Genomic DNA, 105,541 nt, shown 5'->3' with positions numbered 1-105,541 from the left:
GCTGTAACACTTTTATGAATGCATAGGCTGCCAATGGTATCAGCGCTGTCATGTCTGTTTTGACTCTTGGACAGAGATATTCCATTTTCCTCCTTCACAAGCATCATAAATGGGTAGGTGTTCCTTATGCAGAAGGACTCCTTATTTCTTACACTGCAAAACACCATCTGAGTAAAAGGGAAAAGGTGGAGTGGTATTTTTGTTTCTGCCTGAAAAAGCAGATCCATACCATAACTACACAGACAAATGCAGGAAGTGGGATATATAAACACATTTTCAACTCAAATGCCAGAATTTCTGGGCATGCTGCCCCACACAGTCTGGTGTTTGAGTGATATTTCTGCTTGTGTGTTCCTAAGAGGACCAAGGTTGAGAGGGAGCAACCCAAGGTTTGGTCAAATTAGAGAGGGTTCTTATGCTACATGACTGATACACCTTTTGAGCAGACACCATATGTATGCAGTCAAGGTGACCTCCAGAGATGCTCCAAACCAGGGCCACAGCACTAAAGACCTTGGACCAAACAGAGCAAGCCACTACAGAAGCTCAGAGCTCGTGTGTTGAAAGCTCTGGTTCCATGAGGTATCTCAGTGTTTGTCTGGAAAAAATAAATTTGAAAGCCATTGACTTTCAAGTAATAATCTGCATGCAAGTGATGTTCTTCTAGGAAACAGTGGACATAAAAAAAGGAAGTTTAAGGTAGGTGCAATAAAAACACAGCCTAAGATGAAGGAGGACATTCTTCTCTCACAGGCATCAACACTGCCACTCTTACTGAATTCAGAAGTCAAGATGTCTGCTGATAGAATACAGAACATCCACCTTCATTCCAGGCAAGTGGAAATATTTTGAAAGGATGCTGGAGCCTCCCATGAAGTGCTGTGATTAGTGACAGAAGAAAGCAATACTGTAGCTGATCTATTGAAATCAGATCAATGCTGTGCCCTCGTTTTGGAGCAAGCCTTTCTGGCTGCAGCTGTCATGAGGAGGAAGTGACATCAAAGGCTCTAGTCTCAATGGGCAAAGCAATAATCTTTACATAATCTTCCTTTAATTGTTTTATCCATGCTTTGGAGTCCTCAATGTAAGTAAGGGTAGATATTCAGGCAGATACCCGATTCCCTGTTTTCCAGACACAGGTGAAGAAATAAAGGTTTAAGTAGTGTGTTTTCTCCTATAGGTGAGGGAGGGTACAGGATACTTTCTCACCTTCAAACAAATAAATGTTGTAAAGACTCAACTCCCCTTTTCAACATGTTTCTCACTTTTTTTTAGCTATTAGGGAAGACAAATGATTAAACACACTGGCTAATGCACAGTCTAATAAACAGGACTAATAATGGTTTTCCTGCCATCAGAAAACATGACATTTTTGTATGCCATGTCCAGCACCGAGCTACCTGAAGCAGAATGGAAGACATAATGGATCTGTGTTGGAAAGTGCCTCCCTTTCACTGTTAGCCTGATCAGCTTCATTAAGCCACCTTCTCTGCCATGCTGAATTACTCCTCTTACCTCACACACATTGTTAGATTCTGCTTGATCCTCACAGATGAAAAGTGCTTACTCAGAGCAAACTTACAGGAATATCTGGCAATGTACTCTAGTGCATACTGCTTACTACCTTTTTTAAATTGTGATAATTATGCCATCATCTCCAGTTCCAGGGGCTGCAGGTTATGAGTTTGGGCTCTACTGCACCCAACACTCAGCCTCTGAGGTTTAAACCTTTTTCTTTTGTTTCTTGGCTTTCTCTTCACTCCCACAGTAATTTGTGCTATCTGCACCTAGACAGACCAGTCCTAGAGCCTGAAAATCCATCAGGACAGGAGAGAGAGACAGAGGATCAATTTCTATGGGACACTAATTTGAAAACCATGGTTGGTTTCTAAGCAGTGTTTTAGAGCAGGCACAAGTAAACTATCAAATGGACAACAACAGAAAAGCAGTCCTTTAGACAATTCTCCTTTTTTTAGTGGACGACCAAAGCTGTTATAAATTAAAAGCAGTCAATTTCTAGATACCTAGGAACATTAAATCAGTTATGAGCAGCTCTGCTTAGTTTCAAGAAGTCTACAGAAAAATTGCACTTGGCAATAGCTCTCTTTTCAGTAATGCTGTGCCTGCTCCTAGATCTTTCTGCCACTTCATCTATTTTATTTTATGCCCCAAAGAAGGGCAGTGAAGCTGGTAAGAGGTCTAGAACACAAATCTTACAAGGAGCACCTGAGGGACATAGGGCTGTTTTGCCTGGAGAAAATGAAGCTCAGGGGGGACCTTGGTGCTCTCCAGAGTAAAGGTAGGGTTAGTCTCTTCTCTCAGGTGACAAGTGACAGGACAAGAGGAAATGGCCTCAAGTTGTGTCAGGGGAGGTTTGGATTGGATATTAGGAAAAAAATCTTCCCTGAAAGGGTTCTTAAGCATTGGCACAGGCTGCCCAGGGAAGTGGTGGAGCCACCATCCCTGGAGGTACTTAAAAGACATAGATGTGGCACTGGGAATGTGGTTTGGTGGTGGGCTTGGTAGTGTTAGGTTAGTGGTTGGATTCAATGATCTGAAAGATTCTTTCCAACCCCAATGATTCTTTGATTTTTTACATCTATTTACCATTCAAAAATCAGACGAATACAATGTACTATACATATGATAGAGTCTGGTAGGATATATGGCCTACCTTAATTTCTACACTTTGAATGAAAATTAATTTTATGCAACACTGAAAGCAGTCACCTCTCTGTAAGGCATATAGCACAGGGGTACAGCAGCTCTCAGCTCCCCAGTGCAGTGATCAATAACAGCGACATGTTACTCTTATGTCACAGCAAGTGACATATGGCCGTGTAGCTGCACATTATAATTAACCACTGATTAACAACAGAAAGAAGATTGACTGTTACATTCAATTAACTTGCCTTCCTTTCAGCTGACAAGCAGCTGAGTGCCGAACATTTAATATACTTTTTGCAAATTTCCTTCTCTGCAAGTATTATAATTGCTGTAATTAGCACAGATCAACTACGACAGCAAAACTCTCATTTCATCTATACAATGCAGTAGCTTAGAAAAAGTTAGGTTTTACCTGTTTTATTAATTAACTAACCAGTATTTCTCTTCTAGCAAAGTTCTCATAGTTTTCCATATAATTTTTCAGATAATTCAGTCAACTTTTAGATAACTCCACAGAAAATTTTCCCAAGAAGTATGATTGGGGTGAGTTCAGTTGATGACAGTCACGTGCACATCTACAAAGAGGTACATCATGTGTGAAAAATGATCCAGCGTGTGATAAACGCCAATCACTCGTTTTTTGAAATTTATGAATATTTAATAAAGAATAAAAATTGGTTACAAAAAAATTAATACAATAATAAAAGTTTAAAAAAAGTTTTCAGAGACAGGACAAATAATGAGACAACAAGAGCAAAGAAGGTAGCCCGGGCTTTTGTCCCCCCTCCCTCCCAGACAAAGGCTAGGAAGGAGAAGGGCCCAGAACAAAGAGAAGTCTTCTTTTTTAAGCCTTCAGTTTATGACTATTCATATCTTACGTAAAACAAGTAATTTTCAGCTGTTTCTTGTCACAAAAGCTTTCTGTTAATTAAAAGAACACATGAGAGCATACGTCCTTGAGAAAGTTAGGTTCTGTGGATAAGAGGCCATAAATTCTTCTTCACTGGAAAGTTTAGAGGCCTCTGTAAGGTTTAGGGGCCTCTGTGAATGTTATCTCTCTGCTGAGGAATTTTTCTTCTTGAGCAAAAAAAATATAACACACATACACAGCTTCTATTGTACTATAACTTATTGTTAATTACAAAACTACATTCACTACATTATTCTAATGTTAATATAGTATAACTTTTCTATCTATCAGATTACATATAGTAAATATCTGCGTAGAGCCACATATACAATATGCCTTTTTCACAAGCGGTCTCACGTTTGCTGTTGAAAGAGTCAGTATTTTCTCTCACGCTGTTTCCTTTCCTTTGGACTGTATATTAGTCCATAGGGAAAAGGCTGCCTGAATCTCCTTTTTTACTTCCTCCTGTTTTCCATATGGTGGCCTGCTCATATTCCCTAGCAGGGACTTGATGATTTATTCGACTTGACATTTTGATTTGCCTGTCAGAATAGTGTACAAGTTAGAAGGAGTGACTGGCAAGGCTAGAGAGGAGTTTATGCTAGCTAATAACCTGCCCACTGAGCAGATAGTGAGAAATTCGGGCAAAAGTGGTCAGGTTGGATCACACTTCCGACAAAATGACCCACAAAGTGCCTTCAGGACTGTAACCCTGCTGAGCTTCATGTCATCCCTTCAGGCAGTGAAAGCCACAAAGAAAAAGGTCAATGCAAGTACTTCGTGTAGCACAGTGCCACGAACCACATGAAGACTTCTATTACATTTGCTTAAACCTCAAGGAAATGTTATCTGCTGTGATAGCGGAGAGCAGATCAGGCAGTGACCCTGTGAGTCACCGGGCAGTTCTTGCTGGCATAGCGAGTTCCTCTATTCAGAGCGTGCCGAGGGAAGCTGCGGGGTCACCGCTGCCTGCGGGGGGAAGGAGGCACAGCTCAGGCCCTGCACTGCCCGGGCTGCCCCTCCTTCCACTGGCACTGCCCAGAAGCAGCGCTGAGTGACACCGACACAGAACACCTTTGGCCTTCGGATGGGCATCACTCTGCCCTTGTCCTGACTGGCCGTGGGGTGGCAATGTCAATCTTCTGGAAAATACTTTCTTACAGTTGCTTCCTGCTCCTCCCCCTTTGTGTTTTTTCCCTTGTTCTCTTTTTATAGTGAAAGAATCTGTACTTACATTTTAATTTCCTTTACAGAAGTTGAATTCAGCTATTTCTTCTAGCAATAGTTGACCACAAAGACTTTCTGACCCCACTAGACTGAACGTTCTCTTCTGCTCCCTCTTCATTCAGTTCATTACAAGTGTGCTCAAGTATATTCCTTAAATCAATTTTATGTTCAATGCCAACTTTCCATACAAGTCTCCTCTCCTTCTTAAGGTGGCAAATACCAGAGACTCTATCATTTGGCTAGAACTTCCTTGAGCATTTAAATTTGTGCTTTCCAAAAGGTACCAGTTATGCATTTCTTGACAGCAAAGCATGCCAAGAAATTCATCAGCACTTAAACTTACATGGAAGAGTGCAGCCACCAGTGTACTACCCACAGATGTTCTTCTAGTCCCATGGCAGGTTGTTTCAGGGCTAAATTCCCTGTATTTGTTACTGTGCTAGTTCCAGCACTTCGCTTCTGCTCCAAGAAGGAAGCAGAGGCAGGGAAGGGGCAGAATGCCATAGCACAAGTTCTGCCTGACGGGAAGATGCCTGCCCTTGCAGTTAGGTGGGAGGAGAGATTTCTTCCAAAAGCTCTCAGCTTTATGTGTGTCTCATTTTGTGCAGCTTCTTCATTCATTCAGAGACAGGCAGAGAGGAAGCGACATTTTGAGCTGCTCTTAAAGCCTCTGGTTTTGCCTCCCAGTCACCTCTTTCCCCCAGCTCAGTACAAAGCGTGCTTTGTATGACACGTTCCTCCTTTCAAGCACAAAGCAGAACTATCCCTCAGCACTGGTGCAGTACACTGCCTACTCTTATTGGAGTAGGAAGGAATAATTACAGGGATTATTACTGAATGTCAAGGCACATTAAAACTGTTCAGTATCTCAAGAGCAAATCAAGATCTTTCAAGGGGCTGCTTTTCTACCTGAAATTGAATTATGGCGTCGAGTACCTTATAAGTAGATCTACCTAGTAACTAATTTTGTTGGTGTATTTAAGAAGTTACTCATCTCACCATTACCAGAATGCATCAAAATACTTTGTGCTCCCAAACTTCATCATTTTTTATCCAGTATGGCTCCTAAGGTACAGTAACACTTTATCACTCATGGAGAATGGGGCACATATATCATGATGCAGTATGCATCACACGTGCCAGGCTTTATGAAAAAGGTGGGTCACACAGTGGGGATCTTGGAAAAATCCATTGCTCAGTAATTTCTTAGTCATCCATAAGCACCTTTTATTTTGTGCAATGATGCCAAAGCAGGAAACTAGCAGGAATTGTTCAGTGCTTTTGTAGCATGACTTCCTGTGCTGCCAGCAGGAAAAATCAAGTTCTCATGGATAACCAAGGAAGCTTAAAGATAAGAATTTGATACAGCATGCAAGGGAGTCAAGGAGCTCTTTCCCAACCCAAATAGTTAAGGATCAAGATTTGTCAGAGGACTCAGCTAGGGCTGAACATGTGTCATCCACTTGTGAGGAAGCTTTAATGGCTTTGCTGCTATTGTCCCTTAAAATCCAAAAGCTGGTAAAAGTATTACATGCTTTTCAGTGGGATCATAAAGCAAGAACAGTAAAAACGAGAACGATACAGAGAGATTTGTGCTCTCTTTCCTCCTTCCCTACTTTAGACATTTGAAAATGGTTGAAAAGGCAACTACTTCATTATTAGTCACATAATCTGAACAGATGCAGTTTGAATCTTTAATCCCAGCACCTGTCCACATTATTTCAAGCTGATCTTTACAGAGGCTGGCCAGAGAACCACTAAACCAGATCTATTCTTCCCAGACATCTGCCTGCTTATAAGGCCTTTAGCACAAGGGACAGCTGCTGACATTCAGAGCTCTGCTGAAGCCACTGATGCTGAGCTAAAGCTTCTTTTGGCTTAATTCAGTAAGAAAGGGAATGTAGGGATTCAATTCAGTCAGAATCAGCAGGAAGGCAGCAATGCTAAGCCAGTTGTTCAGGGTGAGAAGGGAGGAAGACATGGGATAAACACCTCGTGGGTGTCAGAAAGGATCTTCCTAGCTCAGGATCTCCTGAATCGGTTTGACAGTGCCTGTATCTTTCTACAGTCACTACAGGGAGAGATGAAATCAGTAGTTTTGCTAAAGAGCAGCTGGATTGGTATTTTCTAATGGCTAAAATGAGGAATATAAATCCCAATGAACTAACAAGTAAACAATTTCCTAAGAAATATCAATGCTGTTACCTTGTAAAAGTAGTTCTACTGATTTTTTACAGCAGATTTCTTAAACACCAATATTTTAGGGGCAAGACAGTCTGGTGAAAGATGACATTTGGTATGACAGTTGGTTCACAAAATGTTATCATATATAATACTATCTCAATTTCCTCCCAATTATTAATGAAGTCTGAACTGCAGGTTATTAACAATAATGAAAACAATGCTTTTTACCAACTAAAAAAGCAAAAGGAAAAAATAGGAGTACTCTGATTTTTTAAAAGAAAACATCTTTAATGACTAACTTCAAGAGCCTTTACAATTTGCACTCAAATCAATTTACTGCTGGCAGATAAAACCACGAGGAAAATATACAAGAGACAATACAACCATTCAGTGCCTAGCTACATCTGCTTTAGATGGTATCCTAAGTCATCGACACCAGAGCTGTTACAAGCTTTTGCCAGCTCCAGCAGTCTCCATGGCAGTTCTACAATCTCCATACCTTGATAGCTCAAGAGGAAAACAATATGTGTAAAATACACACACACATAACATATATGCTTTATATGTAATTTTTAAATGAGTGATATTCAGTGATTCAGTGAAATCAAAGACGATGTACAAGTGCATGTAGTGACTCGATAAGGGGTAATGGATTCAAACTGAGAGTAAGTTTACATTAGATATTAGGGAAAAAATTCTTTACTGTGAGAGTGGTGAGGCACCAGAACAGGTTGCCCAGAGAGGCTGTGGATGCCCATCCCTGGAAGTGTTCAAGGCCAGGTTAGATGGGGCTCTGAGCCACCTGGTCTAGTGGTGGCCACATAGGTGACCATGGCAAGGGAACTGAAACCAGATGATCTTTCAGCCCCTTTCCAACCCAAATCATTTTGTGATTCCAAAATTTCATACATGAAGAAAGTGTCTTTCCAAAGCACTGAATGTTCATTATCCTGGTTGACTATTTGTATTGCAGAAATGCTGTCCACACCAAGAACTTCTTATGCCCATGCATGACATGCTTTCATTTACTTTGTTGTGTGTTGTGGAGGCAGAAGCTGACACTTGTTATCACCTCTGAAATGTGCCCTCTCCCAGCACGAAAGCTTACCATCGTACTCCAGACCAAGCAAGTCTAGGTGGAGGACTGCCAGGATTAGTCAGCACTGCTGATGAGAACAACTTGTCAGAAGTGCTGCGTGACTCAGACTGACTTCCACAAGTCCTTCCGCACCATTAAATTTCTGTATTGTCCCTGCACATGTAGAGTAGCAGATGATTAAACACAACCTTATTTCAGGAATCAAGTTAACGAGGCAAGCACCGTGCGATACGAAGGCTTGCTTCACAAAGGCTTCTGCAGTTTCACTGTGACATTCTTCCCACTACCCTGAATTAGCAGGTGTATTTGTTACCTGGCAGCTGTGGGCTGGGAGAAAACCCCCATACTGAAGTCATCTTTAATACACAGCCAGATTAACATAAAACATGAAAAACAACTATTACAAGCTCAGTGCGGGCAACCAGCTGTGAAGTCTGTAGGAACAAATGTAATTTCTGTAACTCGTTACTAATTGCCTTGATACCTTCAATACACCCCCTTTCGCTGGAAATTGTCCAGCAGGCTCTCAGCTATACTCTCATCCTTCAAATACAGACAGGATTTTGGAGTATCGGATTTTGGGAAGGGAAAAGGTCTTGCAATTGATGATGTCTTTCACTGACCAATAGCTACCTGACCCTGAAACGACGTAAGAGCCCATTTTAAGCACTTTCACTCACTGTAACTGCAATTGCAAATCCTGCACACTTACAGGACAATCACAGCATCAAGTCTAATTTGTATCTTTTGCAAAGGAAAACTTCTACCTACTCCAATGATTGGAATCACATTTCCTTTCTCACCCATTTAAATTAAAGGAAATTTAATTTTCTCCATTCAAAAGATAAAGACTGACATCTGAAAACCAGGAATCTATGCAGTGAGATCTCCCACTGCTCCCTCTACTACAGCTCTTTCATTCATCCAGGTTTCTCTACAGCATTGCACCAGAGACTACATTTGTAAGGGCAAAGGAAAAAAAACCCTGAGCTAAATGCAGGATCATGACCCTGGACCTACAGAACAGAGCTTGCCTTGCAAAGGAATTTCTCTGCAGATGCCCATGGGAGACCATCCTGAAGAGAAAGGCCCAGGAGAGCTGGAGGATGTTCAACAACCATCTCTTCCAGGTTTAAGAATGGTCTATGGCTACAACACAGAAAAGCAAGCACAGGCGGCAGAGGGCACGGAATCATGAACCAGGAGATCTGGACTAGACATGAAAAAGCAGCAGACAAGAGGTGGAAGCAAGAGCAGGTAACCTGTGGAGATGCACCATCAAAGCATGCACATGTGGGGTTAGGAAAGACAAAGCTCAAATGAAGTGCAATATGGCAAAGAAGGTGAAGGACAATGGAAAAAAAGATCTAACAGAGAGATCATCAGCAACAGGAAGGAACAGCTGAGTGGGGCAGAGAGGAGCAGCTGACAGGAGATACAGAAAAGGCCAAGGTACTCACTGCCACCTTTGCTTCTGTTGTTACCAGCAAGAACAGCCCCCAGAGATACATAATCTGCACTGTGTCCAGGGTATCAAACCACTGTTAATATCCACACCACCAAAACTACGAAGCTGCCCAAGAAGTGCTGCTTTACTGACAGGACCCCAACCTGCTTCTGCCAATGTGCAACTCATCTGCTTGAATTCCCCTTCCCCCATCAGCGCTTCTCAACCATGGTGTCCTTCCTGACAGGCCTGCACTTGTAGACCCTAGTTGTAAAAACGGGTATTCAGCATATTTTAAGTCAACCTTGCTATGACTTCTGGATGTATAGAATGAAAACTGAACAAATATGTTGCTATGTAATGTGTGTGTCAATGAAGTCTGTAAAGAGGCAAAATTTTCTGCTGTACAAAGTGTTTACAAAAGCATACAACTTCAAAAAAACCCAAATTTATTTTACTGCCAAAATTATTAAACACTAAAAAGACAATCTTGTAGCCTATACATTAGGAATGTAAGTTTTCATGTACAATCAAGAGAACACTTCACTGCAAAAAAGGTGAAAAACTGTGCTTCTAAAACAGTGTCACACAATGAGCTGAAGAATTAAAGTGTGGCAGTTGCTTAAATTCAGATTCTCATGTGAACACAGACATCTACAGACTGATGCAGATATTCCACAGACTTCAGGGAATATCAAATGTGCCCATCTAGTCGTAGAAGTAGAATTATACAAATACAAAAGGCAATATATTATACATCTATATACAGCACTGTAAGCCTCTAACACCAACAAAAGGTATTGGACAATTACATTAGAAATTTCTAGAATTTCTCATAGGAAACCTCCTTAGAGAGAAGTGTGGCTAAAAAAGCTCTATTTCTGTACCTTTCAAATTTATTAGGTAATCAAGGTAATTCAAGACATTTAAATCCATTCAGAAAAATCATTGCAGCTCTGCAGCAAGTGGTTAGAGGTCATACACTTTTTGCACAAATGTTACACGCTCTCAGAACAAAAATAATTCTTCTCAGCCTCAATGAGTTTTGCAAGTGTTGCTGTTCAAAGCCACCCTTGGAAACAGTGCCCTCTGATTTGGAACAGTAAGGTCAGTTATAAACGTCAGCATTGAAACAACTTCTCTTATTACAGTGTGAGATGATTCACTCCTACAGAACATTTTCCCAGAAGAATGGTGCAGCTGTGTATGTTTGGAAGGTATTCATCAGAACTACCCACTCCCAGGCAGACTGTAATATGTGGTGTCTTAATAGGTTTCCTTTACACTGTTAGAAGACATCTACTTCTTTAACAAAGATTTTGCATCTGACAGTCGGAGGTGACTGAATATGGCTCAAACCCCCAGAGTTTAACAATTTTAGAAATACCTGCTTCCTGCCCTATTTCCCCCACCACTCTTCACACCCCTCTCCTAATCCTGCACCATGGATATTTGGACAACAAATAATTCTGCCCTCACTCTGCTCTCTTGTGCCTTTTTTTTTTTTTTTTTTTTAAACTTTTCAATTTTTAAGTAAAGAAAGACGCACAACTCAAAGTTTCTTCAGACTCCATCAGTATGAAGGCGTGATGTCAGCTCACAAAAACACACTCATCACTGGGTAAGTTTCTCCAGAGACCAATGCAAACATGTTTATATGAAGCCACATATGTAGGGACAGAACAATCTTTAGTACCAAGAACCTTTCCTTTTATCCTTTTCTCAAAAAAGAATAAGGACTTATGTTATTTCAGTTGTACCAACATGAGCCTATGTCTTGGGTTCGAGCCAGACCAGCTGGATAAAATAAAAGGAAAAACTAACTTCATTTCAACACCATTTGGCTTGTGGCCAAGATTACTGGAAACATTATGTTACATATCTACACTTTATGGCATTTTAGATACTAATTTGAAATCCTAATTATTTAGAGCTAAATCTTCCCAGTATGATAAATATCTTTTACACCAACACCCAGCTTGAAAGAGTCTACCATGGAGGTAACAAATAATTATTAATTAAATGAAACAAAGCAAAACCAGCAGAATTCTCAAAAATTCTAGCCCCTCAACACTACCTTGCAACTAACACCATAACAACAAATATTTGTCTACTGCAATTTGATTTATCTACTCTTTTAGTTTTATGTCAATTTAAATTACTGCAAATTTTTTCTAATGTGTTCTTTAGATCCTACACTGCAAAAACAGATTAGGAAACTGCTGTGAATTCTGCAGGTTATTTCTTTGCAACATTTAGATCGAATTTCAAGGGAAGGAAGAGCTCTACATTCAGTGTGTGTAGAGATAGCCAATGGCTACCATCAGCTGCCTAACACCCACCCTGCTGCTGCTCTTGGTTATGCATGTCCAGCAGCCAGATGCATTAGTCAATGTGAAACAAATCTCCTGTCTAATGTGTATTGCAGAAAAGCCTATAAAAACGAGACTAGATTTTCTGCTGTAAAAAATACTTACAAAAACAACCTCAAAGAACCAGTTTTTCTCACTGGCCAAAGTACTAAAAACTAAACAGGGCAAATTTGTAGTTTATCCATTAGGAATGTAAGTTTTTGTGTAAAATTAGAAAAATACTTTGCTATAAAAAGATGAAGTACTGCATTACTAGAATAGAACAGTGTCACACAACAAAATGAAGAATGAGAAAATGGCATTTTCCCTTAAACTCAGGTGTTCAGGTATATATAAACATCTACAGACTGAGGGGATTATTCTGCATACTTTGGTGAATTCTCAGGAATGTATACATCTAGCCTGTGGTCTTATTAGTACAACTATACAACTTACTTTTTTTTTCACTGATTAACCAGCTTATTAATTGCTATGAACTTCAATAACATTAGCTGTTTAAAAGTTACTTGTGCTTCAGTTAAAGACAAAAGTATCTAAAACTTATCTCCAAGCAAATGGGAAAATCTACCAAAATTTTAGTGTTTGTTTTTTTACAATGTTCTTGACAATAATGGATTAACAGCTGCAGAACTCTGGACATTTGGGAGCAACTATGCCTTAGGTCTTCATCCTACTTCTCCACTCATAATAATATATTATCTGTTCATCAGCTAATAACTGCAACTGGAGTGGTTTTGTTAGCAACTGCTTCTTCAGATTTCTGCCTAAGAAGTTTTCACGTCCATTTTTAATTAAAATCTTAACATTATAAAAGTTGTTGTCAAACTCACTGAAGGTTAATGGTTAGGTAAAACCTTGAACAGGTTGCTGGTTTAGAATTTCAAACTAGAAAAATAATAGATATAAAAAACCCTAGGAATTACACTGCTAGTTATATTTACATTATAGTTCCCCTTTGTGCTTGCAAGTTACTGAAAGTACACATCCTTTGGTAGTATTCTCTTTGTCTCAAGCACAAAATTCATGTTAAGCACATTCACACCCCTGATTTGCTTGAGTCAGTGCAAAGGGCTTGTATTTCCACATCACAGTAGTACACAAGCACATCTCCTCCCAACAGGCAATAAAAATACTGATGACTGACTTCTCACTGAGTAGTTTTGAAACTGATATTTAAGAATCCTCAAGAAACAGTATGCCACATAATTTTTAAGTCTAAAGAGTGACTATTACAGCAATTGATAATAACTCCCAGCCACAAGCACTGCTGCTGTATTAATTTAGGCCCAGTTTTGAAGACATATAGGTAAACCAAAATGCATCTAAAATTCCACAGGCATAAAGAAGTACGAACATTGCTACATGTACTAACTACCAATACAAAAGCCACCAGAACATCAAACACTGAAGTGATGCTTCTAGTTTAACCTCATATGTAAGCATAGCTTACATCTAAGACAATGTTTGTTCTTACAGTGCTCTTCCAAAATTGCATGACAATACCGCAAGACTCCTCCTAAAAAACCCCTGAGTAATTGCAGTTTTGCCTATGCCAAATGGAAGACAAAAAGTAAAATCTGGGAGAGACACTCTGCTTGTTCCCACATTGTACATCTTTAAGAAGCCACACACCTTGGTCAGTGACAACCAACCAATTAATGCTTGCTTGCTCAGCCAGTGAAGGTATACATTTTCATGAAGCTGTAAAGCTATCAGAAGCTGATTCAAAGTAATTGTAACTGCTGTCTATTCACTATTACTGTCAAACATGAGCCAAGTAAGAATTTATGGGTTTGAGACTTAAGGAAGTAATGTATGGCATATTAAGAGCTTAATGTACCAATATCAGGATAGTCTCAGTAACTTATTTTTTATACTGGCCAATTTAATATCAATCTGTTGACAAAGTTATGCTAATACTAGGAGGTCGCTGCTGATTAGGTTGTTTGTTTAAAATAGGCAGATCTGTTCTTTCTGTTCCATATATCAGTTTTTCCTCCTGAAGACTGCACGCTGAAAACCTGTTTGCTTCTGTACCAGAGACACCACCACGATTATTTGGAACTGGGACACCACTGACCTGTTCAAAGGATTTACTAAACACAGTAGTGGTCGTTCTGGCCAGGCTATGGCTGCCAGGCTTAGGCAGGGACTGGCTGGTTGTCAGTGTCAGTCTCTTCAGAGAGACAAGCTCTAGATTCTCACTCATGGCTCTCTGAGTTTGTTTCCGTGATAAATGCTCTCTGCAGGCTTCCCCCTCCTTTCCTCCAGGTTTGCTTCCTCCAGACCTTCGTTGGCTCTTCCCTAAGAGGTTCTTGCTGCTCGGGGTGCTGCTGTTAGATAGGGCAGACTGACTCGTACCAGAAGTAGCCCTAGAGTAAAATCCTTCATCCGTTTCAGATACTTCTATCAGTTCTTCTTCAATTGCTAAATCAGAATTATCTGCATGGTAGAAATAGAAATAAAAAATTAGCAATTGACCATCTCACGTTCATTGATTTTACATATCGTTCAATTTTGATATTTATAAGCAAGAAGCCATAAAGCAGTAGAACAGAGAACAGAATGCAATGCTTACCCATTCCATGATATTTGGAATTAAGGTTCACTAGGATATAGAGTTACAGCAAGTAATGCTGCATTAGCTACATCAAAAAGCATGCCCCCAATCTCATTTTGTTGTGATTTTGAAGGAAAAAAAAAATGCAGTCTTGTTAATTCATGCAGGAAATCAGAAATTTAGACATTAGAAAATACCATACAGAACAACAAAAAAAGTGTAAATCTTATTTTGAGCAAGTGATCCACTACAGGATTTGGCAAAGCTTGTTAATTACAGAGGTATCTGATCAATGCCCCAGGATACCCAATACGGCACCTGCATGTTTAGCAAACCAAGAATGCTTTTAGGACTGAAAGGTCACTTTCTGCATCACAGGTCTGGTGGTAAGAGTTGGAAACTCAAGCACAACATGAGATCTCCAGTATACCATGAAAGGTAGAATTTGGGAAATCTGAGTTACATAGCAAGGAACTTTTAACATCCACTTTGATGGACTTTTCCTACCATTTATCACTGGATTTTGTAAAGTTACATAAATATGCTTAATAAACTCAAAGGTATGTTGAGTCTCAGTGCATTTTCTCCAGATTAAATACATCTACTTGTATGTATGTCATTATCGTGTGTGGCACAGACAAAGCTGTGTGCAATACATGCAACTGTGTTATTACACATGCAAATCTATTAACTGCATACTTTAATTCTCAGAACATGCAGCAGTGACCCTTTCAATCAACAGCGGTACCTTAGAGTGCAGCTACAAGTGCTCTGCTAAAACTGCACTCTGCCAGATGAGTTTATTCCATCCTCCATCATTTTTCTTACAGATTTTTGCCTCCTGATTTCTGGCATGCCTTTGCTGTCAGTTCTAGGATCTGTAGCTGTTTCCTGTACTCCCTGTAAATGCTGAACATCATTGTCTGCTAGAGCTCTGCTCTTTTCCCCATTCCCGGTCCTCTCTCCAGCCACACTTGTGACACTAATCTCAGGTATGATAAAGTTGCCCAACTCAGTAGCATCATTACCATTCTCTGGTTGTTCTAGAATTAAAGATGGATAAGAAAAAAAAACAACAAAAACAAAAGATGTCTGAAACAAAACATGAAACAAAAGCCAATAGATACAGATGACTTAAGCATTACAAATTAAAGCAGATGTACACATATTAACCTCTTGTTAATTAGCAACATTAGCAAGTATGGAATTTTGCTTCATTTCTAAAATGGCAGTCTTTAATCTTCCAGTTATTGGTCTGCGCCACATACTGGAAAGGCCCACGCTTGATCTTTCAAAACTGAAATTTCTGAGGATCATGAAACAGATTATCAGAAACCAAAGAACAGTTCATAATTGCCTTTTATTACTACATTCTCTGTATTACCATGTTAGAGTGAAACTTACTTTTACAATGAAATTTTACAACTTCATATATTACTGTTCAAGACTAGAAATTCTACACATAAAATGTCATGATGCTGCACCTTGGTCACCTTGAAAACAGTGAAACAACGAAGCCAACTCAAGCACACTTTGATTTCCATTTTCTTCCTTCATTTCAAAAAACTATTTTCAATCAGAAAGGTATTTCTGGATACCCCAGAAAAACTAGTGGAGAAGAGCACTGTGGCACAGAAACTTGACAAGACTAAAATGCATTAAAAGCACGGCTCAGAATAAAGCTCAAATGAGTCCCTGTTTTAGTCATAGTGCAGCTCTTTCAGACCAGAGGATGAAGTAAGGACCACCCAGACAACACTGCACCAGTCTGCTACTGCACATGGCAGAAGCTGGCAGCACATTGAACCGACAGTGTGAAGTCCAAAACCAGAGGAATTCACAATGAGATGATTTTTCACAGAGGCAGCTCTAATGCTCTTTAATTCAAGGGGATCCCCTCTTCCTCCTGCCCCCCACTGAAGACTCTTGTGCAGGCACAGTGTACATCTAGGCCAGGTGGCTCCAGCACTGGGCTTTTCACTACCATTTGTGCTGTCTGCACTGATCACAGCTGAGCCAGAAGGTTATTCTGGCAGGGATGGACATCAGTGTCCCCTGTGTAAGAGCTATCCCTTATTTCACCTGAAAATTCTCATCATCATAAGTCTTTCTAACTAATCAATAATCGATGAAAGTATCTATTTAACAAGCTGCACCATCCAAAGGAAATGGCATTGATAACTGATACTATTCCCCACGAAATTCCTAATATTTAGGAGGAAACTCAAAACTGAATCATTGACCTGTAATTTTCTGCAAAAGTCTTCTATTTTCAGAGGTAAAGAGTGAACAAAGAGCAAAGACAAAGAGTACCATGTACATGCAATAGTAATAACAATAAATAAACAACTGTGATAATGATACCACTATCAAATACAGCCTTTTTTTCCTAAAAACACAGGAGCAGAAAGGTTAGTGAGAAGACCAATGCTCTGATTGGCCTCAGTGCTCTAACTTCACTGGAGTGAGGAACTTGTGCCTCTCCAATGGCACTCTTTGAAACTCCTTCCTGCTGTCCCAGAGAGAAAAGGACAGAGCAGAGCTTAATTGTCAGAAAAGCACTAATTATCCAATTTCAATGAAAAAAGACTCAAAAGTACACAGCAGAAATCAGAAAGACAGAGAAAGATTTTTTTTTAAAAGATCCTGTATCAAAGCAATACCCAGTTACTGTTATTTGGTGGTGTGCATTTCTAAATGTAACATCCAGCTGTGATATCAGCACTTTACCCAATCTTGCTGCATTTCCACAGCTGAGTAACCATTACTACAATGAACTGCGGAAAAAAAAACCCCAAAAAGTTAAAAGAGTTTTACTCATTACTATTACGTCTAAAGGAAATATACCTTTCTCTGAATTTAACTGACTACAGGAAGAAACTAATGGAAAAAATGGGACACTGGGTATCTCAACTCCCATTAACACTGTCTCCCATGGCATCTACAGTCTTGGGGCAGGGATAAGACTACACAAACCACACCCTTCATAGCAGCACAACCTCCTCATTTTACAGCTTTTAAGGACACCCAAACCAAACCTTCAGCTTCATAGTGCTTGGTGGTGAAGATGATACTGCGTTCAAGCTGGACAGCTCTGGGAGTCTAGTCTTTGAGAGAGAGCTATTAATACCCACTGCACAAGGTAATGTAACAAAAGAGAAAACCAAGGACACTGCTGAACAGTGGAGAGGTGAAAATGAATAATTATGTCAGTTTGATTGTTAGCATAGATATGCCCACAGCAGTTGAAGGAAAATGTATTTGGTGTCACACTTCTGAATGCTTTGAGTAGTACAACCAAGCTTGATACATGCATTTCACATTTACTAACTGCTACAACTTAATTCAAAGTTATTGTCTACCTTATTATGGTTGCCCAGATCATTTACCTCAGACTGCACAGGCAAACTGCCCATTCAGATTGTGATTCAATTTTAACCCCCACAAGCTCAGGCTGCATGTCCTGTACAGCTGTGTTAGCATATTTAATTAGCCATAAAAGCACCAGGCTCATACCCCAAGATTAGCATTAACTTCAGATACTTGCAAGTTACAATTATTTCAGGAATTAATACTGTTAAAAAAGTTAAAAAGTAAGAAAATTCCCTCCACAGAGAGAATTCAAAGACTAGTGTTTCTACATCTTGTGTAATACATGAAAGTCAATTTCTGCAGTGGAGAAAAAAGTCACTTCTTGTCCTTCTTCACTAGTTAATGTCTTTGTTCTTGTGTTATGTATCTTACCAACATCTGGTCAGCTCTTCTCGGTCTGATACATCAGAGTATTTCCCTTACACACACCTCCACACACAAGAGCTAATGCTCCCCTTCAGGTGATAATTTATAGGCAATCCAATCCAATAACAGTATAATTTGTTGCTAAGTAGTGGCTAGTATCAGCTCACTCCATAAACACTACCCATTTGTGAATAGATGGATCCATTTTGCAACTCACCCTCATCTTTAGAACTTCTAAAGTACCTATCTGTGAAGTCCAAATTCACATTACTAATTGAATTTAAAAAGTCCTTCTATGTAACTGCTCCTAATGAACAAATTACAAGTTAAGTATCACAAGAAAATTCAATGTTAAGTCAATCTTTATACAAAACTGACTTCAACCTAGACTTGTAGCAAAGGCTAGCAAGACCTAATGTCTGAAAGCTTTTGTAGCAAAATTAATTCTTTAAAACATAAAGAAAATAAAGCCCATGCTTCTCAGCTGAAATGTGATTCACTGGGGTTCTTCTGTTTCATTTTACACACATAATTAGTGATTGAAAATTGCTGCCCTTGCTTCCCCAAGAGACAATTTCCTTCATCAGGTCTCCCATTCCACATAATGTATAACATCAAATACCTCTCAGCTGTCTCCTCTGACCTCCAAATCCATTTATACTAATTTTTATTATAATGAAAATAAAAATAATCCCACAAATACATTTTTCCTCTTACACTGTGAGAGAGAGAAAAATGGTCAAGAGGTACAAGTTTGTCATCTAATTTCTACCAATTCCAGTATTCATTTTAATTTGAATAAGCATTCATAAGCACAAGCCTTGTTATTCTTTCTGCATGCCAGTCTTGGAGATGTATTTCATATCTTTGTTTCCTCAGGAATTGTGTGGCACTGAATTAGGTTAGTAGGAATTTTGAAAAAATGAGAGCATCCCTCTGACTTTAAAAAGGCTGTCCAAGTCACAAAGAAAAGTTTTGTTAGGATTTTATAATGAGAATTTTGAAGAGATTAGCTGAAGTGATTTTTGCATGGAATATTTACCATTTAAAACAACTCAATTGACAATCACTTAGCTAGATACCACAGATTCAGCTTTGGACTCTAAATTGGCCTAATGTTTGCACAGCCTTCAAATTTACAATTAGTCCCACAATCTGCCACACATTCCACTCCAACCAACCTTACACCAAGTGATTTTCTTCTTCTTCATTAAACCCTGTACTGTTGAGACAAATCCAACTTTTTCACAGAAACTCAAACAAAATGTTGACATGAGCTGTTTTGAAAAAGTTCTTTCTCTTTCAATCTTCACCCCTGAACACCGACTACTCACTCCTTGCTTGGATTGCACTAACTAGATTATTGCTGTTTCTCTCAACTTGTCCCACCTTATAAGATTCTCATATAACACAGCATTCCACTCCACTTCTGAGCTCAACTGGTATTCTCATTTCCCTTTCACCTTACTGTTATCTGCTGCCGGGCACACTTGTCCCACACCTTTTTCCTTGAACTTCACCAAGCCACACACCCTGCAAGGAGGCAATATCTGTAAAAACTTCTCTATTTCAGTATTTGCTGAAAATTTTGCATTCTTATAAGGATCCATTTTTGCAATGAGTGTTTGCATCCAACACTCATTTTGTACCACTCATTTTGTGAGCTCCTGTATCTTCTCCTGTAAACACAAAGGGAATGTTTATTTAATACACTTTCAATTTCTCTGGATGACCTAGCACTCATTATCCTTGATCTGTGTTACCCTCCACCATCTCAACTGAACAAGCATCAAAACCGCTCAAAAATAATAGCTAACAAAATTGCCAAGCTTCAGAGGACATTTGTCCATTCAAAAGCTAAGATATCATATTGTTTTCTTGCATCTGGTCAATAATCTATGCTTAATATCTCAAAGGCTGATGAAAGAAAAATAAAATGGTCCTTAGCAGCCTTGAGATGTCAGTAACGACCCGCTACTCCATCTCACTAAAGACACTAGTGTTTTGCTCCTCAAGTTTGTCTGACAGTTTTAAGTACTTTTTAATCAATTGAAATGAAGTTTGGTTATTTTACCTTTCTTCTCTGTCCTTCACCCCCTCTGGCAGCTTACTGTTGGTACCACTACCACAAATGTGTTCTACCAGCAAGTGTTTCTCAACACTTACCTGAATTACCTCTGAGCCAATTTCTGACAAGTAATTCAGCAAAATTTTTCTAACTGAACTGTCCATACACTACAAAAGCTCACTTAGTACACATCATACAGAAATTTTAATGGTACTACAAAATCTTCAGGGAACCTATTTGAAAAGCACACTTATCTACACTCATACTCTTAATCTGTTACTAGGATTACAATCCCAACAGAACAATTTGCAATTCTGATCGCTGGTCCAGGGGCTCTTCCCTCACCTGAAGATGGCAAAGGTGGAAAAATACAACATTTAGACTCACAGAATCTCTTGTTGGTACTGCTACTTCTGCAGTACATTTGGCACCATTTTTCCTACTTTTCAGCCCAGACTTGTGTTCTGCTTTGTGGAAGCCCTTATACTAGTTTGCCCAAATATACAGGCTTTGGCTGGAACAGAGACTATTTTCTTCACAGTAGCTGGTGTGGGGCTGTGTTTGGGATTTGGGGTGGAAATGGTGTTGGTATTTTTTGATACAGGGGTATTTTTCTTGCTGCCAAGCAGTGCTTGCACAGACCCAAGGCCTTTTCTGCTCCTCACCCCACCATGTGAGCAGGCTGGGGGTGCACAAAAAGCTGGGAGGGGACACAGCTGGGACCCACAGCTGCCCCCAGCTGACCCAAGGGCTATCCCAGACCATTAACACCATACTCAGTATACAAAGCTGGGGGAAGAAGAAGGAAGAGGGAGATACTTGGTGTTTGTCCTCCCTAGAAACTGTTAGGCATGATGGAGCTCTGCTTTCCTGGGCATGGCTGAACTCCTGCCTGCCCATGGGAAGCTGTGAATGAATTCCCTCTTTTGCTTTGCTTATGTGCACACCTTTGGCTTTATCTCATGAACCAGGTTTATTTCAACAAGATTTCTCACTTTTACTCTTCCAGTTCTCTCCCCAATCCCACTGTGGGGAGTGCCTAAGCAGCTCTATGGGCCTTACTGATTGTGTGGGCTTAAACCACAACACCAAAACATGTTAGTTCATCCTCCTATCCTTAAATCCAACTTTTATTTAAGTACTTTGAGACACATGAGGATCTGTGGTAAAGTTGTTAAATACTTATTTTGCTTCAGGTACTAGAAACTGCTTTTCAGAAGAAAGCAGGAACATCATTTTCTACAGGAGCAGTAATTGTGTACACCTCCCTTTAACAAAAAGGGTTTGTGAGTGCTGTGGGGTTTTTTAAAGCATAGTTAAGGAAATAAAGAATATACTTCATCTGAATTGTGTTGAGATTCCCATTCACCAGACAAGAAAATAAAAAATTGCTGCTTGCCTATAAGCCATGAATATGTGAAATAATAGAATTCTCAATATTATTTTAAAAACATGGAAAAAGCTAAGAATTCATTGCAAAATGTGTCTCTTACCATGCCTTTTCCATCTATGCCCTCTTATAGACATGCTAGTCACAGCATTTCTTGATATTCTGGATGAAGTAGGTGTAATTTCAACCTGAATGCATCTTGTACCTTCTTTACTAGATTTCATGGCACCCTGAGGCAGTGAAGCTTTTATTGCATTAGCAACCTAGAACAGAAGAGATACACTCAAGTTTTTGTCACAAAAGTACAAATTTTAGAAGAATTCTGTCGGGGGTTCTTACTATTTCAAGAAGAATACTGTGTACAATTCCAATTTATGGTCAAAAAGCACACCACCCTTTTGCATGGTCTGTAAAATATGCTGGCTGCAATTAGCTCTCAGAACTTACACTTGCCACTTTCTTAAAACAAAGTTCCCAGTTTCAAGATGTGGCTATTTCTTCAGAGTTCTGCTGTACTGTTATCTTAGTTCTGAAGACTTAGAGTGTTCTACTGGAAAGAGTTTGGTCACAAGGGAACATGACACCAGGACTTAGTACAATGAAAAGCCCTGTGTAGTGTGTGCACTTACAGAGCTGTTTGCACAAGCACACACACAGATTTAGGTTCCTGCTATCATCTTGCACGATGCATGCTTACAGCAAGGATTTCCCAGGCTAAAAATTCTACTCAACAGACTGTTGAAATAAAACACCTACCAGCAGAGGTTCTGGATACAGTTCAAGCTGAGCTCTGTACAAAACATCATCCATAGCTTTACGAGCCAGATCCCACTCTCCATTATAACTGCAAAGGTAAAATTATATGATAATAAGCATCTATGTCAACAGAAGAACCTTCCTGGTCACATAACCCTCACAGCTCTGGTGCTCCTTGAGAGTTCTGTTTAGAGGACTGGAACTACTTCTGTTTGTTAGCAGTAAGCCTGCTAATTAGAGAACTTTGAAGTAGCATCTATGAAGACAAAGTTTTATTTTCACTGGCCACCCCAAGCAATTTAAAAATTGTATCATTAGCTGTTGATCAGCTAGTCACAAAATACTCTGAAATACAAATAGGATGTTTTAATATTACTCCACCTTTTGAGTATTCCTGTATTACTAGCCTCCAATTATTTCAGTTACTAAGTAAGCTTCACACATTAACATGACTGTCAAAGGATAGATGACATCAGCATTTCAGAGAAAAAAAATATAACCTCTTTTCCTTAACTACACTGGTGTCAAAACTAACCATGCAAAAACATGGATAGCAGACAATGGCTGGAAAAGGCTTTTTACAGTATTTTCTTCCCATCAGCAGTTATACCCATCAACTGCTGCTCCAGCCATCTTTCCCCAGTATAACACAGGTAACTTCATCCAACCTCTTGGAGAACTGTTTCTTCACAAGGATCTTATTGCTACATCTGCTCACTAGAAAAATAATGTCTCCAAGGTGGTATCTCTGAATAAGTATACAAATTAGGCCAGTATTTCTCTATTCTGTTTGCATTTTAGAAAAAAAATAACACTTACAAGGCATAATAGATCCCTGTTAGCATTTGCACCATGAATTCAGATGAAACTGGAATCCTGCTGTTGAATCCCTTGTACTTTCTCACTTGTTGGCGAGGATATCCACAGACACAAATTCTAAAGAAATCATACATTTGTCATTAGTAAATAAAGTGGAACCATCTTTGTGGTTTATATACTTTCAATACTTCACCAGTACTGATCAGTTTTAAGAAGCTCTGAGCTACTTCTTACAAAAATGCAAGAATGACATCCAAGATAACATTCTTATGAAAAGAGACTTAGTAACTGCCCAAAAAATAAATCTGGATTTACAACTTGAGATCAGCACAAAATATTTTGTGCTGTAATTTTCACATTTACAATCCATATTAGTAATTTAAGAAATTGATAAAAATTGAACTAGACTTACACATTCATTGTAGATCTTAAAGAAAAATCCCCTAAGTTCCACAGTACTCAAACCAATTAAAGGAGCTATTCTATATATCCAAATAGCAGAATATAGATTCCACCACATCCAAACAGGATACTAAAAGATATTCAGGGCTTCTGACACATATTCCCCATATTCTAACATGCTCTCTATTCTAAAATGCTGTCAGGGTAAGATTTTCCAGTAAGCAGAGAAACATGAATGACAAAACCAGTCAGGAATGAAGAACAATGAAAGAAGTTAAACTGTAGAGCATTAAATAATTCAGTATCCAAATATTCAACGTTTTGAAGTAGAAAGCCTCGCTTGCATCTACTGTTAACTTGCTTGGGGTTTTTTTGGATGCTTTAAAAATTACTTATTCCAAATACAATCAAAACCTAACCAAGCAGAATACAAAACAACCTTTCCACAATCCTTAGCTTCTAGGTATTTTTTACCTCATATTTTAGAGCAGTTTATCTAAGAAAGATCTTTTAATTACTCTTGTAAATATTGCCAAGTGCTCCAAAGTCTCTTGCCTCCTTTGAAGAGAAGGAAATCTTACAGGCATCCATTAGCATGCTTTAGTTGTGACTAGAATCCTAGGAACCATCCTAGAAAAAAGTTGCTGCAGTTGACATCTCAGTCTCTTGTGTTTCCTCAGTTAAGGAGAGCATTCTAATTTTTCCCTTAGCATACAGTCCACTTTTGAAAATCCAGAGACAAACATGTTTACTACCCATTTCACTTTGAAAAAAGATATTGGTCAAAAAATAGACACAGTAACTAAAGCTGAGGTAGGCTTTTTTTTATTTTATTTTGAGGTCGGGAGGGGTGTGTTGGCATTGTTATTTTGGTTTTTTTAAGCAACAGCTAATTTTGGAAATGCTTAATGTATCCCTAAAAATGGACACATTTCTAGTTTCAACACCTACTATAATTACAAAAAAGTTTCAACCTGCACAGCATCTGAATTTATTTAGCAAATCTGCAATGGAAAATACACCACACTTCTGGTTTTCTTTAGTTAACACAACTAGAACTACTGTTATTAAAAACAAACAGTTCCCTTTGACTTCTCCTCTTAAAGGAGAAGTTTAACCTGCACATAAGCCAGGTATTGTTCCCCACTTTGAGATCTTAACCCAAAGTTATATAAGAGATACTTCAAAAGCAAATAATGCAGCTGTAAACAACTATGAGAAGAAGCCAAGTTTAAAAGTGGCCTTTGGGAACTTAAAGCTTGTTTTTATATAGAAAGTCCAAACTGAATGCATTTCAAGCTGGAAATGCCATTTTAAGAGTAAACAACCTACAGAAATTACCTTGAACAAATTTGACACAATGACTGAAGAGACATTGCAGGCATGTGGCTTAAGGCAGCATTGTAACAGAGCAGAAGGAAGGTCAGCACTTCAAACCTGGGATTTGAAAGAAACATTGGAATTCCATTACCAACTTTATTTTTTGAAAGTAAACAAATTCAAAGGGACATTTTTAAGAGTTATTTGAACAGATCTGGCATTGTGTTTCAATACAATTGGCAACTGAGTAGACTTTTCCTCTCCATGTAGTAACATGCCCTGCTGATCTTTCTACATCTACATTTACATGTGTTTAGAAACAAAAAAGCACAGGACAAAACACAACATACACCTATCCTCCTTCAGTCTGCAACTATAGTAAAACTCAGAAGCTCAGATCCATTATGGACTCTCAAGCCAAGTCCCCTGATGTGATTTCACCTGTTCTGGGCTGTCAGCATCTCCCTCTGAGGGTGAGGTCCACTGTACACAACCCGGGACAATCCGTGCTGCGACAAAGCTCCTTCCGTGAGAGCCATGGAGCCAATGCTGGAAGGCTAAAGGAAAAAAGGGTCATTCAGAGCACATTCACCTCAAATCTTGCTCACTTTATTTATATATAAATTGTCAACAGGCTCAGTGTTATCTGACTCTTGATGTTATCTGTTCATTTTACACTGGATAAGGTATATGGCTTCAGAACAGAAAAAAGACAGAGTTGCTGCATGGGTATTATGTAATTATGACTATTCTGCCTTGAAAAGGCCTCAGAGACCAGTTAGCAGTACACAAATCTCAGAAGTATGTTCCTATGTCATGGTACAACATGTTAAAACTGCTTCTCACTTTTGTTCTTAACAAATGGCCCCCTAAGCATAATGCCCTTCTCAATAGGGAATTTCACTTTGTAGGTGGCACTTACTTCATGATAGATTGAAGGTTTGGACAAAGATGGAATTGTGAAACTCAGCACTTTGCTATGTCCCTCTTTGTCAACTATCTCCTGAAAAAGACAGAAGATATCAATGATTACACTGTACTACAGAAAACAGACATCCTAATATGTTAAATACTATTTATTATAGGGACTGATAGGGTTACTATAACAATCCAAGCAGCAAGATAGAAATTATCTCTATTTGCTTTCTATCACAGCACATTTTGTCTGTTTATGAAAACTCTTCAGTAACTTAGCCAAGGGCACATCCATTTGCATACACAATCCACTTTAAAAACACTAACAGGAAACATCATGTTTAAAACAGCATTATCTTTTTTAAATTATACACTACTTGCTAATTGTGAAGGTTAACAATCAATAATTCGGTTCTGGAAACTATTAACCACCAGGTAATCACTCTACATGTAATTTGTTTTGGCAATATTACAGCTCTGGAATGACTGCAGCTTCTTATGGTTTGGCAGCAGCAGACCACAGTATTTTCTAAGGCCCAAGTCAGATAACTCTATGGAATTAAAAGAAGTACAGGTGCAAAGCTTTGGAGAAGCTACTTTCCTGAAAGACACCACCACAGCAGCAGGTGGCAGACTTCTTGCTCCTGTGAGTTAACAGGAGACTAATGGATAAGGCAAAACAAGATGTGGTTTTGTACCTCAGAAGAGCACTGGAGTATTTCAAATAAAAAACTTTTAAAGATCCAAAGCAGACTTGACCAAAACAAACACCACACACTAGATTTTACTTTCTTCTTCTCTAAATTTCAGCAGCTGATTTCGTATATCCAGAAGTAATAATGAGAGAGAAGTTTCAGTGTCTCCTAACACTCATGCACTGGAAGGCTGAAGGTCTAACTTCACATAGTAATTATTAAAACTCCTGTCTTGAAATAAAATATGAAGTGGTAAAGGAACACTGAAAAGGATCAAAAGGGCACACAGAGCTGCTCCTTCTGAAAAGCTGCACAGCTCCTCCACATAAACCACTGATACTTTAATTTTTAATATTGTTCCTGCATCAATATGGAAAACATGTTCCTCGATATATAAGAGAAAGGGAAAGAAAATGGCTACATCCAAACTTCTAAATTCTAAAAATATTAATATTTGTATTCTTCATCATAATCAGATTTGTAATTAAGTTTCAGGAGTAAATTTCAAGATCTGAAGTGTACTAAAAAACCCCATATAACTACAGCTAGGAAAGCAAAAAATTTCAACTGCATGCACTACCACTGTATGTCCCTAAGCTGAAGGTAGAACAAACCAGTTCATAATCTCAAGGTCCAGCCACAATAATCACACACCCCTCATAATGTAGCCAATTTAAAATTACTCTAACAATATTTTCCTTTTTCATTTTCCTTCAGTAAGAAACTGCAGGACTCCTACTGAACATGTTAAGTTTCCAAGAGTCCACTGTACATATTTACATAGGAATTACTATTTACATTAGGCTTTGTATTGCCTCTTGGTTTTGAAAACATAAAGTAGTTGGTTAAAGAGAAAATAAGTATCTAAGCAGGTCACTTACTACTTTTTCAACCTGTATACTAAAGAACAATACCATCTTGATTGTCAATGCAATCCAACAGCAGGGAAGAAATCAGTTTTCAGTACCATGGCACTGTTTTACCATAAGCATTCCTTATGTCTTAGAGCAAAATGGGGAGGGAAAGTTCCCAAAAGTCATGCTGATCTACAGCTTCCTAGAGAAGCTTGCTGTGAAATTTTTATGACCCCAGGCAGCTGGAGATGAAAAGTCAAGTTACTAATAGAGGAAAGAAGAGAAGATGTTACCAGACTAGTTTCAAGCTTAACTGTAAATGTAATCTCTTCTGGGAGAAAAACAAGTGATTACAGCCACATTCATGAACCACTTCAAATTACTTCATCATGGATATAGAGGAGTGAATTGCCTTAAGGTGTAAGATAAGACCAAAGCTTTTCACTAATGTTCTTCTTGTCAGATACAACTAAGCACACAGAAAATGCAGGAAGCCTGTACTCTGCCTCAAGAGGAGTGGAACATAAGGGCTCAGGTCTTTTAAATTAGACTCCTGGGTGAAAAAGACATTTTCACTTGCTTCGTGAAGACACCTGTGATTACTTCTAGGAGATGGATAGCAGCTGCCTTCTCCAGATTTTCAGAATGAAGAGACTTGAAGTTCATCACTATTTCACTTCACAAAAAGCCTTCCTAAAACAACCAAATTACAGAGACAAGAATCCTAACAGACATTATTTTAAAATAGCCATAAAAAGACTAAAATATGGTGCTTCTAAGGGTTCCTTATTAATTCTGTTCTTCAAAGTATAGATTCAGCAATAAACAGGATATTGTCATAAAAAGTATTTTTAAGGTTACATTTAAAGGTTATTTCAAAATGGACACCTTTCATTTCTCAAAGCTAAGCAAACTGTTCAGCAGTCAAGAATGAGTTGAAAGGTTTTTTTTTTCTTTTGTGGTTTTAGTCCAGATAGTCAAAATACCCCAGAAAATATTGGCAACAATTTCAAAAGCAGTGCCTTGAAAAGTTCTCAAGCAGAATGTGAGTTAAATCACCATAACAAGAAATAAGTAGCAAAAAATTCAAGAAACACAGAAAAAGCAGAGAAAATATTGACCAAAGAATGCAAGTTCATCTTGTAGATTTCTGACAGACACCGATTTGAAGAGCTGAGACTGAAATAATCACCTCTTTTCAATTCTAAAACAAAATGTTGAAATACAAACCAAGTTATAAACTCCTAGGAGAAGAGCCTGTATGCATCCACTGCTCTGCAAATCTCTGCTGGCTGAGACAGCAAGATAGCACCACATCAATTCTGGCAGAAACTGCAGCGTAAACCGTAGCAATTGTTCCTCACCACTGCGATAGAACTCAAAAAGCTGATGGCAAACTGGCTCCAGAAGCTGAAATACAAGTCACAAACATGAATGAATAAAACGCTACAAAAATTTGCAACTCTGTCTGGATCAATCCTTTAGCTAAAACTACAGACTGATAAAAATGACAGTGATTAGGGCATGACTGATACAATAACTGCTCAAGTCACCTTACACACTTTCCTATAACATAGTTTTGGATGATAAAACTAGAGCCATTCATTTTACATGAATAAAAAAATTCCAGTGGCCGCTTTGCCTCATTTTTGGCTCACTTCTTCCAGCCTCAAAGGCAAAAAAATAGAGGATCATTATCACATACCTCATACCTCTCAATATCTCTAACATTTCAGACAAAGTACCTGAACAAAAGGTCTTGTTATTCTACAACTCCAACAGCATACACAAAATGAAGCTAGAAGTTTTACCCAACTACTGAGAAGAGCTGTGTAACACTTAAATTCCAAGTATTATAAAAACTTAGTAGACAATAGAATTAGTTTATTTTCCCACTCTAATTAAAATCTTCTACAAGCTTCAATGTATTTACACATTTGAGACAGAAATGGGAAGCCTTAGAGTAATTTTAGAATCAAATTTGTTAAGCTGATACAAATGGATGTAAAACACTTAAACTGGAAGTAATACACTGAGCTAGATCAAGTTTAAAAAAGGATTTTAAAACAATGAAGGTATCAGCCTGTACTGTGTTCCTGGATTTAATGTGCCTTCTTGTGCTACCACTTACTTCTGATATAAGGATGAAACACTGTGTTAAACCACATGTCCATGTATGGAAATGAGATTTCCTAATTTTCTCCCATTAGAAAATACTGTCAAAACCAGCAGGCACTTTCGAAGCCAGCTGAAATGCTAAATACAGTTCTGCTATTTGCCTAGATCACAACTTTAGCTTTAATAGAGCAAGTTTCAGAAAAATAAGAATGCCAATTCTATATTCATCCCTTTATTGAAGCAAAGGAGGCAAAATCACCCGGGAGACCATGCTAGAAAAATACCTGCTTGCTTTCCTAAGCTTTTCCTCCTGAACATGAAAAAATGTCAACGATTTTACCTCCGAAAGTTACTTCTGAAACTGAAGGATCTTAGCGGATTTGAGTTCTTTTTTAAGACGTAATCTAGGACAATCTGATCCACCGTAAAAAAGAGGAACTTTTAGCTTCTGAGAAACATAGCTTCACTTTGGAAATATCAACTGTGGAAAATCTACAGTAAAGGCAAAAAAGCCATACCAAGCTAAACTAGCCATCAGTTTTAAGAGCAGTACAGCAAAGATCCTTCTAGAAAACTTTACCAGCAGAATCGTGTTCCATCTTCAGCTTACATTTTTCACACAACTTGAACTTCCTGTAACGAAGTATCAGTTCTGAATGATGTGCTTGGACTTTAAAAGACACATAAGTAGCTGTGACAGGTATCCATGTTTACATCATTATCTCACTTGAGACAGCTCTGTATCAGCACATTTAAATGCATAATCAGTACAAAAACAGATTTTCTTCCTCAAAATGCCACCACATGCTACAACCTAATACCAAAATGACTGTTGCTGTTTCAAGATATCATTTTGAACCAAACAGTTCTAGAAGAACTAGACTGAGACATTTTTAGTGCTGTAACAGAAGAATATCCAGGCAATTTCATCCCTCTTCCTTTTAAGCGGCACCCAAGTGTGTTACATACTCCAAACACTTTCTATTTCCTAAAGCAAATGCCTGCTTGGCTCCTATCTAAAAAGACAGCAAGAGTGTTTTAAGTAAAAAGCAAAAAATCTTCAATCTCTGAAAAAACCCTGTCATATATTTATTTAATTATTTTTTTACCGTTGGAAGTCTTTAGTGATTTACAAGTTCTTTAAATCTTCACATCTTCTGGACTCCCCTTCCATTGAACTACATTTTTCACCTAGCAGTGGCCCAGGAACCTCAAAAGTAACTAACAAAGTCTTTACTAACACAGCTACTATGACGTGGATATTAAGTAAGTCATTTATCTTACAAATGGCTAATTGATTTTTTGGAAAAGCAAACCAAAACAACCCTTATGAAAAGCAAGCATGGACCAGCAGGAAAATGCAGTTACAGATGCAAATATCCATGATGACTTTTCAAATGCTTAAAAAAACCCCACCACCATCCCACAAAACAAGATTAATCACAATTTTACAGTACTGATAATTATTATAAGTACATACATTCAAAGGTAAACAGATGTATAAAAATGGTTGTTTGTCCATTTTCAAACTCAGCAGTATGTTCATGCATTAATCCTTCCCCTTTGCATTACACCATGAGGTAAGAGAGGGCAGCACATACCCTCCACAGTACAGCAAGATGACATTACACAATGCAGCTAACAGATCTCAAATAGCAGTTAAAAGATACTATTTTTCTTTTTAACTGCTGTTTTGTAATTATTTTCACAATGTGGAAAGCTCCAAGTAGCCTCTTCCACAAAGTGACTGCTGCTTGGAGAACAGTCCAAAAAAGATTTTAGGACTTTTTATTAAGGCAGCACAACACTCAGTGTCAGCACTAGCTTTTTCATTTTAATTCACAGTCTCACTAATGGGGAAATCTTCAATACCTTGTTCCTGGAATTATCCCAACAACCTTTTCAAGCAGAAGTTGCAGCAGCACCCTGCAACTACAGCCCCTGAGAAACCTAGTGATAGTCAGAAGTAGTAAGAAATCAAAGAACATATGAAAGTATTAATTAGGCTATCAACAGGGGAAGACTCATCAGATTAGTTTACATTTTGATATGAATTCTGAAGACCAGACAGCCTTGACTCAGTAGTTGGGATGACTCAGAACGCCTTTCTGAGCAGCAAATTAAAATTACATTTGTTCTTTGCAGGACAACCTGGGAGTTTCACTATCAGCATTCTCTCTAAAAGCATATATACTGAAAGCATATATACTGAAAGCATTTCATCCTCTGACCTTTAGTATTGGCATAATCTCAAACTTTGGGAAGATGCCTTATTTCTGGGTTTTTACAGAAGAATTAAGGATTTGGTGCAATTTTAAAATAATGCACAAAAGGATTTCTGGATGGTAGAAAGCAGTTAACAACATACAAACTCAGATCAGGATGTTCTGAACATACCTGGACATTTTAAAACAAGGGCAGTCATGGCTTAGTACAGGTACAGAGAAAACCTGCCCCCCTTCCCCACAATTTTTTTTCATATTTTGCCCTCATCCACTGTAGAAATCCATGTCTTTATATTATATGCATTTCTAACAACAAAAAACCTAATACCGAAGTAACAGTTTAAAAAGGATGGCTAACCTATCTAACTTTGTTCTCTTGCTAGTCTCTTTGTAATGGACAAGCTTCTGACACCAGGAGATCCACATTCAAGTGACAAGTACAGAAAGAATTCTGTCAGACACAAACATCTTTTCAATTCCTTAATGCATTTCTCAATTCTACATCCAAGTCCTGAAGCCCATGAATGTGACCTACAAACTTAGTTATGATCAGCAGGTTACCAAACTTACATTTTTTTCCATGTCATTGCTAAGAACAAACTTTTTGAAGGAGACTCTTTATCAATTAACTAGCATGCAAGGTCTTGGTTTCGTTCTGCCAGTATTATGTCAGACATTTTGGGTGAGGGACCCAAAATACTCACTTCACTCTGTGGCTCCTGAATTACTTTGTAAAGAGATGAAATCAAAGCAGTCTTATCTTTCAAGCTGGTAGCATAGTTGGATATGGATGCTTCTGGCAATGTCTGAAATAAAAATATTATAAGCAATTTCTATCAATAAAATATAACAGCTATTACAACAACAATTTTCCATTACAAGTCACTATTTCTCAGAGTTTACTATAAACAAAACCTCGTTTCACAAAGAAATCCTCACATTTTAAGACCGTTGCCAGAAGACACAGTGCACTTTATCATTTTGCAATTTCATACAGAATGTAACAACAGGGGATGGGAAATTGATAAACAACAAAAATGCAACTGCCACTGAAATGTCACTGTGAGGTGTCAGTCCTGTAAAACTTTTACAGTTTTCAGATCCTACTTCAAGGAGTTCTCAAGACCAGCTGTACACAGGTAGTGAACATTATTACTATATACAGTATTACTCTGGAAAAACACAAATTCCAGTTGATGCAAATTCCAGCTCTTCTCTAACACTAAACATATTTTCTGCCAGTACTAAAGAAGGTAAAAATCTAATCTTTTTGACAACCCTTTAGAAGATATACATTTAAATGTATGTAAGTCTCACAGTAATTCTTATCTCCACTCCTTCAAAGAATGCCACTCTACAGATAGGAAAATATACTTCCAGAGTATCTAAGCAGACCAGGAGCAAAACCTACAGTCATGTCTGGTACTCAAACCAATAAAATCATTAATCTATGACAGACATTTTCACTGCTCTCTGCCAGGAAGTATGTCACCCAAAAGAGGCAAGGAAAAACTCCTTTCAAGCAGCCATTTGTATTTATCACATGATCTCAGTAAAACCCAAGGTCACTGACTTTCTTTTTCTACAGGATGCAAGCACTTCTGCATACTTCACCAACAGTGATTCAAACACTTCTGGATAATATCAGAGAGTGTATTACCTTGAACTCTGATAACCACTCCTCCACAACCCCAGTATCCACAGCTAACATCTTCCAACATCTGCTTCAAAACCTTCAGCCTGAAAGAATAAGCAAACACAGTTTGTGAATACTCCAGTCACTGCATTAAACAGATGATGAGAATTAAGTCTCTGTGAATATTTAGAGAATCTTATCATGCTTTTACTTGTTAACATTTTGCACGCTTTGAACTTTTATTGTACCTCACTATGCACGCTGCTGGAAGCATTAAACACAGGAGTCCTCACACACAGCAGTTTAATAAATCCCAACTATGTATTGCGTGGGAAGTAAGTCAAAGATTTGCAGAAATGGCATTCTGAAAACGGAAAATATTACCTCCTCAATTTCAATTTATTTTTCAGCTTACAAAACTCAAGAGGAAACTGTATGGACTCACTGAAGAGAAACTACTGTTTAGGTTTTTCTAAGTCAGCTACTGCCAGCTTGGAAAAGGTCACTGAAAATAAAGGCGAATGGGAAACCTTTCAGTCCTCCCCCACCATGGCAACTGCAAGACAATGAGGCTGCTGCCTCAGCACGGAGCCTGAGACAGACTCCCCAGCCCAACATTCTACCCAATCTCAGAGAGAGGCCAGCAGCAGTAGGACTTCAACACAGGAGATGCAGAGTGGCTTCTGACATTTCTGATTTCTCTTCTGTTTTGAGAAACACCACTTAAAAACAACTGTCTCGTGGAGCAGCTTATTCTGACAAAAAAGACCAACATATCATTAAGATACAAAACTACTAAAAGTTAAAAGAGCATGCTGCTAGCTTACCCAAACTGTGCCCATGGATTTCAACCATTGACAAATTAAATACTCATCTGAGGAAAAAACTAACACTGTCTTGGATGAAATGTTCAGTCATGGGAGATATTGCATCAAGTTTTACTTTGCCACTTTAAAATTAGTTCTGAAGTACTGATATCCAAGTATGGGGTTGTCCATAAATGACAAGCAAGGAGAAGATGAGAGGTAAGAATTGCCTTTTACAACACAAACACAAATATTTTGTTCTGAAATCCAGACTGTAGTGGAGCATATACAGACTATACTCAGTATATTCTAAGAAGCCTAAAGGGAGAAGAACCAGATATGACAATAACAAGAGCTCACTAAAACCCTCCAAAGCACACGGAGTGGGGTAAGCCCAAACTTAAATAAGGCTTTAAGTAGTGACCAAGACATTTCAACACACAGACAAGATTGTGAGGAAATTACTATTCAGACATGAATGGCAAAAGGAATAAAATTGAACAGGCTGTCCAGCAGTTTCACTTTCAGAATCATTTTAATACACAATAATAACATACAGCAACCAGAGACTTCTGTGCCCCTCTCTTCTCACTTGCATGATCATTAAATAATGGACCAGGACAGGTGAAATCATGGGGAGCCAGCTGTGGCAATGTCCTCTCACAACCCTAAAAGACACGCAAGCTGCACAAAGCTTACAAAGCTCTGCCTTTGGAGGGTGAAAGGACAACAGGGAAGGGCCAAGGAAGTGTAAGCATTTAATTTTTGGAGACCAGACCACTGCCGTGGCTGGATATGGACTTTTCAAGGATTGTGGAGCTGCCCTCTGTTTGGGAGAGCAGGGACACATGGAGCTTGGCCCTGCTGTGGACAATGAGACAGCTGGCAGCTTATGGGTCACAGATGAGAGGGCAGAACAACACGGGCAACATTATGGCAGGTGTCTACTGCTCATCACCTGAGCAAGACAAAACACAGGAAGCTCTCTTCAAATACAGCAGAAGAAGTCTTGCATTACAGGCACCTGTCCTCACATGGAACATGAACTACCCTCTCATCTCTTGGAGGGGAACAGAAGAGGGAACAAGTGCATTGATTAGCACTTCCTGAAACAGGGGACTGAAGAGCCAAAGGCAGGCCCTCTGCTAACCATCCTAATTACAAACATGGGAAAACTGGATAGGGATGTCAAGGTCAGGGCAAACACAGCTGCAATGACCATGACAAAGCAGATCACAGGATCCCAGAAAGAAGGATCAAAGCAAGAAGGAGGATCAAGAATGTTCTAGAGTGGTTCATGGGCTTGTGCAAAAATAGCAGCAGCAGCAACAGGAAAACTAGGGCTCCATGACTGAATTAGCAGGGGATCTGCTAAGAGAAGATACAGAAAAGGCCAAGGGACTCACTGCCACCTTTGCTTCTGTTGTTACCAGCAAGAGCAGCCCCCAGGAACCCTGGACCTCAGAGCACAGAAAATTGCCTCAGGTGCCAGAGTGGCTGAGGAGCCTCCATCTGTGGAGATAGTGAAAGCCCAGTTTGGCAAGATCTTGAGCAGCCAGACACCTGTTTCAATTTTCACTGCTTTGAGCAAAGGAGGTTGGACTTCATGATCATCAAAGATCCATTTAAACATCAATTCTGTCATCCTGTATCAACAAAGAAATGGGAAGGCTTGCCAAGAAGAATATTAATTGAGCTAAATACCAAGTCTTTCTGATCAGCACTGACAGTCTCTGAGGTGTAACAATGAAAATACAGAGGAGCACCCTCTGAATGCTCAGCATAGGTTGTGTGAGACCCTGCTGTGAAGTGAGGCTTTTAAGGATAATGCTGTGAGCTAACAAACACAAAGACTAGTCCTACTACAGTTATTGAAGCAATCACCTTGCCAGTTCTTACAGAATCCCACAACCTTCTGGCCCTACTTTCATTCCCATGAAGGTGGACAAAGGTTTTTGTAGCATCTTATGCATCAGCACAGCTGACAGTAGTAACCATTCCCTACTGAGCCCCGTTAAATAGCACAAATACCTGTCCTAATATTGATTGCTCAAAGCAAAAATCCCATTATTTAAAAGAGTCAAGAGAGTCCTGGATGCACCAAGTCCATAGTTGATACCACATTTATCCAAGAGATTACTTTTTCTCACCCTTCTCTAGTGATCTATCAAGGAGTATTTTCAGATTAAAGGTTCCCAGAGAATAGAGTTTTCATTTGACCAGTAAAAACAGTAAGAGTATCCTTGCCTGGCATCATCCATTGGAATAATACTTCAAGTTTTTATGACCAACTTTATGATTCATGATTCAGTATTTAAAGATGTGTTGGTGGGGTTTTTTTGTTTGTTTTTTTTGTTTGTTTGTTTGTTTTTGCAAAACAATGAACTTTTGAAATGACATCCATAAAAAAGAAATAGGACAAAGTTTTTGCTGATCAGATCTCTTGTATTTATTTTAAAAGCAGCAAAGGCATTCCACTGAGATTTAAAGCAGTAGATACAGGGAGATAGACTGTCTTTATGTTACTTTCATGCTTAAAAAAAATTCCATATATATCTGCTTAAACCACACCAATACACATTTGAGTATCACAAATAACTCTTAACACAAGGATTTTGTGTTCAATTGATGTTTCCCAGAAGGAAAAAAATGCTTTAATTCCATGTATCAGCTGTGTGGGATCTATTTAAACAGGCAGACAACCTACTGCTATACTGAGGATTGCCTCATTTTGTCCTAGTTAAATAACAGATCAAGTTGGACTGCCACAATAATTTGAACAGTTGGAAAACCCAAGACTGTTACAAAAGAAGGATTAACAAGTTTCAGTTAACACAATTTTTTGCTGAAACCCACGAAAAGTTTTAAAAAGTAACTCTAGAATGAGATTTTTAACACTAAATGCACCAAAATAAGGGTTAATTTATAGCATCTGTTAACCTTTCAGAGAAAAAAAAAAGATCCAGAGGATTAAAAAAGCGTGCCTTAATTACAGCTTTGCTTCACTGGCTATAACTGCAAGATACAGGCCACTGTAAGCACAAGATGTTCCAGTCACTACAGAATTAAAGCAACACCAAGTGGATAAAATAAACACCCACTACTTTGAGGATAAAAAAAGGAGGAAAGAAGATGTAAAAATGCATTAAGAATGTACTTTATAAAGACCAAAACTGTAATGGAAATTCAAATAACACAGCAAACACTACACAACATTTTTCCAAAAAGAATCTTAAGGTACATCAGCATGTAATTCTCTTTAAACAAGTTGTTTTTGTTGTTTTTTTTTTCTTGGTCTCTTCCTACAAAGTCCCTGCAAAGACTTCAAATGAGTGGAGCTTGAGAATTTCTTTAAAAACAACTTTTGTCACCACAAATCAAACAATACTTGGATTAAGTGTGAAGAGCAGCTTCAAATGTCCCCATGCTCCTTGTTCATTTGGATGTCCTAATGAAGACTATTACAGGACAGAGAAGTCTCAATTATTAAAATACTACAAAACTACTCAGGATGCAGCTCAGTAACAGCCAGGTGGTTCAGCACTCTTGACTTCTTATTAGACACATATATATACTTAGTTTACCTCACAGATGAGGTAAAGCTACTTTAGGTGATACTCTTGCTTTGCAGGTCTTCATATTTGCCACATGAAAGCAGGCATAGCTAATGCAGTCTAGCTAACACATGGCTAATTGTCTATCTTTATAGAATGTAACATGTATTCTTGTACCTTGTGAGTTAAAAACACTTTGGAGTATTTTCCACAAGATTCTCAACTTGGATTAGCAGCTAAAGATAGGATTTATAATAAATAATAATTAACAAGTTCCTGAGTCCTAGGCAGCCTCTGACAGCTGTTAATTGATCCTGCTCTATTCTAATACAATAACATGTCTCCCTCCTTTGGAGATATCAATTTTTGTTTTGTTTCAAGGTGAGTAGTAAAACTTCAATAAGATATCAAGGAAATTTATCTGACAAAAGCAAGTCTCATTTGAAAGAGACTTCTACAAAGGCCCTAGAAAGGTAATTCCCCCCCATTTACTGCACAAATACATCAGGAACTTACTGAATTTCCTGTTTTTAATAGAGGAGGGAGAAAAAGTTACTCAGCACTGAGTTGGTGGAGGGCCAGCCAAGACAAATTAAGACATATATTCTCTGGCAAACTTACTGATGCAGCCACCTACTTAAACGGCTTTGGATTTTCATACCTGTCACACAAGACTTTAATATAAGAATATCAAATTATGCCTTCGAATGAAATTACAGACCACACATGCCCAGCTTTTTCTTTAGAAAGAAATTCTCACAATAGGTGGGTTTCTTGCTCTTTACAGCGTTTGCGGAATTCATCCACAGAACGCATGCGTGTAAATGAAATCTGGATGAAGTGCAAGGATAAAGAATGAAGGCTTGAGTTCTGCAGAACTGACCTTCTGAAAACACAGTATTAGATATTTGCTAGGGAAAGTCATTGAGCTGGAAAAAACAAAAAAAACAGGAGCCAAAAACTGCTCAAGTGTCATCCTCTGGGAATTGCTGGAAGAGGAGAGCAAGCATATACTGCATCTTTACCTAATCTGTAAAGCATCTGCTTGGAAGTCTGTATTATTTGCTAAAAAATATATAGCTTAAGGGAAACATGGAGCAGAAAGTTAAGCTATTTATGAACCACCAGCCAAATCTGTCAACTCACCCAGAATAGGAACAAAGTGAAGTTGTGGTCATTCCATTACGGTGCATCAGACCCATAAAAGATCAAGCCCCTAGTAAATGTATGTTTTCTGTTCTATAGTAGTTTGCACATAGAAGTAGGGATGGGCCAATTAGGACTCAACTTTTCTTCTCTTTTGAGGCAATATAAGAAATATTAAAAACCTTTTAGTCAGCTCTACTTGATTCATCAAGTTCATTTAAAAGGATTACATTGTACAGTTAAAATTCACATTGCTGAACCCTGTTTTCTGCCTCATTTCAGAGACAGACACAATCCTTGGTAAGCCACAGAACAGGAAAGAGCACTGAGGCAAGTGTATTCTTGATTCAATTGCCAAAGAGAATGTATTTTCCTGATCTTAATGCACAATTTATTTTAGTGATACAGTGCTCTGTTCATCTTCTATACAATTTTAAATATGGTCAAGCTGTTCTGTTCAGATACTTGTAGGTGCAATAACAGGCAGCAAAACACTTGAAGTCTCTTGAGAAAAGAAATAGATGCTACAGTGGACTCCAAAAGCCACTTTGACAGGTTTTGGAAACCACAAAGGTCAGGTCTGACTTCTTGGTATTTTTCAAACTTCCACAAAGAAACAAACACCCCATTGTGCTAAGCCTGAAACAGTCACATGCTCTATTCAAATACACAACTGCAAACAGTGCTCAAAGACTCCGTATCTCTGATATTTCTCTGATAATTTCCATCTTCAGCTTAAAACAAGACAGCTGTGATGCACCAAGCATCACTGACTTAGGCTCAAGCAAATGCCTAAAATAAGAGATGGTTAGCATCTTTCAACAGGAGAAATACAAAGTTTTAGATGACATTAGAAGTGACAGGCTCAAAACAAAGAGCAATTACCAAAAACATTGTAGGAAGGAAGGAAGCATTGAGGTGCGGGTACATGAACTTTACAAAAATGCAGAGAAAAAAACCCCACCTGGACATATGTATGAAAAAATTATAATATATAATGTATGTGAGTGTATACATATTTTATAATATATAAATATATATAATACAATATATATATTATAATATTATATATATATGTATTTCTAGTTCAGAAAGCTGGAGTCAAAGGTTGCTCCCCCAGCACAGCCTTCCAGTTTTCTCTCAGTTCCTTTCTTGGCCTCTATTAACAGCCACTGCCAGACAATAAGGTTTCAGAAATTCTCATCTGGTTCACCATGGTCATTCTGCAGTCTTCTGCACAATACACCAGTGAACAAAAAAGATAACTGTTCTGAACATTTGTTTTCAGTGGTTTGTAAAGATGACTGAACCTTAGGAAGTGAAACTGCAGTCAGTTTTAATTTCATCTTGCCAAGGGCTTTATTCAGTTTTGCTTCCCATTTTCCCCTCCCCTCTGTCAGTGATAGAAGCAACCTGAGATAGAAGCTTTTATCTAGAGCTTACACTTTATATCACAATGTGGAACATCAGCCTTAAAGATTCAGGAGTCAATAGATTCTTCCATGATATAGATTTAAATAAGATTTCCTGTGCACATATGCTTCTTGAACAATTTAGACTTGGCTATAACAAAGTGATAGATATTTACCCACCAAATGGAAAAGTTCTCCTGAATTATATCCATTACAATTAAAAAAATAGATCTATTAATATTCAGCCACATGTGACAGACCTCAATTCAGTTTAGATGCCCGCTGCAATTAAGGAAACAATAGCCTATAGAAAGCAACCATATATCAACTAGATCATACAGCAACGGTAAATAACTGTCTTACATGCAGCTGTTTCTTGTGCAAAGTACCCAGTACCACAGAATACTGTGTGGAGGTTTCTGGGCTGTAAAGCACCAAATACTTGATGTATCAAACTATAACTCGGTCTTCTACGACCTTTCAATTCTGTCAAGAAGGGTAAAAACAATAAAAAAACAGCAAACCACCTGTGGTTGATATCATGAAACCACAAGGCCATTTACACTGCTGCTAAATAGTCACATGGGCACACATGACCCAAAACACTCATGAGGAACGCTTTCTAAAATGTCTCAAGCAGAAGGTAAGACTCCTAATAGCACTGGCTTTTGAAGATTTTAATCCTGATCTTTGACTCCTGGCAAATTTATTTGCTTAATTTCATATTAATAATCAATTACAAGCCACATTTTTACTCAAGTAACCTTGTATTCACCCTTTACTACCAAGGGGAAATGTCTCCCAAGACAACCAAATGACTCATGTCAGTCAAACAAGTCACCAGGAGGAGATATGAGACTACAATCTCTGATATATTCACTTGGATTTATACAAGACATAGTAAATCAGACCTATATTGTTTAAGCAGGACAAAGGCAGCCCTAACAGTGAAGTGCCAAAATGAAGTAAGAGGAAATAACTTCCACAGCTTAATTTTTTCATCATCCGCTACTCCTTCTTCCTTGCTATCTTTTTTAATCCTGCTTCACCATTTCTTCCCTGTGCCTACTACACAAATGCACACTCTAAGTACATCTGCCATACTGATAACCATGGTCAGTCAAAACTGACCACCTGTAAGTCAACTCATTCCAGTTACACCCCGTTCTCTGGCATGCAGAATCCCTACTCTTTCAAACTATTTCATCTGGACTATATCCTCAAATGTTAGCTTTTCTATCATCTGTAATTCATCAACCATTTCATTATAGGGAAATGAAGTAAGATTTATTATTTTCAAAGCAGTTCTTCTGGCAGCTAAAATATACTTGCTTCCTCTTTTATTTCATGCAAACTTTACTGTTTACATCTTATTGACTCTTTAAGAAAGAACAGACATATAAAGAGCATAATCTTAAACAGAATTAAACACATAATTGAAAAATCTTGTCTTGATCTAAATTCTTATGTTTTCTGGATTAATATAGTTAACTTTTCAACGCATACCAAAAAAATCAAGATAATAACTATATGCATCATACAGAAATAGAACATAAATTAAGATAAAAACGAGTACAAGCACAAGCTTAACCAAATGCATGAACAAGAAAGCTTTAGAAATCTTGTCTGTTTTCTATGTATGAAGACTTCTGTAACTTGTGTTGAGAACATCAGTGAACTGGGAATTCCACAGTACGTGACAAAGTGCTGTTATCACTTCTTTAAAGGAAAGTGGTGCTACACAAGTTTGCCACTTACAAGAAACATTCTGTACAGAACCCCAAACAAACTTACTGTTCTTTTATACCTTGGTTCCCTAAGCCCAAAGTACACTACATCCCTCCGAAGCCAGGAAACTTTCTCAAAACCCAAAGGCAAATTTAAAACAGTGAAATGCAAAAAACTACAGAGAGAATAATTGTGTTGCAACTTTAATTTTAGTATTGCACATGAGTCTTGAACCAAGCAATGGTCTTTTCAAAAGCATGGAGCATTATTTTGGTAGCAATGCTATGACATGTTGTTCCTTGCCTCTTCAATCTTCAATGCTACCACAAAATTACCTTTACAGACAGTTAGTCACTTAATCTATTTGTAAAGTCTATTTGCTGCAAGCTAATTTTAAAAATCAAGTTTTGTTTTCTAAGCGAAAATTGCAAGTCATCCCATGTTAGAGTTTGTTCAGAACATTCAGTCATATGAAAAGAAAGGTGCTGGGTAATTCAGCTGCTGAAAGACTCTTAGAGTAAAGCATGCACAGGCAGATGCTGCACAATAGCTTGAGTATGACTAAAAAGCATGTGGAGAACTGAGCAGAGGCTGAACTTCATCTCTGAGCATTGGCTGTAAAAGACACAATTTTAACACCTTCTACCATTACAGCACATAGTTTCAGCTAGCACAAGTCCAGAAGCATTCATGTGGCAAGTAGTTTCGCAGTGACCTTTCAGAAGGAAAATGACACAGTTCACAAAGCAGGACAGGAGCTTGAGAGACTCTTCAGCTACTTTTTAGCAGCAACATTAAGAATGCAAGACTTTTGACCAAAACTTTCCAACTCTGCTGGCTGAGAATGAGGTTTTAGAAGACTGCCTATTTCCAACTCTGTTCTAGGTATCTGTACCTCATTCAATTTGGAAAGCAGAGATGTCTACCTGCAAGCCAGACACTAACTTTAGAAGGTACTACACAAGCCATATGAAGAAGAAATTTTGTAGCAGCTCATGGGCCTTCATTTCAACTGAATCTTCCTTCTGCTTTCATAAAATGTGAGGAGCTCCACAAACTGAGAATTGGGCTGCAAAAGTCACAGGTGCTTCAAAAGTGACATATGTCAGATTCAAGCCGGACAGGGTTAATTTTTGCAGTAGCTAGGATGGGCATAGCCAGGATCCAGATGCTATCCTATAACACTTCATCATTGCCAGGGGAAGCACTCTGGGTAGCCAGTTCTGCATGGTGAGCAATCATGTGTGAATCGTTTGCCTGTTTTGTACACTTTGTTATTGATAGTGTAGCTGTTACTGTTTGCTTTCTTATTCCATTTCTGTTTCCAGTAAATTGTTTTTATCTCAACCTGTAATCTTCATTTTTGTGTCCCTAATTCTCCTCTCTATCCCTACGCAGAGGAGGGAGAAAGAGAGATGAGCGAGCAGTTACAGTTTGGAAAGTTTCAGTGGGAGCATTAAATTAAAGAATACCATTCCTATGCCAGGACAGATTTATCTGGTAAAGCACAAGCCCCTCTTTCAGGCCAAACCCATTCCAGGGCACCCAGCCCTTCATAAAGAAAACAGAACTCTCCCTGGGGCTCCTGTTGGCTTCTACAGATCAGTTGTGTCACCACACTGGGCTACCCAGGGAAGATTTACAATATAGCATAATATCAGACAGGATCAAATACAACTGCAATGGAAAGGTTTGATTTTGAATCCAGAACCTTTAAGTAAGTGCTATGATACATCCCATCACCCTCACCCTACCAATGCAGCAGCATTAGCATTCCTGATACCTTTCTATCTGAATAATATTATCTCTAGTAAACTGTTCTACCATTTCCTCAAAGATCACGAAAGAAAAGCAGGAACCTTGCTATCAAGAATATACCCCAGATTTTATGGCAAAAAGAGGTTTATGATAGTCTACTGACAGGTGTTGTAGTAGCTCATTTTCACAGGAAAAAAAAAAACAAACCTATACAAAGGTGCATTTTCCAGAAGAGGAGTGCATCAATACTGCAAATAACCTTAGGACTTCGTTTTAGTCGTCAATAATGTCTCCCTGTTAAATTAAAGAATTAAAATTATCCATCGATATATGCATGCAATGCATGTATTTAGCTGTGTTAAACAGTTTCAGGAGAAATATGCTTTATCTCTTCATGACAGTTCTTATTCTTCCTCATCACTCCACTTTCTCCCACCCCCACAACAGCCCATCCATATATGCTCACAAGACTAGACACAGTCATCTGAAAAACATTTCAGAGCAACCAAGAACAATTTTGTGGGTTTTTACATACTTTACAAGCTACAGAAAAGCCTGACTTCTCAACTAAAATTTTTAAGAGCAGGACCCACGCTTCTGTCTCATTCAGAGGATAAATCCAATACATTAAATGCTCTATTGTCACATATAAACGCTGTAGTATAGACAAAATATATGCAACTCCAAGTCTCATGAGAATTTACTTCCCTGTATGTCTCGCTCTGCATTGAAATTTAAAAGTCAATTCCCAGAAGCATCATAGTGTCAAAGCAGAAAAGGATTATAATTGTCTTACGTTAAGAGATGTATTAATTTAGATTGAATTCATGTTAGATGAAAAAGCTTTTAAAATAAAAAGTTCCCATTTCATGAAAGCATCTAAAGGTCAGAATATTAATTACTTCAAGGAATAGAAAGCTAATAAAACTCAAATTATACAGGCTCTGCAAGGATTCTTTATTTGAGTTCAGATTTCCAGGGTCATGGTATTACCAAATAATCTGCCATTATTCCAAAGTCACAACAATAGAAAGTTTCTAAGGAATTTATATTGTTATCACTTGAGTAACAGAAAACAGTTCAAGATTAAAAATAACAGAGCATACATTCATTTCCTATTTCTGTTTCTTTTATTTGCATTCTCATTAAATCACACAGTGTCTTCTGCTCAAGACAGGCCTGACTTTTAAGAGCATTCTTACATGTCCTACATATTTAGTAGTTCTAGAAGAAGTTAGGGTTGCTTCTATAATCAGTCATCAATTTAGAGTCCTGGATTAGAGCACAGATTTGATGATTTGGAGCCAGGCAAAGTGGTCAAAATGTATTTCTATAATAATCTCAAGTCTGTGAACCTGGGAACTTGATTTAGTGTATTGTGTTTACAAGCAGCAACTGAGAAGTCACTTGAATGGCAGACAATTGTGACAATCCATGGAAATTGCTCATTGATTGTGTGTGTATTTGGGGCGCACTGGACTGGATGAACCAGAGCAGAGGGACATCAATACAGCCTAACAACCCTTGGACACAACATGTTCTCTTTGTAAAAGCTGTCATAAGCATATGAAAGAAAGGTTGCAATGAACCAAGAGCAAATGTAATCTCAGTGAATGGCCACTTTTCAAACAATATGACATTAGAGGGATGGGGGTTAATTGCACAAAACAAAAGGATCAAACACCTATCATTTAACATCAGTAGACACATTTAAGGAACTTCTTCAAGGGTAAGTGTGGCATCACTTGGTTCCTGTTTCATTACTCAGTTAGCTTCCTATTCGCATTTTCATCAGATCCTCTTCTATTTACTGTACAAGCAGGACCTTCATCTAGGTGCTCCTTCTTCCCTTGACATCAAATGTATCCACATCCTATCCACCTACTGAATTTATACAGGACTTCTATTCCACCACACCAAGAAGCAGCTGCAAATGCTTAAGGCAGTCCCTGCCACTGCTTCACAGAATGGAGCGGCTTTGTGCACACAGGTGAACTAGCATCCACTTCTTTACCAAAACAGGACAAAACCTCTAAGCCACTTATGAGTACCACTAAAATAGGAATGAACCAAAGATTTCCATTACTTCCTTAAGGAACGAATGAATGTGTGTATTATGTATGCAAAGGAATGGCTGGCACAGTAGAGATCTCCTCTGATTATGTTGTTTCGGGTGGAAAATCATTTCCCTGAGCAGCGATATTTTTCCCTGTGCAGCTACAGTTTGCCAGTAAAAGTCTGGGATAAAATATCACTGCACAAATAACCACTCCATTCTAGTAAAAACCCTTGGTACCCAATGCAAATGCATGCTTCAGATATTCTTACATTTCAGCCTCAGAACAAAGATAATGATATTGAAAATACATATACCAAATGAAAGTAAGGCAGCAAAAGAATTAAAAGTAGCAGAGACTGCAAATTTACTCAGCCAATACCCAGCATGATGCAGAAGTGCTGGAAGAGTAGTTCTGCTATATTTGTACACATTACTGAGAATTCAACAAACTTCAACCAATTCCAGCTAAGGCAACAGAATTCTGTTACTTCAAGCTGTATCATTACAGACTAAGCAAAACAGATGTTTCCTTTCTTGTGTTTCACTGAGTAATAGAACAAATTTGATTGTCTGAAGTGTCTCATCACAACATGACTTGCGAAAATACCCCTCATTTACACTACTGACACACAATGCTGCTGAGAAAACAGGGAGGGGGGTAAAGAAACTCAGGGTTTTTTTCCCTCAGCTTTGCAATTTAATATAAATCACATTCTCTGAAGACAGGCAGAAATTTGTAAATATTATACCAGCACTCACAAAGCTACAGATGCACATGTAAGCAGATGTGCAGAATTCCTGTCAAAAGCCTCTCACCTGCTCCTCTAGCTGCTGCACTTGGAATTTAATTCAAAGCAGGGAAAACATGCAGGAGCCTATTAGTCTTTCTACACCTGGCATACAGAGTCAATACAATTAGGAACATAAGAGATGTGATCGGAAAGACTGCAGCTTATTGAGCCTAAAAGCTGTAACTGAGTAAAGACAGTAGCACATCTGCAGCATGTGACATGAAGCAGACAGGTATTTTGGCACAGCCTAAAGGAATTCAACAAGAAATATATTCTTTTAACTGAGTATATAGTAATTGGTTTAACCAGATGCTATTAACCACAAATTGTAGGATAATACTCAGCATTTCACTGGCAAATCGAGTCTAAATTGACTGTAATGAACATAAAATTGTTGCTTTAGCACGAAGCACCAAGAGCGAAGGAACTTCTCAATACTGCTCCTTTCCTTACTTTGATCACCCTTTTTTCCCCTTCACCAGCCTAATACCAAATATGTGCTGCTGCAGTATACTACTTCAAATCTGGAAGAAACACCATTTCCTTCAGCCAGCAAATACTGCAAAGGAGTATCTACTGAGGGAAAAAAATTCATTTTTATACTTGAAGATGCATTAGTCTACTTCCTCAGGTAGAGATGTGGCTGTAGCATACCTGACATGTTTTATACAGTATACTGAAAATATTCACAGTATCCTAACTGACAGAGAAGGTGGCCGGTGTTAAAACCTGTCAAATGCAATTTTTTAAAATGTATTAGGTCAACTTAACACTTTTACATATATTCCAGTCATCTCCTATAATAGAGCAAATAGTATTAAAGGTTTGAAAAGAATTAAGAATAGAAAACAATTGCTTTTACTTATTAGAGCAGGATTCAACTGCTTGAAAACAAATCACAATGACATAGTACAGCCTTGTCCATTAACCACTCATGGAGACCTTCTATTATCCAGTACTAGCTCCTGTACAATACTCAGACTACTAGACAGCTTAATTGCTGAGTATTAGATATAATTCCCTACCACATATTTAAAGTGTAATGGTATTTTTCCCCTCTTCCTAAAAAAAAGAACTGCAATAAAATATAGCAAAAGTAGTGAAACATGGTGTTTAGTATTAGCAAAATATTAAAGTTGTATGCACTGCTCATCAGGTTGAAATTAATGCCTTGCTGAAGCATAAATATTTATCCAGTGCAAACAGCAGGAAACCTTAGGAGACAGCACGGCTTTAAGCACCAAAGTGTGTTAATTAATACCTAGCGCAGCTTCAGAGCATGCTATGCTATTTTTAAGTAAAGGTTAGCTTCCAAATAGAGGAAAGTAACAAAATGTAAAGGTAAGAGGTAAGATAGCCTAAGAAAGCTGCCTTTAACAGCTATCAAGTGCCCCAAATATACATTTTTTGTCACAAAGTTTAGAATGAGAGCTCTTGTGCCAGTCAGGATGGAATACAGATACTTAGTAACTTTTGCATCAGCAATAAGCATGTTTTACTAGTATTACTTTCACCTAAATTTCTTCGCTATGCTTCAGTTGCTACATGGCATTTCATAACATCAGAGGTTAGAGATGGAAAACCAAAAAACATACATCTGTTTTGAAGAGATAGCCCATTTCCAAGTCTTCGTCTCAACAATCAGATGATTCTTCAGCATTGCTGGTCATTTATAAATTAAGAAATGCTTCATGCATACCCTCACTTTCCATGGCTTTCTCCATATACAAGAGTGATGATAATTAAATATCCGTCGAAAGTACATGTCCTTTATTGATTTCAGTTCTAATGTATAATGCTGCTAATAACAACTGTTTATTGAACCCATCTGTTTTACATTTGTACACTAGTTAGAAGTTACACTGAAGCCTTATAAACAGAACCCTTAATTCATCACAATAACAACATCAACATCCTCCCCTTTTGGTACTACAAGACAAAATAGGGTCACATTCAGACAATTTCAGGGCTCACTTGGCTGTAAGCTATACTGCTTTCATTCTCTGTCTTTCCAGTTGCTAGCAAAGCACGTAAGTTCATGTGGGGATGTGACTAAAGAAATGGCCATAAATAACAGTTGCCCTCACAGACTCGGCCAAGATGCTATTTTTATTCTGCTCCTCTTGAACATGGTCCTGATTAGGGCAAAGGCTTCAAAACAGTTTCACCACAAGTACAAGAAAATAACTTCATATCCAGCACTAATTTAGAAACACTATAAACTGAAAACTATTAGAGTTGTTAGATCTTTCAGATGTTGGTTACGGTGTTTTGGGGTGTTTTGGTGGGTTTTTTGTTTGGGTGTTGTTTGTTTGTTTTATCTAATCCAAGATTATTTGAGTTTTCATACTAGCAAAGTTCCAAAACAAATTCTGATAGAAATCTGATTTACAGAAAGAACAAACGCAGAAGCATTTCACCTGTCAGCCTTGTGCAAAACTTTTTAAATTTTAAATGTTTTCAAGTAACTTTAAATAATTCAAGTGTCAGTTTTTTATAGATAAGATCTCAAGTTCATGCAGAAGTACTCCATCTAAAAAGTGTGTGCATACACTTACACATTACAGAGTAGAGGAAAGAGTCTGGGCATTGCAGGAATAAACATTTTAATGGCATGCAGAGATTAAGCAGCAGCTTTAAACAGCCTAGCAGCAATATGCAGTTGCTACACATTAAAAACATTTTCATTCTTTAGACTTTCATTCCGAAGACTTCTTGTCTTCAACAACATTGACACAGATTGCTGTCCTTATCCTGACACCTTGTTGTTTTCCAAGATTATCTCACAAAGAATTTCAAATAAACTAATCCAATTTAAGTTTCTAAATAACTGATGTTAATAAAAAAATGCTTTAATTCCAACACATTCTCCACTTCCAAATGTGCATTTCATACATCACCATTTCAGTTCTAGTAACTAAGGACAGCAAATGCCAAAAGGGCTATTTTTCCCAGAACAGAAAGAAAACAGACTGAAAGAAAAGATCTCATGTCTAAAATTCTAATTTAAGTGGTCGTTTATATAGGCATAATTAAACGGAACAGCATTAACAAAACAAAAGCTGTAATTCTCCTAAGCAGGGAAACTACAAGATTCCAGTAAATCAACAAACTCTTTCAAGTATATCCTACCAAGTACAAAGCAACACACTGAAAGACACTGCATATAAACTGCAGGTTTTAAGCATGCTGTATTTCTATAATCCCATGGAAGTCTCAAAGATTAGATAAGAATCACTCCAGTCAAACTACTTAATATCAGAAGATAATTACAGATGGGCAATCTTCAGTTTTTCTGAAGTGTACAAGATTTGGACTCTAGTTCTCTTTAAAGAAAAGACAGTACGCAGGCATGGAAGGTCACACTGTCAGGCTTCTCATTCCCTACACAGCAAGATCAGATCTCCTGCTTACATTTCATGCACCTTGCTCTTGGAATTCTGACTGCTTGGTAACACTGGACGTAACACACGCGAGTGCAGTGATTCACAGGTGTAGCTTCCACCTCTGCTAACAAAACTACCCACACAGTCCTATGGGAGACCTAAGGCTAAGCTTTGTACCCAGCCTTCCATTGGGAGAGGGAAGCATGCCAGGCTATGCAGAGAGTGCATTTGTCAAAGGGAAGGGCTGGGAATGAAACCTGACCCGGCAATTCACCGTAGGGATTGAAGTCTAAGCTCTTGTCGATGGAGCCTTTGGAGGCTTTGTACGTTTTGCTGAGTGCACAGGTGATCTTTGTCAGAAGCCCAAGAGCTACTACATTTCAATATTCTCATCAACATAAACATTTATGCCTCTTGAAAGTTTCATCTGAAAGCCTCAAACACTCCACAAGCTCTTAGACCCACAGGGAAGCCTGGGAGCTGTGACTTTTCTCTAAGAAATCATTTTGCAAACTGTGCATTCTCCATACACCCTGAAAAATCATACTGTCACACCAGATCACTTATTTTCTAATTAAAATAACCAGACATTAGCCAACATTTCATAACTTATAATTTAAACCTCCAGAATGAACAAGATGATTTTCACATTGCATGCATTAAAGTCAGTGACAGCTTAAGAATACAACCTAATATGTACCTTAAGGTAGGCTTTAATGAAAATCAATTTCCTGACATGAACATGAGGAAGGTTTGAGATATTGGAGTTTCAGAGGAATGTGTACTATGAATGAGACTTTAACTCAGTGACTTACTATTAGGTTTGACCCGGTCACATGCATCAGCAACTGGGCTCGTCTCCCAGCTCAGAGCCAGCCCCACCGTGCTAAGACAGAGATGACACACACCACTTGTAGTGCCCAGCCTTACAATATCTCACGCACATGCCTGTGATACAAGTCCTCACAAAATTAGAATCCAAGTGACTTAACTACCCAGCTATGCCTGGGAAGATGTCTCCCATGGACTCTCAAGTGAAAGCAAGCCCGGCCATTCAGGAGACTACAGAAGAATTTCAACATGATCCTGCCCCTGATAACCTTTTTCCTTGGAAGAAGTTTTCTGAATAAATTTAGTATGTCCCTTTAAAACAGCTCACTGCTGCAAGGAAGTGAATTGTTACAGTTAATAAATCATCCCAACTTCCCAACTAGTACCAAACTTCCTCAAAATTATCATCCCTCTGACAAAAGGCCTATTAGAAGTGCCTTGCCTTGCAAAGATTATCACAGAAGAGATGTAGATGGGTTTTGTATTCCAAAATCAGCAGTTTTATATTTTTTTCCTACTCTGGAGGAAAAAATACATCCAAAAACACTGCCAGAAGGATCTAAAATTCAACTTGAAAGTGGATTACTCTTACCAAAACTATTTCACTGATGAAACTACAATAGACTGCAAATTATTCTGGCCACATTATACAACAGTAACACAAAAGAACTTGTTGAAAGGTGGAGAGCACAAAAGCAAGACACCATTGGGGCATGAAACTATATGATCTTTAAGGTCCCTTCTAACCTCAACCTTTCTATGATATTGTGGAAAGCACAAACTTCTGAAAAACCACTGTAGCATGTAAGCTCATTTTTGGAGGGGAAAACTGCAGGAACGCCTTTCAGATGCCATGAAATGCAGTCATCAATGTCACTCTATGCTTTGCTCCATATAACACTGCTTTTTCCCTCTTTGCAGCACAATTTGCTCTGCTTGCCTTAAAAAACAAAGTCACTAAATCTGAATTTGCAGCTAACGACCCTAACACCAGTCATGTAATAGAAGCTTTCATATTTTGCTCTTCTACAGTCGTCTGCTCACTCACTGGTTAAAACTTCTGAAAGGTCGATACTAGCAGCACTTCCAATCTTCTCCCTGTGCAAATAAGGCTGGGGAGCTTTTTCAGCAGAGAGCCAGAATTCAATCGGACGGGAAACAAACGTGATGGCTGTCGGGATTACACGGGACAAGACAAGTCCACGGGCACTATCTCTGCTTTCATGGTTACCTTTGACACACGAAGCACACGGACGGTCACTTCAATTTATTGTGCGCCGAGTCAAACCACGAGGCTGGCGGCGGCACAAGCCGTGCAGCCGGCGGCGCTGCCCGCCCGGAGCGCCAACTCCGCGATCCTAACTGTTGCTGCCCCCTCCCGCATCCCCGCGGCGGGCACCGGCCCAGCGCGGCAGCGACACCCCAAACACGCCCGCGGGACGGGCTGGGATGCAGGCGTTCCACGGCACGCATCCGAACCGTGCCCCAAACCTCCCCGCGGAGGCTTGCAGCGGCGCCGGGAAGAGCGCTGCCACGCACCGCGCTGCCCGCCCTGCCTCGGGGACACCGCGGGAGCAGCTCCTTTGTCTCTCCCGCAGCCCCGGCCGCCTTCTCCCGGCGGCACAAGGCGCCGCTGCCCTGCCGGCCCCCGGACGGCCCGGCCGTGCCGCCGCTCGCCCGCTGTGCCCTGCCGCGGCCGCACCGGGCGCGGGCGGTGCGCGGCCAGCGGGCGGCCGGACGCGGCCGGGATGCCGGCGGGGCCCCGGGAGGACCCGCGGGAAGGGGGAGAAGCTGCAGCCGGTGCCCGGAGCACCGCCCCGCAGCCCCGCACCGGGGGCAGGGAGCCGCCCTGCCCCTCCATCGCCCCCGGGCACCGGCCCTGCCCCCGGCAACTCCGCCGCCCCCTCCCGGCCTCCCTCCCCCCGCCCTTCACCCACCGCCGCCCCGGCGAGTCACGGCGGCTCCGGCCGCGCGCCGTCGGCTGCCCCAGGGTGGGGCACGGCACCCGCAGTCCGGGGGGGTCGCTCAGTCGGCCGCGAGTTGCCCGACGGCCGCGACCGCTCCGTCGGGATGCGCCAGCCCCGCGCGGGAAAAAAAGTTGTCCCCGCGGGAGCGGCCGGGAATCGAACTCGAACTCACCCTCCCGCCCGGCGGCTCCGCCGCGGCCGCGACTCAAACTCACCCTCCCGCCGGGAGCGGCAGCGGCGGGCGGACACCGCCCGGCCCCGCCGCTGCCTGGCGGCGGCCGCAGCCAACCGCAGCGCGCAGCGCGGTCACGCCAGCCAATAGCGCGGCGGAGCGGGCCGTGCGCGCGGCCCGCGCCCCGGTGGGCGGGGCCGGCCCGCTCCGAGGGCGAGCGGCGGCGGGGCCGGGCGGGAGCGGTGGGCGCTGTGAGGGCGCCCCGGGGGCGGGCACGGAAGGCGGGCAAGACATCGGCTCCGCGCTGCGGCTGGGCCAGGCAGGGTCCGGAGCTCGGGCAGGGTCGTGCCCCACGGGGAGATGCGCCCTCCGGGGCAGCTCCCGAAACTGCCCTGCCAGCGCGGATGGCAGCGGGCATTCGGAACAAAACGGGCGGCAGCGACTAGGATGGGTTCGGGAGGGCAACAGCAGAGCTGCGTGTGTTCTACCGCTGTCCCAAAACACACCTTCCCCCCGGCCTGTCACTTGGAAATAAAAACAGAGCTGGAGGCAGGGGCAGGCACTCGGGTCTGACAGTGCCCCAGCTCAGCAAAGGTGCGCCCGACAGCTCCGCAGGAGATGCTTACAGACACCCCGATGGGAATGACACCGAACTGAATGCCTCTTCATTTTCATCAGGCGTGTCGTAATCATTATTTAGATACTGGATTCTTACCAGGCTTCCCCAAGTGAAGCAATTGTGGGCAAGTCTCATTCCACAGCACTCGAAGGCCTTTTCAAATACTAGTTTTTCCCCCTTTTTTTTTTTTTTTTTCTACTGACATCCTTGGACTGGTCTGAAGAATAATTTTGAAATAAAACCACGTGTCCCACAAATAGCTTCTTTTTAGGTTTACTTCTTTTTTTTTTTTGTTACCACCACAAAAGTATGCTTTCAGGATATTTTATTCCTCAGAAGCATGCACTTCTGGTAATCCTCTGGATTAATAAAGATTAAGTTAATCAGTAATCTAATTGCTGTGTGGTGAAATCAAGGCAAGGAGGTTGTGATTTGGTCTGTGTCAAATATGGTAGAATGATAGAACCTGAATTAACACCACCCACACTGTCACAAAGGGCTGTTCCATATGACTACTCATTTAAAAGCCATGGTCTTCTATGCCTTGCACAGGTTCATTTCCTCAATTACTCTGTACAAGTATCTTATGTCTTTACATACAAGTTTTTTGACTTCTCTGGAGCCTTGAACCTGAGAAAAGTTCAATGCACTTCTTTTTTCTTGGCCATCCTGCATGTGGACATCAGTATCATTCTGTCTGAGATGTTTCTAGACTTGTGCTATTGTACCGTTCATTTCCATAGATATACAGTATACTAATTTGTTGACAATAAAATATTTTCAGTAAAATTTCAAATAAAATTTTCCAGGACCTTTTATAATATAAACCATAATACACAAAAATTGCTTTTAGAATATAAATGTCTTACTAAGCCATTTGTCTTTAGAATACTCCCACTGTGTTATGGTCTAAATTCATTCTGTCATCAGTTTCTATGACACTGGATAAAATAGGTCTGTTTTCCTGAAAAGATAGATATTAATTCCAACAAAGGTTTATAAAAGCTTTATTATTTCACTAAGATGAAGAGAGACAGTTAAATGCCATAATCTTAGGAACAAACAAATGGAACTTTTGAAGGGAGATAATAAACTTTTACCTTTGAAAGAATATACATTTGTATCACAGCCAGAATACTTAACAGTTTGGGGATTTTGTTTTTTTAAAGCTCTTTACCTGACTGACCTTCTCTGCATTCTCGTCACTATTTCTGCCAACAGCATTGCAGGCATACACATTTTCCATCACAGTGTCTTTCCCATCTGCTGCCTGTAGCTATTCCCGAGACCCTCCTCTGCTTTTGTGACCCAACAGCTACAAAAAAGGCCAAATCAATTCAGTCTGAAGAGAACCAAATGGAAAAATCCAAGAATTTTTAAACACAATTCTGTCCCCTGAGCTGGTTTACTGCTCAGTTTTGGAGTTCTGAGAGCAGCAGTTCTGAGAAGACCGAAGAACAAGCAATGGAAGCAAAGATACAGCAGTGCAGGAGGAGTTTATGAGCCTGCATGGTCAGACCCAGTGTCAGGAGGGAGACTGCCTACTGATGTAGCTTGTGACACACTAAGTGACCCAGATAATTGCAAACAGAGGTACTGAGATCATGCTATCATTAGTTATTAATTTTACTGTTATTAATATGTTATAACTCTAATGATTATCAAAGTAATGAATCATCTGCAAACAAAAGGCAGGCAAATTATTCTCATGCAGCAGATAACTGTACTTCAATGTCAGGTCACATTAGCAAAAGAAAATAGTTCAGCTTATATTACTTCCACAGATTTTATTTTTTTAACTCTTAAATTGTTTTAGTGTTTCAGGCATTCTTAGCACATTAACCTTAAATATTCTAGATGCACAAAAAAGTATGCAATAAATTTTGGTTTTAATGTGTTTACATTTTTGTGCAGGGATGTACACATCACTTTCTCCAGTTTAGTCTTATGTTTAGGGCAGAGGTTTTTGCCATTAGCAATCCATTTCAAACTGCCCTCTCAGAGGAGGGCCACGAAGAATCAGAAGTTTTGTTCCACTTTCACAGCAGTCAGGACTGCTCACTGCTGTTTCACAAACAGTATTTCCAGGAAGAAGATCTGTTCAGATTTCATAAAACATTCTCATTTCTCAGAAACATAATTTGGAGCTTCTGTCTGCTTCATAATTTTCAATCGCTGCCTATTCATTACAAGTTCTTATATTTAGATATATAATGGAGGTGTAAGCTTCTTTAAAAATAGAAATCCTTGATAAATAAATACTTAACAACCTTAATCTCTGTCATATGACCATGTCCTTAAAGCTCAATTCAACACAGAGACCATTTTTAAAAGATAATGCATCTGGACCATGGGAAAAAACCAGCAGTTATTTCCAGTCATCTGATCTCAGACCAAATCTGTAGCCTATGAGACACCAAGAAGGGCACGTTTAGGGAGCGAGACAGAATTCCAGAAGGGACAATTTCTTGGTCCTCTGTCCCAGTGCCAGCCTAGGCCAGGCTGGCTGTGACCACAGTAACAGCACGTGCTGCTCCATGGACAGGAGAACAATTGTAGAGCAGCCCTTCTGTTTTGATTAGGATGGAGCAACACTTGCTGCAGAATTAAGGGCAGTCAGTAGCCTTGATTAGAAATTCAGCTAGGATTTTCAAAGATGCCCAGAATTCATATTGCTCTCCTGCAGAGCCTTTGATTAACTCCCCTAATTGGGTCTACGAGGAAGCCTCGAGTCGTTCTTCTAATCAGCAGTGGTCCAAGAACTTTGTATCAAATGCAGAAGGCTCTGGAGACTCCTGGTCTGGCATTCTTCATGAAAACAGTTTCAGTAACCAAAGCATGTAAAAAGTCAGGGAGAAAAAAAACAGTAAGAAAATCATGCTGACCTAGGAAGGAAAAAACAGATATTCTGAAATTTCCTTTCTAATAGAAATAAGATGACAGCACTTTCTGTAGAAAAACCACAAACTCTGCAATTTTTATTTTAGGACCTCTGAAACAACTGACTGTGATATTTTGACAGTGTCAGATGTTCAGTTTTAACTTATGGTTTTCTTCTTTATATTCTTGTTTCAACCATAAATAAAATATTTCTATAGCTTTCTCTTGAAAACATAAAAGAAATCAGTATCTTCCTACAAAATGTTGCATTTTATCAAATCCATGTTTTGACAGGAAATTGCTCTAACAGAAAGCTCTTCACCAGATCTTTCCAGAAAGTGAAAAATCACTAGCTAACATCTGTTTGACACTGAAACACTGAATATCTCAGTCTCAGATTTTTCACATTATCACAAAACATTTTAATGGAAACTGTTCAAGAAAGAAGGATTCTATAAGCATTTTGTTGGACAATTTTTGGAATAAAGTCCTTTTACTAGAACTTTAATTTAAAAATAAAAATCATACATTAGCATAGAACTGTAAAGAAGTATCCTTTACTTGTAATTTGTGGTAAGTTTTATATTTTCTAAATAAAGATAGATTTCATCTTACAGGAGTTCTCCTGACAACCTGGAGTTCTCCTTACTTCGCTTTTCATGACAAAGCCTACACATAGGCACAATGCTACTATGGCTTGATTTACTAATATTGCAAAGAAATAATGGTTACAAAACCACCACAGCAGAATTAAAACCAAATTAGTTAATTTATTGTACTATGCAAAGGCTTTCCAAAAGTTTAAATTCATGTAACTCAAATTTAAAACTGTATCTGACTTGCTGTTGAAGGCCAGTTGTCTAAACAGTATGCTCCACATCAATATTTTGCACTAAGTGATGATGCTTACAATACCTGAAAATACAAGATAATAGATTCTGATTTTTATTAAACTTTAAGGGGAAAATGCTATAAGGATTTGATAACAGAAAAAGCTTTCTCTTACTATACCTCTAACATAAGGCAATAGTTAAAAACATCATAAACATAAATAATACATAAACTATCCTCACTACACAAGAGCTAGGATATCCATTACTTTTTCTCCCTCACACTTAAAAAGCAGAGGTTAAAAGCGTGTATGTAGGTTTGTAAGCACAGCAGTTCACAGGACTAATTGTTTGAGTGGAAAGACACAAGCACTGCATCAAAGCCTGCGTAGTCCGAAATCTTAGAAATGAGCCTCGAGGTACGGGAGGGGAAGAGAGGAACATCATGGAGATTGCTGTTTGAGAAGGACAGTCAAACATGCAGCGTCCTGACAGAACTGACAGCAGGAGAGGCTGTACTGGGGAGAGGGCAGCTAGAAGGAAGAGATAAGGATCCCCTGAGATAAGGATCCCCTACAGCAGAGCATCTCCTGTGAGTCCTGTGGCACACTCCCCACCCACTCAGCACTACAGTCCTTCCTGCTCAGCAAAGGACTGCAAGAAAAGCTGCTACCCACAGGCCTTCTAGGCAACACCTCTGCCTTGGTATTAGCAGCTCAATTAAAGTATCACAGAGATCTTAATTATCACGGCTGAGCTGCGTTTCCTCTCCCTAACCACAACTGCTGGTAGTGCCTGGCTGGGGGCTGCTCCCCGCTGTACACAGGGAGGAACTGCGGGGTGGTGAGGATGCTGTGAGGGACATGAGGAAAAAGGGGGCAAAGCAATTAAAGGATTTTTAAGTTTTCATGATTCTTCAGATGCCTGCTGATTGTTACTTGTACAGAAAACTCCTCTCCCTCCTCTGTGTGCCTGGGCACGTCGGCATTATTCTGAATGCGTATATTTTATTGTCTTGCTGCTGGACTACAAAATAATTAGCAGCTCGGTTTTTAAGGGCCGTCAGACACCCTGGCCGGCCCAGGAGCTGCATATCCTTCTCGTGAGAAACTTGAAGTCTTGGGGTGTTTCCCAGTGAGGCAGCGCGGCCGTGCCCCGCTGGGGCGGCGCCGGGGCCGGAGCAGGCGCTGAGCAGCGGGGGCGATGCCGGGGCCGTGCGGGGCTGCCTCGCCACTTCCTCCGCCGGCGAGTGCAGAGCTTGTACTCAGAGCTGACACTGCTCTGCCTGCTCTCGGGTCACGCGTGTCAGCTCTGCCTTTGAATCCCAAGAGCTGGATGAAACACGTGCACGCATTTTTATGTAGGAAGCTCTCCCTTCTGATGTAAGCCCATTAGCCCCCAAGTCAGGGTGCTAGAGCCAAGCCTACATAGTTCATGTGTCCTCTGCTAATGCAGAGAAGCAGCCTGGGCACTGACACCCAGCCAATATTGGGAAGTCCTCAGGACACGCACTGTGGTTGGCTCCACACAACCCTGGAAGCAGCCCTGAAAAACAGCATCAGTGTATCTGCATAGAAGCATCGTTTTGGCCTGACCCACAGCCATGACCACATCCTACTCTCAAATGAAGCTGTTCCAGTGTACAAGAACCAGCACTGGCTTAGAAACTCACATTTCAAGCAATTCCCCCAGGAAAAGTTAAGGCTTCAATTACGTTACTGAGTTTCATAATCCTAAGAGAGATTAATGTTTATTTTAAAGCAGATAGGATGACAAATTGCAAGCTAAGCTGCAACAGAGACAGAAGGTTGGCATTAGGAAATCATAGAATCATAGAACTGTTTGGATTGGAAGGGACCTTTAAAGGTCATCTTGTCCAACACCCCTGCAACGAGCAGCGACATCTGCAACCAGATGGGGCTGCTCAGAGTCCCATCCAACCTTGCCCTGAATATTTCCAGGTCTGGGATGTCCACCACCTCTCTGGGCAATCAGTTCCAGTGCTTAACCACATTCATTATAAGAAGTTTCTTCCTTGTATCTAGTCTCAATCACACTCTTTTACTCTAAACCATTATGCTTTGCCCTGTTGCTACAGGCCTTAGCAAAAAGTTTGTCTCCAGATTTCCTATATGCCTGCTCTAACTGTACTGATAGCACTGCAGCTGCAGATCCTTGGAGAAAAATGTGGAATTACCATCAGCTCAGGTTTTTAGGAAGAGTTTGGCCATATTTGACCCTGCTCTAAGACAGATACAGAGAACTAGGTGATGTCTCCTTATGATTACCTTTCCAAGCTTCTTGGCTTTTATCTGTGATGCTTATTCTGTCCTCTCAAAGCAGTGAGTTAGAGACCGAATATTTTAAGATTTGGGAGAAATTAAATTACAGTGCTATGAAATGCTTTTAGAAAAAGTATAGTAACACTGTTAGTGGGATTGTAAGAATTTTTAAATAGGACAATATATCTAACAAAAATCTCAAATATTTGAAGCAAAATCAAAAGTGAATATGAGCTAGGTAGTTATCTCTGTTACCTTTTCTGATAGATTATAGCTAACTTTGTCTCCTGTTTTTATAGTTAATAGCTGCATCTTCATAGTTCTTAAAGTATTGCTGTAGGGGTTTTGTACAGTTTGCTTTCATTGTTAACTTTGATAACACAACATCCTACATTTCCTGATGGTAAAAGACTTTTTTTTTTCCATGTTTTTTGACAGTGCCCAGATGAGGTGGCAACTTATAAACAAGTGCATTATTTGCAACCCTTTCATTAGCCCATTTATTTTAATAGAACTTTTGGGGGTTTTCTGCTATTTTTGCTTACTCAGAATAGCCAGACAGATGTCTGTTCTTGTTCTGTCAAAAGCATCAGTTGCTTTGTTTTTATTAAATACAATGTTCTCCTGCCAGCAGAGAGCCTTTCCACTTGGTCAAGGACAAAATTCCAGCCAACATTTTTTTAAGAATGTGAACAATGACAAAAATCTTGCCAAGAAGAATTGCTTTCCTCTTAGTGTTGAGAGGTCACAAATTTGTTCTAATTATCTGGCCATTTCCCCTAGAATTTATGTTAGTCACAGCGACTTGCTTCAGTCTCAAAGACTGGACAAGGGAGGAGAAGCAGACTCCTAAGTTAATCAGGCCATTAGTGCTCTGCTTTGGTGCTATCTGCTTCCCCAAAGCCTGCCATTTAAAAAAGTAAAAACTTATTATTCATAGGGCTATTATCTAGACAAAAGAGAACATTTAAATTATGTACTTATTATTTGATATAGCTGCACCCTGTTGATTTTTAGAAAGCCACATTTCAGCTCAGCAGCTTGCTTCACTCAGCTCAGCTTGTGCTCTATTTTATCTGACAACATCTTACATATTGTCAGTCTGTCATGAAGAACACAGACGTAGCAGTGGCTAAAATTAAAAAGGGACAACACTCACTAAATACATATCACACATTCAAACAAAACTGTTGGGACTTCCAAGGTGGAGAAAGGTGTCTGATATTTTTTTCTAATCCTGAACTTCATGACCATGTGAGAAACTGAGATCAGCTATTGAACAATAGCTAAACATATTTTCAATAATTCAATATGTTTTCAATATGTTTTTCAAATTATATAGATGTGTATGTTGCAGCCTTGCAGCCCTTGTGGAGGTAAAACTGCCAGTGACTGACTTGTCTCTTGGCTTTTCTGGGGATTTGTTCTCTGTTTGAGAGATTACAATTATACCTGGTAATAATGCAGGGTTGTGGATTTACTCACTGCTCAACGACCCACTCAGGCAGCTACAGACCTTAAAACTGACTGGAGACCTGGCAGCTGAGGTGTGGAGAGATTCACTCGTGGCAAAAATGTAATTGGAGGACTTTGGTTTTCCTTTGGAGAAATTATTTCTAAAGAGGATTAGGGCAGGGAGGGGGAAATTAGAACAGAAAGGATATGATGGCTATGAGCAAGGGGTGTCATACACCAGAAACTGCATAGTTGTGGAAAAAACCCCAAAAATCAAAAAAGCAACAAACTGAGTATTGCACGTGCACTTCTTCCCATTTATATCTATACTTACAACCATCTTCAGAGGATATAGACACCACTGCCATGGTCCACAGTCTGGTGTTTTACAAGTCAACATGTTTTCCAAAGCATTATAGAAAGGAAAAGTTCTCCGTAAATGAAAAGCATTCAGAGAATTACGTTGTTTTGACAGAAACAAAGTCTAGTACTGCAAAGCTTTCTTCCTGCCTTGGCAAAGGAGATCTCATTCCCAGTATCCCCAGCTGTATTCTCCATTGCCACGATGACATCTGCTGGAGGGGATAGGGTTGAACAAGGATTTTGCTGTCCGAATGAGGGCTCCTAGCATCAGCAGGGTGGGTGTAATTTCACTCACGGAGAACTACTACAGTATTGAAAGGTGTGAACAGCAACGTGACAAAGTTAGTGTTCTAGAGATCTTAAACTGCAACTCCCTCAGGAGACACGTGAGAAAAAAATAATTAGAAGAAAAAATTCAAACTTCATCTAATGCGTGTAAATAAAACTGGCTCATACAGATAATTTTAAATTATTATATGAAAAGAAACCTGTTAAAAATCTCTTGAAAGATTCAAATATGCATCAACTGTACAATAATATGTATTCTTGTGGCATTACAAAGATATGCTAGGCTGAAACACAGGTTTGTTAAAACAAAGGAGATATTAGAAATCAGTTATGCAAAACAGTATAAATTAAAAAGAAAATATATGCAATGCTTTACATATGAGGGGTTTTGTTTTCTCTGCAATAAAAATACCAGATGTTGGATTGAAAAATAGTGTATATTCTTGCTACATTTTCAAATGCAAATAGATCTTCGCAATAACTGAAAAGGATAATTGAGAATTAATATATTTTTCTGAAAAATTAGATCTAACTTCTTTTGCTGGAAACGAATTTCTGCAATTTGTTTAAATGGAACTGAAGTCACTATCTATTGTAGACGTTTTCTCAAAATAAAATTTTGCAGGGAAGCACACTTATTTTCCTTTAAGCCCATTCCACAGCCAGACAATTGGTTGCACCTTGTCTGCCTCCTCCAGCCTCCAGAGATCCACCACCGGCATGAGGGGTGGCATGTGCCAAGTCCTTCTATTGTCCTTTTGTGCACCCTGTTCTGTTCCTTTTCCATGGACAGGAGCAGAGAATAATGATGTGGGGCAAATGCTGTGTGATTGCACATGGTGTCTGCAGGCCCAGTCTGTGTCTGAGATGGGGAGGGTGTGTGGATTCTGGCTCTTATGTCTAAGTTTATAGAGGAATTTCTCAGAAAAGCAGTGCACACAACAGGCCAGATTTTGCCATGAAACCAAAGCAAACAAAACTATACCTGATCTAATAAATTTGCAAATAAATAACCCAAATCCTCCTGATTAAATAAACTTGCAAATAAGTCTGCACAAACACAGATTCATTGTAAAAGAGGGCTTTAATTAACAAAAGAGCTTGTTTGCCTCCTGGAGCTCCCACTGCTTTCTTGTGCAGGAAGAGAAACACTGCAGATGAGGGGGTATTCTGAAATTAATAAATTCTTCAGAAAAATCACTATTAGGGTGATGAGAATGAGATTTTTTTTTCCACATGAAGAAAATTCACTGTAATAAGGGTGAGAGGTGAGGACAGAAGAACAACATGAAGGAATCATTTTTGTGGAAGCAAGAAGAGAAAAAATTAGGCTAGAGTGAGTATCACAAGGGTCTTTGACAGCAAGGCCTTGTATTTTACACTTGGCAATAGTTAAAGAGACACTGAAGGCTTCAAATGGCAAAACTAGATCTTGGTACTGACAGCAGTGTGAGATAACGCAGGATAAACTGGGATGAAGCAGTGTCTGCAGCCAGCAGGCCAGCAAGGGAGAGCACCATGTATGATATGTGCTGAGCAGTTGCTTGCTCTACAAACGGGTAGGAATCCTGGTGTGCCCTTTATCAAACTTCCTGAGCATGCCTGTCCTGGACTTCAACTTGTCTAGAAATCAGAGGCACATTGGCAAAGTAACTTGGCAGCAGATGACTGCTGCTAAAAGCAGCCATCTACTGCCAAAGGTATTAGGGTTGGCAGGCTGGGAATGTGCTGTCAATGCCTGGCAGCTGAGGAACCAGTCACAGGCTAAAAAAATCCCAGCAAATAATATACCTCTATCAAAAAGATAAGAAGATACTTCGAAAGGATTTTACAAAAGGCTTTTTCAAACTACTCCACTTAACCAGCAATGATGTTAAATCACACTTGTAGGAAACACCACTGCATTTTCTTTGAAGGATATCACCCACACGGCTGGAGGATTAGTTACAAGAACTACTAGTACAGGCAACTATCTAACAGGCTCATTCATTAAAATGCTATCCTTAGGAGGATTATAGGTATCAAAAAAGAGAAGACAGCAAAAGGAAAATCACAGATAGGGAGCAGGAAAAATACATGAAGGGAAGAATATTGTTTTTTCTTTCTTTCTTTCCAGTGGGGAAATGTTGCTTATTAGCATTGCTATACTTGGAAAATACCTCTGACCCCAGTCTGAGAGGGTTTCTTCCCTCATTCCAAGCCTTTAGTTATCATCTTTTTTGGTTTGTGTGATGAAATATCATGATGCTGCTTCTTCCTGCTGGGTCCTGTCTGCACTTCCAGACTATTAGTTACAACTATCCTAGTCCTTCACACATGACTATGCTTCTGCTTTCTCCAATGTCAATGACAGAGATAATGAATGGTCTCTTACTTACACAAGAAAGATAAAAATATCTCTAAAACTGTGAAACTGTCCACATGTACAGCTGGCAGGCTTGCCATTCTCCTGGGCCAGGGAGGCTGTGTTAAGGAAGAATGCTGAGCATTCTCATACCATTCAAGGTGTTGCACACACATGACCCAACACTTTAACTGAGGACTGGAGTTTCTTTACAGAGGGCAGCCCAGGTTTCCTGCAGCCGAGTCTCAGGCTCTGGATTTTTCAAGAATAAATAATTTAATAGAGTGATACAGCAGCAGAGCAGGTCGATCTGAGTGTCTCCAGAGAGGAACTGCAAACAAAAATATCCCTGGGGATAACATCCTTATGATAACATCCTTATGATTCATGCACCCGTGCCTCATGTGCTCTGCATGGGACTTTTTAGTTCAATGGTGATTTGTGGTCTGGGGTGTTCTAACACCTTATGGGATTCTTTCTTCATCTCCACACAGGCAGGCCATTAACTGTCCTTGTTTCCTCCAGTTGCACGTTCTGCTGCCAACTATATCCTCTTTCTCTTCTGGTTTGTGCTCCTTGTGCACCTGTTCACCAATAGAGCATGGGAAACTAAAAAAGTCCTAGACCCAGGAAAAACATTAATAAGCAACAACTAAGTCATCAGTGTGTTATCAATATTATTGTCTTACTGAATCCAAAACATAACACTGTACAAACTACTGGGAAAATTGGTAAGAAAACAAATTTATTCCAGCCAAAAGCATAGATGTCAGTGAAAGTTCACAGCCTGTGGCCTAAGGCTTCAGCAAATCCAGTTACTCATGCTAAGAAAGTAAAACTAAGCAAATAGCATACTAAATCATTCCACATTATAACTCTAGTTGACTCATTCTATTTAAAACTTACTTATTTAATCTAAACAACTAACATCTCTCAACAGTTGGATGTATTTAAAGTATCTTCGCAATCTCTCTCCTTCAGTTTGTCTGAACTGGGAACTTTTGAAATGTTATCTTCCCCTCCTGTGTCTTCTCAAAGGGTTTATAAGTCTTTCATCTCCTTTTGATATTCAAGGTCTCAGACTAAAGTTTGTTTCTCCTTGGAGACTGCATGCCACGTCCCTGAATCCTGCTAGTTTCACTCATTATCTTTTCAATGTAGGCTTGTCTGTTCCTGTGTGGGAACAATTACATGTTCTTTGTTTGCTCTTCCCACAGCCTCAGGCTAAGTAAGATGAAGAAGGGACACTCAGAATTCGTCCTGTACATGAAGTGTTTTCCCTCGGTGATTCAGATCTCTATCTTTCACCACATCGTTGCATCTCAGTACTAATAATTTTATTACATACCCTTGCTTTTTTTCAGTAACCCATTGTAAGCATCCCAAACCACTGTAATTCACACTGCTTGGATCAAAGGTCAGCCTAAATGTGACTCTGCACAAAGATCATCAATAGACTCTCATTGCTGATGTTGCATTATGCACATGTCAGCTGCTGAAAGTCTGCCTTAGTAATTTGTAAATACTTCACTGTATAACTTAAATGAAGGTTAGAACTGTGAGCATTCTTGCACTGCCAGAGTTTCTTACTTATACAGATGTCCATACAGAAACTCATTTTGAATAAATTAAAAGCAGCCATATTTTCATTTCCCTTGAAAAGTCCTGTTTACTTATCTGTTATTTCAACTCTGAGAATACAAACTCCTGAGAAAGATGTACCTTAAGTGGGAAGAACTGGAGTGCAACCCCCATGCAGCTGCTCTGATTAGGGAACAGGATCAGCACAATCTAATCTAATGTAGACACAGCCTATCAGAAGCAATTTCTTGTACCAAAGGTCAAACAACTTGCTCTGATGTGATTCTGACACAGCAGTGTTGGTCTGGAAATTGGTGCTGAAGCCAGTGGAGATCATTATGCCCTTCCAGGACTCTCTCCATTCCCATGTGCAGTTTCCCTTCTTCTCAAGAAAACAGAAAAAAATACTCCTTGCCATCAGCAGTGACTGCTCTGAAGCTCCAACTTCTGCAGTGCTGATTCCCTGCTTCACTCTAGAATTGTGTCACTCAAGGTCAGTGAGACGCATGTTTTTAGATACTTAGCAAGATCAAGCCATAGTGACTACTACTTGCAAAATAAGAAGTATTTTGAGCAGCCCTTTGAACATCATGCTTCTTGCTGACCATGTAGCACTTGCACTTCTCTGCTGTGCTCCATAGATGCTGCATTGGGGGATATCATGTTTTATTGGCCATTGAGATCAGAAGTTTTATTTCTTCTCTTACAATCTCATACTTGTCCATGATATTCATCCAGCCAGACTCTAATCTGCTTCGTAGAGAGCTGCAAGAATCACTTACATGAGCAGCTGCTTAACAGCACACTCCTTCACTACACAGGACAGGAAAAAATATCCATCTGAAGAAAAACTGAGGAGAATTTTAGATAGATAGATGCAATTTTTCCACTGAAATTCATCCAAAGAACTACCGTGAGCTGGACTCTCTGTTTTACTAAGTGGATACAGCTCTGCTGACGTCAGTGGATTTGCAGCTGTTCACAACAACATGAATCTGGCCTTGGATCTAACAATCTTATTGTTTGCAGGGAGGAGAGAAAAGGGTTGTTTGTTTCAGATAAAACTGGGTCAGTGATTGTGTCATAGCCCTGCTCACTGCCCAGTGGAAACCAGTAAAGCCCTTATTATATCCCAGTAGCACTGGGGAGACACTAACACATTGCCACGACTGAATAAGGGAGATATCATCAGTGTGTATCAGGCTCTGCCTTTTACATACTCATAAAGACTTTTATTAATTTCCTTGGATTTCAGATGATTTTATGAAGGGATAATACACTACTGAAAGCAGCCATACCATTCCCATCATCCATGCAGCACGTACCTGCACCATCTGGGCTTGGATACAGACAGATCACTGCATCCTGTAACCTCCTCTCTAGGGAGCCTTTCCACCCTCTCTTGGTCACCTCCTGTATCAGCCTCCAGAGATTCAGCTATCTGTGCCATGGTCCAGCATCTCCTAACTGCATTATCTTGGCTTGTACTTTTGAGAGAACTGTGAAGTTGTGAACAAAAGCTGTGAGAAAGTTCAGGCAAAAGGAAAGGAAAATTACACGTAGAGGTGCTGAATAGTGGCAATTAAGAGGTCCAAGAAAATCCAAGAGGAAGAACACTAAAAAGGAAAGGCATAAATTATTATAGGTCAGGAAATACAGATGTACCACTGTCACTGGAGGACTCAGTGAAAGATGGCAATCCAGCCACCCTTGTGATTGCTCCAGAAAGTAACTGAGTGCAGAACAGCTTCTTTTAATCATCATTCTTTCTTTCAAAACCAGCTTCTTGCTACCCACAAAACAAATGTGACATCAAATGAACATGACAAATGTATCAGTGTCATTATAAGACGATTTCTCAAAGCTAGTTTCTCCCAATAGCACAAGCATAATCAACACCAATGATCCCTACTCCTCCAGCAGTAATTCAGTATCCAGAATACTCCCAGGCTCTCAAGGTCCCCCACCTCTGTCCTATGGAAAACATCCAAAAACCTCAGCCTGACGAGTGACTGGAGAGAGGAGAGTTGGAGGGGCTAGGTATTTAATTTTGTTCAAGTAAATGTTGAAATGACAGAACTTGCCTGCATAGTGCCTTCACCCTGCTATCTAAGCAGTGTTTTCTGTATTTCCTTCTACAGCCCTTACTCACCCTGGGCGCTGTCAGTTCCTGGAGAGCGGATGAAGTTCAGCTCTAACCCCACATGGCACAGGCATGTTAGCCCAGGAATGATGAGACCAACAGGACCTATTCCAGCAGTGGGATGGAACAACAGGAGTAACAAGAGAGTGTTACCACCCTGCAGGGTCCTGCTGTCTGCGAGGATAGGTTCCACAGTCCTTCAGTGATGCATCAGGTCACACAAAAGGATCTTTCTCCTTCTGAGCAAGGTGTGCCCTTGTTTCTATTTTGTGAGACCCTCTGTCCCACACATGCACCAAACAGGCTCCAGCATATATTTATTTAACTCTTCTCAAAGCTTTCTTTTCTTGCATTAGTTCCCCTATACCTCTCAGAGTGGGAGAACTCAAAATTAGAGCCAAGGGTTTGAGACAGACAGCAATCATTAAGCCCATGTATCAGTGAGAATTTGTGAAAATCTATTTTATAATAGCCTTTTCATAATACAGAAAGGTACACAGAAAAACAGAGCAATCCACACAAGTTTGTGAGTATTATCTTAGCTGCCAAATCCACAGATGATTTCTTCATCTGCCCTAAGGTTCCCACATTAACCCTCAGAAAGTATCTTTTACGTTCAGACATTCAAATAAGTTTTTAACAAGGAGTAAAAATTTTATGAGTCTTAAATTATCACAGACTAATACTTCTTAACATAATCCAGAATAAACTATCACTGAAATGGCATTTTAATCTTCGTGTGATGTTATTCTAGCTTTTAATATCAACAACTCAACATTATTTCTTACTGTCATAAAAAAACAGATTGCTTCTGAGGCCATTGGACAATTATGTGAGTAACATAATACTGTTTATAATTGGATATTTTAGATGGATGTACATGGCTTTGTTCCAAAGGAGGTGCCTCAGTTGTAGGTCTTCTGGGGATGACTCATACATTGTTTCCTTGAAGGCATCCTCTTCCAGACAGCATTTGGAGTGGAAAAAATATGATTTGTTTAAAAACATATATACATAACTATCATTTATATAATATATATTTATATCATTTATATTTGTATTTATAATATATAGAACTATTGTTGGGGCACAGAGGCTGTAAGGTCATTTAAATGATGGTAGAATTCAACATGACTATGAAGGCAGTTTTGTCATTTCCTCTTTTGCTGCTATTAAAAAAATTACATTTATGCCCTGCTAAGAGCTTCCCTTATATGACAGCAATCTTTTCTTCTCCTTTTTTTTGGTCTGTGAACAAGAAGCAGTTAATTGGCTTATATAAGTAGAGGGGCCTGAGGAACACCCCTTGTTCACCCTGGGAAATCTGTAAGAAGTTGTCAATCGAAACTGCTAGTACCAGCTTTTCTCTTTTGCAACCCTTCATTGGTAGTGAGATGACATAAACTTTGCTCAACGGTTAGTGTTACACTCCTTTTCTGTGCCTCAGTTTAGCTGTGGATAAAGCTTACAGAGACAGTCTCAGATAAAGCAAGTCCTCAGTGTCACTATTTCTACATTGCCCTGTATGTTCCTACTTTAAAAAAAAAAAAAAAAAAAAAAAAAAAAAAAAAAAAAAAAAACTAAATTATAAATTTATGTTGCAAATAGACACACTCGAAGAGTTCATTTACAGATTTTTTTACTGGAAGGTCAGATAATGTTTATTATTTGGCTGAAAACAAATCTTTGAACTAATGGAACCCTTGTTGTGGGAAGACTGATGTTCTCTGTAACACAACACAGCAGTTTTACTCATCCATTTGGACTTCTGTACAGACAGTTCCACTACTGTCTGATCCAGTTTCCAGCACGGAGGTTAACCTACTGTGAGCTTAAACAAGTCCAGACACTTAAGCACATACTGCCTGAATTCCCCTACTTAGCAAGAGGATTACTAACACTGAGAGCCATCCCCAAGAGGGGCTATTTAGGTGTAAATAATCTTTGCTGCTAGGTTTCTCCCAGGAAAAGACTAGTTCTCAAAAGGAGAGCCCAGCTCTTGGCAGGGACTTTTAGAACATGCTGAAGGGAAGAACATGCTGGTAGACGACAAGGCAATATCCTATTTTATGTTGTCTCTTTAAGGTTATGGTATTTCCAACTCACTAAAAAGAATGTATGTTTAAGTATTCATCAAACTGATGCCCAATAACTTAAAGCAATAAAATCAAGAAGGTTACTTTTTTTCAATTCATTCCCCTGTAGACTTACTTATATTTTTTTATCCAATCCTAAGCTTATTATGACCTTGCTACAAAAATCTCTCTTGGCTAGGGTTGCTTCCTTTTCCCTCTCATGGACAAGAAGTCTAGGCCATTTTCCAGTATCCAGATATTTGTCAGCAGGTTCAGGCTCTGCAGGCCCAGCCCCTGGCAAGCTCCCGTGGGTCACAGAGGGCAGGAGGCTGTGCTACCAGCAGATGGCAAAACCAACCCCAAATCCTTACCCTTCACAGAGGGGCTTGGTATGTTTGGCTGCTCTACTGCTATGTTGGTACAACCTGTGCTACACTAGTTACTGAACTGGCTTTAGGACTCATCAGATATTATTTTTTCCCCTGACAAAGGGACAAAGCAGTGGGTTGGATTAGAAGCATTGCAGACAGTATAAGTACTTATTGTTCTTCAGAGTGGAAAATCTAAATGAAGGAAAAGATCTGGAATTAATTCCAAATGACACCAAAGCCCAGGAAATACATTTATTTCCAGGGGATGTCAATGACTTTGTGTGACACCTCCTGTGGCAGAATCACCCACTGGCTGGGGTCAGGCAAACAGCAATATACAGAATCCTCTGCTTTCTGTGTCTTGTTTACTTTATCTCTTCCTGAAAGGAGATTGTTTTCAGAGTTTTCATTTGTCACAGTTACTGCCTTTGGCTGGCTCTGGTGATAAATCATTCCACAACAATCTAAAATGGAAATGCTGGCATGAAAAAGGACTGCTGCCTGACAGAAGGCACGTCCTATCCTGGCTGCCAGGACAGAGCAGCCTGTCACGTCTCCAGCCTGACCAGTGAAGTACCGAGGAGTTCTATTATAACAACAACGCAACTAAGCAGCATTAAATTCTGCTTGGGAGAATGCAGGAGGCACACTTTCAAAACCAAATACGTCTGGCTGGAAGGAGTTCCCTCATCCGAACTCTGAGCACCCGGGCAGGCTTCAGTGCCCTGACCATCCTTCCCCAGGACTCCTGCTGGCTGCCCAGGGACTGCAGCCCCTCTGATGACCACAGCATCATCGGCAGGTCCTGTCACAGCCCTGGCTCTGTTCAGATGTGGGGGAAGGCACCCTGCCCAAGAAGGCATTCACGTGCCAGGATGGGGGCTCCTCCACAGCTGGCTCCCTCCTGGGCCAGCCCTGCTCCTCCTGCTCCCTGGCACAAATGTGCTGCTTTCAGATAAGCGTTACTGCTCAGGTGAACAAGCAGTAAAAATTACACAGCGCACACAGCAGCTACACAGAGTGAAAAGTGCCAGTTATGGCTTCAGTTGTAAATTATTTCATGGTCCAAGTTTTCAAAGGAGACCTTAATCTTTAATGCAAAAATGGAAAAAATCCCTACACCTACCTTACATCATGAATAAACAAATAAAGTATAAATCTATTTTGATCTCTCTTCCCTTTGCCTGTAAAGTTTTAATGCAACTGATGCACCTGTCAGAACAGAAAATTTGGGATGCCAGGGGATATTGTAGGCCATAGCTCACATCGTGGTAAGAAAACAAGAGTTTTCCTTTAATTAGCACTGAAGGCACAATTTTAAAACTTGAGAGAAAGAAAAAAGGGAAGAATTTTATTTAAAAAAGAGAAATAAAGCCATGTGAAAAGATAATTGGATTCTAGAAACAAGCAGTGAGAAAGCCTCCATTCAAAATATTAAAAGAGCTCTCCAAGGAAAGAAATCAGAAGGACCTCTAGTAAATTGTAGAGGAGAGAGTATCCTGGAAATACTTCAAACACAAGGAAACCGTTCAGATCAAATTTCCTTTGTGCTCTGGCACAGCTTGGTGGGACAAGACATCCTTGCTCAATGGAGGCCACTGGCACCCAGTAAGACCCTGCTCCTGAGAAGACCAGCAGTTAAGAATATACTATTCAAAACTGGAATATTGATTTCAGGAAGTCTAAGTTCTCCCATTGCTCATGGGAGTACAAAGAAATAAACCTTTGATCTTCTTGATGTACACAGTAAGGCACCCTGGCTAATGGGGTGATAAGCTCATTTTCTCCTTGAAGTTTATGTCTCTTGTAAGCAGCAATGCTATGACTTGTCCTGGCACTCCTTCTGGCATAACACAGTTTGAATTCCTGTATGTAGGTGAATGGAAAAAAAAGAATGCTCTGGATAAACAAAGAACAGCCCTGAGGTTGTTTTATATATAAAAAAAAATCTGGGATGGGCTAAGATTAAAAGAATCAGAAACATTACAATTTGGAAAGTATCTTGCCACTGTGTTAGAAATATAGCTGAGATCCTCCTGCAGTTCACTTCAAAAAGTTAAACATGCTGACAACCCCTGATTTAATACTGTCCCAATCGTGTAACTATTTTCTTCTTTGATGTCCTATTTCCACTAATCCAGTAAAGTCTCGTCTGAGTATTTGTCATTGATATTTTGCTCTCTGCTGTAACATGTTAGTTTGTATTTCTCTAATCCACTGAATACAAATTGATGACAAACCCAAGAGAACCGGTTTTAAAAGCAGTGTCTGCTAAATGCATAATTGGGCCTCATCTGGGCAATCTTTCTTTCATGCCATGTATGCCAGCTCCTCTTCAGTCAACCTGCACAGAGCAAAGCCTGTTACTGATCCCAAGTCAGAGGTTTCTGTCTGATTTCTCTGCTTCCCCTGGACTGCTGGCTCTGCTGGTGACAGCAGCACTGCTTGTACCTGTCACTCATCCACGCCGGGTGAGCAGAGGGCACCCGACCTGCCACAGAAGCTGCCAAAGGTATTCGAGTCTCTCACTGTGCTACTGCCAGAAACAAGATCAGAGGACTGCTAAGTGTCATAATAGAATGAAACCTTTCAGAGAGCATCACTGTGCTTCCTAAGAAGGGTGACTTGGCATGGGAAGAGGGAGTCCTGATCTCTGAGAGAAGAATGCAGGGTCCTCTTGGCAGCTTTTTTTTCAGGGCAAATGTGGCACTGCAAGTTGGTATGAGATGTTCTCTCTATCCAGCACAACCCTTCCCGTTCTCGCTCGTGTTCCTGCTAGGACCCACAATTTTCTTCATCTTCCCTATCTTCTCAAACACATACACTTTGCCCACAAAAGGCAGAGGCACTACAGGCAAGACAATGGGAAAGGAAAGGAGGGGCCTTGCAAGCAGTGCTGCTTCATCTGAAGGAAGAAAAGGCATGTGGAGATGGGTTACTACTCACAGGCTCACGGGAAAAGACACAAAACTGCAACAATGAAAGATTAATTCACAGCATGGCTGCAGATTCCATATGAAATCCGTATCATTGTGACATAACTCATGTCCAGGTGTTAGAAAGATAAATTACTTGTAGGTAGAATTGCCTTGTTTAAGTTGAGAGCTTGAGATGCTTTAATGATCTCAGACCTAGGGGAAGGTTAACAAAGCCTAAGGGAGAAGGATGTACCACCGAGAGTGGACACAAAAGATGCAGAACTTACAGGCCACTAGGACATTTGGCAAAACTCCCAAGATAAGAGAGAAACTAACAAAACCAACTCAGCAACTGTGCTGAAATCAGCTCCAACTGGGTAAAAGCTAATTTCAGCAGGGGGATCTGTGACTGATGGCCCAAGAAACCCACCAATCAAAAGAAAAGACAGACTAGGCATGCAGACTAATTAGAATGAGAAGTAAGGGAATCCTTAACCATAAAAGAAGGAATACTACTTAATAAAAGAATGAGATAACTAGTAGCCAATGAACAAGTTAGTTAACGCCTTTGTTTGCTAAAGTGTATAAATAGTGGAAAGTTTTCATAGTCATTGTGCTGGCTTTGTGGATTTCCCACCCAGCACCTCTTTCTGCACAAAACTGTAAATAAATTTACTCTGTGTGTGGACTGGCCTCTTGCACAATGTGTGAAAGAACTTATTTTGGTGACATTATGAGATAGCTCATATATTCACATTCAGAACTTCTACATCTTGTCTTACTGTGTGAATCAGAAAAAAATAAGGCACAGGTGAACTGTTACCATTTATAAACAGTACATAACAAATTATTAATGCCAAAGCAACCGAGTAGCCTTCCTCCTGCCCAAAGAAGCACATGCACCCCAGAGAGAAAAGGATGCTGCAAATATCCTAACTTTCATTCCCAGGCTAGCATAAAGAGCTGAACATGTTACCTTGTGCCATTCTGGATCTGTACTGCAAAATCAGGACTTGCTAATCTTCTCGTTTCAGTACAATATGTTTATTACTTCAGCTTCTTGATGGAAAGAGATTTACCACAAGTATGCATTAGAGACTATTAGATTAAACAACGTTTACTAAACATTCCAGGATATCTATCTATCTTGCACCAGTCTGTTTAGCAACGAGTTGATGGCTTAAAATGTAATTTGATATGTTTTTGAAACCACAATGGATATGGTATTGTTTGTGTTGGGCAAATGGTTTTCCTGCCATGAGCATTAGAGGATAATCTTCTATTTTTGATTTTAACTTCAATTTGTGAATTGAGGGATAAAATATCATTAAACTATTAGCGTTTGTAGACTGCTTTGAGAATATCAATGTGTTTAGAAGAGATACAGTACAACAGTTTCATTTGTATTAAATCTGTTACAAACTTCTTATGCATTTGAATTATTTTAGTTTAATTTCTCAGCATTCATAAGGCACCAACTTTTCTTTTCAATCCTTGCATCAAAATTTTGAGTAAGAGATTTCCTGAGATTACTGCCTCTGTATTTTCTACCATCCCTTAAAGATGGTGATTTCTTGGCCTTGAAATCTAGTACCTATATATGTTTGGAAGTTTTTTCATTGTAACATGTTTTTCTTGTATTTGTTTAATTACACATGGCAGTGCATGTATGCATATGTATCCCAAAATAAGGTGGACGTGGAACTGTTGCAGCAAGTCCAGAGGAGACCACACGGTTGATAAGAGGACTGGAGGGCTTCCCCTATGAAGTTAGGCTGAGAAAGTTGGACTGTTCAGTCTAGAAAAGAGAAGGCTACGTGGACACCTCGTATCAACCTTCCAGTACCTGAACAGGGCTTACAGGGAAGCCAGAGAGGGACTCTTCATCAGGAACTGTAGTGATAAGACAAGGAATAATGAGGATAAACTGAAAGAGGGGAAATTTAGGCTAGATATTAGAAATAAATTCATTACAGTGATGGTGGTGAGATACTGGAACAGGTTTCCCAGGGAAATTGTGGATGCCCCAAGCCCAAACCCTGGCAGTGACAAGGCCAGGTTGGATGGGGGTCTGATCAACCTGATGTAGTGGAAGGTGTCGGGACAAGATGATTTTTAAGATCTCTTCAACCCAAGCCATTCTACAGTTCTACATACATACAATAGCTGGTTTTCATCAAAAAGGTGGATAGCATCTTATCTCATATAAAATGTCATTTACCCTGAAAGCGTTTCAATTTAAAGTAAATCTAGAACTTTCTCACACAGCATGCAGCCTTCTTATTGGTAAGGCAACTGCTCCCACATGCCTTGGTATCTGTTCCTGGCTCAAAATTCCCTTTGGAGCAGGTGGCCCTTGCTGTTCCCCCACAAGCTATCCATCTTGTGCTGTGGTCTGAAGTAGTGAAAACTTTATCAAAGAAACTGGCTTTGTGCTATGCTGTCCTTCGGGGAGTACAGAGGTTCCCCGCATCACAGGTTACCCGCAGTGTCAAATCCCACTGAAGCTGCTCACAGAATTTGGGTATGGCCAACCCCTCATTTGAGCCTGATCTGGATATGGGCATCACGTTAGCTGCCTGCCTGTGTTACAGGCATCTCCCAGGACATCTCCTCTACATTGATGCCAAGCGTTAGGTCAGTAGTGCTGCCCACCCCAGGCACAGAGCAGTGCCAAGGGGGGTACCCTACTGAGTGCTGTCAGGGTCTGGAAGTGCTCAAGTGTTGTTTCTCAGTGTAAAAGGAACCAGCAGTAAATTCTCTGCTAAAAAGCAGCTCCCCAGGGAAAGGAGGGACAGACCTCTGGTTGTATCTTTCCTCACCACAGCTCATGTCAGCAAAGGATCTGACCTTGGGAGCAACAAACTGAACTCCTTAACCTGGCCAACTAATCTTCCAGAACACAGCAGTGCACTTGGGTCCCACCACAGCTATTTCTGTGTATCCCATGGATAAAGCAGGCATCTTATGATTACCTTCAAGATGAAATTAAAACTCTATAGGTAAACTCTTTATACCATGAAATCTGAACATTGCCAGAAGTACATTACCAGTTTTCTCATATTTCTCATGATAAAATCTGGAAAGTCAAGTGAAGGCTGTGTCAGTTTCATTTCAATGAAGCAAAGGTCACATACATTAAAATTCTTACAGCTTCCATGTAGTAGTAATTGTTAGATAGCAAAACCACAGAATATCAAAGTCCATTTTTTAAAATCTTACCATATAGTATATGATACCTTTTATTAATAAAAGAGCCTGATGTTATTTCTACAGGAATCTCTCTCCCTTCAAGTCACGGCATTAAGCTGTTCAATGCCTTGTTATCCGTGGAATTAAAATTGGGAACATCATACAAATGCAAAGAGCATTTAAATTGGGAACATCATACAAAGAGCAAACACACACTGAAACGTTGCTTTGGCCGTCACTATCCTATTAAAAAAAAACGACAATCAAAGCACCAAACATTTTGGCATTATTTGTGGAAGAGAAGCGGCTGCACTTTACAGGACAAAGAGGTTTTCTTCTACATCACGTTTGTTTCCTTAGCCAGCCCACGTGAGACCGGGACACACGTCGCCAAGGCGAGACGGGATCCCTGCAGCCGGAGCTTCCTTCCCTTCCTTCCCTTCCTCACACGCACGGGCCAGAGGAAGCCCCTCCGCCCCTTGAGCAGGGCAGCCCCGTGCTGCTGGGCAGGCGGGGCACAGCAGGGTGTCCAGCAGCGCGGTCACACCCGCGGCTCCGGGCGCGCCCGTCACGGACCGGACCCGCAGCTCCCGGGAACGGGCCCGGGACCGGCCCCGGCCCCGGCCACGCCCCCCGCCCCCATGGCCCCGCCCCTCGAGCCCAGCCCCAAACAGAGGCGTGTCCTCCGGAAAGCCACGCCCCCGGAGGGCCGCGCCCCTCAGGCTGCCGCGCACGCGCCCTGCACGTGACGCCCCTCCCCGCTCTTTGTTTACCCCGCGTGGGGCCGCGCGCCGGCCGATGGCGTCAGCGCGCCCGGCCCCGCCCCCAGGCTGCCTCCGCCGCGGCGACAGCGGCGCTGCGGGAGCTACCGCGGCCCTCCGGTGTCCCTCCGGTGTCCCTGCCCCGCGCCCCTGCACCGAGCGCCGCCCCGTGCCCAGCGCCGGCACACGCTGCTCGCCGCCCGGCAGCCGGCAGGCGCATGTTCCCGGGCGGGGTCGGCGCGCCGGCGGTGAGCGCGGGCGAGCATGGCCGCGCCCGGGTCGGAGAAGAGCAGCAAGAAGAAGACGGAGAAGAAGCTCGCCGCCCGCGAGGAGGCGAAGCTGCTCGCCTCGTTCATGGGCGTCATGAACGCCATGCGCAAACAGGTACGGGAGGCGCTCGCCGGGAGCCGGCACCGCGGCGTCCGTGCCGCCCTGAGGGCCGGTCCCGCTCCCGCGCCGAGGGTCCCGTGGGTTTCCTGTCCCTTGGGCCCGACTGCGGGGAAAAACCCGCCGGGCCCGGCGCCGCCGGTGCCTCAGGGTCTGCGGAGCCGCACAGCCCGAGCGGCGAGTTCCGATTTCATTTGCTCCGGCTCCTTGTGGGTGCTGGAGGCAGAAGACGCCGTGGATCTGGTTTTCCTTATCTGATAACGCTTTGCGTGTGGTGGGGCATGAGTGAGGCCGTGATTGATGGATGGCCCGGTGTCCCCGGTACGAGCATTCACGGAGCCGTTTTCGAACCTAAGCCTAAGGGCAGTGAAAAGGCGCTGATGCTGAATTTTTTACCAGAAACTCTTCTCTGAACAATACCCTGTGAACAGCGAAACTGCAGCAGGAGGAGGGGGATGAGTAGAACCATTGTTTGGTGTCAAAGGTGGCATTTTTGTCTTGAATACCTCTGGCCATTGCACTAGAAAGCTAGTGGCAGTGTAGGAATTTAGTGGCTTCATCTGGCCTCAAACTCTGAACTCTGGGGCTGATCAGCTTCCATGGTCAAGAGTTTAGTGAATATTAAAGTCAACTCCTCTTTAGCAGTGGAGCAAGAGTGGTAACCAATATTGCAATCATACAAGTGCAATTCAGTTGAGATGTCCACACTCAAGTAAATACTAATTTTTAATTTTTTTTTTAATTGAACTAATGGTACAAGAGCAGAAGGATGACACGTGTAACTCCTTGCATATGAAGAAATCTTTCTTCTCAGAGGAGGATCTAGATTGATTGTGGAACTTAGGTTTAAAAACAGTGATGTGTAGCCAGAGTTAAAGCTGACTCTGAAGCCAGACCATGTAGGAGCTTCACTCTTGGCACTGTCATGTGTTGTATCTTCTAGGGTTTAGTTTCTTGTCCTCCAGCGTTAGTATTGCCACAGGCTCAGTCCAACTTTTCATGCTGTCTGCACCAGCAGTCTGAGTCCTGACCTCACAAGTATTGGTGTTGGTTCTGCTTTTCTCTGGCACTTCGGCCCTGTTCTTCACTCACTAATAGACAGTCAATTACATTGTCTTGCATAAACCATTTCACACAACTAATCTCCTATGTATGAAAACTAATCTTTTTTCAGTGATTTCAGGTAGTAGAGCTAAGACTTAAAGTCTGTGATCTATATTTTTTATGTAGGCTTTTTTTCTGATCTAAAAGTCTAAACATATTCCAAGGTGTGGCTGAATTCATAACTTGGTTATGAATATAACCAAGTCATACCTCTGCCATTGTTTAAAGGGGAATGCCAGATGCTGTTATGATTTGTAAGTAGATAAAGGAGCTATTGCCCTCCTGTAGATATATGTCCAGTCCCCAGCACAGGAATTCACAGTGCTTTACCTTGTCCCTCTCCCAGTGTGTGGTACCGCATTGTTCTGTACCTCATCTTGCAGTATAGTGGAGTGCCAGCTCTCATGTAGATGTGAGCCACTCCAAAGAAGGAGAGCCTCAGAATTAAGTGCTGTGAAGTTTGTGTGTACTTCTGATTCAAATTCCAGAATCTGTTATGCCCAAGGAGGTGCTGAGTTTTGCCTGCAAACTTTCATCAGGTGACCTTTACATATCCCACACAGTGCTGACTGGTCCAGAAATTCTTGCAGATTTCATGCAACTCATGCTTCTTTTAGGAGTTGTTTGTAAGAGGAGCTCAAGTATTACTGAGGGAGTAGGGGTAGGTGTGATTATACAGGATACATTTGGGAAGTCGGCAGTAGCCAGAGGAAAACACCTATTTCAGCTCCTTAGTTGTGCTAAAGTTGTTAGAGAATTTGTAGTCAGCTCTTTCCTCATGTATTTTGATACATCAAGAACTATGCTGTAGTTACAAAACCTGAATATGAGTTTAAATTTCCTGTGATGGAAATGTCAAGGTGCACATGCAGCTCTAGGTATTTAGCTCATTAGTTTAATCCTGTAGGAATCTGGGCCGATGGGAACTTAATGGGAGCTCGTTTTAAGGAGGCTGCTTTTTGTGTAAGCTGGGATGAAGAGGAATCCTTCATGAATATGGGAGTTTAGAGTAAACTATGGACACACTTGCACTCAGTACAGGTGAGGTGTTGGAGCCAGGTGTGTTTAGTGCTTGGAAGACTTGGTGCTTGTCTCCAGCATTGGTGGCCCCCATCTTGGTGGGTTCTCCAGAGCTGTTGTACAGTGTGTGCATAAATCATTTGTTGCAACATTGCAGCTCAGTGGAGGTCAGCCAAGAATGAAGTCATTGGAAATGAAGCTGGGATAGGGCTGCAAGGTGTTGCTGAACCTGTTATTTGGAAGGTGAAGTGCCCTGCAGAAGGTGACGCTCGGGTGTGTCCTTTGGTTACCACCAGTCACGTGGTGGAGGTGACCCAGTGACAACAGTGGGTCGTCCTGGAAAGAGGTGCAGAAATCCTCAGAAGAGCATTAGTTGGAATGGAACTGTCACACCCTGGAACATCCCAGGGAAAGGAGTTAAAATGATGCTCTGTTTTGGTTGGCAAATGCACCCAGAGGAGCCTTAGAACATCTGAGGTGTTTCAAATGCTGAGCTTTTTAATGTAATGTGTCTTAGAAATGCAGTGTGGAGCTCAAGCAACAGGTGCAAGTCTTAGCAAAGCTTGGCCATAAAGGCCAAGTTTTTAAAGGATTTCCTCTGGAACTTTTCCAGAATGGTCTCTTTTTTGTTGTGGTTTCAATCCAAAGTGGGTTAAAACTACAAAGGAAGCTATATGTCACCCCCATCTAACTTTCATTTAGTTAATATTTTTGAAAGTATTATTTATATTTTGTCCAATATGTGCTTTTGAGTGTCCTGTAAAAAATGAAACAGGCATGTTTAAAGTAAATGTTATTGTCTCCATGTGGAAAACACGGTTGCAGTTCTAAGCAAGTCTATATTTCCCACAGTAGAAATGTTCTTTTCTGAGGCTGGCCTTGGAATGGGTGTACTAGATGTTTTTGAAAGCAGTTCCATGAACTTGGAAATAATTTTGGACTATTATCCTTTTTTTTTTTTTGAGGAAGCAGTGCTGCTCAGTTTTTCTTTCTTAATAGATAATTATAATTAACTGTAGTATGATATGCATTTATTTCACTCAATATGTTCTCAGAAGAGATAGCATTTCAGAATCTATTCGGATTATGGGGGGTTTTTACCCCAGTCTCTCCTGACAGTTTTTATAAGTTCTGTTGCTTTCCCTGCTCCTTCTAGAGCATGACAGTTCACATGCAGGGGAGAAACTAGCCTACATATAAACAGCAAACAAATGAGAAATAAATTCCATTTTGTTTGGAAGCTGGTTGCTCATCAGATGTGACCAGTCAAACCCTGCCAACTGAAGTGGTATTTTTTGATACATTTTCTTTAAAATGCTCCATTGAATGCTTTAAACACATCCATCACTTTGACTTCACTAGGGAAATAGGATGGCAGTCCTCATACATGAGGTTCTGTGAATTGTTTTGAAAATTAGCAGCAGAGTAGAGGAGAGCCACTGACAGATGAAAGCAATACAATATAAATGCAGCTCCTACTAGGTGCTGCAGAGCCTACATTATTGTAGGCTGATGGAAAAACTACAGGACATACTTCAATCAGAGTTCATGTTATTCGTGACCATCCAAATTCATGGGTAAACTGATGCTTCCTGGTTCTCCAGGCTACTGAACTTTGACTTTCAGAAAATCTTTTTATCACATAGTGCTCTTGAGTTGCGTGTGTTACAAAAAGCAATGAATTTTCATAAGCTGTTGTAAAAGAAATATTGTTGGAATATTTTCAAAAATGCTGATTTTTCTTTCTTTCCTCTCTGATTCAGAAAACTCTTTGTGATGTCATTCTTATGGTTCAAGAAAGAAAGATCCCAGCTCACCGTGTTGTGCTTGCTTCAGCCAGTCATTTTTTTAACTTGATGTTTACTAGTAAGTCCTTTGAAAATTGATTCATTTAAAACTTTCATTATGATGTCCTGTTATATTTATGTCTGTCAACCTGTTTATCTTATGAAAATAATTTATTTGAGGGTAAGTGTTGGTGAAGGTTTCTCATTTTGTGTCCTTCCATTCATCTCTGTTCACCCCTCCCCTCATTTTCTCTTTAACTCTATTTTGATCAAGTCAAGTGTCACTTCATATATATGCTCTCTTAATAACAGGGGCCTATACACTGTACTAGAGTTTATCGTCCTTCCTTAATTCCCTGAAAATTGGGATTTTTTTTGTCCCATTACCGAATTTGTCTGCCATTGGGCACTTCTGCATATAAATTAGGCTTTCAGAGTTTAGAGGCATGGTGTAGTGGCTGGAGTGGATGATCTTAGAAATCTTTTCCAACCTTTATGTGATTACCTTAATTCTGTGGTTCTGTGATTCTTTTGTTTATGTTCTTTTCAAAAATTCAGTTATGCAGTATCTTATCTTTTGTATGCCTTCTTACACATGAATTGTAAAATTGCTGTAAAATGGAAGCTGAGTGGAAGTGAAATAACCATGCATTCCAGTGGTCAGTGGTAACCACCTGTGGGCAAACCTGGTGCTGTGTCTGGCTGTGGGAGCTCGCTCATGTCTCTGTTGTTATCAGCTTGAATGTGGAAATGGCTTTTGGCAGTGCTGATACTAACTTGGTAATCTGGCTGCAGTCAACAACGTCTAGGACTTTTTCTGCTTAAAACAGTTCATCATAATTTAGATAATGCAAGGGATGTACTCACACCAGTTATCTTGTTTGTTCCACTGCCTCCTTTCCTGACTTGCATTAGCAATCCTGGGAAAACAGCAATCAACTGAGCAGTTTTTGCATGTTACCACTTTGTATAATTGCTTTATTTTCTACTGTTTGCAAAACATAGAATAACCAGAGTGACTTCGTGATTAAAAGTTTGTCTTTTAATGTGTTTGCAGCAAATATGATTGAATCAAAGTCCTTTGAAGTGGAGCTAAAAGATGCAGAGCCTGACATTATTGAACAGCTTGTGGAGTTTGCTTATACTGCAAGGTAGTTTTGTTGTTTAAAGCTCATGCTTTTCTAGGAAGCCTGCCAATTTTAAGTGATAAAAGCTTAAAATAATGCTTCTGTGATTCACCTGTTTTGTTATGATTAAAATTCTTTCCTTTGTTTAAAGCCTGTTGTGACTAGACCTTCTATCCTTCTTCCCTCTTCCTTTTTATTTGACCCAGTAGGAAGCCCTACAGATTAAAGAGAATGCTGTTTGTCTCCAGAAAGCAATTCAAGCACTTCAAGCTTTTGACTTCATTGTTGGAGTCAAATGATGTTTCCCATGGTTCTGTACTTCAGGTCAGCAGGGTCTCTCTTTGTGGTCATAGTAGCTATGGCACAGAACCATTTCCACGAGTTATACCTTCATCTCAAAGCAGGCAGAGTGGATAACTCTGCTGTGAACAGTGTTTCCCCCTATCTCAGCTTGTCCATGTATTTGGGGATTTCTTTGGGTTTTTTCCTCTTCCGACCCCTCCCCCAACAGAGCTCTTGCAGATGGCTGGGATTGTAAACAGTACTTAATCAGCTTTAATCAGACCTATGGATGGCAGGCCTTTCATCTAATGGGGTCAACTCTCATTAAGGAGGCTTTCTCCTTTCTTTTGAGGGGAATCTTCTTGTACAGTCCATCAGTGGTAGGAGGCAGTCTGTGTTAGCAGCCCCATGGTTGCCTGTCCTGGTACCCAAGCCCTAGGCTGTGGCCTCCATAACTTCTCTTGAAGCACTGCCAAACTGGTTGTTCTGCTTATGCACTGGCCAAATCAGCAAGACCAGTCTTGAGAGAGTTCAGACATGTTTTGCTGATGTCTGTTTGGGAGTTGAAAATGATAATTAAAAAAGGTTCTGGATTTGGTTTTTTTTCCCCTTCTGTGAAAGTGGTTAATCACACAACTCGTTGCGATAGTATAGGACCACACAGGACCTGTTAAAGGGTTATTCTTCAGATCCCAGAACTGGTTATTCTTTGCCCTGCTTGGGTAAAGTGGAGGAAACAAAAGCAGTTTGTAAAGGTCATGAAGAAGGTGTCCTTAAGACTGTATGTGAAAGATTCTTGGGTGAATAGGAGGAAAATAATTTTGCCACTTATGTGAATTAGTATAAGTTGCTTTTTTTATTGCTGCAACTTAGGTAATTTCAGTTATGCTAATTTTACACCTTCTGTTTTGCAGAATCTCAGTTAACAGCAATAATGTCCAGTCTTTACTAGATGCAGCAAACCAGTATCAAATTGAACCTGTGAAAAAAATGTGTGTGGACTTTTTAAAAGAACAAGTTGATGCTTCCAATTGTCTTGGTAAGAGAAATAGACTTAAATTTAGTGTTTATTTTTTAACTTTGCTGTATTGTCTATCTGCAGATAGACAGTAACATTTGGCTAAATCCAGGCATGTTAAAATAGTTTTTATCTGAACCTGAACTGTTTCTCCACTGACTATGCAAGGACACTTCTTGTTTGTTAGAGAACTGCATGTGTTTGGTGAGGTGGAGCTTTCAGTTGTTACTGTTCTTGCGACAGAATCTGACATACTTGTAACTTACAAAACAAGCATATCTTCTACAAGTATAAACAGAGTAAGTTTAGGCTAGTTTTGGTTTTATTCACTTTTCACTTTGACTGAAAACAATGAATGTCATCTGGGCAGGTTTGATATCCTGTTCTGTAGCTGTAATGTAAACTCAGTGTTATAGAAAAGGTAAACAGCAAGTAGAACTAAATATGTTTTCATATTTTAGATTTGGTGCACTTTATATAATCAGAAATTAAAGAGAAACTTTTTTAGTGTTTTTTATTGACATTTTTAGGTAATTCTCGTAATATCTATCATATTACAGACGTTTATAGCAGCAATAGAAATGTTTTGCAGAGTACATCTGAATTACAGTGACTCAACTGACCCTTCAGTGCAGTACAGGTGCAGCTCTGAAACACGAGAGCTCTGAAAGCTCTCTCCCTTCTGCTGGGAGAAAGGCATTACCTATGGAAAATGCCACTTAGTCTTGCTTTGAGGCAAATTTCTGCCCTGTGGCTTCTGTTAGGTGGAAAATTAATTGTGATCTCTAACACTTGCATACTTTGTTGCTAATTTATTGCAAAAAGATTAAAACAATTTTTCCTTAAGGCATTGTTTTTAAATTGGGACATGTTTTGTGCAAACTCATAAGCAAGTACACAGTTCATTAAAAAAAAAGTATTTGAAAGGCCTCATTTGAATCTTGAAATTTTGTAATACCTGTGGATTTTATCTTTTTAGTTTGCATTTTACTACACTGAGCAGCTCAGACTCATTGCAACCCATTTGTTGGTGAGCTGCTGACCCTACTGGACATTTCCTCTGTGAGAAGGAAGACTGGAATGATGAGAAGTTGCTGCTGAAAAGCTCTGTGCTTGTTTGGTTTTTAATGGCAAAGTTGGCAGTGGTGCTTCTCAGCTGCTATTGCTGTTTACACCTTTATGCCAGCCTTCTGTCCTTCCAGCAACAGCAGCCTGACTTTGTGTTGGTCTTCAGCTGACTGTGCTACATATATAGAAAGGTCCCAGTTCAGCATGACTCTTGAAGGAAACTGGACTTGGTTGGTGACTGATGCTGCATGAGCAGGTCAGGAGAGGTTGTAAAACATGAACCCAGTTTCTCAAGCTGTTCTGGTTAGACATGGTTAGTGTGGCTTGGCTCAGACTTGGTTAAGGTACTGTTGTCTGCTTTGTAATTGGGAAAGAAACAGTGAGGAAATAGTGCTGGAGAGACAATTAATACAGCAAGTGTTGCAGGTCTGACCCTCCAATTAGTTCAGTAGGGACAGGGATCAGCAGCTTGTCCCTGTCTTAGTTGGCCTTGAATTGCAGGTGATTTATGATAACATGTGTTTTAATGGGAGAAAAAAAGGCAGGGTAATAAATATTAAAGTGGAATTGTAAGTATCGCTGAAACTACAGCAATTGTATTCTATTTTCATATATTAAAGGTAATTGCAGTTCAAGTTTAGAAGGGTTTTTTTCTTCATTTTCCTTCACAGGCATAAGTGTGCTTGCAGAATGCCTAGACTGCCCGGAACTGAAAGCCACTGCAGATGACTTCATCCATCAGCATTTCACTGAGGTTTACAAGACAGATGAGTTCCTTCAGCTTGATGTTAAGCGTGTGACACATCTCCTGAATCAAGATACATTGACAGTGAGGGCAGAAGACCAGGTGAGATCCCTGTTTCGTAGAAGCTAAAAGAATTGAACTTAACTGTCTTTTTTTTATCAAGAACTGGCTTCAGGTATTCCAGTGTCTCACTTCTGATGTTCCTAGAGGATATGATGCACATAGTGCTTGCTAAATTGTGGAATATAAGGTTCATCCTAACTTGGTCACAACCAAATATTAATAAATATTCACATTTCAAGTGTGGTTTATAGATGTGTTGTTTCAGCAAAGTTAGAAGAAAGAAGTCACAGAGGAAGTAAGCAGAACAGTTTCCTTTGTTAAGATAGCTAAAGGGCTTCTGATTCAATAGTGTGTGAGCTAAATGTAGTGATTGCTTCTAGATTGGGATTTATGTGCTTTTGGTGAAAATGGACCACTTCAAAGTAGTGAGCAAACTGCACCTTAATGGGTGCACATTTCTACCTGAGTATGGCCTAGCCCATTCCAAAGAGGAGTTTCCTGATGGAAACATAACATACACAAGCCTGGGGAACTGAGGGACTTGGCAGTAAGATGAGTAAAACACTGAAAGCTACATGCATTGGCAGTGGTGGATTGCTGGAACAACTTTATTTAGGGACTGGACATAAAAAAGTTTAGGTGGCTGAAAGGAGCCTGGAGTTCACTCAGTTAAAACTTGTAACCTGTGGTAGAAATTGCATTCACAGCCATCCCATCTGGAATGCTTGATTCAGCTTAGAGCACAGCCCTGAATGATTATTTGCCAGCGTGTTCTTCCTACTGCAGGAAAATAGGAAGCATACAAGGTGTCTGCACTGCAGCCCAGACAGGTGGTTGTAGGCTGGTTGTAGCAGTTGAGTGGTACTTGTAGCTGCTGGGCACTTGTAGCTTCTTAGTCAAAGCTGTTGAAAACAAACTGCGCTCTTACCTCTGTAGCTCTGCTCTTCTGGTGCTTGAATTGGGTAACTTAAGCTTGTGTGGGTATGGCATCACGAGCTGACTCACACCTTTGAAGTGCAACAGAGGGATGTTGGAGATGAGATGGTATGTGTATCCTCTTGGAAATGGATGTTCTGCTGACTGTGAAGTTTCTGTTGACATTGACCTCCAACAGGCAGAAGAATTTGTTTGAAGCATTAAGGTTTAGTTATTTGTCTTACTGTATGGTGATGTAAATTATAAAAATAAGAATTAGAGTTGGGGATAATATCAGGTGATTGAATATGGCAGTTGGTTTGTTACAGGTATGAGTGCTGTCACTGTTCAGTTTTCTTGCTGAGTGCTGGGAAAAGTTCAGATCATGGGGTAACATTCTCAGAGCTGGTAAGATTTACATTTTTGAAGTTCTGTTGGTAAGGTAGGCTGGCATGCTTTAACCTGGCAGCAGTGGTAGAAATGTTATGTATTCAGCATGGCATCATTAAAATTCCCTTAGGAAACTGGTAGTGTGCAGCAAGAAACTACAGAAGTTTGACAGCTGTACTACAGGAGTCTTATTTCTCAGGAGCACTGCTAGAAAGTTGACATTATACTCGTAATTTTTGTTTTGGTGTGTAGTTATATTTAGCAAAAAGGGAAGGTAGCATTAAGTACTGTCTGTCCTATACAATGCTCCTGTTCAAGTCATTCTGTTAAATTTCCTTAGCTGATTGAATTGAGCCTTTAATTATTGTTTTCTTTGCTCTCCCACATTCCCTGGTGATTTTGCAGAGTTACAGCTGGGGTGGTGTAGTAGTCCTGAATAATTCTTCCATGAAGTGTCTTTCCATGTTATATTTGTCACTCAGCACCAATCACTGTGACCAGTTTCAGGTACAGATGTAGGCACTGGCTGTGCTATTGCTTACAGTGAGGTTGTCCTGCCACTTCAGAGTCCGTGCTTCTGGATAAGCTTGCTGTGCCTGAGAACAGCATGGAAATATCAGAATATACATGTAATCCTGGATTTTTTTTTCATTTCTTCCTGACTCAGTCAACAATTATAAATAGAGCCAATTTCTTGATTGTCTTCCCTCTTTTACCTTCCCTGATCCCTAAGAAAACCCATTATCTTTTTCTGTGAGGAGGAGAAAAAGAGGAGATGCTCTGGTAAATTTACAATAGTTTGCAGATAAAAACTTTGACTTAAGTGATCCCCTAAGACACAACAATAGCAATGTATTTGGATACCCAACATGATAATTTGGTAAGAAAACCAGTCTATCACCTCAGGAGACTATATCAAATAGAAGTTATTTCATTTCTGTGAAGGCATTACTGATGTTATGGCACAGAACTTGAGGAGTATTAGATTTAACCTGGTATAGGAGTTACCCACATAAATGTGAATTGCAGATTCATGTTTTCTATTTGGAGGGAAAAAAGTTAAACAGCAGAAGTAGTAGACTTTTGAAGTCTGTCAATGAGATTTATTCAGTGGTTGTGCACTTGTTTTACTTGTTTGAGCATTATCTTTTTTTGGGCTTGGTTGACTTTTGTTGTAGGTGGAGTTTTTTGGGTTTTTTTGAAAGATGGCAATGGGATCCCCATGTAATAAAACGTTAGTATAGGTTAACCTCCAGCAGGCATTAGAATCAATTCATAGCATTAAGGTTCTGTTACTTGTCTTGCTGTGTGGTGATATACGTTATCCCTTTCTCTCCTTGTCTTGTCCTCTCTCGTTAAAGGTTTATGATGCAGCAGTCAGATGGCTGAAGTATGATGAGCCAAATCGCCAGCCCTACATGGTTGATATTCTTGCTAAAGTCCGGTTTCCTCTAATATCAAAGAACTTCTTAAGTAAAACAGTTCAGGCCGAACCACTTATTCAGGATAACCCAGAATGCCTTAAAATGGTGATCAGTAAGTTGACCTCTAGCTGAAATCTTTATGATGTTCTGTATAATTAAAAAAATTCTTTGAAAGTTTTTGAAAATTGTTTGCTTTAAAATACTCTAACATTTTCACATTAAATCCATCTGTGTTCCCTCTAGGATGCTGTGTTTAGTTGAAGTTGGATTAGCAGATTATTCTGTAAATAAAACTTACCTTATGTAACAGTGTGACTTTCATTTGTTTTCTCCTAGCAAATGGCATGAACCATGAGAAGTAATGGAATGGAGCTTTTGTCAATGACTCATTAGGGTAACTGAAAGTTAGTCTGCCTTTGTGACAGGCTCGTAACTTCAGTATCACTCATGTTTGTATGTGCATTAATAAAAGAAATATGTCAACATTTTGAATATTTGAAAGCTTTCGTAAGCAAATTAGAATTTTAGGTGTATGTTTTACTGCTTTTATCTATTATATATTGAACATTGATCCTGCAATGATTCATCCTACATTTGCATTCTCAGGATGCAGATGAAATAGGAAACAAGCTTCCCTTTTGTTTTTGGACACCATTTGTAAAATTTATCATCTAAGAAAGAAAAGCAATTTCAGTAGCAATTAACTAGTTGGCTTCAATTTAGTGTAGATCTAAAAATCAGTACACAACTGTTTTACTTCAGACTCAATGAGCAGGATTCAAATTGACCTGTATGTTGGTAAGTATTTGCTGACTTTTGACATCACAGTCATACTTCTTGTGTGACACTGAGTTGGTGTATTGTATAGGAAATAAGGATTTTTGTCTGGTGTGAGTGGCTTTTAATGTCACCAATATTTTTGCACTCTTTGGAATGCTTTTTTTGGGGGGTTGCTTCCTTTTGACTGTTCCAGTGCAACAATCTTAATTGTTTGCTAATATTGGCTAAATGAGCTGATCAATCCATTGGTACATAACATGAGGCTGTATCTGTCCTGTGTTCACATGGAGCAGGCAGTTTGGAAGAGGGTGTAAATCTGGATCTGTGCTCCCACCCTCACATGCTGCTGTGCATTCTTCCATTTTGAATCAAAGCTGTATAGGTGTAATGCAGAAACTTGGTTTTCATCTTTTCCCTCCCTTCCGTCTGTCCCCCATCCTGCCTCTGAAACATCCCTACCCATGTATGAGCCACAGTGGATCTGCAATGGTTGTTGTGTTCCTTGCAGGTGGGATGCGATACCACCTCCTTTCCCCAGAGGACCGAGAAGAGTTGGTGGAAGGCACCCGACCGAGAAGGAAAAAACACGATTATCGCATTGCTTTGTTTGGAGGCTCTCAGCCCCAGTCCTGCAGATATTTTAATCCCAAGGTAATCGTTACCTCAGAATGCATTAAGATTCACTGTTTGTAATCTTGCCTGTTTTCTTTGCTGATGATATTAACAAAGACATAATGATCTACAAAATGGTGTTAGGAAGGAAGTATTCCCTCCCTCCTGGGCATACAATTGGAAAAATATGGTTCATTAAGTATTTTTAAGTCTGTGTACCTAGATGTGATACTGCATTTTGAATAGAATGATTGTGTTTGTTTCTTAGCAATATTAGATATGGAGAGCTGATCAATCTGTCTGAGTTGAGCATTGATTGGTATGTGCATTCCACAGCTGCAAATAAACAAAAGGTCACTAAAACGTAGGCAGTTGGTTAGGAATATGTGAAAGTCTGTATGCATGTGCATGCATTTATGTGTTCAGAGATTAACTCGAAACAGGCTTTTTTAGCACATGTTAAGTTACTGGCTAATATGTTAGTGTAGAACCCAGTTTTATAGGGCTTTTTAATGCATTTGTTATAAATATGCAACCACTTCTAAATCTTCTGAATGGTTCACAATTTTGTGTGTTCTTAAGAGTATATAAGGAAAAGAATGGGGAGTCAAGTATTACAAAAGTGGAAAAGAGTGAGTTTCTACAACAAAAAACTTAAGAGATGGTCAATTTAGAGCAAGCAAGTTCTGCTTGAAATTTGTTCCCATGTTTCTTGAATAAAATGAAGCCACAGGAATGGTGTATATTTCAGCTATGCAGACTAAAGGGTCTAAAAACTTCAACTGCATGCAGAAGGATTACCCATGCCCTGTTTTACCAGGCAAGTACATACAGTAATACAGAACAAAATTGCTTTGTAAACATCAGGGCTCTCTTAAGTTATGAGATCTCATGCATGTAATATTTTGTTGAAGAAATTCTGGTTCCAACTCAGCATATTAAATGCTTGTTAAAATTTCAAACAGTTTTGTGTGCTGTGTGAACTTTATAGTCAGTGTGAGCCCTGTCAAATCTGAATGAATGAGCCTTTGGGATGTGTTTCGAACTTTTTTTTCACATTCCTTTTGTAAGATAAAATTCAAGACACCTTCTCTGAGTACGACTCAAGTCTGTGGGGAAAAAAACCCAAACCTGTCAGCTTTGCTGACTTAGCTTGAGAGACACTTAATATGTTTTCCTTTTGGGAATTCAAAATTCTTAACTAATGACTGCTTTTTTCCTTTATACACATACTCAAGATGAGCAGCACTTCAACTGGGGGTGAGGAGGTGAGGGGTACAGAGCAGATAATTCACTCCTTTCCAAGGTCTAAATTTGGGAAGCCTTTGATCAGGGCATTCATATCTTTTCAAGCAGTTGCATGGTTTTGGCAAAGAAATCTGTTTTGTAGACAGAAAGTAGTGTCTGTGAAAGTCTACATAAAAAATGAAAGAGCTTTACCTTTCATAGACTACTTATCCAGGTATAACACCAAAAAATAACTGAATTTGGAAGACATTTTTAAGAATTGCTTCTCAATCAAAACTTACAGCCTTGCATGTGGAATAAGGAAGGGGGAAGAATGGGGCAGGGAAGGAAAGTTTTAGGAGTGGGTAATTTGAGATCTTTATTCTAACAAGCATGTGTTCCTTCAATGTTTTCCTAGTGCTTATATGCTTTCTTGGATACTCTTAGATAGCCTGTCATGTTTTGGTGAACAGTTTTTACTTAATTTCCAACTCTTAAGCTATTTAAAGGTCCTTTTCTGGATGTTTTGCTTCAGTATTTGATTTCAATCTTTAAACTGTGACAATAGCTTATTAAGTGCAACAAACCAAGGATCTAGAACCCCTGCTGAATTACCATTTAACTCACTTTAATTGGTCTCATCAAAAGATTATGGGAGGGTCACAGAGAATTAAGCTTTTGTATGTACTTCTGCAATGTTAGGACCTTAGGAAAAATTTGGACTTCTGCTTGTCTGCTGAATTGATGGAATAGTGACCTAATCCTTCACTTCAGATTTTAATTAAAATCTGAAATTTAATTAAATTGTTACATGTTGCCCAACTTAAAGCAGAGGTTATACTTTTCCTGAATATATTTTATAGGTTGCAAGATGAGTTTCTGTAGTTGTTGTGTCATAGAACTAGTGCAAAAATGTTAATTTTCACTGATTTCTTTGCACACAATATTAGTCTCTAACAATGACATTCATTTCCTCATTGTCAGAAAGGTTCTTTAAATAAGACTGAATTAGATACTGTGTTTGATTTATAGAGAATGTTAGCAATATTATTTTAAGACTATATTTGCTATCTTTGTTGTACTGTAACTGGTATTTCTGTCGATGCATGTACTTCATCAAGAGAGCAAAATGATGCAACAGGACAGATGCAGATGGGCATAACACGTGTGGAGCAGTCTGGCACTAATTTGAGTAGACATACATGATTTCAGAATACTATTAGAAATCCTAGATGTTCTGTTAACAGTTGTGGGAAGCATTTTCTTGTTGAATTTTTCACAGAATATGAAAAAAAAAACTCTAGGTTGGGAATAAAAGATTTGTTTTGTGTTATGAATTCTCAGTACAGAATTTATGTATACAATTGAGATTTTGTGTCAGCAGTATGCTTATTCTTTTGAAATTACTATCTGTAGTGGCCAGAAATGGTTGGAAGTTTTAAATGCTCAGCAGTGCAAAATTCAACAATGGCAAATAAAAAGTAACACATGCCTGGCAATGCTATTTCTTGATGATTAAGGGAACCAGCATACCTTTTATGAGGAGATAGAGCTGTAGTCAGTAAGCTGTTAATGGGGAGGTTGTCCACAGTGGGCATGTCTGCTGGGTTTTATGATAAACTTGGAAGAGGAATCAACTGAAAATGAGGAAAATTCTCAGATGGAAAAAGGTACTTTTTCACAAGGCCCGTAATGTGTGTGCCATTCTTGTTACAGGGTCTTGAGACTCTCAGGAGTTCAGGGAGTTTTAATAAGTGATTCAATAAATTGATGAAAGATAAAAAGGTACAGCTTTTGCCTCTGGTGTCCTGCATTGCAATTTGATGAAAACAGAGATCAGCAGGGAAAGAGTCACCATACACTTATCTTGGTCTGTCTTTCCCTACTCAGTCCCCCAGAACTGAGACTTGCACTGCCCAGGGCTGTGTGGATCTTCACTGTGGTGTAAAGCAACACTTCTGCATAATTCCTAAATGTGTTAAATTCAAAAATTGAAATAAGTTCTATGTGGTACAGACTAACATTGAAGAGCATTGCAAGAGGATCACCTAAATTGCCTCCTGCTGAAAGAGGAGGTACTGCTGAGTATACTCAAGCTATGGCTTTTCATTTGATAAAGGTATGGATGAAATGGATACATCAACAGAAGCCATAAAAGTGGGTTAAGTCACAGCCCTTTATAACAGTAAAGGAAAACAACAGGATATTTTGTAAAATTGCCAGAAATTTGAGCTAGAAAGTATGTTGATCTTACACAATGCACTGAGACATTTTCTTAAGATTTATGCAGCTATTTATTTTGCCATGCTGTAGTATGGCTTTCCTTTCTAGGATGCCCCAGGACCTGTTTCTCACCATAAAGGGCCACATGCAGCTGACAGCTCTTCTTGATATGGGGGATGCTACAAGAAAAGATTGTAAGATGTTCTGGACTATAACATACTCTGCCTCTCTTTCTTTGAACCCCCATGTAGGAGTCGCTGTTCTTCCTCATTGACCAAGGTGTTTGAAGTATGTCCTTGCTAAGAAAATGTAATGATGTAACGTCTTGTGTGAACCATTACAGTGAAGGTCATTCAGCAGGTTGAGGTAGACCTTCTTGAGGTGGCACAAACAGTGAAGGTCCCATACTTTCCTGTTCAGTATAGGATTCAAGCTATGCTCATGGAATATGTGAGATGCTATTACTCGAGAAGTGTTTCTTGTGCTGTATGCTATCCTGGTCTGCCATCAGTTGTTGAGTTTGGTGTTTTTAAGGCTTTGAGCATTACTGCTCATATTTGATACTTGCTGATTTTGTCAATCTATGCAAAATCAGTTTCTAGGCATCATGACTGCCATTATTTGTGATGGAGCATTACCCTATTTCTTATGCTATCAACTGTGGATAGCTATAGAATATTTGTGTTTTGTAAATTCTGTAAATAAGCTTCTAGTTGTCATGGTAATAAAGTATGTATCAGAGCTTTTTTACTGAGTTGCTTGTCAATTTGGATATTATCTTCTTTTTCCATTGTCTTCGTTTGGTACATTCTGTATTTTATTATTTTTTAGAAAGAATCTGTTACTATATGTAAGATGTGTTTTTCCATTGCTATAAAAGAAAATGCAATCCTACTTTATTGATTACATGCATTGTTTCTAACATGATAGCAGCAGGAGGTCAATAGTGTTGGAAAAAACCACCAAAACTGTTTTTTAGGGAAGCTGTACAGAGTGCACATAGGGAATGAGGAAATAGAAATGCATAATGTCATGGTTCATTGCAGCTAACTATGTCTGTGTCTAAGAGAATTTTTCAAGAGTACGCCTGAGGAGTATTCTTCAATAAACAGTGTTCATGTTTGTTTTGAAAAGGAAGTTAAAACTGACCATGTCTAAATCTCTATGAAAAGCTCTCTGTTTGAAAAACACTCGCTATGCAGGTAAGTGTTATAATCTATTAGACATTACTTGTTCTTTGTAATGCAGGATTACAGCTGGACAGACATCCGATGTCCCTTTGAAAAGCGCAGGGATGCAGCTTGTGTCTTCTGGGACAACGTAGTTTATATTTTGGGTGGTTCCCAGCTCTTCCCTATAAAGCGAATGGACTGCTACAATGTGGTGAAGGATAGCTGGTATTCCAAGCTAGGACCTCCAACACCTCGAGATAGCCTTGCAGCCTGTGCTGCTGAGGGCAAAATTTATACATCTGGTGGTTCAGAAGTGGGTAAGACACTAAAAATCTTTAAAACAAACAAAAAAGCACAAAGAAAGATAGCTGGAAATTTTTCTGGTTTTTTGCATGATTTTGTTGACAAGAAACTGCACGTTGCCATGTTAGCCTAATGAGTTTATTTTCCCATATTTAGGGTTTTATCCCCCTTTGCCCAGTCCAGCAATCTATTTCTGTTGTGTTTTGAAAATGGTCTCACTGATTGAAATGAGTAATGTTTGCATTAACTGGAGTAAAAAGTACACTGCAGCTCTTAGAGTTAAATAGGGACAAGATTGGATGGAGCTCTGAGCAACCTGATCTGGTGGAAGGTGTCCCTGTCCATGGCAGAGGGGTTAGAAACAGATGATCTTTAAGGTCCCTTCCAACCCAAACCATTCTGTGATGGTGTGATAATATATTTTGGGAGTCCCACTCTTATCTTTCTTCTATAAATCCACAGAATTCAGTGTACTTTAAAATTTTCTGGAGTGTGTGACCAGAATAGCTGCATTTTGACAAAAGCCTTCCTTTTATACAGCATGTGTTAGGCCTAATGAGGTCTTTTAAAGGTGGGGGGTGGTGGGGGGAAGTTGAAAAGAAATCTTTTACAACTACTGCTTTTGGTGGTGAAATTGTACTCAGTCCTGTAACAGAATTTGTCCAATTTTTCTGTCAATTGACAGAAGTTATCTTCTGTTATTTTGTTATTCTGTTGGTTTGCTTCCACAAATGGAGAAATATTTCCTTTAGATGTTATTCAGCATAGTAAATGAAAAAAAAATAAAGGACCATTGGGATTTTTTTGCTTTCCAAAAAGCCTAGAAGGTGACTTATGCTGTGGTGTTACAGGAATATTTTATCTTGTCCAAACATTATACATCATCAACAACCCAGAGGTTGAAATGCAGGCATGGTATAGCCATAAAAATAACTGTGCTAATAAAGCTATATTCTGGGGAATAAAAACAAATGGGAAAGAATCCTAGAAGGAAGATCCTTTTGAGGTCTGCCTTGCTGCAGAGGGAGGTGAACAGAGGAAAAAGTTGTCATGATCAGTGCTTAACATTGATAGGTCACTCAGTGGAAGTTGTAACATTTAGGCCATGTTATCTGACCTCTAAAATATTTTAAGAGGCAGCAGAATAAGCAGTTCCCAGCTGCCACCTCGTGTGGTGAATGTGAAATAGCACCTTTCCCATTAGTTGAAATAGGCTTAACTAAGGCCACACTGGGAAACTTGGAACGCTACAGCATCTCATAAATTTTTGCAGTTTCCCATGTTTCAATTAATGGGGCATAACAATAGAAACTTTTGATAGTACAGTATATTTTCTAATGCATGGTAAATGTTAATACATTAACATAAATGTTAATAGTAATACAATTATAGTTGAAATTTTAATGTAGCAGTTTTCTTATTAACACACCCTCACATTACTGCACAATTTCACTTTGCTTTCCATAAGTATTAATCAAGAGAGAATAGTAAAAGCTCAACATTAATAATGGAGTTTATTTTGCCTATACTTTTTCTTCAGAATTCAGTGAATAGTGAAAATTTGGAAAGGTCTGCTTGAATATTGGAAAATAATCTAGTATTTTCTAATTTGAAGCAGGCAATTATGCTGAAAGCATTAATCTGATAAAATGCTGCAGTGTGTTTAGCTGTAAAGAAATCTAAAAATTGCATGTTTTTTCCATCAACTGAAGAGGTTGGATTACCGTGCCAGTCCTTTATAGACAACATGGCTCATTTTCCCTTCTTGAATTGGTGGGAGTGCTGTTCTATTTGCAGTAACTAGCAGAGTTTGGAAGCTGAATGTACCAGATTCTTCCACACTCGCTTCAGTGCAGGAGAAATACTTCACATTATACTGAAAATGGAAGCCTCTACCTGTTAAAAAAAAAAGATCTGCGGATTGTCCATGGATGGGAATTTCTACAACTTCAAAGCAATAAGAATGTCTATTTACATCAAAGAGAAAAATGTCCCACTCCATGCAGTTTTTGGTGATACTGAGAATGACAGGTCAGGAGTGTGAAATGCACGCTTTATAGGAGCGTGTTCATAGGAGTCATTTGGGTCTGGAAACAGCATCCTCTTGAAGGTTCAAATCTTCAGCTGCTAGTACGTGCTGCTAGTGTGACATGCTTAATTTTTAGAAGTAGAAAGCCAAGGTAAAACAGGCAAGAAAACAAGAAAAGGCACCCTTAACTGTTCTGGGTGAATATATCTTACAAAACAAAGGGAAGAAAGATGTGGTTCTTTTCTGAGAAGGTTGTTTTCAGCCTTCTCTGCCTTGGCTGTGATTTGGTCACTTACCTGAGCACAAGTTTTGAGCCCCCATGTACTTCATTAGAAAAATTGCTTTTGATTTCAGTAATGGTTTTCTTGGCTTTTGAGGGAAGAGTACACAAACCCTGCACTTCCAGACAATGAGTATCTACCACTCCTCAGGAAGAAAGTAAATTGGGCAGAGGTAGCTGTTCAGTGGTTGGTAGTAGTTCCAGGGGTATGTTATGATGTAAGCTATCAAATTCCAAAGGCAACTAGTATTCTGGGTATTGGGCAAGTCACAGTGCTTAGAGGAAAAAGACCCTTGACCCTGTAGTGAGTTTACAAAGCTAGTTTCATCTTCACATATGAAAGTTCAATGTATTTCCAAGTAGTAAGCGTAGCATGAGCTGATGACAATGGGATGGATAATTTTTATATGTCTCTATTTAGCATCTATTCCCCTCCAAGAAAAAAAACCCTTTTTTTCTTCTTGCTTTTAAACACAAATAGCAATTTTATAAACTTACTTGCATATTTTGGAACAAAAGAGTCAAAATAATTGCAAGTATGTGCTTTCTGAATAATCCCAAGTTTAAAGCTGGCTAGTTCTACTTTTTGAGGTGGGAAAGCAGCTTTCCCTTTTCCACTAACAAAGCATCAGTTTGATAATTGCTGTTAGACTCTTCTATTGAAAGACAACCATAAGAATTAATGCCACTTTGGTGGGTTTCTATTTTTTTTAAGGCAATTCTGCACTGTATTTATTTGAATGCTATGACACGAGAACAGAGAGCTGGCACACAAAGCCCAGCATGCTGACTCAGCGATGCAGCCATGGAATGGTGGAGGCCAACGGGCTCATTTACGTATGCGGAGGGAGCCTGGGAAACAATGTTTCCGGGAGAGTCCTGAATTCCTGTGAAGTTTATGATCCAGCCACAGAAACGTAAGTGTTCTTTAAGTCAGGTTGGCTTTAGTCACTCGGTCTTTGCTAGCTCTGTAAATGACTGAAATATAGATGACTACAGGAAAAACTCGGGTAAGGATTTTTTCCTGAGTCAGCATTAAGAAACCAGTTATGTGTAGTTCTACTTGAAAGGATGTTTTTCTTAAACAGCTTTCTTCCATATTTTATTTTCCTAATGATAAATTGTATTTGTTTTCTCTGAACCAGATGGTGATTTGTCCTTTTCTGTTTGATTTCTTTTCCCCAGGTGGACTGAACTGTGTCCAATGATTGAAGCCAGAAAGAATCATGGGCTGGTGTTCGTAAAGGACAAAATATTTGCTGTGGGTGGACAAAATAGTTTAGGTACTTTAATTCTATTAATTCTCTAGCTGGTCACACAAGGTTTCATGGGGGTTTTTTTCTATGTTGGAATGAACTTGGTCTACTCTGTTCAGCTGAAAAGCTTTGAGCAGCACCACCAAACATGTCCTGTTGTTGTTACATCAGTGCTGCATTCTTCCTTTCTCCTCCCCTCTTCCCTGTTACCTTATTTTTCTAATTCTTGTACTAATGATAGTCAAGTTCAGATATGCAGCCCTACTGTAGCCCAGTTCTGAAGTAGTTAATATGGCTAAATGAAGCATGCGATAAAAAGATTTAATGTTTGTTTGGGGGTTTTTTTGGGGCGAAGGTTTAGCTATTCATGTGTTTTCAGAGGTTTTAGCATTCTTTTGAGAGATAGGTAAATGTGTAGACCCTATTTTAGGAACTTCAGTCTAAAGACTTAAATCTAGTCTCGTATTCTAAAATGGTGAAAATGTGAGACCTCTTTTGACTGCTCCAGCTTTGAAATATTTACTTTTGTGGCCAGGTCAATTATGATCTGCCTGTCTCCTTGTCTTTAAAACTAAAAGAATAATACTTTACAAGAAGAATTGAATTTGAATGGTTTGAATTGCACAGGGTTTCTGAACTGCTTTTCAAAACAGAAAATTTTCATTTATGAGGTTTTTTAATCGCTATTTATGATAAGTGGAATACTTGATTTCAGATGAACGCTATTTTAGAATATAGCTTGATTTTTTTATTGGCTACTCAAATGATTCCATCATTCCAGTGACTGATTCCTAATGCAAAAATAACAGATACATTTATTGCACAAACATTTTATCCATCCGTAATCTGCCAAAATGTAAGTGTATTCACTTAATGCTCCTCTTAGAAGTGTCAAAATTTGTTCTTACTGGAATAAAATGAGGAAGAATTATGTCTGGGTTGAAAATCTCATATCTACTAATATGATAGAGAGATTCCTTAATCTCTCAGATCTAATAATTCAGTACTAGAAGTGAAAACTGAATTAAATAGGGACCAGGATGTTCATAGCTATTGTCAAGTGTAATTACTAGCAGATTTCCTGAAAAAGCAAATCTTAGTCACAAAATCTACTCTTCTCTTATAATTTTTGCTTCCTTTGACCCTTTCCAAAGGGACTTAGGCTTTTACACTTCCATGATTTTAACATCATGAGAATATAACATCTTCTATTAGTAAATGGCTAGTTTTGGTAAAAGTACCCATGAGCCATCTAGAATGAAATGCCATTGCTATCGGAAAGTTTCAGGTAATTCCTGAGTTTTAGTCACTAACCCCAAATCCGTCAGAAATTCAGCATCGAAAGTTCTTCTGTTCATGAAGTTCATTACTAGTGTGAATTTATTGGAATACATCTTACTTCCTATCTTCTTTTCACTTTTCTCTGGTTTTGTATTTAAGGATAAGCTGTTAGTTTAGAAACGGGGGTGTATTTTCAGATGTGCTTTTCTAAGTGTAGGGGTTTTGAAACCTTGAAAATAAAGACTTAAGTTTGCATGCTGTAGTGCAGTCCATACAGTGCAACATAATAAGCAGTTATCTATCTCATTGCTTTGTAGGTGGCCTTGATAATGTAGAATATTACGATATCAAGATGAATGAATGGAAGATGGTGTCTCCAATGCCATGGAAAGGTGTAACAGTGAAGTGTGCTGCGGTGGGACCCATAGTCTATGTCCTGGCTGGTTTTCAGGGCGTTGGTCGCTTAGGGCACATTCTTGAATATAACACTGAAACAGACAAGTGGATAGCCAACTCCAAAGTCCGTGCTTTCCCAGTGACGAGTTGTTTAATCTGTGTTGTAGACACTTGTGGGGCAAATGAAGAAACTCTAGAGATCTGAAGACTGTATGAGATGCCGAGGCATTCTTCAAAGACTTGGGAAAAGATGGTTATTGGTGCTTTGTTTCCATGTTTTACTGAATCATGTTAAATTTAGTAACAGGAAAAAAGTGAGATGCAGTCTTTCAATTTGTATATACAGCATATTGTATAATGTGGATTTTGTCATGCCCATTTTCTTGTCCATTTTAAAGAGATGGGGATGTGTTTTGAGAATCCACTTACCTAGGTGATATCACATGGCATCTTCCTTTAAAAGGACTGTGGGTGTGGCATTGTCAAACACAGACCAAATCCAAATACTTGGAATGCCTCCAAAGCATTTGATGAAGAAAAAATTTCTGGTTAAATGACATTTTACCAAGATCAGTTGCAGAGACACTTCCTTTAATGAAGGTGAGTAAATACAGCTTGGCTCATGAGAAAGAGGAAGAACAGTTTTTTCTCCTTCATACCTACCTGCAGAAATCTTACTGGAATGAAATGAAGATATTTTCTCAGGAAAGACCAAGGACTGCTGTGTAATAAAGATTACCCATGTTTCAACAGCTCTCTAGATCATGACAGCTGCCCTCTTCCAGTGAGTTTCTTCAATCATTTGCATGACTGCTTATCAATTTTTTAAGGTTAGAGAGGCCACACATAGAAATTAGAGAAACACTTTGATGGTCTCTTTGGCATTTTATGGAACTTTGACAGAAAGTCTTTTTGATTTTTTTTTTCTTTTTTTTTCTTTTTTTTTTTTTATTACACTGAGGTAGGGAATGGTGGGGCAAGTCGACGAGAATTGTGCACTATAACTAGCAAGTTGGAAACTTGGAAAGAATTTTCAGTCTATTTTCCTAGGCATCAGACTGTACATACTGTAGATGCCAAACCATTAGCAAACATGGGAACAGGAATGAGAAAAGCAAAGTCAATACAAGAGATATATCGATTTTCTTCTTGGAAATGACTGTTTTTAAAATGGCATGAACCAAGTCATTAAAGATACTTTACAGAAGTCTTCAGAAGTTGCGCATGGTTATTCATCTCTGGTTTAGAAGCACAGAGTTCTGTAAATGCATCCAGCCCACATGATGGTAAATTTCTTCACGCAGCCTTGAAGTCCAGCCTCTCAAGCTCTGGGTGTCATCGACATCGTGTGCCTCTTCCCAGTTCTGGAAAACTACAAATACCTGTCCTGCTCCCATGGTAGTTTATTCGTAGCTGCATCGTAGTTTCATCACCTCTTCTAACTTGCTGATTTTTTCAGGTCTGTTTCTATGAGACTAGTGAGTTAGCTTCAAATGTTGGTGCTTGCCTACCTCTACCTCGCTGGTGCTGTGGATGTGTAGTCTGTTTTAGTTCTGAAGTTCCTCCATCTTCTCCTAAGTAAATCCTGGTTTTTCAGAGTCAGTGCTTCTTTGTAGACTTGCTCCTCGTTTCCTTCCTCATCCTGACAACTCTGCCTGTGCAGACAGGACTAGATGCACTCACGGCTTCTATTGTGGTTCCTGCAACTCGGTTCTTTATTCAGCAGTAAGTGAAGGGCATGCGACATTTTCTGTTTTCCCTTGCCTTTTCACTTCTAGCCACGAAACATGTCCCTAGTGTGTTCCACTCCGTGATTCCGAACTACTGGAATCCTGTGTGCTTTTTCGACTGGACAGGCTCTTCTATCTGTGTTGCATCCGCTTTTAAACTCGCGGACCCGTTGTCCTGAGGGGAGAACAGTCGCCGGCACGCCTGGGCGGCGCCAGCGCGAGTCGGACGCGCTCGTCCCTCGGCTCTGGGGGGCTGCGGCCGCCTCGGGGACCGGCGCCGGGAGAGGCATCCCCGCGCTCCGGGCACCCGCAGCCCCGGTCCGCGGCGCCCCGGACGCGGGCGGCTCCCGGACCTGCCCCGGTGCCGCTCCGTGCGGCCGCTGCCGGCGGGAGCTCCGGAGCACAGCGGGCCGGGCGGGGCTGTAGGCGGCAGCCTCTGGTTCGGCACTCGCAGGGTTGTGTTCTGGCCAAGGGCCTGCGGGATGGGCCACGGGGCCGTGGGAAAGCAGCTCGGGGATCTTTGCTGCCAGGAGGAGCGTGCAGCAGCTGCGTGACACGAAATTGTGTCCATTCTCACCGGCTTCAGTGCTGGGGAGCTTTGGAAGGCGAGGGACTAAACGGAGAGACGAAGGCTGAAGTTTCTTGTCTTTATTCCTGCTCTAAGAGAGCCGGCGTTTGCCAGTTCATTTGGGGCGTTTACACCTCTGAAGTTCTTTAATGAACCCTTTGTGTCTCCGACTGTAACTGTTTCAGGACCGACAATGTACCAAGGCACACGTCTTTGTAACTATGGAGGGTGGTTAGAAGTATTCATCTGTTTTCTTGGAAGTTTTTATTTTTCCTGTCCTTGCAGGCTTTTCTGATGTCTCTTCAGAAGAATTGCAAGGAGTTCTATGGAGTACTATGACAGCAAACAATATAACTGGGAAATGTGTAAGCAGTTTAAAAATGATGACTCATGGAGACAGTCTTTGGGATAAGACTTGTTACAAATCTTCAGGTGACAACTCTTGACTCATCTCCCAGCTCTAGGAGATGATCAGAGTGCCAAAATAGCCTTCAATTCCTGTGCACCAAAGAGAGTGCCAAAATAGCAGCTGGTCTATATGGCCTACCCTAATATCATCTTTTTGCCTCAGATCTGTCTCAGACTGTCCACTGTGATAGTGCTTTTTATGTAAAGACATTAAAATTTCATATAAGGGCATCAGTGAGAGTATTTAAAGAAAACTTGTATTAATAACTAAAATTTAATCTTTTCACCTTGAAAAGATTAAATTTTCCTTTTTCAGAGGAAAGCAAAACTCCTCTGTTGGATTATTTCTTTTCTAATTCTAAATATCTCTGTTTGGTTCAGTTGACAGAACATTTTCTTTTTTTCTTTTTTTCTTTTTTTCTTTTTTTTTTTTTTTTAATCCTACCTAATAATAAGAAGAATATGCACTTTATTTTCTCTCTCTTTTCAGATAGATGCTGTCCAAAAGTTAGCACTACAATGGAAAAATTGGCTCCTTCAATTGAAAGCTTTAAATGCATCAACAAAAATTAATTTAAATTTAAATGCAGCTTTGGTAGGTGTTCATGAATGGCAACATATCTCTGTGCCTGTTGTCATTTTTAATGAAGTCATTTACACAGATGTTAATTATGGTTACAAAGACCTCTGAGATGTGGCAGTTGTGATGTGCCACCTGGGCATATTCTCTGGACTCCTGAAATCAGTGAATGGCAGGTGGTACAATAAACCCCTTCAGTTAACTGGGGAAAAATGTGCATAGAGATGGTTCCATGTTAGCAAGGCAGCAGCTGGATCCCAGCTTTGGAATTCTCTCATTGTAAGCCATGTGAAAGCAACCAGAGCTAAGTTTGGGATGTGGTTGTGTACATGAGCAGGAAGAGGCCAATCCCCACCACACCTTTTTTCCCCTGGGCTGATGTTGACTCTTCCAAGAGAGGATCAGCAGACTGGGCCAGAATCGCTCTCCAGGACACCTTAGGATAAACGGAGCATTTGGCCAATGCCAGAACTGAGAGAGAGGTGGGAGAGAAGCACTATGGAAAACATGTGAGCATAGAAAGAGTCATTGGTTGTGCAAAGGTGACAAACACTTGTGAATGGAGATGGGTTTTCATCTCCAGAAGTTTTCATTTCAGAAGGAAATGCTTGAGTAAAAGCCCATGTGAAAGAAATGACCAGGGAGACAGAGGAAGTGGCTCTATTTAAATGCAGTCTGCATGAAGTGCAGGAAAGGTTGAGTGCTACAATCCCAGCCCTTGGCCTGTTCAGTGCTGAAGTGGACAAGCAGGATTTGGGCACAGGAGACAGGATGTGCTGAGGACAAGCAACAGAGTGAGTCAAAGCTGTGCCCTAAACACAGTCACAGAGCACAACCTGGAATAGGAAGAGGTGAGAATGAGAGCTGCAGAGGGGATCAGGTCATTGACTGGCAGGCAAAAATCAATCAGTTGTAGCAGATTTGCATTTCTGGAGAGAGCGTGTATGGCCTTAGAGCACTTAAAGCACTGCAAGAACAGGCAGTTGTGAGGAGTGATCACTGTCCAGCATGGTCTGAGTTGGATTCAGTAGGACTGGGCAGCTCTGTTTTTGTTTCAAATAGATATTCAGAGAGACTTCCCTGTTTTGGAACCTATTTTTCATGTATGTCTCTGGAATTCTTTCAGCTCTCTGCTTTCAAGAGCACGGGCACTCAACCAGCACCTGCCTTTGGAATGGGAGGACAGCAAACCTCAAGCTTTGGGCTGTCAAGTAAGTTCCTGTTCTAAGAACCAAAACATTTGAACATTTCCCGTCGTTTGCTGCTGCTGCTGCATCTTTGAAGCACAGCAGTGGTTTAGTATCCCTGGGACACCCGTTCTAATATTTTGTTGTAAATTCTCTACTTGCAGGCTTTCCTGTGAGCAGCAGCAGTACCAGTGCCAGCAGTTTCTCCTTTAAAACCAGTTCCAGCCTCGTCAGCTCAACATCATCCGGGAGCAGCCCTGGTGCCGGGAGCTCTTCTGCTGCTGCAAATGCTCCTGCATTTGGGACAGTGTCCTCTCCTGGCACAGCCCAGTCCGTGGGCTTTGGCAGCGCGGCCGCTCCATCCGCAGCCTCCTTCTCCTTTAAAACAGCTGCCACAGCCGCTGGCTTTGGGACCTGTGGCTTTCCAGGCTTTGGCAGTGCTGCTGCTGTGAACTCTGCCAGCACCGCTCCGCTCCCAGCCTTTGGAGCCTTCAGTGCCGGCGTAGCCTCTTCCGCCTCGCCCTCGAGCGGTTCTTTATTTGGACAGAGCGCCAGTGCCTCTGGACATCCTGTCACTGTCACCTCCGCTGCAGCCACCAGCTCCAGCCCCACCTCGGAGAAGTTATTCACGCCCAAGAGTGAATTATCAGCTGAAGAGTGGCAGCAGTTTGAAGCAAAGGAGCTCACGATTGGAAAGATTCCTCTTAAGCCACCACCATTAGAACTTTTAAATGCTTTTGGGCTTTAAAATTTATTCTGAAATATTGTTAATTTTTATTTTCTCTGTCAATTCTCTTCCACAGGAATAAATGCACAAGTATAAACTTCTGAACGTTATTTTGGGACAGAATTTTTACATCTGAGAAATGAACTGCTGAAACTAAAATGGAACATTCCCTTCTCTATGCTGTCCAGTGAAATTTTGTGCAAAGACTCTATGAAAAATATGGTGTCAAAAGAAATAATGTTTCAGTCAGGTGTTTAAAACCTACTCTTGGATCAGTTTATTATCTCCAAATGTTCACTCCATGCCCTGACAATTGGTATTGTAAATTTATTGGTGAG

At 40.0% G+C, this 105,541-nt stretch overlaps 4 protein-coding genes across 12 annotated transcripts; 3 read left to right on the top strand and 1 right to left on the bottom strand.

The window, feature by feature from the left end:
• Positions 1 to 7,255: 7,255 nt before the first annotated feature.
• On the bottom strand, positions 7,256 to 53,143 carry HYCC1 (hyccin PI4KA lipid kinase complex subunit 1). 7 transcript variants are annotated; one of them, XM_063410680.1, is made up of 12 exons: positions 53,013 to 53,120; positions 33,427 to 33,506; positions 32,471 to 32,572; positions 28,654 to 28,833; positions 25,882 to 25,962; positions 25,401 to 25,516; positions 24,981 to 25,076; positions 23,238 to 23,354; positions 22,419 to 22,506; positions 21,766 to 21,925; positions 13,987 to 14,348; positions 7,256 to 8,240 (listed from the first exon to the last, which is right to left on the bottom strand). In XM_063410680.1, exons 2-12 carry the CDS (start codon positions 33,475 to 33,477, stop codon positions 8,190 to 8,192), a joined length of 1,404 nt encoding a protein of 467 aa, XP_063266750.1. In that variant the 5' UTR covers positions 33,478 to 33,506; positions 53,013 to 53,120; the 3' UTR covers positions 7,256 to 8,189. The 7 variants fall into 7 exon arrangements, with proteins under 7 accessions (XP_063266750.1, XP_063266729.1, XP_063266720.1 ...); XM_063410697.1 differs by lacking the exon at positions 7,256 to 8,240 and adding an exon at positions 15,295 to 15,509 and having other exon boundaries at positions 14,182 to 14,348; XM_063410688.1 differs by lacking the exon at positions 7,256 to 8,240 and adding an exon at positions 15,215 to 15,509 and having other exon boundaries at positions 14,211 to 14,348.
• On the top strand, positions 50,737 to 77,102 carry LOC134547463 (nascent polypeptide-associated complex subunit alpha, muscle-specific form-like). Its single transcript, XM_063391496.1, has 4 exons — positions 50,737 to 50,748; positions 52,120 to 53,489; positions 58,477 to 58,601; positions 76,714 to 77,102. Exons 1-4 carry the CDS (start codon positions 50,737 to 50,739, stop codon positions 77,100 to 77,102), a joined length of 1,896 nt encoding a protein of 631 aa, XP_063247566.1.
• Positions 77,103 to 77,144: 42 nt separating this feature from the next.
• On the top strand, positions 77,145 to 101,445 carry KLHL7 (kelch like family member 7). 2 transcript variants are annotated; one of them, XM_063410607.1, is made up of 12 exons: positions 77,145 to 77,498; positions 81,389 to 81,491; positions 82,470 to 82,563; positions 83,736 to 83,860; positions 85,579 to 85,754; positions 88,382 to 88,556; positions 89,733 to 89,875; positions 90,588 to 90,656; positions 94,535 to 94,775; positions 97,786 to 97,987; positions 98,256 to 98,353; positions 99,925 to 101,445. In XM_063410607.1, the coding sequence occupies exons 1-12, from the start codon at positions 77,379 to 77,381 to the stop codon at positions 100,206 to 100,208; spliced, it is 1,830 nt and encodes a 609-aa protein (XP_063266677.1). In that variant the 5' UTR covers positions 77,145 to 77,378; the 3' UTR covers positions 100,209 to 101,445. The 2 variants fall into 2 exon arrangements, with proteins under 2 accessions (XP_063266677.1, XP_063266685.1); XM_063410615.1 differs by lacking the exon at positions 90,588 to 90,656 and having other exon boundaries at positions 99,925 to 101,444.
• A 1,097-nt stretch (positions 101,446 to 102,542) lies between these two features.
• Positions 102,543 to 105,308, top strand: LOC134557530 (nucleoporin NUP42-like). 2 transcript variants are annotated; one of them, XM_063410631.1, is made up of 4 exons: positions 102,545 to 102,666; positions 103,200 to 103,304; positions 104,416 to 104,500; positions 104,641 to 105,308. In XM_063410631.1, exons 1-4 carry the CDS (start codon positions 102,637 to 102,639, stop codon positions 105,222 to 105,224), a joined length of 804 nt encoding a protein of 267 aa, XP_063266701.1. In that variant the 5' UTR covers positions 102,545 to 102,636; the 3' UTR covers positions 105,225 to 105,308. The 2 variants fall into 2 exon arrangements, with proteins under 2 accessions (XP_063266708.1, XP_063266701.1); XM_063410638.1 differs by lacking the exon at positions 103,200 to 103,304 and having other exon boundaries at positions 102,543 to 102,666.
• The last annotated feature ends 233 nt before the right edge of the window (positions 105,309 to 105,541 follow it).

This window comes from Prinia subflava, chromosome 1, assembly GCF_021018805.1.
Source record: "Prinia subflava isolate CZ2003 ecotype Zambia chromosome 1, Cam_Psub_1.2, whole genome shotgun sequence".
NCBI classification, from domain to species: Eukaryota; Metazoa; Chordata; class Aves; order Passeriformes; family Cisticolidae; genus Prinia; species Prinia subflava.
The sequence above is the reverse complement of the archived record's forward strand: the minus strand, read 5'-3'. Positions and strand labels throughout refer to the sequence as shown.

Coding starts and splice junctions, on each gene's coding strand:
- LOC134557530 (XM_063410631.1), top strand. CDS start 102,637: ATGACAGCAAACAATATAACTGGGAAATGT. Junction 102,667..103,199: donor ACAATATAACTGGGAAATGT/GTAAGCAGTTTA, acceptor CTCTCTTTTCAG/ATAGATGCTGTCCAAAAGTT. Junction 104,501..104,640: donor CTCAAGCTTTGGGCTGTCAA/GTAAGTTCCTGT, acceptor CTCTACTTGCAG/GCTTTCCTGTGAGCAGCAGC.
- KLHL7 (XM_063410607.1), top strand. CDS start 77,379: ATGGCCGCGCCCGGGTCGGAGAAGAGCAGCAAGAAGAAGACGGAGAAG. Junction 97,988..98,255: donor TATGATCCAGCCACAGAAAC/GTAAGTGTTCTT, acceptor TCTTTTCCCCAG/GTGGACTGAACTGTGTCCAA. Junction 98,354..99,924: donor GGGTGGACAAAATAGTTTAG/GTACTTTAATTC, acceptor ATTGCTTTGTAG/GTGGCCTTGATAATGTAGAA.
- LOC134547463 (XM_063391496.1), top strand. Junction 53,490..58,476: donor GAGGGCAACAGCAGAGCTGC/GTGTGTTCTACC, acceptor GGTGTTTCCCAG/TGAGGCAGCGCGGCCGTGCC. Junction 58,602..76,713: donor CGCCGGCGAGTGCAGAGCTT/GTACTCAGAGCT, acceptor TTGTTTCCTTAG/CCAGCCCACGTGAGACCGGG.
- HYCC1 (XM_063410659.1), bottom strand. CDS start 33,477: ATGTTAGCTGTGGATACTGGGGTTGTGGAGGAGTGGTTATCAGAGTTC. Junction 22,507..23,237: donor ACAGGGATCTATTATGCCTT/GTAAGTGTTATT, acceptor TTACCTTTGCAG/TTATAATGGAGAGTGGGATC. Junction 14,349..21,765: donor GCATAGATGGAAAAGGCATG/GTAAGAGACACA, acceptor TCTACCATGCAG/ATAATTCTGATTTAGCAATT.